General features: G+C 26.8%; 4 protein-coding genes and 1 non-coding gene across 15 annotated transcripts; 2 read left to right on the top strand and 3 right to left on the bottom strand.

Annotated features, from left to right (window-relative positions):
• Positions 1-13,862: 13,862 nt before the first annotated feature.
• On the bottom strand, positions 13,863-45,584 carry LOC135923276 (SRSF protein kinase 3-like). 2 transcript variants are annotated; one of them, XM_065457939.1, is made up of 16 exons: positions 45,492-45,584; positions 39,997-40,409; positions 37,359-37,467; positions 34,845-34,932; positions 32,578-32,665; positions 32,314-32,420; positions 24,939-25,101; positions 23,972-24,229; positions 22,941-23,300; positions 22,396-22,512; positions 21,732-21,839; positions 20,606-20,800; positions 18,946-19,038; positions 18,524-18,711; positions 14,686-14,848; positions 13,864-14,564 (listed from the first exon to the last, which is right to left on the bottom strand). In XM_065457939.1, exons 2-16 carry the CDS (start codon positions 40,361-40,363, stop codon positions 14,377-14,379), a joined length of 2,592 nt encoding a protein of 863 aa, XP_065314011.1. In that variant the 5' UTR covers positions 40,364-40,409; positions 45,492-45,584; the 3' UTR covers positions 13,864-14,376. The 2 variants fall into 2 exon arrangements, with proteins under 2 accessions (XP_065314012.1, XP_065314011.1); XM_065457940.1 differs by lacking the exon at positions 22,396-22,512 and having other exon boundaries at positions 13,863-14,564.
• A 776-nt stretch (positions 45,585-46,360) lies between these two features.
• Positions 46,361-87,776, top strand: LOC135924928 (probable phospholipid-transporting ATPase IIA). 2 transcript variants are annotated; one of them, XM_065460065.1, is made up of 21 exons: positions 46,361-46,481; positions 46,672-46,795; positions 46,842-46,955; positions 53,542-53,730; positions 65,423-65,734; positions 66,240-66,479; positions 67,169-67,400; positions 68,418-68,776; positions 68,986-69,199; positions 69,969-70,285; positions 70,355-70,727; positions 71,204-71,369; positions 71,792-71,882; positions 72,638-72,781; positions 74,823-74,903; positions 76,672-76,897; positions 76,976-77,089; positions 77,409-77,571; positions 78,923-79,031; positions 79,457-79,514; positions 87,191-87,776. In XM_065460065.1, the coding sequence occupies exons 1-21, from the start codon at positions 46,378-46,380 to the stop codon at positions 87,538-87,540; spliced, it is 4,080 nt and encodes a 1,359-aa protein (XP_065316137.1). In that variant the 5' UTR covers positions 46,361-46,377; the 3' UTR covers positions 87,541-87,776. The 2 variants fall into 2 exon arrangements, with proteins under 2 accessions (XP_065316137.1, XP_065316138.1); XM_065460066.1 differs by lacking the exons at positions 46,361-46,481; positions 46,672-46,795; positions 46,842-46,955; positions 53,542-53,730 and adding an exon at positions 54,240-54,256 and having other exon boundaries at positions 87,191-87,768.
• Positions 87,777-87,948: 172 nt separating this feature from the next.
• Positions 87,949-99,643, bottom strand: LOC135924929 (POC1 centriolar protein homolog A-like). 9 transcript variants are annotated; one of them, XM_065460068.1, is made up of 13 exons: positions 99,611-99,643; positions 99,461-99,506; positions 98,913-98,997; positions 92,974-93,053; positions 92,620-92,711; positions 92,458-92,566; positions 92,293-92,363; positions 92,001-92,224; positions 91,236-91,369; positions 91,125-91,193; positions 90,853-91,077; positions 90,558-90,662; positions 87,949-88,316 (listed from the first exon to the last, which is right to left on the bottom strand). In XM_065460068.1, the coding sequence occupies exons 2-13, from the start codon at positions 99,473-99,475 to the stop codon at positions 88,230-88,232; spliced, it is 1,296 nt and encodes a 431-aa protein (XP_065316140.1). In that variant the 5' UTR covers positions 99,476-99,506; positions 99,611-99,643; the 3' UTR covers positions 87,949-88,229. The 9 variants fall into 9 exon arrangements, 7 of the variants coding, with proteins under 7 accessions (XP_065316140.1, XP_065316141.1, XP_065316139.1 ...); XM_065460069.1 differs by lacking the exon at positions 99,611-99,643 and adding an exon at positions 93,874-93,997 and having other exon boundaries at positions 99,461-99,481; XM_065460071.1 differs by lacking the exon at positions 99,611-99,643 and adding an exon at positions 88,864-88,923 and having other exon boundaries at positions 88,271-88,316; positions 99,461-99,585.
• A 9,470-nt stretch (positions 99,644-109,113) lies between these two features.
• On the bottom strand, positions 109,114-120,184 carry LOC135923366 (growth hormone-inducible transmembrane protein-like). The gene is made up of 8 exons (XM_065458063.1): positions 120,086-120,184; positions 119,808-120,043; positions 119,638-119,749; positions 119,457-119,598; positions 119,206-119,407; positions 118,773-118,871; positions 110,793-110,967; positions 109,114-110,174 (listed from the first exon to the last, which is right to left on the bottom strand). The coding sequence occupies exons 2-8, from the start codon at positions 119,995-119,997 to the stop codon at positions 110,084-110,086; spliced, it is 1,011 nt and encodes a 336-aa protein (XP_065314135.1). The 5' UTR covers positions 119,998-120,043; positions 120,086-120,184; the 3' UTR covers positions 109,114-110,083.
• Positions 120,087-120,168, top strand: Trnas-uga (transfer RNA serine (anticodon UGA)). Its single transcript has one exon. It is a non-coding gene; the product is annotated as a tRNA-Ser (tRNA).
• Positions 120,185-124,491: the final 4,307 nt, after the last annotated feature.

Below are 124,491 nucleotides of genomic sequence, written 5' to 3'. Positions count from 1 at the left end.
CGAGCCTAGTTTCTAGTCGATAAAACGGCTCAGACTCGAGTCGACTAAATGAGCCGCATTAGTCGACTCATTTAGTCGGCTCACTTAGTCGGCTCGCTTAGTCGGCTCGCTTAGTTGGCTCACTTAGTCGGCTCGCTTTGTCGGCTCACTTAGTCGGCTCGCTTAGTCGGCTCGCTTAGTCGGCTCGCTTAGTCGGCTCGCTTAGTCGGCTCACTTAGTCGGCTCGCTTAGTCGGCTCACTTAGTCGGCTCGCTTAGTCGGCTCACTTAGTCGGCTCGCTTAGTCGGCTCACTTAGTCGGCTCACTTAGTCGGCTCACTTAGTGGACTCAGAGGTTAGCTTGAGTTTAATTTAAATTTAGAGTCAAAATTTATTTTTATGTTATTAGATATTTTAAATAATAATGTAGAATTTTATTTATTTATTTTTAGTGAAATAATTTATTTTATTTATATTTAATGTTAATATTTTATTATTAGCATACAAAAAATTTTTTTAAATTTTATTTCAAATATGTTTTGATCTTATAATAAAAATGGATTTATTTATTTGATTTTTTTTAAATAAAAAAAAATTCATATTTTCGAGCTAAAAATTTTAAGCAAAAAATAATTTTTGAACAAAAATATTGAAACATATTTTGTTGATTTTTTTAATAAATTTTTAACTTTTTTAAGAAATACTTTTGTTAATTTTATCATAAATAAATAATCTTTTAGGTCAAATCTTCTATAGTTTTTTTATATTATTTTTATAAATATATCTATATTTTAAGTTTATTTTATTATAAGAGGTGGTTTTTCTAAATAATTTTTTTATTAATATATCTATATTTTAAGAATATATACTGGTTTTTCTTTTTCTAAATAATTTTTTTTATAAATATATCTATATTTTAAGTATATTAAAAGAGGTGGTTTTTCTAAATTATTTTTTTATTAATATTTATGTCAAACTTTTTTTAATGCGACAATTGTCATATGCGTTATTTTTTAAGATTTTTGAAATTTTTGGACACAAAAGAGTTATAATATAATTTATATTGTAAAGATATTATATTATAAATTCAATGAAGATGTTCCCTGGAAAAATGATAATTATCATAATAGGTAGGTATTTTTGAACATATAAGATTTTTTTGTGACGCTAATGGGTAAAAATATGTTTCTTTAACAGGTAAAATTTTAGTGAAGATGTAAGATAGATAAGTGACAATTGTCATTATCGTTGTTTTTAAAGTTTTTCGAATTTTTTTGACGTAAATGGGCTAAAATAAGCATTGCTAACATGATTAAATAAAATTTTAGTGGAGATGTACCATAGATAAGTGACAATTGTCATAATCGTTGTTTTTAAAGTTTTTCGAATTTTTTTGACGTAAATGGACTAAAATAAGCATTGTTAACATGATTAAATAAAATTTTAGTGGAGATGTACCATAGATAAGTGACAATTGTCATAATCGTTGTTTTTAAAGTTTTTCGAATTTTTTTGACGTAAATGGGCTAAAATAAGCATTGCTAACATGTTAAAATAAAATTTAAGTGAAGATGTACCCTAGATAAGTGACAATTGTCATAATCGTTGTTTTTAAAGTTTTTCGAATTTCTTTGACGTAAATGGGCTAAAATAAGCATTGCTAACATGTTTAAATAAAATTTAAGATGTACCCTAGATAAGTGACAATTGTCATAATCGTTGTTTTTAAAGTTTTTCGAATTTTTTTGACGTAAATGGGCTAAAATAAGCATTGCTAACATGTTTAAATAATATTTTAGTGGAGATGTACCATAGATAAGTGACATTTGTCATAATCGTTGTTTTTAAAGTTTTTCGAATTTTTTTGACGTAAATGGGCTAAAATAAGCATTGCTAACATGTTTAAATAAAATTTAAGTGAAGATGTACCTTAGATAAGTGACAATTGTCATAATCGTTGTTTTTAAAGTTTTTCGAATTTTTTTGACGTAAATGGGCTAAAATAAGCATTGCTAACATGTTAAAATAAAATTTAAGTGAAGATGTACCCTAGATAAGTGACAATTGTCATAATCGTTGTTTTTAAAGTTTTTCGAATTTTTTTGACGTAAATGGGCTAAAATAAGCATTGCTAACATGTTAAAATAAAATTTAAGTGAAGATGTACCCTAGAAAAGTAACAATTGTCATAATCGTTGTTTTTAAAGTTTTTCGAATTTCTTTGACGTAAATGGGCTAAAATAAGCATTGCTAACATGTTTAAATAAAATTTAAGTGAAGATGTACCATAGATAAGTATCAATTGTCATAATCGTTGTTAATAAGGTTTTTTTGAATATTTTTGTTGCAAATGGGTTAAAATATAGATTGTAAACATGCTAAATTAAAATTTCATGAAGATATACCATTGAAAAGTGACAATTTTATAATCGTTAATTTTAAAGTTCTTTGATGTAAATGGGTTACCCTGAATTCAGACTCAGCACTATTTTTCCACGAGTATACAAAAATATTTGCGTACTGTGAATGCAAGGTTATACTAGCATTAAAATTTATTAATTAAAGGAATAAGATTGTGAATCCATATCTTAAAAGTTTAGAATTTAACATAGGTTACAGCTATCTTTAATAATCACTTTGCATATTTTTATGAAATTTTAAGCAGGATAAAAGGAACAAGATGATGAGAATGAAAATATCGATTTGTTATATTGTTTGGATTGAAATTTTATTTTAACATGTTAGCAATTTATATTTTAGCCTATTTGCTTCAAAAAAATTTAAAAACTTTTAAAAATAGCGATTATGACAATTGTCACTTTTATATGATACATCTTCATGAAATTTTAATTTTAGATTTTTATGTATCAAAAAATTTCAAAAAACTTCAAAAACAACGATTATGACAATTGTCACTTATCTAGGGTACATCTTCTAATAAATTTTATTTTAACATGTTAGCAATGCTTATTTTAGCCCATTTACGTCAAAAAAATTCGAAAAACTTTAAAAACAACGATTATGACAATTGTCACTTATCTAGGGTACATCTTCACTTAAATTTTATTTAAACATGTTAGCAATGCTTATTTTAGCCCATTTACGTCAAAAAAATTCGAAAAACTTTAAAAACAACGATTATGACAATTGTCACTTATCTAGGGTACATCTTCACTTAAATTTTATTTTAACATGTTAGCAATGCTTATTTTAGCCCATTTACGTCAAAAAAATTCGAAAAACTTTAAAAACAACGATTATGACAATTGTCACTTATCTAGGGTACATCTTCACTTAAATTTTATTTAAACATGTTAGCAATGCTTATTTTAGCCCATTTACGTCAAAAAAATTCGAAAAACTTTAAAAACAACGATTATGACAATTGTCACTTATCTAGGGTACATCTTCACTTAAATTTTATTTTAACATGTTAGCAATGCTTATTTTAGCCCATTTACGTCAAAAAAATTCGAAAAACTTTAAAAACAACGATTATGACAATTGTCACTTATCTATGGTACATCTCCACTAAAATTTTATTTAATCATGTTAGCAATGCTTATTTTAGTCCATTTACGTCAAAAAAATTCGAAAAACTTTAAAAACAACGATTATGACAATTGTCACTTATCTATGGTACATCTCCACTAAAATTTTATTTAATCATGTTAGCAATGCTTATTTTAGCCCATTTACGTCAAAAAAATTCGAAAAACTTTAAAAACAACGATAATGACAATTGTCACTTATCTATCTTACATCTTCACTAAAATTTTACCTGTTAAAGAAACATATTTTTACCCATTAGCGTCACAAAAAAATCTTATATGTTCAAAAATACCTACCTATTATGATAATTATCATTTTTCCAGGGAACATCTTCATTGAATTTATAATATAATATCTTTACAATATAAATTATATTATAACCCTTTTGTGTCCAAAAATTTCAAAAATCTTAAAAAATAACGCATATGACAATTGTCGCATTAAAAAAAAGTTTGACATAAATATTAATAAAAAAATAATTTAGAAAAACCACCTCTTTTAATATACTTAAAATATAGATATATTTTAAAAAAAAACTATTTAGAAAAAAAAAAAACCATCTCTTTTAATATTCTTAAAATATAAATATATTTATTAAAAAAATATTTAGAAAAAGCCACCTCTAATAATAAACTTAAAATATAGATATATTTATAAAAATAATATAAAAAAAACTATAGAAGATTTGACCTAAAAGATTATTTATTTATGATATAATTAAATAAGAATAAAATTTTATGATAAAAACAAAAGATTAAAATTTCTTCAAAAAATCAGCAAAATATGTTTCAAAAATATTTTTGTACTTCAAAAAATATTTTTTGCTTAAAATTTTTAGCTCAAAAATATTAATTTTTTTTTATTTAAAAAAAATCAAATAAATAAATCCATTTTTATTATAATCAAATCAAAACATATTATTTGCATTAAATAAAATATAAATAAAATAAATTATTTTACTAAAAATAAATAAATAAAATTCTACTATTATTTAAAATTTCTCAATAACATAAAAATAATTTTTGGCTCTAAATTTAAAATAAACTCAAGCTACCCTCTGAGCCCACTAAGTGAGCCGACTAAGTGAGCCGACTAAGCGAGCCGACTAAGCGAGCCGACTAAGCGAGCAGACTAAGCGAGCCGACTAAGCGAGCCGACTAAGCGAGCCGACTAAGCGAGCCGACTAAGTGAGCCGACTAAGCGAGCCGACTAAGCGAGCCGACTAAGTGAGCCGACTCATGCGGCTCCTTGATCGGCTTGAGTCGGAGCCGTTTTTTACGACTACGACTCGAGTCGCAAGTCGTAAGAACTCGACTTTTTAACAACACTAATTAGAAACTCACTATATTTAGAGTCTCATCCTTAAAAACACCATTTTTATAAAATATAATACCTGTTTCCCATCCAGTTATCCCTTTTATAGACTACTTAGTTTAGCAAAGGATGTTTTGGGAGAAAAAGGATGTTCTTTGCTAGATAAAACTATTGAGAAACTTAATTAAAATTATATGTTTAATATTTTATTAAGAAAATCTAAAATTGATATTTAAAATTGTAATTAAGAGTTTATTTAAGATCTATAATATATATAATATAATCCTCTTAAAAAGTCAATATTTCGCTAATAGTATTCTTTTAAAAAATATTCGACCAATGATAATCATCATCGTAATTTTAAGTCAATAATAATTCTATCATGTGATTTACAGATTATACATTTTATATTTAATGGCGATGATTTTTTATAATCAACCCAAGATTCCTTATCAGGATGTTAAGGTATTGGTAATTTTTGCTACTGATGATTTTCTATAATAAATATTTCACATTGGATCTCAAAATGATATGAAATTAATGATTTTGCTTCAAGAGCTATATTGAAAAATTTTACAAAATGTGAATCAGAAAATGATATGAAAATAATGATGTTGTGATTCATAAATTTTGTCAATTTTTCTTCATATTGCAAAAAATGACAAGTTAGGTGCAGAGATGAAATATTCATTTTTCAAAAGCATAATTTTTAACAAATTTTATTTCAAAACTCTGGAGAACATTGTACAAGGAGTGCATAAATATTTCCACAATCTATTGAATATTTGCATTTTATACATTTATATATCTGTTACAATCTTTAAATTTTTGAACATATTAAAAAAGGCAATTTTTATACATTATTTTATCATGAATTTCTTTATATAAATAAATATTAGATTTTATGTGATAGGGAATTAGAATTTTCTCCTTAATTTGATGATATATAAATCAGAAATTTCCCTCATATTTGATGATGGATAAATCAGAAATAAGCCTATATGACGTGTGAATCAAAAATAACTTTTATTATCCCCAAAATTTTCATTTATTTTATAAAAAATATTAATGAAGTATATATATATATATTTACAATGTGAATAAATATTGGACACATGCATGAATATACTGTTTTTATTAATTTTATAATTTCCTTAATTTTTTTTATTTATGAATTCTAAAATATTATTTAATCTTGCTAGATTAGGGTTTTGTATATTAATTTTTTATTAAATACAAGGCTTATACCAAAATATATATTGCTGAACACCAAAAACTATTTATAATATGAAGAGTGATTAAATTAAAAACACTATACTTTATGAATTATCACTTCTATAAAATATCAGAATAGCAAATATATAAAAAAAAGGTCAAGCAACCTTAGTAAAAAATTGAAATTGAGCCAAGCAAAACTTGGGATGGGCATTTTCCCATTGGGCCTATAATGTTGTCGTTTGCAGACCTCTGATGTTAAATGCATGGGAAATTAAAAGTGGTAGACGCATATCATTCATAAATGGATTCTTTGGCAGATGTAAAATCCATTATGATCTGCTGTTTCCGATGTTATCAGACTAGAGGTCAGCAATGGGAAGGTTTTGGCGCACCTGCCTGATCATTTATTTAAAATTTTTGTTTAACTTGCCTGTCCAGTGTTTAAAAATTATTATATTGGTTGATTTGGCTCTTTATGTATCATTTTAGTGTTTTTTATTTAAAGTTATAAATTGTAAATATAAAAAAAAATCTAATAAATAGAAGTCAGTTACTCATTTTCACTGAAATATATTTTAAATTCACCTGCCCATTGTTTTAAAAATATCTAACCCTCCTACTCACCAACCTAATATCTTTCAGTCTATCCACAGAATAGGCGGGTTTATAAGTTAGGCAAAACCTTCATCTAGCAATTTTTTAGGTTTTAGATTGAAAATGAATAGGTCCGTGAAGTTGGCCGAACAATTGGAAGCACTAACGATGAATTATATATCATTTTTTAGTGCTTGTTAGTGCTTCAATTCGTTTAGTAGCCGAATTTAAGGAAAAAAAGTTATAAGCAAAAATAAAAATTTGTGCCAACTTCACGCTTAAAAGTCGATTGGAAGCACTAACGATGAAATCTACCTCCTACTAACGAAGCACTAAAGAATGATATAAGTTTCATGGTTAGTGCTTCCAATCGACTTTTAAGCGTGAAGTTGGCACAAATTTTTATTTTTGCTTATAACTTTTTTTTCTTATATTCGGCTACTATACGGATTGAAGCACTAACAAGCACTAACGAAGCACTAAAGAATGATATATGTTTCATCGTTAGTGCTTTCATAATTTTCCAGCCGAAATTTGACCTCTAAAAATTTCTTTAGCGTGTTACAATTTTTTCATATGACGGTTAAAAAAATAAATTACGGAATTTAAATACACTAATTAAGCACTAAATAATGGCGAAAACCGGATGTTTTGTACTATTATAGTTTTTGTTTTGGCAATTCGCCAATATTTGTTTATTTTTGTTTTTTTCGAGAATAACTTTTTTTCCTTAAATTAGGCTACTATCCGGATTGAAGCACTAACCTCTACAAACGAAGCACTAAAGAATGATATACATTTTATCGTTAGTGCTTCCAAAAGTTCGGCCAACTTCACGCTTAAATCGTGACGTCATAATTTTTATATACCTAATATCTTTTTTTTATAAGGTGGTTAACCATAAAAATTACGGAATTAAAATTTACTAATTAAGCACTAAATAATGGCGAAAACCGGATGTTTTGTACTATTATAGTTTTTGTTTTGGCAAGTCGCCAATATTTGTTTATTTTTATTTTTTTCGCGAATAACTTTTTTCCCTTAAATTCGGCTACTATCCGGATTGAAGCACTAACCTCTACTAACGAAGCACTAAAATGATATATATTTCATCGTTAGTGCTTCCAATCGACTTTTAAGCGTGAAGTTGGCACAAATTTTTATTTTTGCTTATAACTTTTTTTCCTTAAATTCGGCTACTAAACGGATTGAAGCACTAACAAGCACTAACGAAGCACTAAAAATTGATATATAATTCATCGTTAGTGCTTCCAATTGTTCGGCCAACTTCACGGACCTAAAATGAATGTATAAAAATTTATTTAGGAATATTTTTTTACTGAGCATATAAATATAATTTTTACAGATTTTATGAAATTAATATAATGAAAATTCATATGTTCCGATTATATATTTATATTGAAGGTAATAAATATATCAGAGACCTGTAGGTACCATTCGCATAGCCTCCCCTGGATTTTTTAAAAATATATTATATTATATTTTATATTATATTTATTATCAATTTTTATAGATATTAATGACTATTTAAAATATAGAGCTCGATCTGGGTATCTTTAAAATTTTTGGCCCTCCTGTGTATCAAAATATATTTTCTTATAATAAAGATCATCTAGAAAAATGAATCCATATCATGAGAAGTTACAAACTTATTCAAAACTCTATGGATAACAATTTACCAAGGAGTGCTTTGTGGCTTACATTGTTAGTAAAAAAAACTTAAGGAAGGATCCATTCCCACAATATAATAAATATTTGCATTTTTTTATGACTACTAGCTGATATACCATAAGAATGACAAGGAATTAGTATTTTCTCCTAAATTTGATGAAGGATAAATCAGAAATAAGTGAGGTGTGAATCAGAAATTTACCTTATTTTGATGAGAGTTAATTCCAAAATTTTATTACTCCTATAAAATATGTTAATGAAGTGTATATATACTTATTGCATTCAATATAAACTAATATTTGAAACATGTTTGAATATACTTTTTTTTAATTATAATAATTTCCTTATTTTTTTTATTATTTATGTACACAATAAAAAATTTAATCTTGCTAGATGAGGGTTTTGTATATTGTTATCATGGAAACAGATTTTGGATTTGGACTTATTGTTATTAAGAATGAGTCTTTTAAAATTGGCTTCAAGAAATTGAAAACCAATTATTTTAGGAATTTTAATTTATACCATCTTACGGTTCTAAATATGGATTTTTGGAAAATTTAAAAAAGTTCGTATTCGTTTTTGAATAGGCAATAAATGTCAATAGATGAAAGGTGAGTGTTTATGTCTCAGACAAATATCTTGATGATGAAATATTTATTAGCTCAAAAAAGTGAATTCGAAAATATTCAGTACTCCAGATGGAATACTTCTAGAAAGAAAAGGAATACATTCTAATGTTTATGGTATTCGATGCGCTGCCTATACTCTCTAACATATTAAAAAATATTTTGAAAATAATACTGACAATTCTTAACAAAATAAAACCAAGACTTATTAATTAAAAAGCTAAGAAATCCCGCAGTTCTAATTTCTAAAATTTTAAAGTTATAATTTGTTGATTTGGATTATCTTAGTTTTTTTTTTACCTATAATATGCTCGATAGCCTTGTTCCACTCGAAGATTTTTGGTAAGATTAAGCAAATCAAGATAAAAATTATGATTAAACAATCAATGAATGAAGTGAGGGTTCATTGAAATATTGTATTCTTTTCTTTCCCTTATTAAGTAAAAATATTAATGTTACATTTTCTTCCTATTATTTATTATTTTTTACGGATTATCACAGAATTTTAAAAAAATATAAAAAGTTTTACTTTGTTTTCAACGGTAAGCGGAAAATAATTCCTCGGAAAAAAAATCCTCAATATTAATTCTTAGAAAATAATTCCCCGGAATTGATTTTCTTTAAATTTTTATTGAAGATTTTATTTCGTGAATATATTTATAGGTAATTTTTTCTCCTATTTTATTAATTTTTAATATCTTAATAAACGGGGATTTTTTTCTGGGGAATTATTTTCCTAGATTCTTTTATAACATATTATGTAATGGAATAAAATATATAGCATCATTTAAATAATCAAAGTTTATGTGAATATTTAAAGTTTAAGATTTCTTCCCTATAAACATTTTTTAAAAAATCAAACCGTGAGAAGAAGGGGCTTATTGAAGCCGACTGAATCCATTTTTACGGATAGAGAACCAACTTTTTTGCAAATTAAATAATCATTCTGAATTTAGCTTTAATATAAGTGGTTTCCATATCCACTCCTGGTATTTTTAGTTTTCTATATTTTTTTTATATGTTTTTTGAATAGTGAGAAAATTATAATAATCCTAATAATTAAATCGTCTTTTTTTACATCAAAATAAATAATTTTATTATTCAAACTAAAGTTTTAAACATAATAAACCCTAAATCATAGAAGTCAGAAGTGAGGGACAAGTAGGTGTATATCATCCCCTAAAATATAAATTAGCATCTTGTAAAATTCAATTTTTGAACATTTCCCTTAAGTTTATTTAAAAATAATTCGATGAATTTTAAGTTGTTATGGTTGTTAAATATTTATCATCATTTTTAATATCTATAATTAAAAACAGCTTTCAAGCCCTCCTCCTACCTTCTAGATATTTTAAAAAGCCAGTAACGCTGCTTCTGACTCAAATCATATTTTTCTATATAAACTGTTTTGAAAGATAATTATGAAAATTTTGGTTATGTTTTTTTGTGAATATTTAGTGAGATAATATTATATTTTTTGTATACAAAATTCATTAATTTATTTTATATCTTATATTTTACTTAAAAGTAAATTCTTTCTTGGATGTGTCTAAAACCATTTTAAAAAAATTGGGAAATGTAGTATATTAAATTTATAAAAAAAAGTGTAGAATTTTGTTTTGAATATCTTTTAATTATTCAATTTTAAAAATATTTACTTTCATTAAAGTTTGGAAATTTTGCGATATTAATTTTCTATATTTTAGATACAGCCTAGAAACTAAGTACTTTTTTAATCTTAATTTTTTAAAAATTTTTTATTACATTTAATTTAATAAAAATATTATAATAAATAAATATAATTAGAACTACAATATTTTAGCTCTTAAGAAAAATAATTTAGGCATAATTTGTAAATTAGCTAATTAAGTAGTGATGCTGCACTATTTTATATTAATATTTCAATGTAATAAAAGGTTTTTTTAAAAATATTTTAAGGAAATATAAGGTAATAAATAAACTTAAATATCATGCATGAGTATTAAAAAATTAATAATCAATATACGTAATATTATTTTTAAATCACTTATTTTGCATTACTAAATAAAAAAATAACGCCATCTAAAATATCTTCTGCCTCAACGTGGCGGGGTAGTGACAACGTCTCCCGGTAGCCAATGAAGTCAGGAAACATCAGATGGTAAACGACCAAAATCCCATATGAGAGCAATGTATGAATAAATATATATTAAATTTTTGTAGATATAATTGCTTGTAGTGCAAATTATTGAAGAAAATTTTACTTAATCCGTTAATAAACGATATAATTTTTATTAACCCTTTCGCGCCCATGGATAACTTTTGGAATCATAATTTTTCAATAGTATTTTTTATGTATTAAAAATACCCACTGATAACTTTTGAAATCATTTTTTAATTTTTAATATTTGCTGTTTCGTATTTTATCAATAACTCGCTTTGTTACATATGTTATTATATCATATTATAGTTATAAAAAATCAATTTTTTCGTACCAATTTCGCGCCAAAATTTTAATTCATATTTCTGGTTATCAAATCTTGCTAAAAATATAATTAATAATTTTATTATTAATATATATATATTAATATTTTTATTTATTGAACATAATGCCATTTGGCATCATTGGTCATTTCTTATGCACTAAAATATTTTTTATCAATAAATGGAATATTTAGTTTTAAAATTATGGAAACGAAAGGGGGGAAGGTTATTAGATTTTGATAATAGTTACCTATATTGATTATCTACTAATATCTATTAGTGGGTTTTTTTGGATATAGGGAGAGGTTCTAATAAATATTTTATATAAATAACATGTAATATGAAATGCTTTTTATATCAATATGCATTTAGATATGACTACACTTATCCCCGAGCGTGATATATCTGAGGCTGATATAGAGGGCTCAGACGAAGAAGACAATTATTATTCTTTGCTGGCAGATGATTTGCCGACTTCATCTTATATTACAAATCAACTAGGCCTTGATGTGGAGGATATAATAGAAGATACTTCTATAATTAAAATAAAAGATAACCCCATGTGGTCTAAGAAAGACATAGGAAATATGAATACAGAATATATCCCTATATTAGAAATTCCTGAAGAGGATTCAACTCCACTAACATATTTTCGTAAATTTTTTGACAATCAGATAATCATTAATTTTGTATCGGAAACAAATAATTATTCATTCCAATGTTCCGGTAAATCTATAAATACAGATAGTGATAAAATTGAAAAATTTATTGGGATACATTTATATACTAGTATAGTTAAGATGCCTTATATACGACAATATTGGTCTGTTGAAACATCTATTCCCTCTCCTTTATTTATTTATATAAATAGCTTATTATATCGGTTAAAATTCATTATTGTTTTCTTTTATAATTGTGATATATGAAATTTTAATTTAATAAAGCCTTAGGGATGCCAAAGCCATAAAGGCCAAGGCATCTGGCGAATGAACCCCGGGTCTGTAAATGTAGAAATGCCCGCAATAATTAAAAACTATGAGGGAATGGGTGGAGGAGATCTTCACGATATGCTGGTGGAGTTATATCGGACAGATATTAAATGGAAACGATATTATATGCGAATGGTTTTCCATTTATTGTATTCTTGTGTGGTAAATGCCTGGCTCCTATATAGACGCCATATGAAAGCGTTAAATAATATAAAATTTATGCCTTTGGTATTTAAATCGCAGATAGCAAAAGGGTTGATGTTTGCAGGAAAGGATAATACAAAGAAAACCGGCAAACCTTCCAGCATAGATGTTAAAAGAAGAAAAGCTATCAACATTGCCCTCATATCGGATATAAGATATGACAAGTAGGTCATTTCCCAATGCCCGTAAGTATTAAGCAAAGGTGCAAGTATTGCATAGAAGCCTATTCAAGAATTATTTGCAAAAAATGTAATATTTATTTATGTTTAATAATAAACGAAATTGTTATTTGTTATTTCATATGAAATAAAATATTTTTTAAATGAACTTGCATTTTGCCCATTGATAACAATTGGAATCATTGAATATCTTTTGATAGAAATACTCGAAATAAGTTTTTTTGATAAAAATGTGTTATTTGTGTCTATAATAAATAACTCTTTAAAAAAAAAATTTTTCATCGAGGGAAAAAAAGTCGGGCGCGAAAGGGTTAAAAATTGGAAGTCATTTTCTTTTTAAATATTATTTTTTAATGACATAAGATGACCATTGATCAGTGTAAATTTGAATTTTTACTTTTTTTTCATAAATAATTTTAGATTTCAATTAATAAAATTTATACAAATATCAGAAAGAGGTAAAAATGGTTATTTGTATTTAAAAGTTAGCGAGTTTAAATATATATTAAGCAATAATATTTATCGGAATGAAAAGTAGAATAAGAGGTGCGTGATTTGGTTTTAAAAAAATCGATCCTGGATCCTGATCCCTTGAAAAAGAACAATTAACATTTAAATACGATCAGGAAATCTATAAATATTATTTATGAGTTACATTTCAGTTTAAAAATTATGTTTGAATATTTTTTAATTAAAATTTCTTGGTTAGTTCTATCTTAACACGAAAACATTTTCTGTATCAAAATAAAAAGGAACATATCAAGATATTATTACCTAAAATTTACAATGTTGCACGTAGAATTAGTGCCTAATCATGTTTTAGATCTTACAAAGTATTGCCATGAATTTATATATGTTTAAAAACAATTTTATTATGCAGTTCCATTAGCTTCAATAAAAAAATTTAAACTATTCATAAAATAAAAATCATAAATATAATTTAACTTTAAAAAAAAGGATTGTATTTTGATTTTTAAAAAAAGAAATATCATTTATTATAATTGGATTTAATAAAAACTTTAAAAAAAAATACAATAAATAGCTTTACAGTTCCGTTCTGGCAATAATTATTCTTTGTCATATAGATTTTTGTTTTCAACATAAAGGCAAAAATACTGAGGTGTGTTTTTATCACTGATTTTCCTAAAATTATAAAAAGGAATAGAATGGGCTGGGATTTAAATATACAAAATTCTAGCTAGAAAAAAAGAAAAGATGAGAATGACTCGTATAATAAATTATTTCATAAAAATACTAATTTTATAAAGTTCAGAATAAATATTTCTTTTAAAAAACCATTTTTTTAAAAAAATCATTAAATTTTTGTTATTACTAAAGAGGGGGGGGGGGGGGGGGGTAAAGTAAAGAAATTCGTTAAGTGCATCGTTATCTTTTTGAAGTGTATTTCTTTAAATTTAGCGCTTGAAGTATCTCGATAAAAAAAAACAGTTAATTTCGCGAGAAATTTCTATAATTTTTTAAAAAATATATTTTGCCTAAATTCATTATTCAAACTCGCAAATTAAGATTAATATAAATTTGGTTCATTTTTTTAAAAAAAGATTATTCAGGTATCACTGAACCATGGGTGGACTAAGCATTCGCCAGCAGTTGCTCTTTTACTAGAATCGCAATGGAGCATAGGAAGCAAAAAATCCGAAAATTCTCTAGCACAAGTGGAATCCCAATCGTATTTATTGGTTAAAAGATCGAACAGGGAATAAGGACGCAAATTGGTGATACGTTTTAACCTACCTGTTCGATGTCGATATTTTTTAAAAAATATATAAGTAATTAAAAAGAATATAAAAAACAATTTTGTAAATTTATAATATAAATAAGTCAAGATAAAGTAAATAAATGTTTTTCGGCAGACCTTGTTTGTTGAACAATTCTTTGCTATATTTACCGCCTAGAGCAATGCTTGAAGGTATATGACCGAGAAGTTCTATAATTAGGGCGATATGGTCTTCATCTCGAGAATAATCCTTACCTGAATGGGCTTCGAATAAGTAATCACCAGTAGCCAGCTCGAAAGCCTGTATATAAAATAATAATTTTAAACTCTAACGTAATTATTCTTCATAAACATAGCACAGCGCTAATTTGAGTAATATTAAACATATATCTGAAAAGAATACCAGGGCCGGGCGGTATATTTTAAAACCAAATGCTTAAAATCGCTATTATTAATTTAAATAAATCCGGACCAGCCCTGGAAATATGAAACCCGGGTCAGGCCGAAAGAAATTCGGGAGTCTCTGATTTTTGGCTTCATAATATAACAATAATATAAAACATAAGCTTATTCAAACAAGTATAATAAATAGCGAACCTTCAACACAACTGAACTTAAAATGAGCATTCCTAAAATTTTTCTAAAATGTATCATTGAGCATGTCTAAGCCAAGAAAGGTGACTATTTAACTAACCTAGGGATGCATTCATAGTGGAGGTTATGCCATTTAATACCTAACCAGGTTTATAAATCCTTCTACTAATATTAGTAAAAAATTATATCCATTAAATAATTTAAAATCACCTGTTAAAAAGTAAAAAGGAATATTTTATTACAAAAGGGGGAAAAATGAAAATATAATTTAAACCAGAATAATAAAATTAATATTGGTTATGCATTTCACAGGTTTCTTTCTTTTTTTTCCTCTTTAGCTTTCACCTTTTCTGGTGGTAAGCTCCTTCAACATCTCTCTCCATTTTATGTTATTCATACAATCTCTTTTATCTAATTTATACTTCTTTATATTGGCTCTAACTTTATGGCCGCATTGAAGTTTTGGCCTTTCTCTTTTACGTTTGCCCATCACTTCCAAACTCTCAACCTTATTTCCTATGTAGTTCATAGGCCTTCTCATTGTGTGCCCATAAAGTCTGTTTACCATTAACTTAGTCTTAATGGGCACTACCTATAAACTACTTAGTATTTTTGTACTGTGCACTTTATCCTTTCTTGTTACCCCAGCAATCATCCTCAGCATTCTCATCTCCATAGTTTGTAGACTTCTCTCGTCTGATTCTTTGGTTGGCCATGTTTCCGAACTATATAGTATAGTTGGTTGTACTATGGAACTGTAAATTTTTCCCTTTAATTTGTGTGGGATTCTTTTGTCAAATAGCACTCCAGATAAAGATCTCCACTTCAACCACCCTTGATTAATTTTACTTTTTATCTCTTTTTCTATTGTGCCGTTTGTTTGTATAGTGGAGCCCAAATATTTGCAGCTTTCAATTGCCGATATCTGCCATTCATTTATATCAATACTCTCTGTTTCATCTCCTCCTATCACCATATACTCCGTCTTTTCTCTATTTACTTTTAAGTCCGTGCTTTTCTAGGATATTTATCCAACACACTAATCTTTCTTTCATTTCATCCTTGGATTCGGCAAGTATCACAATATCATCTGCAAATATCATATTCCAGGGGACTGTTTGAGGTATAGACTGTGCTAATACATCTATTACTGTAATGAAGAGAAGTGGGCTGAGAGCCGACCCTTGATGAACTTCTTCGGCTATTGTGAAGCCTGCTGAAGTACCTGTTGTGCTACGGACCATTGTTGTATGGCCCATATACATATCCTTTATTATTCTTATATATTTTTCGGAAACCTTTTTGTGGCGTAGCGCCCACCAGATAAGTTTTCTTGGGATTCTATCAAAGGTCTTTTCTAGATCGAGAAAGACCATGTGTAGCTTTTTGTTCTTTTCCCTGTATTTTTCACTCATTTGCCTAATTGCGTGGATAGCATCAGTTGTTGATCTTCCAGGCATAAAGCCAAACTGAGTCTCTCCTATTTCGATTATGTAATCTTTTTTTCTATTATTTTTTCGTATAGTTTTAGACAGTGTGATATTAGTTTTATGCCTCTGTAATTTTGACAATTGTGTGGATCCCCTTTATTTTTGAAGATAGGAACTAGATAACTATGCCTCCATTTTTGGGGAACCTCTTCATTTCCAAATATTTTATTGTACAGATTGGTGAGATGTATTCCATCATCTCCCAGTGCATTAAGACTTTCTATTGGAATATCGTCTGGACCCCTAGCTTTGTTGTTTTTCATATGCTTAAGGCATGTGATTATTTCTTGTTCTGTTATAGGTTGTACAAGGTTTTGACATGGGGAGTGTTCGTCTAGATGTAGTATGTGAGAATTAAAGTTGAGAAGCTCCTGAAAATATTCTTTCCATCTATTCATTATTTCTTTTTCCTTTATTATCAATTTCCATCTTTATTCTTGATTACTTTCGGAGCTCCGTTTATATCCCTAGAATTCTTTTCTCGTTGTTTGGCTAATCTGTATATTTTATTTTGCCCTTCTTTGGTATGTAGTTCTTCATACATGTCATTGTATGCCATAGATTTAGCCCTAGCCACCGCCTTTGTAGCTAATCTCTTGGATTTTTTGTATCTTGTCTTGTCATCTGGGTTTTTGGATTTGTACCATATTTATAAAGGGCTTTTTTTTCCTGTATAGTGGTTTCTACCTCTTCATTCCACCACCATAGTTCTTTGTATGATTTATTACCTCCCCTTGTCAAGCCTAGTGTCGATTTGGCAGTGTCTATTAATCTGGATGAAAGGTCTGTCCACATTTTTTCACTGACTTGTGATGAATCTATTGTTTCAATGTTTGCATTGATTGCAAAGACATCTCTCATTGTTTTTAATTTGCCCCATTTGGTTCCAGTTTTATCTTGTTTTGAGTGGATTTATTTGAGATGTGTAAATCCATGACTAGTAGTTTGTGTTGCGGGGCGATATCTTCTCCTGGGATGACTTTGCAATTTTCTGCGAGAGATTAGTATGTAATCTATCTATGTTTTCCTTGTACCACTTTCATATGTTATTAGATGACTGTCTTTTTTCCTATAGTAGGTGTTGGTTAAGGCAAGGTCGAAGGCTTGAGCAAATTTCAGTACATGCTCTCCTTCATTTTTCTTTCTCCATATCCAAAACCACCATGATGCCTTTTGTAGCTATCTCTTGCTTTCCCCACATGCGCATTTAAGTCTCCACCAATTATGACTAGGTCATCCTTAGGGATTTCCATTACAGCTTCATCAAGGAGGGCTCTAAAGTCATCTTTCTCTTCTACCTTGCAACCCGTTTGAGGAGCATATACTGAAAGGATGTGTAGTAATTGACCAATGCAGAGTTTTATCTTCACTAATCTATCAGAGATCCTGTTGACTTCTACTACTGAGGAGGTTAGATCTTGACTGAGGATGATGCCAACACCGTTCCTATTGCTAACAATTCCATTATAGTACAATTTATACCTATCTCTCTCTTGTTCAAAATTGATGCCAATTCTCTCGTCTTAACTTTAAGCGTCCCAATATTCAAACTTGCTAATCTTATCTTCTTTGCTTTGACCTTTAGTTTACTTTTCACAGGATGGAGGTCTACACACTGCGCCTCGCTTGAAGGGAACACCCTAGCTTTCATATTCATATTTGTTTCCTAGGTTTCTTTTAATATGCAAATATTCTAAACAATAATAAATAAAAGTTAATCAGAGTGAATTTCAAAAAAAAATCCACTGATTCTCGCCTTGATCCATTTACTCCTATATCCTTATTATTTATACTAAAGTCAGGGTCTCAAGAAGCTGGAAAAAAATAATGAAATAAAATATAAGAATTTTAAAACAGGCAAGAGTTTTTAAAAAATCATAATAAATGAAAACCATGCAAGCTGTGCTCCAAATATCGGCAGAAGAATCGTAGCTTGAGCCGAGCAAGACCTCCAAACTTCTATATTGCCGCGTTTGAATATCCTCAGTGAAATGTTTGTGAACCCAACAGGCGTTTCCAAGGTCCGCTATTTTAACCCTTAGGTTTGGGCTGTCTTCGAGAGCCGGATCAGGGCCAGTTGCTATAATTTAAGCCATTTGAATAAAGGAATGAGTAAAAATTTTGTCAAAAAAATCTTTATTATTTTAAATTTGAAATGTAAAAAAAAAGGATGTCTTCTTCCGCGATATCCTAAAAATAATAATTATAGTTAATATTATATTAGCTTTTAATAGAAAAAATATCAAGAATGATTCGAAATTTAAAAAAGGAGAACGATTATAGATATTCAAAATTATTTTAATAATAATATTACGTTTAGTAGAAATCGTTATATTTTCAGCGGGAAGAGTAATAGGTTCCTCTTTTTTATTACGCGAACGCGCTACATTGCCATAATCAACCATATCTATTTCATGTCATATTATGTTATATATGAAATATGATTGATATCATCAGATTATTTTATTATTTGTAGAAATTTGAAACGTGAACAAATAAACTTTGTAAAATAAGGATTTATTTAAATCAAGAACATTTAGCGATATTACAAAATATGCGACAATTTATTCGGGCTGTTTTTTTATTGAATTTAAGCAGCATTTAAATTAAATAGATAGTTTTAAAAAAAATTAGAAATATTGTAATTTTTTGGCCGTTAATAATTATTTTCAAGTTTTTTTTATTTGCTTGGGAGTTTTTAATTTTTTAAACATTACCATTAAGTGTGTGATAATATTATGAACCTGGCATTGGTAGGAAAGGAAAAGCACATATGCTGTTAAAATAGAGTTTCTTTGTTTTTGTGGACAAATCAATTATTTAATAATTAGCTCAAACCAATTTATTTTTTTAATAAAGCCACTAAATTATTTATTGAAAACCGAGAAATAGTAGTTCCTGACTTAAATTTTAAAACTAAATGCCTGGATAAAAATTTTGTATCAGACATCCAGGCCTGGTTTGTATTTTAATTTTTATAAAATACTTGAGTCGGGCTGGGCCTAAAAAAAATATCAGGGCTGGGCATTATTTTAAAACCAAATACTTCAAATAACCATTATTATCTATAAAAATTAAATATCATATATTTTAAAAAAATCCAGGCTGGACCGAAATATTTTCTCTTTGTAAATCCAGGCTGGGCCACCTAAATCGTATCTAAGCAGGTCTTTGAATTATATGAAGATCACATACACCAATAATGCCTTAGAAACATTAAATAAGGTAATTAATTATGGAAATACTTTATGATAGAATGTTTAGTTGTCTCATTTCAAAATTATTAAGAAAATAATAGAAAAATGGTCTATGCAAAAATAATATATGGCAAATCTACTAATTACTTTAAAAACAAGAACCTACACATAAATTGAAAGCAATTAATCAATAAAAAATAAATTTGTTAAAATTAATTTGTAAAACTATCAAAAACATAAATGATTAGGGCAAAGGAATTTTAAATTGCCCCATCTTATTTAAATTATTTATGAGTAATCATATGGCATTTTTAAATTATTTTTATTTAGATTTGCTCAATGACATGTTCAATAAAAACTGCAATTACATAATGAATCTCATTTTTGATATTTTATTTGTTAATTCAGTTTTATATAATATATCTGATAACTTATAAAAAAAAAGATATTTGCATACATACTAAACAACTTTCTAATAAATACTCATAAATTTTAGTTTACAGCTCAGTTTATCTATTTTTCTACTGTTCAATATTTTATAAATATTGTCCAAATTAATTATTTCTTGATAATAATAATACTGCCCATTTTAATTAATTTTAGGTCCAAAATAATCATAGCCATTATAAATGTCTTAGAAAATTTTGAATTACGGAATGAGTGATATAAGAATGTACATATAACTTTCGATCAAAATATATTAACTTTTTTCTTTATCATACAGGTATTTTTTTTGCATTCAGAGATTCAAATATATATTATAAATTTATTTGCAACCTTTATCAACAACTTTGAAATAATTAGTTCCAGAGTTATTGTAATAAGTTTTTTTAGTTTTATTAGTCGCCCCATTCAAAGCTGTGCATGGTTGAGAATGGGAAGAAAAATACACAGAAGAAGAGGAAGTTTCGCTCGTATTATCTTGATTGGACGATAACACGCTGCTGCTATTTGAGTTAGAATTTAGTCCAGCTTATAAGATTACAAATAATTTTTTTTTAAATTATAAAATATGTCACTCCTAAAATATTTCGAAATAATAGATCAAAGACCTGAAGGGGTACTAATTTTCAGGCACAGACTGGTCTGGGTTTAAAAATTCGTAAATTTACCTGCTCGATTCAGTTCGGGGTTGCAATTTATTTTTAGGCCCAGTCTGTCCTGGTTTATTAAATTCATAATACTTGAGTTGGGTTTTGGGTGTGGCCAACAGGTCTTTGATTTCAATCAATGTGTATGACCTTCACAACATAAAACTTTCATTTTAAGCTGGAATTAATACAATATAAATATGCAAGGATGAATATCAAATCAATTTATATTAACGGCAAGAGAGCTCTTGATAACCTGAAGGGAAATCATAATACATGGTGAAATTGTTTCACCATATGTAATTTTTTAAAAACTTTGAATAGGGTGTCAACGATCTCAATTATATTCTCATTATTAGTTTAAACGGGTTAGTTCCGTTCCGGTTATGCTGATTGGTTCTAGTTTGGAAATGCATATCGGTTCTTTCCGGTTTTTATAAGCTTTGATTTTGTATAATCTATTACAAATCTTTTAATTGAGCCATAATTGTTTACGAAAAATATTTTAAAAATAAAAACAAAAGGAAATAAGTCAAATTTCTCAATTTTATTATAAAACTTATTAAGAAATAACAAATTAAATAATATAACCATGTGTATGTAAGCTAATCATTAAAATTAATAAATATAATTATAACCCGGTTTATAGGTATTTATAACGGTTCGGCTCTCTTTTTTGAGATTTTATTATTAACGGTTCGGTTACGCTTCGGAAAATGATAACGGTTCATTATGGTTTCGAGATTCGACACCCTGCTTTGAATTAAATCATTGAATTTAAAATTCAAAAATATAATTAGTATTATCTGGACCTGGTTGCTCTGAATGGTTGTTGGCGTTGTCACCAGCTAAATGAGCTATAATTTTTAAATCTTGTCGCTTTGGGATTATCGCATATTTTTCTATGTCTTTCAGTATGACTAGTATAAAATATGTATAAACATAATATATTATAAGAAATTTGGTAGAAATAGCATATCTGTCGAAAATAAAATAATTATGTGTATCCTTTAATTTAAAAGTGCTTGTTTTGATCTATATTAACTTTGTTTTTAAAAAAAATTTAAATAATAAAAATGGAATTTAAAATCATATTTAAATTTAAAAATCTTTTAACATTTATTACTACCTTTTGCATGTGCAAAAATATTTGTTATAAAGAGACAAAATTAAACAACTTTAAAGGAATTATTTTCGTAAATTTCTAAGCTAAATCAGATGATGATAATATAATAAATAATATAGAATAAGGGCAAATAGAAAGATTCTTTTAATACAAGGGGTAATTTAATCATAATATTTTCAATTTTAAAAAATAGCTCGGTCCACAAAATTAGAACGAACCCTAAATATTGTGATTATGTATGTCATAATAAAACAGATTGATATTTTTATTTTCATTAATAAAAATGTTTTTATGTATTGGCTTATTGGTATAAACCATGAAAATTGGCGCATTTTTTTATGATTATTTACCGTCGAAAGATATGGGGCCTGTAGCGGGATATATTACATCATCTTTAATATTAAAAGCATCGGTATAGTCATCAATGTTATTTGTAATTTCGTTAGATTCTAAGCTGCACAAATCTCCTATTGATAATGAACATATTTTTAAAATAAATGAGCAGTAAAACCAAATCGTAAAGAATAAAGGTTTGGTTCGAACCTTTTCCTAAATAAGCACATTAAAAATTTTTTTCACTATTCCCTAAAAAATATTGAGTCATAGAAAATTAAAATATTTTAAAAAATCTTTTATTTATAGAAGAACTTGGGCAACTGGCACTTTCAAATAGTAATATAAAAAAGATAAGTTGATCAATCAAGATTGATTGTTAATAACCTTTAAAAAAGTTAGAACATGTTTGAACTAGACAGACCTTTTAAAGGTTTGGTTCAGGTGATAAAATTTTTAACTGTTAAAATTGAATTCTATAAATAATTAATAGTTAATACCCGTGTAACCGTTCGGATTAGGTATGAATATATAATATCAAAAACAATAAAGTTTTTTTTACCGTTACAAACAAATCTTCTTTTATCGCCTTCTTTACCGTCCACCATCACGTCATTGGGTGATTGTGGTGTCTGCTGCGATGGTAAGTTAGTTTGTTGTTGCTTCTTAATCTTTTTCTTGATTTTTTTCTTCTTATTCTGTGACATTTTTTGAGTGCAGGAGCCAGCGAAAGACGAGGGGTAGTAAATTCCGGGCTTCATGGAGTGACTATTCTGAGAGGAGTAAACGGTAGACGTATCGAAATCGTCTATGTTTTCGGTTAAGGTAGCGACGGCGATATTAGGCGAGATAATTGTATTATCTGGTGAGGCGGGAATTGTGGTGTTATAGGCAGTGAAGTTTTTGGAAATTAAATTTTCACCTGGATATAATCAATTACAAAATAGTTGAATGAGTATGGAGGCAAAATAGCCGTGAAAATTGTAAAAATTAAAGTTAGAAGGGTAATTATTAGAAATTTGAAAGGCTTGGTTCAAATTGTTAAAATATTTTAATAAGCTAGTCTAGCTTAAGATTATTATTTTTTCCAGTTCAATAAATTTTTAAGGACAGTAGTAACTTATAAAAATTTCACGAAAAGCCAGTGAAAATAGTTTTATTGGCTAAGCCGATCTCTGATAATTAGAAAAGTAAAATCACAATGGAGAAGCTGCTCTGTGTTAAAAAATTTTTTATAGAACTTAAATAACAACTTCACAGAGGAGCACAATCCTGTAGAGGAGGTAACCATTCAAGATGAATGTATAGTTATTAAATTAAAAATGAAAGAATAGCAAATTTCAATATAATTTAATGGGTTATATATTAATTTATATTTTAAAACAAACAAATATATAATATTTAGTAGCTACAGAAGAATTAATTTAATAAAAGGTATTAAATTATATTAATGCGGTTACGTATCAAATATAATGATAACACCCTATAAGATTTGCCATGCGTATAAATTTTTAAGAATATATTTAAAGAAAAGTTACATATCTACAATTAAGTTAGGAACCCATAATATTTATAGATCAATAGCCCTTTTACCTTGTTCATTCAATTTTTTCTTATTATTGTTTTTTTTCTTTTTGTGACTCTTTTTGGCTTTGCTAACGCTATTAGGCGTGAGCGGTTGTTGATTCTGTTGTTTGAGTGGCGTGTGTTGTTGAGCAATTTCGTTTTCGGCGTGAGAATGATTTGATTTAGGCATGAGAGGTGATGACGTAGTAGGAGATTGATGGCCACCCAAGTTATTCAAGTAATAAGTATCAGGCTTTTCATTTTTATGGAGAGGGTCTGTGCTCACTGTTATATTTTAAATGAAAGTGTTAAAAGGAATAGGTTGTATAAAAAAAACCGACTTAGAAATTTAGTCAGGCTAAGGCCATACCGGCAAATTATAGTGCCTAAGGTTAAAATAATAAGCCAAAAATCGAAAGCCGCCAAATATCCTTCGAAGAATTTGGGAATTTTGAGCGTTTTACATTTAAAATTTTTATCGTCAGCCTACTACTTGTATTGCAGGATTTCCCATTCAAAAAAGTAAAAATCCAAACAAAAAATAAAATCGTTATTTAATATAGATTTAAAAAAAAATATTCTTTTGTTAATTTAATAATCCGATAATAGGATTTTTTGGCAATTTATATTAAATTTTTCATTATTTTCAATTTCTTTATTATTTTTTTCTAACAATTTGCGATCTCTCTTTAATTTTATGTCATCTTTTCTCAATTAATTTTAATTAATATTTATTGTATTCTTTGCACTAATATCTTTATCTTTCTTTAAAATTCTTCATTTCCATTGTTATCTTTTTTCTATTTTTTTGTAATTTTTAATCATTCTTTTATCTCTATCTCATTACAATTTGAGGGAAATAAATTCATTTGTAAAATAAATAAATAATTAAATCCGTTATTTATTATTTGTTAAGTTAGAAGCGGATTTAAAAATAAATATATTTTTCGGCCAGATCGGTTTTGTAGTTAGTTTATTTTTGGTTAAAGCTTACGTTGTGAAATTGGTAATTTGTGTCCCGCATTGATACAAAATATAGTTTCGAGAGCCAATTTTCGCACATAATCGTCTGGTATAGTGATTAGAATATTTTCTGGTTTAATGTCGGTGTGGATAATACGACATTTGTAGTGCAGATAGTAAAGACCTTGTAGTACCTGAATATTTTTTTAAATGATTGTTATATATATGTAAATAAGATATACCCCTAACTTATCAGAGTACCAATTTTATAAATCCCTAATGTCATATTAGTTTTGTTAAAAAAATTTATGGCTGAGTGGTACTCAAATAAAGTGTTGCTTTATTTACCCATCATCAATTCCTCTAAATAAAAAAAAATTAATGTATGCATGAACTTTTTAATATAAGATTTGATAACATTTTGTAAAACCACATAATTTTACGGATAATGTATATATATAAAGAACTAGAAAAGTTAAAACGTCCACCTGAAAATTTGCCTGATTCCCGGTATAGTGCTTTGGACACGTCCCATCAAGGATATAACTCAAAAAAGGGAATGAATTATAACGGATAACAAGTTTAATTTTAAAATTGTGAACCAAAATTTATAAAGAAACTGGTATCATTTATTCATATTTTTTTCTTATTAATTTCCAGCCTAATTAAGATGCTATATCGGAATCTGAAAATAAATTAGTTTTATAGAAAAAATGGTGAAGTAGATGAAAGATACATACGCATCCATAAAGGGGTATTTTACAAATCGAACTCAACTATAAAAGTATTTCTCCAATTTTTATTTTTTATCTAACGCTGTAAATTTATCTTCAATATATTTCTATTAATATTTTATTTATTCATATAAATCAAAACATATAGTGCTTAAAATTGAGCAGAAGCGTTTAGTGTTGTAATTAAAAAATACTTTTTAGATTGAGGTAGTAATTGTTTTAAAAATGCGCAAAAAACGTTAATAACAATTTGAAAATTACTCTTTCATACATTATTCGAAATAAAATGAGCTACGGGAACGCTTCTTTGTAAGAACTATTAACCTACCAAACGGGTACAACTCTTTTGCCATTTTCAATTACTTATAAAACTTAATTTTTTGGTAAAATTTTGTGACTCTGTCTAAAATAATTCTGTCTTTCCATTGGGAACATTGCTAAAAAAATTATATCTTTCCTTACTGACCAAAATATTTAAAATAAATTTAGATAATCTTTAGTCATTTTCATCGATAAGAATTTTTATTTTATGGATTTTATTGTAACAACATTTTTCTCCAACATTTTGGTAATCTGGTGTCATTGAATGCAAATATTGTTAAATAGATCTTGCGGCTATACTTGTATTTAAGATTCTTTTGACATTTTCAATAAGATGCTAGTATCTGTAACTAAGATCCTTTATTCTGAAAAGAATCTTGTATCTTTTTCATTTTCCTGACAAAAGATAGATTCTTTTTAATATTCATGCTTGAAAAATTTATCTATCACAGATTATATTTCGACAACTAAAATTAGCTGGAAAATTTACAACCAGTAAGATAGATTATAAAAATTAACAACATCAAAAAGAAATAAATAAAGAATATATTTTATATATAAATAAAATGTAACTCGAAAGAATATAATTACCAAATTTATGTTATATTTTTTAATTTGTAGAATGATTAACACTCATGGTAGTGAAAGGAAAATTATAAAAATAAGTACCCCTGAATCAAATTCCAATCTTAAAATTTTAGATGTAAAGTTTTTTAAATAATTTAAGTCAAAAAGGATAATATAAGGCTAAATTCAAACCTATACAAACAAAAAAATTATAAAGGGAGAACCAATATAGCTTAATAGGATAAAAGAGGAGAACAAACTCCTATATAAATTTGCTAAACATATTAGCAGAGTTGTTAACGGTCCTTAAAAGTAGCTAACTCCCACTCCCACCTTCATAAAAAGAGCTAGCTCCCACTACATTTTTAAAAGGAGCTAGCTCCCGCTTCAAGTCATGGAGTGCCACTCAATAGCCGCTCCTTTGATTTTCATTTTTTTAGAAAGTACAAGAAACAAAATCATATTTTTTAATCAAAAAGTTTTATTTATATTAAATGATATATCAAAATATTTTTAATCTTTTTTAATAGCTTTTAAAAGTAAAATTTTGAATCTAACATTCACGCTTCTCCTGTAGAACCTGTTTAGCAATACTAAACAGGCGCTCAACAGGAGCACTAGAAGGAAGCGGGGTATTGTTTTATAAAAATATTTTTTAATACAGGAAATCAAAAATAATAATTTTGATATCATTATTTAAAATTTTTTAAATAGATAATTTATTTTTTATTTCGATTTCTTCTTCTATGATGTTTGGATCCATAATATCAAAAACTATTATCATATATCTATAAAATGAATATTAATATGACTTACAAGATTTTCCAAGAAATTTTCAATATAAAAAAAAAGAAAAACTTCATGTTTAATATTTTAATCGATTAGATGAACCAATATAAAACTCAGCTCAACATTTGATATTGTAAATATTTAAATAAAATTTCATTTTTATTAAATTTTAATTAATATATAAATAGATTTATTAATATTTAAAAAATAATTTAATTTAAACATTTAGCATTTGTAATCAGAGTTGGGCAGATCTTTCGGAAAAAGAATCTAAAAACAGATACAAAGTCTTTATAAAAAATGAATCTTTGATACAGATACTAGTATCTTATTCAAAATATCTAAAAGATGCAAGATAAAAGATACTAGTATCTTTTACCAAATAAGAGAATCTTAAATACAAGATACTTTTATAAAATTATGATTACCAATTTAGAATAGTATATAAAATACATTGATGAAGAACATAACATTGTCATATAATAAGATTGAATATTTACAATAATTAATAGAATATTTAATGACGAGTTAAACTCATTATAATAATAATAGAATATTTAATGACGAGTTAATTATAACATCAGACAATTTATTATTAGTTTTAGCCCATTCATAGCATAGTCAGGGAAGGGAGACTAGTATTTTTAAGGTGAGTTGAAATATTAAATTCCAAAAGAGTATTTAAAATAGATTAAATTAAATCATTATATTTTACGATAATCAATTTTTTAAATAATTTATCATTAAGTCTTAGCCATTTCGGGGAATTAAACATTGTGCCAAAACTAAATAACTTTTCACCTGGAGCTGATTAAGATATTGCAGTATTTTATTTAAAAAAAAATTCTTAATGGAAGGATAATAATTAAAAATTTCTAATGTATTTCGACGGTCTTTAAAATAATTTAACAGCACGTGTTTCACCGAAAAAAAATGTATTCGATATTAGGTGGTATAGTTCGAGCTTGATTATATACTACTACTGCATTTAGGACTTCTTTTAATAATATAAAAGCATTTTTTTTATCATTCGACAATTCATAAGTTCTTAAAATATAGATTTGATGATAATGCCAAAAAAGCCTCATCATATTCATCATCATAAGAAAAAAAATTTTCCAAATCTTTTGCCCATACCTTCTTGGACAAATTTTAATAAAGGTAGGCAATATTGAAACTTAAATTTTTAAGTTTACATAAGTTACTTTTAACCACTAATAGTATGGGCACTAATTTCCTACTACTCTGCCCTTATAGTTTGTCAAACAATCAATTGTTTCAAATAATAAATTAAAATGTGATTTATATTTAACAGTGAAGTCATACTATCTTATAGGCTATGCCATCTGATTATGCATGCATGTTTTAGCTGATTACCACTGGTTATCTTCCCTATCTTTTAAAAAAAATTGGGCCTTCCACTTGCGTTCTATAATTTTGTACATTTTCCCATTACTCCATATCAATTGTGTAATTATTGGTTTTATTTTGATATACCGGGTTGAATTATTTTTTTATGGTGGTAGAGTTTGCAGGTTCTCTTCTTTGCTCTTTTAAATACAACTTATATTGAGTATAAATGCCTAAATGGCATCTCTAATTTAAAAAAATTAATATATAAATATATTGTAACATAAAATTTTCATATAAAAGAGTTGTTAAGGCGGCGCTCCTCACCTTTTTAAAAACACCTGAAGAGCCACGCCACTCCTTTTAAAAATCAGGAGCAGGAATAAGCTCCTTTTAGGGTTGGAGTGGAGGAGCGCCGCTCCACCCCTCTTTTAAATAATTTTAACTGTTTATCGTCACAATAAACCTGAATTACCTTAGTAAAGAGAATGGCGAGAAGATGGTCAATGATTTTAAATATGATACATAAATGTAGATTTAATGACTTATTTAGAGTTACTGATAAGAAAACATAGATGAATTTTTGCTAGATTTGGGAAAGGAATTAGCAGGTGTTATTAAACATCATCCATTAGTAATAAATAAAATAATAAATTCCTTCAAATATTTTTTAATTTTTAAATAATTAGTTAAGAATTCCTCAATTTCCAAGATTTTGTCAGGATTAGAGATTTGTCAATCCCGGTTCGCGGGCATGGCAAAAAATATAATGGGCCGGGTCGGGCAATTCATACATAAAAAAATTCGGGGCAGGCTAGACAATTTATACATAAAAAATTAGACAGGACCATGTAAATCTACGATTTTTCATATAATTTTGATATATATTTTTGAATTTCAAGCTAATATTTTGATTAATATTATTTAAAATAGATCATAATATGCTTATTTCGTATTTTATAATCTGTCTAACTAGAATATTAAATTTATAAATATAAATCATTTTAAGGTTTTTTCTTTTAAAATATAAAGTATATAAATAGATTTTATTATTATTTTTTTACTTTTCAGATTAAAATTAGTTATTTAGTAGCTAATTTAAAAAATATATATTGAGTAATGAATGAAAAAAAGTTAGAAGTTATTCAAGACTTATATTATTTGAGATTTAACATTTCAATACTCTGGTAAAAAAATGACGTAAGTGTTCTGGTGGGGTTTAAAGACCCCAATTTTAAATGTATCCCATTTATATTCATTATTTTGATTTAATATTTGGATATATGATATAACTAACCTTAAACTTTATAAGATATTTATTTATTTTAATTTATTATGCTTATATTAAATATGACGAGGATAATAATAACTTGTGGCAAAATTTTCTAAAAAGAGTTTACTTTTTTAAACTTTCAAATATTAAAATAAAAAATAATTTATCTATCATATCATCATTATAATTTTGATCTTTATTATTATAAAACAAGATTTACACTAATACATTCAAAAATAAAAATAATATAGGACAGACACTGAAATAACATTTATCACATAAAACATTAATATGCTCCAACATAAATTTATTTTACAAATTTGGCAAGTATTTAGTTTTCTTATCCTTATTTCTATGATACATATCACGTTTTCCATTTGAGTGGATAATATTCCCAATATGCTCTTACCTAATATATTGCAAATAATTCCTTCAAAAGTCACGGAAATCGGAGACTTTTTTTCATACTTCCAAAATGGCCTAATAAGTTCCATTGATATTTTTATGTTTGCTATATTATGTAATATAATTGATGTTATGTTTAGAAATGTGTAAAAAATTGTTATGGGCTATCGATTTGACTTTCATGAATGAATAACTTTTTATAATTTGATCAATCATATCCACCCCACCTTTAGTCATATTATAAAATGTTAAAATTCCATGTTTGCTTGGGTCATTTGTATCAACATTTTTTTTATGATGGAAAGTTAATAGCATTATGTCATTTTTTCCTTTCTTTGGAACCTATGATAATGTTATTTTTTCATATTCACTGGTGAAAATAGAAATAAAATAACTCCATAAGAAAATCGTTTATTTCTTTTCTATTGATCTCATTCATAATACAATGTATTTAAATTTCGTTTTGATAAACATTAGGGCTGTGCCGATATTAAATATCGATCTAATGGACACCGATATTTAGCATTTTACAAAAATATCGGATAGGGCCGATACCTGTAAAAAAACCGAACCGATCTTTTTACTTTTCCTTTTTTTATTATTTTATTTTATGTTATGTATATTTATTTTACATTTTTATAATATTTTCTAATTAATTTTTTTTAAACAATGCAATGCAAATGCATAACACCCTCTAATTTTTTTTTCTTTTTTAAAAAAATTTATAGTATTTTAAAAGTTTTTTTTATAAAAATAGAAAGGAACACCCAATGATTTTAAATCTTTATAAATAATAACGCCAATTTTATTATTTATATTTTTAATAAATGAACTTTTTAAAATATGATATCTGAATTATGGAAATATTTTACAAACGACAAAGATAATTTTGCAAAATGCGTTATCTGCGGAATCATCTGAGCCTGCCTTCAGTACGGCAGAGGATAGATAGTACATATCGTAGAAGCTTATTGCCAGAAAATCTAGAGGATCTCATATTTATTTTAAAAAATCAATTATATTATAATTTTATATATTAAATATTACAATTTTATAATTCATACTAACATAAAATGGATATATTATTAAATATATATTTTTAAATTAGTCTTAATTGTAAAAATAAAAAAATTAAATTAAATGCATAATTCGATTTTTTGCATAAAAAATATTGATTTCTTAATTACATTTGGTTCAATGGGGGACGGTGAAAATCAATATAAATATCGGATCGGTATCGGATCGGTTTTGAAGCAATATCGAATCGGAAAATAAATGGATCGGCACAGCTTTAATAAATTTTATAATATATATATAATTATAATAATTAAAATATTTATTTTAAACAAAATTACGAATTTAATCTGGTGGGCTTTCGGAGATTCCAAACAGTCACAAAATGCTTATATATTAACTACTCAACCAAAATAAATAAAATTTGAAATAGATTCTGAGATATATTTAATAAAGCTACTGAAATCTAAATCATAATAATTAACAACATAAATTCTAGCATGCTTGGGGTCCTATACCCCGAAGTATTGAAGGGATTAATACAAGATTTTACAATAAATAATAAAATAAATTCACAAAAAATTAAAAAGGTTATTTATGATATAATCTAATTAATTGATTTATAAAACGGTCGTTGTAGAAACTAGGCATAAAGCTTCAACTGAGATTGGAAAATAAAATTAGATTACGATATTAAAAATGTGGACAAAAGAATTCGGGCTAAGGCAGACTTTTTGTAAAACTTTGACGGGTCAGGTAATTTATGCAAAAATTCTTAACGGGATTGGCTTTGCAAATTTCTAGTTAGAATAAATATATAAAATTAATTCCTTTAAAAATGTTTTTTATTTAAAAAAAAACTCTGTTGGGAAGAAAGGACAGAGACCTATCCTATCTGAAAAAATATGGGATGGGCTTTATAAGACAATGTATAATTTAGTTAATTTACTAACTTGTTTAATAATTCGCTTGACGTTAATTAACGGGATACCTCTATAACTGCATCTAATGATGAGCTTCAGCAAATTGTGGCCAAGCACTTCGAATACCATGCACACATCTTAGTTTACACAAAATTAAAATATAAAAGCATTTTTAAATCTTCACCCAATTATATTTATGACCCTTTTCTCGAAAAGTATTTATTATTTTTGAATACACTCACAAAAAAAATTAATATAATAAATTTTATCAATAAAAAAAGAAATAAAAATTACGTGTTCCATTTAAACCAGTGATCTTAAAATCGTCTAAAAGTTGGACAGTCTTTTCTCTGTAGGAATTATTGGGGGCCGTGTCTCTAACCTAATGTTCATATATATATATGAAAAAGAAAGAAAATAAATAAAGCTTAACATTATTTTTTAGTAAAAGAAGATAAATGTCTGGTTTAAAATGCAAAGAACAAACCACAAATCTTAATTATTTCAGTTATGTTTTAAATTTCGATAGTTTGAAAACAGAGGTTGGATGACTAAAATAAGGGGTACAGTTTCTAATTTCTTCAAAATGAGGTTCTGCTTGGGGTTCTCCCAGTTCCTTAATCTGGATGACCATATTTGCAATTTTGAATATATTATGTCATATGTTTTTATGGAATAACGGTTCATCTCAAATCCTTTAGAATCTTTCAACTTTAAAAATTCCACTTAGGTGATTTTTAATTTTTATTGTACCGAAAATGGATGATGTCTGAATATACCTACCCTATAAATTTCGGAAAACTTTGCCATATATCTTTGTTTTTAATTTATATGAAAAATCGAATAAATATATAAATTAAAAGTAGTTAAAAAATTCATGGCAATAAAATTCAAGCTACTCGATACATGTTAGAAGACATTTCGGGTAGAATTAGTTTTTAAAAAATTAAAAACCACGCTCGAAAATTATTTAAAATTAAGAGATTTCGAATACTCGCTTGAAGCTCCAGGATACGTCGATATTTCAGAAAATTAAGGACATAATCAATTGTCTGTTTTAAGAAAACTGGTTGTCTCCCCTAAATATTTTAAAGAAAAAGTGGCATTTTTACCTATAAATCTTAAATAACTCATCTAAAAAAGAACTTAAAATTTTTCAATAATTTCTCTTTCTAGAGATCCTAAACGAACTCCTCTAAAGATGAGCTTTAATTTCTAGTAATAAATAGTGCATGTAACACATAGAATATGTAATAAATGCATACAGTTTTCGTTTTAAAAATATGCATTTAAGTTAATTTTATCATATTTTATGCTCTTCAAATGCAATAAAACATAAAAATTTATTGTTTGCTCTATATGATATATATATATTTATAAAGGATTTATGATTATATGATGGAATACACAAAGAAAATCGATGAAACTAAACGTAAAACCAACATTTTTTGATAAAATCATGTTCTAATACATTGTAAGTTACTTAATGTTTTATTTTGTCGATGTGGTAAAAATAAAAAAATTTTTTAACAAATGTTGTCACAATAAATATAAATAAAGAATATTATTTTCACTTGAATTATCAATAGATTTATCTTAGTATAGGTATCAGAAACATGCAAAAGCGGGACGAAAGTTGTATGCTAAAAAACAGTATAAAGTTTAAAAATATCTTTTTATAAAACCCGGGCAGGATCAATTTTTTTTAAAATATTTTAATTTACAGGTATTAATTAGATGGGAAATCATATGAATCATTAACATTCATTCACGGTTCTTTATTATATATAATCTCCCTTTTAAACATACATATTTAAAAGCTGGGTCGGAGCTTAAAAAAACATGAGACCAGGCATAAAATAATAGTTTTCTAAATATGCGGCAGGATTGGAAAAAATTTTTTTTTAAAATCCGGACAGGGCCTGAAAATCCTATCTCAGCAGGCTTCTTATAATCGACATAATAAAACATCTATAAAGTGATAATAGCAATGGTGAAAATTTTAAGCAAAAAAAATAAACAACATATCCCTAAGTAGATTACACTATATACTTGATAATTAAAAATCCCTTTTTAAGGTATTTCAAATATTTTGGTTAAAATTCGGGTTTCTGTCTGCTGTCTTTATTCTTATCCGATTGCCAAATAAGAAAATTAAATCTAAATATGTTACCTTACCCCCTCATTCTACAAAAAAAGATAATTTTTTTTACAAAAACCATTTCTAGTGTTGTTAAACGGTTCGATTTTTAAAAACGACTAGCTAAAAAATATTATGAAAGCCTGGAGATTTTGCATAGATGGCAGAAAGGTTTGGACATATTAACGAAACCTTGAGACTTGCCCAATATTATTTTGACTAAAATCGTAATTTAAAATAGGTTAAATCGAGCCGTTTAACAACACTATTCTTCGTGCAGAAATTTAATAGCAAGACCATTTTTTTGCAATATGTAGTGAAATAACCAGCTGGCGACACTTCTCAAGATACTGTATATTCAAAACGGGAAACGAAAAAAGCATAAGCAGGTTTTAAAACTGTATGGTATAAGTAAACGTACGCATCTCAAGAGCTTAATTTCATCCAAAGCCGATTCCGTGTAATGAGATGCACTTTTGACGACTTTCATAGCTACAAATCCTTTACTTCTAAAAAATTAAACAAGAAAATGTATGTATAAATATTAAATTAAATTTTTCTTAAGTTGAAGATGACATCGATTATAATAGACCTTAAAATGGTTATTATATATAAATTCTATTATAAAAAGAGCTTAGTATACGACCAAATATTTTGCGTATCTTCTTATTAAGCTTTAAATATAAAAGATCGTAAATGTAATGATGCCACATGAGAGCTTCTGAATATTTATATATTTAAAAAATACCATCCAATAAAAAAACTTATCTCTGAAAAAGCGAATAACCTTCCCTGATAACCCTTTGGGTGATTCTATGTCAAATCGACCAAGAAACAAAATTTTTGACCACCATACTTGAAACCGAATAAAACTTCCTATGATGATTATATAGAGTTCAAAGTAAATAATTATCAAAGTTAGCTCTAGATCAAATTAATTCGAAGTTATGGGCCCTCAAAATGATACAGGTACGATCTCTGCTTAAATATCTTAATTTACTTGATAAATATTTGGTACAAATTTATAACATTTTGCAGCCCTTAAAATTCTCATTAAGAAAATATAAAATAAAGTAATCCTCAGTGTCGATGTATTTCCGATAAAAAGATGAATTTATATTGAGCAATCCACATTTTGGGATAATAAAACTCATCAAATATGTTTATAACCAATATAAGAAATGAGAGGAAAAAAAATTTAAATATTATTTCGTTTTTATAATTTTTGGAAAAATAACTTTATGAGCGCTATCTTTTTAAAAATAATTTTTCTGATAATCATTAAACATTAACGGTTAAATAATCCTTTTAAGCCACGAACAAGTTCAGATTTAAGAAAATTCATTACTAAGTGTAGGCCCGGATTTTTTCAATTCCCAAAAGGAATCATATTGATGTCCAAAAAATTTAGGACTCGAAAAAGAAGGTTTTTAAAAAATTTATAATAAACTTTGTTATATTTTAAATGAATGATCATTATTAGAGGTGTGTCAATAACACTTTTTTTGAAGGCCAATACAATTCGAGTATATTGATATTGGCCGAATATAATATCATTTTGTCGTTATATATAATATATTTTATTTTTCAATGTATTCATCTAATTTTTTATACCACTATCTATGACTATAGCATAACCATGACATAAGTTTAAATTATTTGTTTATAAATAAAATATTTTTTTAATTTTAAAATAATAAACATCCTTATAAAAATAAATTATGTATTTTATTATTTTTTTTAATACTATTTTATTTATATTTAGTTCGTTTTTTTTAAATTTAATAAAAATAAAATATTAAATATCAATACTGAAATTAAAATTAAGTCGCTATTTTATTGGATCGGTAAATTTAATAACATCGGTCTATAACAGAAATTTTAAGAAAAGAAAGAAGAAATCGGCTCTAACGGATAAAAAATATTGGTACACCCCAATAGTGATCTACATCGGGCCTAATTTATCAAGCCCGGCCCAAAAAATTTTTTATAAAGTTTTGCCCGGGCAAATATTTTTGTACAAAAATATAAAAAAATTTCTCAGATGTTTTTTAAAACAAAATAGCTAAATTCTTTCTTTCTTTTTTAAATTTTGAGCAAATGTTAAACACTAATTGGAAATAAACATACCAGGTGAGATTGTCCGAAAATAAGGAAAGCTCAAAATAACACATTTTTGATTTACAGGAAATACAAATGACAATGAGATTTTAAAAATATTTTTATAATTTCTTAAGGAGAATTTTAAACTGGTATATAAATTTAGATTATTGCTATGGAAGATCATGTCGGTAAATAGTCACATAGTATATTGATACTTAACATTGGTTAAAATGAATCTACATAAAGTCCTTTGCCTGATGTAGAATAGTGGGGTTGACATGTATTAAATATAGACGAAGGCCTGATTTTGCTTTAAATATTACAGCTAAATTTTAAAATTTGTTTTAAGATATATAATATTTATCTCATCAGCTCTATTCATAAAAAACAAATATATGAGGTAGGATTAGTTTCAAAATAAAAAGAAAGTATATATATATATATATATATGGGGTTTTAAGTATCTTTTTAGCATGTGACTATTTACCAACACTCTGTATTCCATAACAATTGCCAACAACTTATAGACTAAATATTTATCAAATAATATAAGATTATTTAAAACTGATATCGCACCTGTATTGAACTTTGAGAACTTATAACTCCTGATCCATTTAAACTAGAATTATAAAATTTTGATTAATATTATATTTACAACATATATAACTAACTCATCAAGTTTTATAAATTTAAAAAAAGGTTTTAATCGATTTGATATTGAATCACTCCATTTTTAAAAGCAAAATATATCTCGTAAATATGGAGTATTTGTGTCCAGTGCCCTTTTGTCCTGCATTATATTATGATTACTATAATATAAAAAATTATATACTTGATGTCCCAACATAACCAAACGGTAGAAAAGTGTCCCCAGCCCATTTTGCGAATCACGTGGTATCTTTCGTTAAATAAATCACCTATCATGACAGAATGGTATCCACCTATATATAATTTATTTGAAATTTTTATCGAGAGACTAGAAATTGAAGAAGTAAATCTCGAGAAATATTAATAAATTTTAGGGCTGCGCCGATCCACATATTTTTCACCGATCCGATATTTCCCATATTGGTTTAAAACCGATCCGATATTTATTTTTCATCACTCCCCTTTGAAAAAAATGTAATTAAGTAATCAATATTTTTTATGAAAAAAATCTTTTGCAATTTTTTTTATTTCTACAATAATTAAAAAAGTTTACGGATATTGGTAGTATTAAATGAATTTTACATTATTCCTCCCCGTTAAATTAGAATTATGCAGAAAACGCATTTTGCAAAATTATCTTTGTCTTTTGTAAAATATTTCCATAATTCAAATACCATATTTAAAAAAATTCTTTTATTTAAAGTATAAATACTTTATTCTTTATTTGAACGTTGGTCATAGGCCTGCCCAAAGGTGAGCGTACGTGAATTATATGAAGGCCCATCCTTCATATAATTATGCCGATTTTTTTTCTCAAGGATACTAACAAGCCTTGTAACCCATTATATGAGGGTGGAACTACACCTGAGCCATATATATGTTTAGTAATGAGTATAGCAAAGAAAGAAATAGAATGTAAGAATTAAAAAAAATTAAAAAAAGGCCCTTCTTCCAAAAAACTTATAAATTTTAATAATTATTTTAATTTAATAAATTTAGTTAGAAATTTGTGAATATTAAAATAAAATTTAAGGGGTGTTGTGCATTTACATTGTTTAAAAAAAATTATTAATGTAAAATAAATATACATAAAATAACAAAAAAAAGTAAAAATATAGGATCGGATCGATTTTTTGCAGGTATCGGCCCGATCCGATATTTTTGGAAAACGCTAAATATTGCCGATCCAATATATAATATGGGCACAGCCCTAGTAAATTTATAAGAATTTTAGGAATCTAACGATTAAAACTTCAATGGGAACCTTAGATTTTGGTCAATAAAGATGGTAAATATATTAAAACTTTCATTGGTAAATATATTAAAACTTTAATAAGTATGATTTTAAAGTCTTACTTTCAGAAAAAAAGATAGAAATATAGTTTTCTTGAAAAAAATATATAATCGGTTCTTAAAATTAGTATATAATGGGTATCAAGCCAGGTTGAAAATTCAAAATGTTGCGAGAGCATAAAATCATCCATCTAACATTATCAGAGGTGTTAAGTTAAATAACTATCATTGAAATAATTTCTTCTGACAATATACTTATATTCCATGAATAAAATACCTAAAAAATTGAAATACAACGAACTCTTCAAAAGTAATTACCTCCTGAGATTCCTTTAAGTTCATTCCTATTAAAATTCTATTAAAAATTAGAATCATTCTTATATATTGACCAAAAAGTATATATTTTTTAAATAAACGGAACATGTAAATATGAGTCATCACCTTATCAATTACATCCTGCTACAAATATAAGCTCCAATTGTCAACATAATTAATAATAATTGTATTTGGTGTACTCATCAGTTCATTACTCTATTTTTGTAGCCCTGCGTATTTATTTTTCCATTCCTTCCTTTCTTTCTTCGTAGGATAAATTTGTTATATATATATATACCTCTCTCTCTCTCATTCATATGTAATCATATAATATTAATCGTGCTCCAATCAAGAACAAAGAAATTATTATATAATAAAAATCGAAGGCTTTTTTTTAATAAAAAAAAGACAATATTATTTAAAATTCAGACTTAATTTTACGATTATTTAATATTATATCATTGGTAAATTAATTTCAAGTTAAATATTTAAATTTATTGGGAAAAAAGGTTTCAAATCTTGAATTTAATATTTATTAAAAATAATAGGAAATCGATAAAATTCAGATAACCACACAATAATTTTTAAAAATATTAATAAAGTAAAAATATGCCGTAAGGTTTTGGAGTAATTTAGGGCTTAGGTAAATAATTATTTAAATTATATTTAACTATTAAGAGATTCGATACAATATAAAATAATAAAATATAAAGAATTACATGACATGAGCACATAAAACTTTAGGACACTAATATTATTATAAACAAAGAATTATAACGATTGTTTTAAGAACATTCGACGTGACATATCGCCCTTCAAAATTAAAAAAAATTGATCTGATTTCTTTCACTAAAATCTCTTTTACAAAAAACGTTGTTTTATATTACAAGTCACACTTATAACAGCTAGGTATCTGTATCATCGGTCTCACTCCAAAACGCTCTAGCTAAAAAAAATTTCAAAATGCATTTGCAGGTTTATTATTTATTTTCCTTCATAATTTTATTTAAATAGCATGTTTATCATATTATATAAATATGAAAATACGTTCTATCCTGTAAAATATTAAAAATGTTTACAGTTTTGCAGTGAGATCGACGATATACTTATATAAAGAATAACTTACAAGTGTTTCAAGCTCATTTCCCCCCCCCCCCTCCCAATGGAAAATTAATAAACAATATTATACAATTAATTGTTTCATAAGTTATTACCCTTGCAATAATCTTGAGGATCTTCTTGCTCATCCTCGTCGTCAGAACAGAGTACTTCCTCCTTATCTTCTTTAATTATGGCCGCCTCGCGATCCTTCTTATTGGTGGTGATTTGACTCGCTTTACCGAGAATTGTGACAGGCGAGGGACTATTTTCGCTATCATCATTCCCGTCCCCTCTAGAACCAGAAGGATCGGAGTCAGATTGGGAATGTTCACCTCTGACCGGAGAATTGTCCCGCTTAGAAGCCGGAGAACGCTGTTTAGAGTCCAAATAGCAATTTTGGATGGAGGTGAGATTTTTGTCGTGTAGTAGGGGCTGTTGGGTAGATGGCGCGAGATGCTGTTTGATTTGTTGCTGTTTCATTCGTGCACAGTATTTAATCAATTATCGGGAAATGATTGAGGGGGAGCTATTTAAGAATATATTATTAATTTTAAAATTTAAATGTGTATTTAAAATATTATTTTATAAATTATATTAAAATCAGAGCAATATTTTTATTTGGCTACAAACTAAAGGATGTTTAACGAAAATTAAAAAATGATTAAATTATTTGATATTAATTGTCTAAATTAATTTTAAAATAATTATTTAGCAACTATTTTTTAAAATATTCGTTTTAATATCAATTTGTTCATTCAAAGATTGAGGGCTGTATATATTTTATGATCTTAATTGAAATAACGACAAATGAGAACATTCTAAAACACCGAGTTTAAAATTATTGCAAATCTTTGTGGTTTTTAAAAGATTCAGAATGTGAGGATTTAAGATTCCGATCTTTACATTGAGATTCCCGTATCCAGGGATGCGAACGGCAAAATTTTTACCCGGGTTCGATTTAAGGTAAAATAAAAATAGGTGGGTTCGGTTCGGGTCCGGTTCAGGGAAATATTTTTGAACCCTGGTTTGGTTCCGTGTTCAGCTCGGGTTTAAGAATTTTTAAATTGATAAAAAAAATTCTATATTTAAATCATAAAAAACTAGACATAAATTTGGCATAAAAAATAAATTTTTTATTTTATTTACAGGTAAAATATAGTTAAAAATACAAAGTATAGTCATATATCAATTTTAAAAATTTAATGACATATTTCCTATTAACAATATCCAATATAATAATCTATACTTTGACTTGTTCACTTTCATTTTCCTCTTATCATTTAGAATAAGTTAAAAATTAAAAATAAATGGCGTAAATGAGTTAAATTGTTTAAAATTTATTAACACTCCAATAGGAATCTTTGAGAATAAATTAAATAAGTCTTAAAAATGGCGTATATGCATTAAGTTGTTAAAAATTTATAAACACTTCACTTAATTGGAAAAAATATTATAAAATCTCAATTAAATTACAAATATTTGTATTTACACAAATATCTTAATATATTACTTTAAACAATACACTGAACCCGGTGGAACCAGGATTCAAATAAAATTATCGGGTTCCGTTCGGTTTGAAAATTTTATAAACGGGGTTCAGGTTTGGGTTCAGATTTTTTTCCCAAAAACCCCGGTTTTTCTTCACCGGATTAGGGTTCGAATCCCAGCCCATATCTAATTTAAGAATCGGCAGTGACCAGAGCCAACGCCCGCGATATTTAGCTTTTTCACTAAATATCAGGTGCGTAGTTAAAAAGCCCGATTCGGGTCGATTTTAAAAAACGACCCGATTAAGATTTTAACCATAACAACATTATGTAATCCAAAAGATTTTCCTCATAGCTGGCAGAAAAGCTTGGACATCTATTTGTCAAATCTCGATTCTTACATAATATTATTTTAGCTAACTTAAGGTTGTTATGAAAAATCAACCCAAATCGGGCTTTTAAAAACACTATAGTAGGTAGTATAACAATTAGCTAAACAACGACTATATATTTTTTTAAAAGTAATAAGACCCTTTTTTAAATATATATTAACGGATGAAATTATGCAGTTGATTAGGGATCTATATGGTAGGTGATATATGCATTCATCGACTCTACAGGCGCTTCACAAAACACAATTTATATATATATTACAACCATAGTGATATTTAGTATATTTACTACGCATCGCGGGCTTGATAATTAGTTTTGTTTCACTATCATGGGCGTTAACACTAATAATGCCCGCAAAAATGATGAGCTGATTTTTTTAAAGGTTCAATTTCGAATGTAATATTATTGGAGTATTACGCACTCACAAAGCTCCTGTTTATCAGTGTTGTTAAACGCTACTTTTAAAAGTAGCGCGCTATCGCTACCGCTAATGAGTAGAGCGCTAAAAAGTAGCTAGCTACTTTTTACGCTATTATGATTTTTTTTTAAATATTTTTTACATAACTTTATTTTCACAAATAAAATATTGGTATAAAAACATGACTATAATTTGTTACATATATATATAATTTATTTAATATTGCACTTTAATAATAATCACATTTTGATACTGTCATCCCCGAGTCTAGAGCGACGATCAGAAAGTATAAGCTTTGCCATACTAAATAATCGTTCAGCACTAGCACTTGAGGGCACGCAGTATGAAATTTAATACACACTTTTTATATGAAAAAATCATCAAAGATATATGAGTATTTTTAGATTAAAAAAAAGCATCTAGAGGTTTAATTTATTATTATTATTTATTTCAAAAAATCGTCTATGGAAGGCCACGGTTTCGATCTTGCTATAGTATTAGTATCGTGGTTAGGCATGGCATTTTTTAACGTTACCATCAGCCTATCAAGTTGCCCTTTAGATTCAGTCAAATTAAAGTATGGGCAAGTTAATTTAAAACTAGGATGAACGATAGCAGCTATTACATTATAATCATCATACAGATCTGGAAATCTAGTTTATATAAAGCGATTGTATTAATTATAAAATAAGAAGAATATCTTTTTAATTTTCAAATATTAAATTTATCTGAGATTTAGATTCATTTATAAAAATATATTAAAATAGCATTAAATTATGGTAAATAAAGATTTTAAAAATATAATCATTATACACAAGGTAATTAATAATATATTAATTTTGAATTATATATTAATATTATAGATTGTGTTGTAAATTAAGCCAATTTAAATTATGGCTAATCAAGCAATAAATCATTCATTTATATAATTGTTAGAAAATAAAAAAAAAGTTTTGACCTTTTCTCAATGCTTTTTAGCATAGACTCTACCAGTGGTTGGCAAAATTTTCTTGCATCGAAATCGATATCCAGTAGTAACTTTTTCTTCAAGATTAAAGTATTTTTTGAATTTTGGTTAGGATAATCTATATTTTTTCATTTTCCAAAGAAATTTTGCTATCTTCAACAATCTCACACATTTGTAATAACTAGATTTATAAGCTAACTAGATTTATAATGTTAACTAGAATTATAATGTATATTTTTAAATATAAATTTCAAAATTAAATTAAAAGATTATAATTTTAGATTTAATAAAAAATATATTTTAATAATTTTTAGATGTATTTATTATAAAAAATTGTACTTTGCTACTATCTAAATTAGTAGCGAGCTACCGCTATCGCTATTTTCTAAAAAAAGTAGCCAGCTAAAGCTACAGCTACTGAAAAAAGTAGCACACTATAGTAGCACGCTATTTTAACAACACTGCTGTTTTAAGTTTCCCAATATTAGCATTTTGATTTCTAAAACCCTCATATTTCTTATAAACAACTTTAAACGTTTTTAAAATCTTGGGGCATTTTTGGACTTATTTTTTAAGTCAAGAGCGATAAAAATATCATCCTTGTGGTTCGATCTATCCTATTTAAAATAAGGAAACGTTAAAGTTCAATCCCAAAAAAATAAAGTTTCTATGAAAAATTTGGCGCTTTATTTATTTTTTTCAAGGTAAGTGGTAAGAGGTAAGCACTTGAGGAAAATATGAAATTTTAATTTTTTGTTCTAGTAAAAGAGATCAATAAGGGCTTTGAGAAAACCGAATAATTCACATTTTTTGTTGAGGTAATCCAGCCCAAATTTATACTTGTCTGGTCTTAATCAAAGTGGGCAGATCTCTGCATGGATTTAATAGTTATAAATTTTCCTTTGTTTATGAAGTTTTGATTTTACCATGTTATTGGAAAGTAGAAACACAAGTCCTTAAAATTACTAATAGTAAAATAAAAAATAATAATTTTGATATGATTTAAAAAGGATGATAAAAACATCTTTTTTTGTACACACTCATTGTTATTATTAAAAAAAAGTATAAAAATATATGGGGAGCTGGTATATCATATCTATAGATAAAATTGATCTCAGGGGGATGGTCCATAATTTATAAAATAATCATTTATACAACTTTTTCCAATAGAAATTAGATTAATAATTTTATGAAAAAAAAAATCAAAAATTAACATTTTAAATTGTATAAGCATTAATTTAGGCATTTTCTAAATTTAAAAATGGATTTTATAATTTGATAGAAAGAATTTTAACATATGATTAAATCATTTGGCTTACACATATTCCCAGATATGAATAAAGGGCACAAACAAATCAATATTTTTAAAATACATGTATATTTATTTAAGAATATGAAGTGTAGGAAAATTTATTTGTTAAAATTGATTTTCCCCATGGTCCTGCAAGGCAAACCCATCAGCCTGGCCCAGCAGTAACATCATTAGTAGAATATAGACCCAGCTTGGCCAGAAAAATATTAATGTCATATATATTCTTCTAATTCTCCCTTTTTTTGGTTAAACATCACAATTATAAAATGAATTTAAAAAATAAAATCAGATGAGAAATATTTGCTATTAATTTTCATATATTTTGTAAAAATAGCTAAACACCTTAAAATTATAAAAGTTATTGCAAAAACAATTAAATATAATGTATAACATTAAAATAGAAAATAAAATAATATTTTAGTTCAAGATTTCTTCCCTATAAAATTTTTTAAGATTTTGGTTACAAATTTCAACAGCCCAAGCCTAGGTCTAAAAAAATTTGCCAACAGGCTAAGGGACATATAATTGTTATAACAATAAAAACGTGCCTTATACAACATTATAACTATTAAAATGAATTTGTCAAAAAAAATCTCTTTAACCTTCAATATTTATGTGAATAATAGATATATTTTTTAAAAATATAATTTAATAACTAACCTATGTAATGTTTAAACAAAGATATTATATTATGTGACACATTGTTATGATTTTCTCAAAATGATTTAGTTTACTAAAAACATTAAGAATTTGTCAATAAAAATTACCAATAACTTTGAGTATGCCATAGAGATGTGTGCATTGTGGAAATGATTGATATATTATCACAGTATGAAAATTATTTGATTAGAATAAATACATAACTATAAATTTAGGAAATGTAAAAGAATATATTTGAATATATATGAAAACTTAGAAAAATAATGGTTAATAAGAACACGATTATAACTAAAATAATCATTTATAATTATTTTTTATTAGTCTTATATTTACATAGTTAACTAAAATACAATTTAAAAGAAAATATTTACTTTAATATGTAGAGGAGAAAGATCTCTTTCAGATACAAGAGACTATTCTGTGGAAATGCGTAATAAGTATAATCTTAAAATATAGAAATCAAACTAGGAAAATATGTATCTTATTATAAACTTTAAGCATTAATAATTAGCATATTCTACTGTAGTTAATAAAATAGACTTAAATAATTATTAAAAAAGGTTAATCATTATATTCAAAAATTACTTAATACACGAATTTATATCATTTTAAATATCATTCATTTCTTAATAAGTTAGATAGGAGATAATCTACCCTATGCACACCAATTATATAAAATAACTAAAAATATTCTGAAATTATGAAATAAAACAGAAGTGTAGTATTTTTTATTTTGAATTAGCTGGCTCTTTAGTTGAAAATTCTTAAGGGATAGGAATGGATAAGATAGTTACCTAGGAAGATTTGTTATCTAGATTACTATTATAATGCCTCTCACCTCTACAAAATATAATTTTCGAAATATATGTTTATGCTAAAATTTTGTACAATAACAAATAAAACTTTACTGCATCTTATCTTCAAGACCCTTATAAATAAATTACAGTGAATAATAATATTAAATATGTATAATACATCTTTTACGCAAATATATAATAGGATTTAGATGTAGTAAAGAACTCAATGAAATCTAATCTCAATGGAACATTTGCCAATTGATAGGGATAAATATGCAGGTGAGTGTAAGATAGAAATGAATAATTATTTTAATTTTTTATTATAAAAAATGAAGACTAAAATAATATCAAAAATTTTGAGTTATAAAATTTCGGAATGGTCAATATTTAGTATGACTAATCTTGATCTATTTGTATATCAAAATCTATCCAATTATACATAACATATGGTTGATGAAATATGCCCAAATCCCGAGTTAATGAAGAAATATCTATGAATCAAATTAATGAAAATGCAACATTGCTCAATAAGAATCCATCAATTTTTTTGTCAAAAAGAAATTGGTATGATAAAAAATATATTTAATTTTGCCACTACATTTTTTTTTATTATAAAATTTTTGAGTTGATCAATTATAGGATTAAGATATAGTTTTTTATATGTATACTTTTGGCTTGTATTTTAAAAAATATTTCCTTATAAGTAAAAATTCTATATGGTTATACTTTTCTGTTATATAAAATTTTTTTTTAGGTGTTGTTTTGGTAAAAAATCATATCATCCTAGGACAATTTATATAGGCCGGAAAAATAAAAATAAATATTGCTCAAATGCTATTAATAATCAAAAATACAACTTTTTTACATTTATACCATTGGTAAAATATATATATACTAAATAAATTTTTTTTAATTATAAAAAAGGTATTATACAATCAATTTAAATTTTTCTTGAATCTTTATTTTTTGATTGTTGCCTTGACTCAATTTATAAATCAAGTCAAAATTGGTTATCTTTACACTTATTGGGGACCACTGGTTAGTTCAATAATTTCTAAATTACTAATATAATTTAATAATTTTTAAAAATAATTTAATTTAATATCCCATGAAATTATTTCTAGAGATACACTAAACCCAATATTGAACCAGGCTGGGATATTCCCTATAGTCTGATCTGGTTAGTTCAATTTAAATAGCTGGTTCTTTTTCATTTGGGATTTACAATTTTATTAGCCCAAAGGTGAAAAATTAGTGATCTTGTAATTTTATTTTATTTTGGTTTTTTTTACAAATAAGTCCCTAGAGCTAAAATTTTCTTGAGATTTTGGTGAAAAGATAGCTTTAATTGATGGAAATGGATACTTTTTGGGTCATTCCATGTCAAATCAATCACTTTTCGGCCGACCCCTTTCGATTTCGATGAAAAATCGTAGGCTGGTTATATATGTTCCCATTAGATTATAAACAAAATTTTAGCGGATTGGCAACTATATTAGCAGAGATATTCGGGGTTAAAGGTCTAAAAAACGTCTTTTTTTGCTTTTTACTGATGTTAAATAACTAGTTTTTAATTTTAAACTAAATATGATCAAATATTGAATATATAATCAATAGCTAAGTTAATAATTGATGGTTATGGCGAAAACATCAAAATTAATTTTTGATAAAATATGGGTCATCTTATGGTCAGTTGAAAACTTGAAATTAATATTTCGAAATGTATATGATCTCCGATTTTTAATTTTTTTAAGAAATATTATCCGTTTACTATTTTTTTTAATAATTTCTTCAACAATTAGCATGGCTGGATATTTATTTTAAAATATATTGCGATTTTTATACTTTTAAAAAATAGATGGCGCTATATATAATAGTTTTAATATGTTAAAATTCATTTTTTTTTATTGATTAAAAATATTTTAATGTATATATATATATATCATATTAAATCGATTACAATGTCCATTATATATATTTATTTGTAATTCAGATCATAAATTTTTAAAATCTTCACAAATTTAGCCTAATTAAGATAGTTTATAAATTAATTAAATCTTACTTCATCTAAAGGAATACAAAGCCTGGCTAGCTTGTGAGATTTCTTCAGGAGATAATATATGTTTGACTGGTGGGAGTAGAAGGATTGACCAGCGAGAGAATATGAGATTTAGGCAACACAAAAATATCATCAATGAGGCTGAAGGTCCACAAGGCTGTAAAAATCGGATTTTTACTTCTACATTTATATCATTTTTATCGATTATATATCCTAACTACCATTTATCATCATATACACATGTTATATATCCATTAATATTTTAAAAATTAATTTTCTCATTTAAAAACGAAACTTGTTTTATATTATTATTTTTTGGAATTAGAATATATTTTATTTTTTAGTCTATTTTGATCAATGGGAATAACCCCGTGAATTTTTTGGGTCCCATGTATAAGCAGTGCATTAAATCTTTTACGAAGGGCTAATTCCTCTTCGATATTTTCTTGATTGGATACATATTCAAATTGAATTCCATTAATATTTTCTTTAGCATAATTATATAATTCTAATGGGGTTAGGATTTGACTTTTATTTGGCCTTTGAAGACTAGCTCTGGCAACTAATCTTTTGACAGTTCCTCCGATACCGTCACATGCATTTTTGCCGTGAGCAGTGGCAGAGAAATGCCATTCGGCAGGAATATTAAAATCGTATTTATAAGGCATATGTTCAGAAAAATTTTGCGATTCTTGTATTGAGACGCGGCTTCATCTGAAAAATATATTTTTTTTCTGGTTTAGAATTAAATTTAGATAAAATAACAAAATTTATATTTTTTAATTCTTCTCCAGATTTATATGCTACAAATGGATGTATAGTGGCCTGCACGTTGTTCCAATGAAATCCCTGAACTTCATCTTGTAAAATGAAGGAATAATTCTCAGAATAATCTAAAAAATTCCCCATCTTAAATTTTTCTACATTTGTCATTAATTTCACATTCTGATGAATGGCGCAGACACAAACAGTGTGTGTGCCACTAGCTCCAACTAAAATACAGTTTTTTGGTCTAAGTTCGGCAAATTTAGAGAATCCAATTGATATATTTGGGTATTCCTTGAATATTTATTTAGGCTTATTTAATATAAGTCTTTGGACTGATTCTTTCTCGCCTTTAACAGATACACAATCTTTTATTCCAGGCATGAGTCGGCTTATTTCATCAGAACTATAATTTTGTTTATTTTTATTGCTTAAAAATTTTTTCAAAATCTTCGAAATTTTCTTTATCTCTGGTTATTTTAATAATTTAAGATAATGACAATTTCATAACATTCTTGATCTTAATGGGTATGACTTAGTCTGGGTGGAAGGGGGGTTGGGGGTAGGGCCTGGTAATTAATGTGATTTTCGATTTTTCCCTTAATAATTTTCCTGCACTCCTTTAATCCTGCTTTTTTGTTCGTGTGTTAGTCGGATTTTTTAATTATTTTAATTTACATTGAAATATTAAAAAAATTATTAAAATTTTTTATCCTGGGAATATCTCAGGGGAATAAGGTTTACAAAGTTATATAATAGAATTTTATGATATATTATACATTAAAATATTTTTAATCAATAAGAAAAATGAATTTTAACATATTATAACTATTATATATAGCGCCATCTATTTTTTTTAAAGTATAAAAATCGCAATATTTTTTAAAATAAATATCCAGCCATGCTAATTGTTGAAGATATTAAAAAAATAGTAAAAGGATAATATTTCTTAAAAAAATTAAAAATCGGATATCATATACATTTCTAAATATTAATTTCAAGTTTTCAACTGACCATAAGATGACCCATATTTTATCAAAAATTAATTTTGATGTTTTCGCCATAACCATCAATTATTAACTTAGCTATTGATTATATATTCAATATTTGATCATATTTAGTTTTAAATTAAAAACTAATTATTTGACATTAGTAAAAAGCAAAAAAAGACGTTTTTGGACCTTTAACCCCAATTATCTCCGCTAATATAGTTTCTAATGCGCTAAAATTTTGTTTATAATCTAATGGGAACAGATATAACCAGTCTACAACTTTTTATCGAAATTGAAAGGGGTCGGCCGAAAATCTTGATTTTTTTGGTCATTTGACATGGAAAAACCCTTTTCTATTATATTATTTTTGGGGTGATGGGAATGTATTTATAAAAGAGATTTGGTGAAAGGATACAATTTTTTTAGCAAAATCATAAAGACTTTTGATGTAAAGAGCAATGACCCTATGATCTTTAGACTTGGTTGGGTTTGTAATTTTAGAGAAATTGGCAAGTTCCAATCTATTATATATATTTTTTTAGTATAACAGATTTAATTGAATTATCAGTTTAAATTGAGATATCACTATAAAAGTTAAGGCATTAGTTATGTTATTGAGCCACGTATATTTATTATTTCTCAGTTTTTAAAACTGCTGAAATTTCCAGAGATAAGAAATGTACCAGATTGCAATTTGTTATGTCGTGTTGAATACCCTTTATAGTTTTATAGATTCAAACATATTCATGAAATCGATAAAATTACATGATGCATGATAAAAGTGTATTGTCCTCTAATGAGACACTTTCATAGGCCAAGCACGCGCATAGGTGCTGGGTATCTAATATTGTATTTTCTGCCAGGCCGGGGTTTTTGAATTTTTTTTAATAGGCTTGGGCCTAAACAATTTTCATTTAAATTTAGACTATTTAAAGCAGTTGCTAATATAAAAAAATATTCTTTTTCTAATAATGTCTGATTAAGAATCCAGGCTCATGAAGGCTTGCCTCTAATGTTATGGATACAACAAAGCTATGCTAGGTATTCCACATTTCCATCAAATTGGATATTAAAATAAGTTTGGTAAAATTTATGAGAAGCTCTTTACATGCTTGTAGGCAAGCCACACAAACTTGTAAAGACTGTTATTTAAATATCTATGGTCTGACGTCAAAAGAAATGAACAAAATTAACATAGCCCATACCCTATAATTTCTGATTAATTAGTTGCTTTAACTTAAAATCGACTGATTTTAATTTAAATCTTTGACAAATGTATGAGTGAGAAAAGAAACACTCATTAGGTTATCAAAATATATGAAAGGAAAGGGAGGAGATCACACTCCCCTAGAAATTTTCCTATTTATTTAGATGCAATAATGTTGGCAAAAAACTATATCCTTTTTTTTAGATCACATGAACCTGGGTGTGTTTATACTTCTACCATTTTAATAGAAGATGCCATTTATTATTCTTAAACATTATTATTAGTCTGTAGTTTTTTGTTTCAAGCTTGTTTATTTCTTTTATATCGCCTCTGTATAATAGTAGAATTGTTGATATGAAGTCTTGTAAGCACAAATATCTCTTTCCTTCTAAAGTTTAAAATACTTATAAAAGTTTGCTATGGCGTTTTATACGAATTTTGAGTTCCTTTTCACAATCTTCTTTGTCATGCACATAAGTACCTAAATGTTTTCACCACTTTGACTGTTTCATTTCTAAGTACAAAGTTTCTAGTGGAGGTGCGTAAAGTTAAGAGATAACAATTTTGCTATAATTTATGTCTAATCCCACTTTTAGACTTATGATATGAGTATATGTATTGAATTTCTGGTTTCTTCTAGGCTTTAGTTATATTACAATATCATAGGCATATGATATCAATCTATGTGGCATGCGTCATCACTTTGTTAATAACCAAATTGAAAGGCAAATGAGAGATAATGCAGCTTTGTCTGACACTTTTCTTAATATTAAAGAAGGTGGTAGTGGGGTTTAAGGATTTTTATTATATTATTATTGATACCACACTCAGATAATATATTCCAAAGAGAGTTATTAATCATAATGTCTAACGCTGTCAAAAACTCGTTCGAAATTAATGAAAATGAAGTAAAAGGTCAACTTATACTTATCACACTTTTGCATTCTTTTTATAGCTAGCAAATTTATTTGCAGAGGAGATTTGGCGTGAAAGAAATGTGATTTTTTAGAAGTACCATGAACACATTTGGTGCAATAGATGTAAACGATAGCTCTAAATTAGTGGGGTTGGAAATTTGGGTAAAAAATTGACAAGTACAATCGGGTCCCTGTGAGCCAGATTATATTAAAGATTTGTAGTAGAAAATGTGATATCGTAGTAGGGGCAGCCTTTAAATGCTCCCCTGTAATGTTATTAAGCCCAGGAGCCTTTCTATTCCTCAGTTTTTTTTATCGCCGCTGCAATTTTCTCAATGAGAAGTTTAGTAAATTATCCAGCTTCCCGTTTAGTAGTTGATATCGAAGTTGGTTTCCTTTATTCGAAAATACTCATTTAATCAACTAGCTACACCGCTATCTGTTCATCTGTATCGGTTATTATTTTATTGTTATCTGGTGTTATATAGGGGAATTTTTCTTGAAGTTGTTTATTTGCAGAAGTATCTGAGTTTTTTTTAGGCCTCCTCATATATTTTCTCTAATATCTTTGTCAATCTTAAAGGCCTTATTTGCAGTTAAGATCCTTCTGTCTCTTCTAAGGAGTCTATCAATTGTTGTCTTGTCTTTACCCAATCTAAGTTCCGCTATCTTACGTACTGCGTCTTCCTATAAATTTGTTTCTTAAGGTAAAACTGTTATTCATAAGATCTTTGCAAACATCAAATAGTTCCTCTTTGAATGACGTCCATCCAACATTCCTCTACTGAAATTGTCTCTGAAGCTCTTGACAAACTAACCACTTTATCTCTCAGATTTTGGTCAAATTGCAGTTTTATTTATAGTAGTTGTAAATTTTTTTCCTAAGAAAGTTTGCAGACAATATACAAATACACAGATCAATTTGTACCCATCTCCGAATGATGTGGCATACAGTACCAGCACCAACAACTAGGTATGATAGACTCACTTTCATAGATAATTTACGAAATTTAGTTAACTCTCTAACCCAGTAGATACAATATAATAATATTAGGGGTGCTAATTATTATTACTATTTTGTCTTTCAACATGTTTCTTACCAAATATTTGCCTTTTCCGTTTTAAATGATAATAAAATTAGACAATTTTATTATCATTTACAATCCCGTGACATTTAACATTTAATGGGGCTTGCATTTCAAATAATAAAAATTCATGGTTTGTTATATTTTCGCATTATCTTAATTCGCAAATAACATATAAATCCTTAAAATAATATAAAAAATTACGTCTGTTTTTTTCCTAACCTCTCTGGTGGTCATGTACCCGATCCAAAATTATTGAAAAAAGTCCGAGTTCAATTGAATCCGAATTTTTTTATCGGGCTGTTGAAAAAATATCATATTTCAATGAAATCTGAATAATTTTAAGCGCTGAAGGATAATTAACAATTTTATGATTTATTTTGAACATAAATAATATTTGTGAAAGAAAAATGATTAAATCTTTGTTCTGAGTCATTTGAAATAAATTTTAAAATCAAGGTCCTAATTCAACCGAACCCGATAAAATAACTGTCCTAATCTGACCATCTAAATTCGGTCGGATCTATTCGTGCATATTCTTGTTAATATTGCATTAAATACATTGAAACCTAATTTTAATTTTGTCACTTTATAAAAAGTGTTTTGTGTTGTTAGTGACGTTATTTAGAGAAGCAATAGATGATTTTAGGAGATATCAAAGGGACAAAGAAGTCAACTCCGCTATATACAATAAGTTAATGTTAAATGATCAAGATTATCAACTAGTCACCACAGAGCCCGTGCAAAGTTCTGACATACAAGTGGGCGATATTATCAGGATAAATAAAGTTTTATATTTATTATTGTTTTAAAATATCCATTCCAGTTTTGTCTCATTCTACTTCCTCAAAGGATTTAGATCTTTTTTATTTTTTAAAAACCTTAATATGCTTGGATTGACTATTCTTTTAAAAAAATATTCTTGTATAAATAAATAAAATAGTATTTTTTTAAATAATTTTAATCGGTTTAGGTTTGAGCTCAGATAAAAATAACGATACAATACAGTGTTAAGCTTGTTTCGTAAAAATAATATTGGTCCCACCTTTAAAAAGTTAATCCTTTGGCTACAAACTTATAAGATTAATATATATTAAGAAGAGTCACACTTGTTAATTTGCCACTAAAGTTCATAAAACAAATTAGCATTATTTTATTAATTGCATATGCACATATAAGTATTCCTAATTTTATTTATAAATTAACAAATAACCAGTATTTAATTAATATATTTTTTTCGAATCATAGAGGGCTGTAGACCTAACCCTAATGGCATTTCTAGGGAGAAGCAAAAAGCGCCTAAATTTAATTTGAGTAAATATTAAAATGTTTTATATTTGAGGAAAGATTTTTTGGGCACACATTAGTATATTTTTTTTTAGTTAGGTTTGTACACTTGTTAATTCTATATTTCTTTCTTTACAAAGATAGAATTCGAAGTTTGGATGGAGTTTCGACTAAAAGCGTTTCAATTGGATACTTTTCAAAACACAGTTTCCTGTTCCTAAAATATTTTTTTTTAAAAATGGTTTTGGTTGCGGTTCAAAACTTTGTTAATAAGCAAGTTAAAAAAAAAATTCAAGCATTAAAATATACCCATCTAAAATGAATCATACAAAATTTTCAATATTAATTGTGCTTTTGTTAGTTTCGATTCGGTCACTGGAAAATTTTAAAATAATTCAAATTCCCAAATAATTTTAAGAGAAATGGATCAAGTTTTGAGAGATCTGATTTTCTCACCAAACTCTAACATATGATTAACCCAAATAATGTTAATATAAATTTAGTTTTTTATTTTAAATATCTTTAATATAAATTATCTAAAAATTACTTTATATTTGAAAAATAATAACAAAATAAATTTCAAATATAGATTAATATTCCCACCTGATTCAATTTTAATATTTTATTTTTAGATTTTTAAGATAATCGCTCAATAGAATTATATTTTCAAAAAAATTCACTTTTATTATGAAGAATAAAAGGGGAAAAAATAAAATAAGAATGAAAAATTTTTTTAAAAAAAAATGAGAGAAAGAAAATCCAAAGGTAACCATTCTTGGTGACCACCTCTATCTCCTTACATCATTTATAGCGCGCTTTTTTCTTAATTGTGATAGATTTGAATTTGCCGGAAAAGTATTCCGGCATATATATAGTTTATACCTTGCGAATTTCAGACAATTGTTCTGAACTTTTGTACTATTTATTTATATTAATTTTTATATATCGAATTTTCATACAAATTTTAAAAAACTACACAAAGGTTCATAGCAATTTGTTTGAATTTTATACAGGGCACGTTTATACTTCCTCAAATATTATTCTGACTATCAGGCCTTTCAAAATTACAAAAAATTCACAACCCGGCTCGGACTTTTAAAATGAATAATTATTTCTTTATTTTAAGATTGTTTTTAAAGGAGAATATGTGAAACAAAATGAATGCGAAATCTCAAAACATTTCTTTAAAATAAACGAATTCGTTTGCGCTCATCGTTCATTTGCAAAAGTCGAATAGGTCATTCCATGTCAAGTCGATCGCGATTTGGCGGATACTTTCGAATTTTATGAAGTTTTATATATACAAACTAAGGTTCGTGTTACCTATATGGACAAAAATCTCAGCCTCCTAGCCATTATACCTTTTAGAGATATCAGAATATGGGTCGGTTTTTTAATATGATATTGCAAAAGGACACTATGAGTCCGAAGAGGAAAAAAAACCGTGCAACCCATAAATCAATCAAAAAATTAGAATAAATCATTTATTTATAAATTAATTTTACGGAAATATTTTTAATTCTTAATCCGATTTATATAAGTCCGTGAAGTTGGACCCTTACTTTTGGATTTTCAATGGTCTATCAGTTGGACTGATTTGTACGTTTTCAGTTCGATTTGTACCATCGCCGTTTTTGAGAACAAAATGGGAGGGGGGGGGCAACTTCACTCAGCCCCCCAACTTTTGAATTTAAAAATAGAAAGGGTATAGATCGATAGAGAATGATTTTGTATCGTTTTTTTGATTTGTACCATTACCATTTCCCAGATATTGACCGTTAATTTTGGTGCCAAAAATGAAAAATACTCATAATTTTTTTTTTTTAATTTCTTAACGTACAACGATAGAGAACTTTTTCTCTTCTTAATGATGCTTCAAATAAATTTTTATCTCCATTATTTATTTCGGAAATCAAATTTTAAACTTATATTAATAGTGTGAAGTTAGCCGATATTGAAATTTTGGCATTTTTCATATTTTTAAAACGGGATCGATTTGTAATCGATTTGTACTGTTTCAAACTTCGATGGGATCGATTTATATTCGATTTGTACCGTTTCAAACTCGATTTGTACTATTATCGACCCCCCCCCCCCTTCACACAAATATTGTTATAATTGTCTTTTCGCTTGCTTAAATGTTGCTCTAATTAATGTCTTTTATGGAGCAGATATTTTTACTAAAACAATTATAGAGTATTATAGCTCAAAGTTTGATTTTAATTTCTATTACAATTATAAAGGTTATGACCTTGGAACAAAAACCATCAATTGATGAATTTTGTAATTTGATAAATATATTAAAAATACCGCTAGATATTGATATCTTGTTTGAGGAGCATATTATAATGCTCTCTATTTTTTATGATTTTCCAAAATACTCCATAATATAATGTCTAAATCTAAAAGCAATGGAGTGGGTATAATTTTTTCGTAATTTAATCCCGACGCTTAAAAATATGCGAACATGTATTCTCTTTGAAAAATATTACAAAAAGTTACTGTCTTTGTTATTATATATATATATATAAAGTATTTAAGAATTAGTGGTGGGCGGGGGGTCTAAGCCATTTTTCACAAACTCGATTTTCATAATTCTCCCGCAAAATAATAATTTTCCTCAAATTTCTCCCGCAATTATGCCCCATTTCTTTAAAAGTCAAAACTTTTCCTCTTCAGGAATACTTAGTATCTTATATGCAATAAAAAATTTATATTCTTTTTAATTATCACAATTTATTCTCTTGTTTTTACTTATATTATTTTATAATAATTTTATATTTTCTTAAAATCGGAGCACAATACCTAGCATTGATGCTTTAATAAAAAGGAGCTATAGAAAATTGGCGAGGTCTTATAAATAAATCCTATTAGCGGTGATGCAAAAGAAGACCAATTCGCCTTCTCAAAAATGGGAATTTATGTGGATCGGTTAGTTATGAAGGAAAGAAATACACCGTAACGATTACATGTGCTATAGGCGCCTTTATTCAAATTATAACGACAGCCAATATAGATAGCCCAGTTACAAATTATTTAACTCTAACATCCCCTTCTTAAACAAATATAGGGGAGAGTTTAACTCACAAATACATTTTATATGCGAATAAACAACTTGTTAAAATTGTAAACCAATTATTCAAACCAAATATATTACCTAATTATATATACCATATTGCTGCCGTATAGAATAGGTTTTCACTTATTAAAAATTATATCAATCGGAATATTTGAAAACACGACAGAAGAACGTGTCGTGTGTTCGTAGGGGTTTTGTTCTCTACCAAAGCGGTATTTTATCTTTTACCATTGAACATATAGCTCATATAGCTAATTTAGAATAAATGGTTATTTATTATTTACATCCTATAGATAGAGGGCTATGTAATGCAAAAATTTCAAATATTACGTGCAAATATAAATTATCTTCTATTTTACTTTTAAATCGATATAATATATTGCTAGAAATCACATTAGAAACGGGGCAATACCCTTTAATTGATCTAAGACCATACCTAACATAAAAATTGATCAAATTATTTACACCCTTAGAGGTTTAATAGCTTATGATGGCAATGAGCAAAATGATCCTAATATTTTAGGTCATTATATCGCTTATTGCTTACGTCTCAATAATGTATAGGAAGTTTTTAATAATTTAAAAGTTAAAAAATTTTTAATATACCAAAAAAATTCGATCACATATATAAATATATATATATACACTTATACATTCATTTTTTATTGAATATCTATTCTCAATTTTTATTTTGTTATATATTTTTTATTGTTGAATTTGATATACATTTAATATACTCAATTTTTCATGCTAATTATTTATATCTATTATAATATTTATACGCGGATTATATATTCTATTAATTTGAAGATTAAAATTATAATAGTATTAGTTTATATAATATGAGTTTAATGATTTTTTTGTGAAAATATTTTATGTGCATTTTTTTATCATATTTTTCTTAATATTTTATTCAAATATAAGTTAATATTTATTAAATTAGTTTTTAATGTGATAAAAAAGGTACTAACACAATTCTCTTTTCCGTATGCTGTTTTCTCAACATTGGTGCAGCACCGCTAAATTGAGACTGATAAAAATCAGATTAAATTCAGTCTAAAAATTTGAAATCTTGATAAGGAACATAAAGGTAATTATTAGTAGTAATGCTTTATATATTTAAGAGTTTAAGGATCATAACATAAATAAGTAAAATTTGTTTAAAAACGTGGAATATTTATGAAAATATTTTTTAAAGGCCTATTTTTATTTTTAAGAATATATTAATGAAATGAAGGAGATATCGCTTTTAGACAATTAGTCAGTTTACTAAATAGTGAAACTTAAAAATGGTTTATAAATATAAGAAACAACAATTAAGTCTTATTTCGAAATTTTGAAAATAAAGACATGAATGTTTATATCAAAAGAATATGAAAGATAGAATGATGCTGAAGTATATGATCGTGAAGAGGATGATGAAATATCGAATATATGAAAAAATATATAAATATTTTGAGAATCTAGAAAGAAGATATCTTTAATGCTATTGGAAATTAAAGATATTTATAAATATTTATAAAAGATTATTGAGAATAAATATAATATCGGTCTTAAACAAAGAAATTACTAAAGTTATAGAGGTTTTTGAGAAAAAGAGATATAAAATATAGATATGTATATAATGTAATAAACATTTTTTTTAAAGAAAATGCAGGAGGACTTTTTAAAGTGCGAGAAAAGAGTTTTGTTAAAAGGAAAGGTTGGAAATAAATATTTTAAGTATTATTTGATTTAAAAAAGTCCTAAAGTAATATGTGATGTTTAAAAAAATTTAAATATGGATATTTTAGGATATGCGAGAATATTCGCCAAAAATAATATGAGAAAAATAGTTATTAAAAAATTACAAAGAAATTTTTATATGCTTTTAACATTGACAAAAAACGAGTGAAGACAAAAGTAACAAAATATTGGAGAATATATATAGTAGCTGAATACAATATACAAGATATTGGTCAACTCCCTAAGCAAATATAATTATATGGTACTACATTCTTATTTTTTGATTTTATAGCATCATTAGGAAGAATAAAAGTTTCTCTATCGCTTTCTATTAAAAAATAGATTATTTTTGGCAACATTAACTGTCAATATTTGGAAAACGGTAATGGTACAAATTGACCCCGTTTTAAAATTTGAAAAATGCCAAAATTGCAATATTGGGGGACTAACTTCACGTTATAATATAGACTACCGGCCATAAATGATTGCCCACCCTGCATTTTCTTAACATTTTTCTTAAAATAAAACAAATAACACACAATATGAGGTTTATCGAATTTATTTATAAGTTTACATATTATTGCATAAAATTACAAAAAATAAAAGACATTGCAATTATTTAAGATCAAATTTTGGTCTCATCAATATGACCACCTTTATTCTTAATAATTGCTGCAAAATTTTTTGGTAATCTTTCGATGAGATTTTTTAAATATTCGGAAGTTATATTGTTCCATTCTCTCTGCAATACTTCCCAAAGGTGCGAATGAGAGGTTAGTGGGCTTTTTCGCACTTGTCGATCAAGGTGATCCCATAAAAGTTCGATTGGATTGAGATCTGGAGACTGGGATGGCCAAGTCATCAACTCGAGAATACCGTGTTGTTGTAGATTTTGTAAATAATCTTTTCATAGCCATGGCTGTATGCTTTGGGTCATTATCTTGTGAAATAAAAAGTTATTCCCGATCAAACACTTTCCTGATGAAATCACATGGTCCTTAAGGATTTGCCGGTATCCCTCCTTGTTGAGAATTTTAATTTTGACAATGCCAGCGTTTCCCCCAGCACCAAAGCACCCCCACACCATAACACACCCTCCCCCGAGTTTGACTGTAGGAATTATGCAGTGATCGCTCATTCGCTCTCCAGCTGAGCGGCGGATATATTGCCTTCTTTTAGAACCGAAGATTTTGAATTTTGACTCATCACTCCATAAGACGCGGTACCAGTTGGGAGATGTCCAAAATCGTGCCCAGTCTAATCGTTTGAGTAGTGTTGTATTCTGACCGACCGGTCCCACCGTCAGAGTGGGGAAAACACAGTCCGTGATCGGGGGTCCTGGATGGTCGATAATGGGACCCAAGGGGCCGGGTTTGGGTATCGATTTTGTCATGGAATCAAGCGGACAACGTAGTGTAAATATGGTAAAACAAATTTATTTTAATAGTTACAAAAAAAGAAATTAATAAATCTTTCATAAAAAAAATCACAATCCGGAATTTCATTTTTCGTGGTCTTTATATAGATAAATTAAATATAAAAAAAAAGAATGTTCATAATCCAGGCCCATCTCGAAAACTGGCTAGAACCAGTTTTGAGGATGAAATCAAAACAAGCTTGGTATACGTGAACAAAAAAAAAGAAGATATACATGATAATGAGAAAAACACATCACTTCTAATTGAACAAAGAAAACAAAAATATAAATGGTAATATAAAAACATATCACTAGAACAAAGACATAAATACTATCATAAACTAGTTAAAACACAATTTTTTTTGCTCAAGAGTTGCTTTTTGACCGCTACCCTACCATAAAATTTAAAGCTCCTAAGGCGCCTTTTCACAGTTGTGATACTTATCGGGTTTTCCCGAGTTAGATTAATCTCCGCAGCTATCTCTGTGGCGATAAGGCATCGATTGCGTTTACTGATCCTTGCTGTATACCTATCATCGTTTAAAGTCGTTTTGTGGGGTCTTCCAGACCTCTTTGGATTCGATATTGTATTATTGTTGCGTAATCTTTTAAGTATACAATCGATTGTTCGTCGAGCTAGGGTTTATTCTCTGGCAATTTGGCGATTACCTTTACCACTTATGTGTAAATTAATTATTTTGTATTTAGTTGGAATAGAAATTTCTTTTCTTTTAATCATTTTGGTCGAATGTTCGTTAAAATATTTATAAAGACTGAAAGTTTCTTTAAACTAAAACAAAAAAAAATCTAGGAATTTTTTTTAAAATAATTAAAAAATAGCTATTAATAAGCAGATTAGAATGTGATTAATAACTTTCTTCCAAAAAACAATGGGCAACTTAAAATTGTTGCTGAAAAAAACTAATGAACCCTATTTTACCAAATTGGTCATTTTTGACATGTTATTTTCAAAGGCTAAAATTTCATAGAAAGATTTATAGAAATTCCGAGTTTTTTATTTCTAAACATGTCTAGACATCTTAAATTAAATAATCAATTCGCTTTTACCCAAATAAGTTAAAAAGTTTTAAGTTATTAATATGTAAAAATATAGGGTGGTCAGTCATTTATGGTCTGTAGTGTAAGTTTAAAATTTGATTTCCGAAATAAATAATGGAGATAAAAATTTATTTGAAGCATCATTAAAAAGAGAAAAAGTTCTCTATCGTTGTACGTTAAGAAATTTAAAAAAAAAATTATGAACGCCTAACAATAGCGCTCCATATTTAAAAACCAAAACATTAACGGTCAATATCTGGAAAACGGTAATAGTACAAATCAAAAAACGATACATTTTGGTACAAATCATTCTCTATCGACCTATACCATTTTTATTTAAAATTTAAAAGTTGGGGACTGACGTGAAGTTGCACCCCATTTTTATCTTTGAATTTCTTAAAAACGGTGATGATGCAAATTAAACTGAAAACGGTACAAATCAGTCCAACTGAACCATTGAAAATCCAAAAGTGGGGGCCAACTTCACGGACCTGATTTATATAATATATGAATTAAATTTTTATTAAATCAACGTTTAATTTATTTTAAATCATATTTTCAAAATAAATAGTTAAAAAACTGGTTATGAAGCATTCTTTACGAATTATTATGCTGCATTTATAGTAAATACGTTATTTTAGTTGCGTTCACCTGATTCAGTTTAACTGTAGAGGTGTCGAACTTCAATACTTAGTAAGTCATTATTAATATTTATTTTACCGTAATTATCTTAAATACTTATTATTTATTTCATTGGTTATTATTAATATACTTTTAATGATTAATTTATATAAATTGATTTTATTACTATATACGCCTAAAGTATGATATTTAATCTAAATTTTTTTTCAAAAATATATGTATAAACTATTATAAAAAAATAAATAATTGATATCTGATTTTTATAAAAAGATAAATAAATTCCTATATTCTATTCCTGAAGCGCCTAACAATAGCGCTCCATATTTAAAAATATATATCTATTTATTGACTTTTTTTGTAATTCAATATTAATTAGATCCGAATAGCACAATAAAAACATATCACTATTTTTGAGAAGACACATGTTACTAAAAAAGCTGTTAATACTTCTCTCTTTTTAAATTAGACTGTGTCAAAATAACCAAAATTTTTATTTGAAAATTTCAACACTATCGAAAAACGCGAAATTAGCCTCACCTTTTTTAATAGAAAAAAATAAAAATAATTGTGATCAAAACATATTTTAAGACAATTTCAAAAATTCTATCATTAGGTTCCCTTAAAGTTTTTAAAACTTTTATTTACAGGTTTCTGTACACAATTTTAAGAACTAAACTGTATTAAATAGGGCAATTCTAGATTTCAAAAAAAATTGACATGCAAAATGTTTGGAATATATATTAATTATTTTTTCCAGAAGGCAGCACTCAACTCATAGCGTTAAATGACGCAACGCTTTAACAAAACACTTTTACTATAAATGCGATCTTAGCTGCCATCGATCGCATTTTCAACACTATTTCAATAAAAATTAAAATAAACAGTTTGAAAAAAAAATCTTCACAAAATTTTTGAGTAAAAATTTTTTTTATTAAGATTTAATTTCAAATTCTGAAAATGAATAAAAATGCTTTTACCAACCGGATTTCCAAAAATAAACAGGAGTTATTTTTGGCACGTGACTGAGTATAATTTTTTTAAAAAAATTAAGAAATATAATTCATGTAAATTAAGTCTAAATTTTAAAAATACTCTTGAGAGTTAACCCTCTATTGCGCGACATATCAATAAATGATATAATTTTTTTAAAAAACTTATTTTTGTCTTTAAAGGGCCCTTAATAAACTAAAAATAATTTTAAAAAAAATTTTTTTAAATCTAAAAAAAATTAAAGTATCATATTTTTTTAATTTCAAACCTATTACAAAATAAAGACATAATTTTATTATTTGATAAATAATGTAATAAAACAAATTTATATTAAACGAAATAAATTAAAACAATCGTTTTTTGTAGTAAATAATGATACATATTTGATACCAATCACTTCGTAACTAATTTATACCCAGGGTTTTTGCATCGCGCCTTTTTGCTATATTTTGTCCAACGTGCTATTAAATCCTGTCTTATTTCTTTCTACGTAATAAGACTTGTCGGCCCCTTGCTAGATTTTTCTTTATATTTAGTGTCAATTGAAATTCATTTTTTACGCTAGCGTTCATATTTTTGTTATATTTACAGAATATCTGTTATTGAAATTTTAAATGTTAATAATGGCATCTGTCTATTACCGGTAACTTTAAAACTAGAAAATCTCGCCTATACATTAACCAAGATATATGAGCATAATATCAAGTATATGGAATTCTATACGGTGATACCATTTATGTGATCTTATATGAATTCGATATAAAGCAATCAATGAATCCATTAAATCTACACCTCCCATATTTATATTGTAAACTTTTATAGCTGCTTGGACACGGAATTTTAATTTTCCGTCGTTCCTTTCTATAAAACCGTTCACAATCTCCAATAAGGTAACTACCTATATACGTACTTTGAATAATTACAGACCTATTATCATGCCATTTAGTAGCATATAATTCTACACCATTTACTGTTTCCTTCTTCTCGATAAAAGATCCACGCTCCATCTTTTAGAATTCTTTTTCAGTTGGAAACAGGCAATTATAAATTCTATTAGCTCTCGCTATAGCAATACTCCCTTTTGGGCGAGTAATACTTGAAGTTCTATACTATCGAATCAATTATCAAAACACAATTTAAAATTGGAATGGAGTGGTACCAATAGTTGAAATACCCCATTTCCGCTAGAATCAACAGCTGCTGATCTTGAATCGAGAATTTCCTCATCTGATGAGCCACTAAGGTTAGAATCAAAACTATCCTCTGGAATACAGTATATTTTGACTATAGATAACAAATAAAGAGCATTTAATATTATAAAATAAATAATCAAAAAAGCTCAAATTCATATTGCATTTGTGCGCATTATGTATCTGGGTACACGTACCTTAAAACTTAAATTTTAACACTATTAATGAATATAACAATATATTTAAATATAAAACATTTCTTTTACCTTTATTTAATAGGATTCTAAACTTCCTGTTCCTTAAAAATTTTTACAAGAGGAATGAATGATATGATTTATAAAATGGAAAAAATGTAACTATTCGAAAGTTGTAAACTACGTATTTTAGAATTTTTATATTGATAGCTGTCTTTAATTTTTGACAAAATTAACTATATAAATATATAAATATGTGTATCTATTATATATCATGTGTATTAAATTGAAAAAAATTTATTGAAATTTATATCTTTTTTTATGGTATGTATATTCAAAGTGTGAATGGAAAATTTTAACCAGTATCGACTTAGGAAATATAATAGTGATCAAATAGGCATAATTTTTTTTTTAAATATCTTCATCCTCAAGATGGAGAATATTACATAGGCACAATCCTCCAATTTATTTTGTTTTATTGTAGAGAAAAAAATACTACAAGAGTTTTGATTAACCAACTTTCTATATGTAGGACTAGGATCTGTTTACCCATCATTGGTTTGTTCAAGATCCCTTAATATGTTGAAAGCGTATTAAATGCAATATTAATATATAATGGTTATTACATCTTCAATAATGTAAGTCTGACGAATGGGTTTTATTGTGCTAAAAAATTTATAAAATATGAAAGAGTGCTCATTTTTAAAAATTTTAAATTGAAGTTTTAGAAACCGAAAAAATGAATATTTTTCTGAAACTGACCCGAATCCCCCCTCGGGCCTAGAACTGGGCCGAATCCTTCTATATATGGCTTTAATTCGCTATTTATTATAGAAGATATATTATATTTATTATATATCAGATCTAAAAATTTTAATCCATAAACTGGTATAATAGAACCAAAGAATTCCGGCCGACATGATTTTGCTTAAAACTACGGAACCTAATGGTTCTTGTTTCATCAGAACGGATCAACTGGACGGTGAAACTGACTGGAAATCCAGAAAAGCTATTCCTTATTGCCAAAACCTGATTAACCTAAATATTTTACCTTCTTCGACTATTAGTCTTAGTAGTAAAGTTGATATGATTGATAGTAATATTAGTAATGCTGGAGATTCAATGGCTAAAGATGGAACATTGGTTATGAATGTTCATATAGAACCACCTAGGAAGGATATACATAACTTTTTTGGCACCTTTACTGCTGTTAGTATTTCTTATTTATTTTTTTAAATGGTATGTCGAAATTTTATTAGAAGTATTATTTTATTTAGATTATTCTTCGATTAAATTTGCTATTGAGATTTAAATATAGGTAATTTCCCTTACAATCACCTGATTTTTTTAAATTCCTATTCTATATCTTGATATATAATTTTAATAAATATCTATCCCTCACTCAATAAGAAGATTTTCTAGTTATGACTATTTTGAACTCCTATCAAAGTTATTAGTTCTTATGTCGATCAAATAAGTTTAAAGAATAATTTAATAATTTGTAGAAACCTGCAGAGGTCAAAATATTAGGCCCACCAGTTCAGATTTAGAAAAGAATTTTTTGCCCAGTCGGGATTTTTATTTTTAATCATTTTACCCTTTAAGATTTTTTCTTTCTAATTAACGTCAAATTATCTCCCGAATCTCTTGTGATCGCACATCTTTGTACCATTATTATTTTATATTGTATACTACTATAATAATTTCTTAATAGCAATTATACACCAAGCCAGAAGACTTCCATAACATCACATCATCTTCGTCTAAACTCTCGAAAAAGATTTCAGTCTCCAACCCTATATTACCGAAACTCGTTTGTAAAGAGAATCTAAACATTGACTTCACTATGTGGTCGAGTTGCGTGCTAGCATCAGAAGGTTCCGCGCTTGGCCTCGTAATTTATACAGGAAAGGAATCTAGAAATTGTATGAATTCTTCCCAGCCTAGGAGCAAGGTTATATATTTTTTTTTATAGAAATTTAACATTTTCTTGTAAAAATTGAAAATTTACAACAAGATGCTCTCCAAATGAATAATTTTTGTTTTAGGTAAAGTTATTTCCAAAGTTTGGTACGGAACAGATATGAACCAAAGCCGGGACCTCCCTTTAAGTCGGAGTTCTAGTTTTGGATATTTCTATAGAAAAATTGGATAAAAAATTGGACATTTTTATTTTACTGGTTTATATATAACATATTATTAATCTTCATAAACAATTATCCTCCTTAGCGTGGCCACAAATTGAAAGGCCTTTTGACATATTATAGGAAGATCGATATAATTATATTTAGATTTTATTATGGTCATATATGATTTGAAATTAAAAGGTTAAAATAAATAAAACATTCAAAATGGTTCGATTAGAAGTCATAATTTATTTACATTATTATTTTAATGTAATTAATTGCGTTCATCAACTCTTGATTAGCTCTACATTTTCTAACCCAATCCTATCTAGAAATTAGTTGATAAAATATTAAAAAATTTTCTTAAAAATAGTGAAAATCAAGGGACATGGCGAACTGAATACTGGATCTGATCAATTTTCAATATTTTATTATTAAAAGTTCAAAAATTATAACTTTTTGAAATTAATTATCAGAAAAATAGTAATGCAACTATAATTACATTCATCCATTTTAGGTCGGCTTAACCGATTTAGAAATCAACGGGTTCACTAAAATCTTATTCGTGTCGGTGTTGACCCTCTCCATACTCTTGATGGTTTTGAAAGGTTTTTCGGGTCCATGGTACCGGTACTTCGTTAGATTCATCCTTCTTTTCAGTTACATTATTCCAATAAGTCTCAGGGTCAATATGGACTTAGCTAAAATGGCCTATGCTTATATGATCACCAAGGACAAAGAGATGCCCGGTTAGTTGCTGATTTTTTTTACATGTAATACATTAGTCTTAGTTAATCATTATTTCCTAAAATATTTTTGAGTTTTTATAGCATTATTTGGTTTATATAAGTAAATAAACGGCTTTACCACTAGTTTGTTTTTTATTTGTATTGGGATTAGGGTTATACTAATTTTAATATATTGTAATTGATCACTATTGTTTATGTTGCAAATAACTTTTTATTTCTTTATATGGTCTACCAAACTGATTGAAATAATATAACAATTAGATACTAAACATTAATAAAATTTTTAGAATAAATGCTTTGAGTCGTTTTGTGTTCGTAAGGTTGTTCAAAGTTTTGTTGCTATTGATTTTTTTCCTTTATATTGGTTAAGGCACTAAATATTGGCACAGACATTAGAACTAATGCTTGCAATTGTTCAGCCAATTTTAACGGAAATGATGTAAAGATATGACATGCTTTAAAAAAATAAAAATAACCACTAGGAAATCAGAAATACATAATCGAAATTTTTAATAAGCCGTTACCAAATTATTTTTGTTACCCCCCCCCCCCCATTCGCCACCTAGTTTCACCTAATATTTTTTATTATGGTGCCAACAAGATATTTTTAGTATATATGGAAGAGCCTCTCCACCCTACACGTTTTAACCATATTTGACATAAGGTTCTTCAAAATATCAATAATAAAGTAAAAACAATGAATTATTGAAAACTCTTTTATTGCCTTATTATACTATATGTTATAACATACTATAATCATTCTACATTTGCGATATAATTCTAATATAAAAATAAGATCTATATCAAAACCTTTTTGACTCCACTAGCAACTAAATCCCATATAAAAATTAGTGTCTGTGACCGCCAAATTCGGACAGGATGTGTCCGTGTATAGCGAAATCTTCTATAAATGGCAAATTATTTCAACTCGCGACTATACTACATCCCGACATATACATTAATTCATCATCTTCTATCCCTTTTTCCTTTTACTTTTCTTTAAAAAATGATTTCCAGGAAATGTGGTTAGAAATACAACAATTCCCGAAGAATTGGGCAGAATAAAATACTTGTTTACCGACAAAACCGGAACCTTAACCAAAAACGAGATGGTCTTTAAAAGACTCTACCTGGGCCAAACCAATAGATCATTTTGGCCTGATACAGAGGGTGAAATCTCCAGACAACTCAAACTAGCTGAAGCCGCGTACTTGTTTCACCTCAGCAATGTTAATAATATGACTAAGAGAGTTTCTACTAATGTTACACAACAATCCGTTTTGCAAACCCAAAATTCACAAGATAGTTCAAAAAGTTTAGATTCCAGAGCAATTGAAAAAAACACTGGTGGTCATCATTTGCTGTCGGAAATTGAGGTTATTATTATATTAATTTAAGGAAACAAATTATTATGTTTAAAAAATATGGATTATTTTTTGATAATCGAATCATTCTTATAAGTGATAAGATTTTAATATTTGACAAGAAAATCCTTCTCCTTTCCATAAAGAAAGGGAAGAAGGAAAAAGAAAGTAAATATTTTAGACTTATTTATATATTTCTATATCATTCTTAACTTTTTAAGGCTATATCTCCCTATGACGATTTATACGAAACCATTAAAGCACTTTGCATATGCAATAATGTAACGCCAGTTTTTTCTCAACTTTCTTCATCGCGTAATCTAGACGTGAGCAATACCATTGATATCGGCATACATTCTTCACCGCGTTCCATTAGGTCTAAAAAATCCTTATTTGGTTGGTTCCATCTTTTGTTCGGGTTCAAATCTAAAAGAGGTTAAATTTTTATTGCTATTAAAATTCCATTGAAATTTTTTTTTGAGTAATCATATCATAAAATCTCTACTATAGTATTTAATAGTACCCAATATGTATGATTTAATTAACTAAGAAATCAAATATTTAATCTTTTTAATAAGTAATTTAAAACATAACAATTTAAAATATCTCTAAACATGCTTATGTAGAATTGATACAGCAACTCCAATAATCTAAAGACACGAAATATAAATCAATAAATAAAGAAGAAAAAAATATTTAAATTTAAATTATGTAGCCTGGAAAATTAGTTATATATATATATTAAGTACAGCATACCCTTTTTCAGTGGGCCTTTAACTTTATAAAAGTGGGAAGTGCTATAACCGGCAAACATTTCCTATATTCTAAAATTTCTGGGATCCCAAAACCTAGTTGTTAAATGCTAAAAACGTTATAATTTATAAATTCATTCATGTGTTATTTAACTGAATTTTTTAGGATATCAAAATTATTGTCGTCACTCTCTCGGTTCAGTCTATATAAACCGAAATAAGATATTTTGCTCACCTCTTTTATTTAGATATTTTTTTTTACCGGATCTATTTATTTTAGTAACCTTGGTGAATGGGTTAATTTTATACCTCACTCATTTTTACATAATTTGGTTTATTCAATAACTTTAAAAATTATTTCAAACTTGAAAGTGCTCAGTAAATTGTATTTTAATTAATGGTGTTTTATAGTAAAACAAAAACATTCTTCTATTCTTTTTGAATTGCTAAAGCCCAAACCGATAAAACCATTACTACGCCCTCAGTCAACCATAGAATGTCTACAAAACAAACCGGTCCTATGACATATCAAGATGCTGTAATTAACAACAATAATAACAATCGGGACAGTCTGACCGAATCTGTCTTATCAAATTCGACGTGTGATTCGACATCCCAACTCATATCGGAGAATCGATTGAATAATTCGGTTATCTTTAGGAGTACCGATGGAGGAACAGGCGGAGGAAATATAAATAATAGCTTCAGCATCAACAGTATCAGTAGTGAAGATGGGCTTATAACTTACCAGGCCTCTAGTCCCGACGAGGTTCATATAAAGTTCGTTTTTTTATAATTTTCAACTCAATTTTTGTTTTTTTATAATAATTACTATCAGGTTGCCCTAGTGACATGGGCTCGCAAGGTAGGCATCAGACTAATACACAGAGACACCAATAGCCTCAAAATTATGACTCCCCTAGGTAGAGTGGAATCCTTCAAAATTTTAAAACTCATCCCTTTCACTTCAGAACGTAAGATGATGGGGTTAGTGGTCAAACAAGAAAATACCAATGTTATAACCTATTACTTCAAAGGAGCCGATAGCGTTATATCCGGGCTGGCGGCGGCGTCGCTAGATTCAAACATAAAAAATACGTTTAACAGGAACCAAAATACATTGTCAGGATTCGGCTGTGATAAGATAGCTTGGAATCCTGAAGAACATAGGCGGAAGCGGAGCGATGGAGTCGATAATTATAATGGGAATGGTATGCATATTTTTTATATTGATTGCTTTATTTCAACGATTTCGCTAGTTCTTGTCAATTCGGTGGTTGGTTGCTGAAAAGTTAATTCAATTTTATTTTATTTAGGTATAAATTTAAGATAGAAATAAATTATAACATAAAACCATTTTTCACATTAAAATTTTATAAACTTGATCAGCTGTTAGGTCGTATCCTGCTTATACTATAAATTTCGGCTTATTCATAATACTCCATGATCTCTTTCCAACGATACCACTTTTTTGAATTTTTATAAGGTTAAATGATGATGAAAACTTTTAAAATTTTCTTAATTATATTTACCGTCCTTCATTTTCGAAGTCAATCTTTGATTGATTTAGTATTGATCTCTGATTTCTTTTATTTTCAAATCTTTTGCAAAAAACTATTTTACTCCAAAATCTATATTGAAAAACAACTTATATATATTTCATAAATAATGCCTTATCATTTAAAAGCTTTTGATTGGATTGATGAAGAAAGTGGTAACTTGGCTCGGGAAGGACTGAGAACTCTTGTAATAGGGCGAGTGCCGTTAAATACAGAGGAATACAACCAGTTATCAGCTGATTTAGAGAGCAGACGCCATGATAATGATGTAATCTTTAACGTACCCGGCGGAAGGTACACTCATTGAAATAATGTGTTTTGAAAGATTATTGATTGGTAAATTTAAATCCATGTTTAAGATAAAATGAAAAAATTATTTAGTTGGCCGATCACGTGATGAGACAATATATTCTCATCTTGATTACACATTGGGTGATAAGCCCTCCTAATCTTCTTCACATTCTTAAGGAATTGGATATTGCATCTATCCTTATGTTAATTTGAAGACACGGCTTGCATTTTAGAAGAATCTTCATGATGTATAGGTTATTTAAGAATCAGGATAACTTTTAAGAGAATTACGTTATTAAATTTAAATATAAAATGGTTAGAGTTATATACTCTAAGAATATAGTCTAATTATTCAGATTACAGTATAAATTTCGTTTATATATATTTATAAAACTACTAAAAAAATTTTTATCTTTATTAAAAAGGCTTGAAGTATTAGGCATTACCGGAGTGGAAGATAAGCTGCAAGATGGTGTTCCTCATGCTTTAGAAATGTTAAGAAACGCTGGAATTAAAGTATATTAGCCATAATAATAAAAGACAACATAAATAAGATAATGTTTGTTAGTTATTTTTCAATCTTACATTTTGAATGTGTTAAATAAATCAATCAACAAACTTTATGGTTGGTTGACTAGCTTTAAAAAAGGCAAAAAATTTATCACCCTATAAACGATAATTTTATATAAAAATAAGAATACCGATACGTGAAAGAAAGAAATCTTCAATAAATGGCAAAAGAAAATATATAAATAGCGAAAAAAAAATAGATATTTTTTATTGTTGCATAATTTTCACCTTTTTTAAATGTTTAGCAAACTCTTATTTAGAATCCTCATTCAATTTGCAAGTTATTGCTGTGATGTGAGTGAATATTCATATATTTTTATTTAAATTCTGTTTTGAAAAAATATTTTAATTTTTCAAAAAAATAAATAAATTATGCAACAGTAAAAAATTATATCAATTTTCTCTTAGCTTGTTTACATATTTTTTTTTAAATACTTTGATTTTATTTACATAGTCTATTTTTTTTTTAAATTGTGGGGGAATTTATATCTTTTTAATTTGATAATAAGGTTTTTTTTTAAATTTTGTTTGTACGATATTTAGGAAACTTTTATTTTGTTACATTTTTAATTTATTGAGTAAAAATTATATTTTTCCTTAATTGTTTTTTTTTTCAAATGAAAATATATAAGGTTATTGTCAAAAATAATATTAATACCCAAACTAGTTGCCATTTATAATATATTTAAATCCCAAAACAGATATGGATGCTCACAGGTGACAAATTAGAAACGGCTGTTTGCATAGCCAAGAGTTCCCATTTGGTTCATAGGAACCAATCACTTTTCATTTTCCAGGACATTCATCAAAATAGTTCCGAATCCATTATCGATATCAAAGAGAGGGTAATTTTTGATAAATGAGCCTTCGATATCAAAACATCTTGATTTGCAAAAATTTTGCTTCCTTTAAAATTGGCCATTAATTTATCATGATTTTTACATAACATTTATTCTATATTTTGTATAAGTCAATTTACTGATGATCTTATATTTTAAAAATAATATATTAGTTTGCCTTTCATAGCGGCATCTCTAGTTGGGGGGGGGGGGGGAATGGGTTTAAATATTTAAATCTATTTTGAATGCTTCTAAAATATTTCCTATTTAAGCAAAACATTATTTTGAGCAACAAGTTATGACTAAATTAAAAATTATTATTTTAAATGCACACAATGGCGTAATGAAATTGGGGGATTCTCCCCATAACAAATTTTCCAGTTTTGGTAATTAGATAATTTTTACGCTAATAAATATTTTCGTGAAAACTCCCTCCCCACCCACCCCCCACTCTCTTTCCTAAATATAGATACAATATGTCATTATAAATCATTTTTCCAAAACAAATAGATAGTTAACTTTTTGAAATTTTTTTTTAATAAGTGAAAACTCCAAAATTATCTTTTAAATGTAATCCGGCCACAAGTTTTCAAAGAAGGGCCCTAAAACCAGCCAAAAAAATCATCGTAAAAAGTTACACCCCCCCCCTTCCGTTTACTTAAATCCTGGATATCTCACGCTTATGTTTCATGCCCATTCTATTTTTAAAAAATGGTAATGTGCACAATAGTGATGTTAAGGTAACTAGTTACATTTTGGCTAAAAAATAACTGTAACTAGTTATATTTTTAAAATTGTAACTAGTAACTGTAACTAGTTAAAATTTTTGAAATGTAACTACCAAAAGTAACTAGTTACTTTTATAGATATATTCAAATAATTAATTTTATTTTTAATATGTTGTGATAAATTAATTTTAAATTAAATTTATTTTTTAAATTAAATTTATTAATTTAAAATTTTGAAAATGTCTGATTGTTCCCAACAATAACACAAATACCTATGGCAGATGTGCAGGGATTAAAATATTGTCAACCTCTAAAGGATACTATATTAGCTAGTATTGAAAAAAGGTAACTAAAATCAAATAATTATTCATAAATTAATAACATCATGTTATATATAGGTTTAATAATCTTTATGATAATGACAACATTGCTGCAATTCTTCACCCTTTATTTAAAACTGACTGGCCTTGGATTAGGAAAGAAAGGAATAAAGCAAAAAAGGAGGAAATTTTAAATTTAATAAATATCTTAATACCTCAAAGTGAATCCCAGACGAATGAATCATGCTCATAACCAACATCACTTGATGTAGTTGGATTTTTTGACCTAAAGCGCCAAAATATTCTGGATAATGAACTTATAGAAAACTTTATCAAATCTAATAACACTTTTTCTTTATATAGCGATTTTCCAAAGTTAAAATTACTCTTTATTAAATATAATGTTGTTCTAACATCAAGTGCTCCCGTAGAGCGCTTATTCAGTCTAGGTAAGCTCATTTTTGGAGATAAACGAGCACGACTCCTAGATAATAACCTTGAAATTAATTTGTTGTTAAAAGCAAATAAACATCTATTAGATTCTAATTTTTATGAAAAATAAATGTTTTTTTTTCAATGCAAATATATATTTTTATATTCGATGTAAATATTCAATTTTGCGATATTTTTTTATATAAATAAATTGTATATTATTTTAAATAACTGATTATACTTTGTTTATCCTAATTTTTTTTATATTAAATAAATGCATTCAATAAATAAATAATGCGCATATGAATGATGTATAAAGTAAGTAACTAGTTACTTTTGAAAATAACGGTAACTAATAACTAGTTACTTTTGTAAAAATGTAACTAGTAACTGTAACTAGTTATGTTTTTGCCAATGTAACTAGTTATGTTTCAAAAGTAACTTTTAACATCACTAGTGCACAATTACTGTTATATTTTACTTTTTTAAAAAATAATCAAAAAATTTTAGCATGTTTACAAACATAAAAATGTCCATAAATTATGATTTAATCCTTCATATTTTAAGGTGCATAGGGAACTCAACACTTATCGAGCCATGAAAGAGTGCAATAATACGCCTATAGTCATGACTGGACCTGTTTTAGAAGTTAAAAAAAATTAGAATCTCACATACATTTTTATTTAAGACCTTAATAATATGATCTGAGGTCATCCAGTTATGGTCATCTTTAAGAGGAGTTGTCAATCTCGATGATTTTCTGAATTTTGGGAAATGGTGAATTCTGAAAATTTTTCAAAGAGAAATTTAAAATGTGAATTTTCCAACTAGCTAATTGATTGGTAGTGTTATTAAATGGCCCGATTTCGATTTATAAAAACAGCCCGATTAAAAGGCCAAAATAATATTATGTGAGCCTCGAGATTTGCCTGGAGGTCCAAACCTTTCTACCACTTATGAGCAAAATCTCCAGGCTTACATAATATTATTTTGGCTAAAATATTGATCTGGTAAAAATCAACTCCGATCGGTCCGATTCATTATTGATATGGTTGGCAAATATAAAAATCAGATAAATCTATTTTTTATAACTTATTTCCCACATCTATTCTTTCTAACTTATTAACTTATTACCTATCTACTTTAATTAATTTTTTTTAGAATAAATGTATACTTTTTTTTTACTTGATATATTTTTATTTTCTTTTTCCTTTCTTTTCCTTTGTCTTATTTTTTTTTCTTTCGACTAAAAATGCTAAAATTCTTTTTCCAAATTTTCTTTTAACAACAGGAATAATTATTTCCTCTTTTGAACGAAACCAAAAAATTTAATTTCTAAAAAAATGGAAGACGATAAAAAAATCTGAAAAAAATGACAACTTTTTTTATTTCCTTTTTTTTTCTATATATATACCTACTATGAAATAAATATAATAATTTTATTATAATATATTAAAAGAATGAATGCGCACAAAAAAATCAAAAAAAATATTAATCACAAATAAAAATTAAAAGAATGAATGCTCAAAAAAAAATCAAAAAATATTTATCACAAATAAAATGCTTATCATACTAAATGACTCCATGCTATACCTAAAACACGATACACATAACATATTCAATATTAAAAAATAATAAACAATTGTTTATATACAAAAAATCCAAATCCAAAAATTAAAAAAAATAAGATGAAATATAGCGTAAAATGAGAAGAACAAGAAAGGAAGACTAGCGAAGATCTGTGGAAAGCAAGAGAATGAGCAAAAAAATGAAAACAACGAAGCTTTATTAATAAAATATAAATAATTTTTAAAAATAGGCTCTGGAAAGAAATAACTTGTGACAAATTTATTAATAACATTATTTAAAAATTACATCAGATCTATTTCCCTGCAAAATTTATTAAATCATTGTTTAAATGGCAATATTGAATCGATAAAAATTATTTCATCGCAATAACATTAATATTTAAAATTTGCTCATTTATGATAATATTCTCAACACGTAATTTATAATTTAAAAAATTTTAATATTATATAATTTAATATTTACATAAAGGGGAATTTATATTTATAAACTGCATGCCCGAGGATAAAATCTAAGGGGCCCTTTAAAATCCCTTAATTTACCTAAGCTTTAAAAATAATGAACTAGGTTCGTTATTTTTAAAGTGAGATTCGTGAATAAGCACTAGAATGTAAATTAAGTAATATTATATGGAAAATATTTTAGTAAAATATAAAGAATTTAACGAATTACTGAGTTAGGTAAGCATAATCAATCTAATATTTATACTTTTATGTATACAAAATTTGGCGCTCCCTAAAATAATTTGATTTTGGCGGTCCGGAGCCGCTCCATCTTTATAACGGGCCTCAATACAGACATAATAATTTCCTATTTAAAAAAAAAATAGATCTGTACTAGGTATTTTGAACCTGAGTTCATGGAAGCGGCTTTAGAAGCCCATTGCGTCGTAATATGCCGCGCCTCGCCAACTCAAAAGTCTCGAATCGTTTTACGCTTGCCAGCTTATTTTGATTCTGCCTCTAGACTTGGCCGAGGCTCTTCAAAGACGCCCAAATTGGTTAAAGGATCTATCGGAAACGAAAAATGTAGGGCCTGTGCTGTTGGGGATGGAGGTATATTTTTTCCCTTATGATTTATAAATAAATTAATCATTCATATCATTTTCTGTCACGCCATGTTCCTATCCATAGGTAACGATGTTGGAATGATACAAACGGCTCACGTTGGGGTAGGGATTGCTGGGAAGGAAGGAAAGCAAGCTAGCCTTGCAGCTGATTTTTCGCTTGCGCAGTTCTCGCATTTAGGTTAAAACAAAACAAAAGTAGATCTAAGTTGAGAAATTAAGGGAAAAAATAAAGCAGAGTTGAGAGAAAAATAATAACAGGTAGGGGATTAGAAAAATTAAAACAAAGAAGCTTTGTGTCTGTAGCCATTACGAAATTATCATTATATTCTCAGAATATGTAAAGATTGATTTAAGAGCAGTATACCCAATCTTAGAAGAATACAAAAAATAACCTGTTATAGAAGGGGTAAGATAAATATAATGACTGCCTAACCTTTTAATAAATAACTCCGGCGCTTCATTTAACTTATATCTTTTAATATGTAACATAATTTTAGCCAGACTCATATTAGTTCATGGGCGATACAGTTACAAAAGAACAGCAGCTCTGAGCCAATTTATAATCCACAGAGGGCTTATTATATCTACAATGCAAGCAGTATTTTCGGCTATTTTTTTCTTTGCGTCCGTTGCTTTGTACCAAGGTTACCTAATGATTGGGTAATAACTCCTCTACCCTTATTCACTATTTAATTAATAAAAGCAATGTTCCGTATGTTTAGGAGAATGTTGTATAATTTTCCATTTATATATGCAACGAATGAACTTTAATCGAAGTTACTTTACAGTAGTATTAAATAACAATATAAAAAAATTTTCTATCGAGACTACCTCTTAAATCAGGATTATATAATTCATAAGGGTTTTCCTGCCAATGTCTGATTTTTGAACATCAATTAGTAATAAATTTATTTATTTTATGCCATAAATTTTTCAACACTCTTCTAAATTTCTTAGTTTTTGAAATTTAATATTATATCTTCATATTCATATGTAAAATGTGTTTATTCTTAACGAAATTATGGTTATCATTCATTTATCTTGTTTTGAAAATATTATCTAAGCTAATCCCAGTCTCTAACCATCTTAAATTTAACGGGTTATAGCCTATGCTAATTTCAATCTCGAATTTGTGATGATTTAAACCTAAAATTTTGATCCCTAATATGTTCATTCATATCATAGAAAAACCACAAGTTCTACACACTTTTTGATTCTATTAGGCAAGTCCAACATTTTTTCTTGCATGTTTCCTACCCATCCATATTAAACGAAAGGTGATCTTTCGTGATGTTATGAATTAATAATCTCTCATGAAAAGTGAGATAACTTTTATCGGGTTTAATATATGGGATCTGGATTTTATAATACCATTGCAATGTATAAACCCTTTTTTTCTTTTTTCGAATTTTTTAAACCTTCTTTTGTATGGTTCCATGTGAGAATTTGTTTTGAAACAAATTTATAATTGGTTGCGTTCACTATGTGGCCTAAAACAATTAATAATATCAACAGATTCTAAATATAATTATTTCAACGAACTATTTTATTATACTAATATTAACTCCCACTGTAATTTCAATCCTCATTCATATGACAAGTGATTCAATATTAATTGGTGATGCGTATATTAAAAATCCTGACCTGATCTTTTAACGAGCTCTCTTAAATAATCAAAGAGTTGCGATGAATCATATTTCTTCCTTCCCCGTTAAACCCATCAACTCATTTCACGCTTAAAAAAGAAGACAATACCTAATGTTCTTACATTACACTCTCTCTACTCATAAGATTTTTTATCAATACGATTTTCGGAATTTAAAAAAAATTTAAATATATATTTATTTTTTAAAATTTTACCTTCGATATTCACAAAAATCTAGTTATTTAACTATATTTATTGATTTTTTATAAATTAATTTTTTTGTTTAAGAAAAATAAAATAATAAAAAGCAAATAATTTTATTTTAGTAGATCAAATTTATTTATGTATATTGACTTTTTTGAAAAGCTATTCCACCATCTACACAATGTTTCCTGTGTTTTCAATTATTCTGGATCGTGATGTCACCCCTCAAACTGCTATGATGTACCCCGAATTATACAAGGATTTAGTCAAAGTTTCTATGTGATTTTAAGATTCGCCATCCTAAATAATTTGAGATTGATATCAAATTCTTTATTTTCAATAGCTTTTTTGAACATATACACAAGGGATCCCATAGAAATAGGAAATAGTTTTTATGGATTAGTTGACGCTTATATGGTTTAAAATGACTATAATTTTTATTTGAACCTATTTCTAAGAACTAATAGTTGGTAAAAATTTTTAAAATAAAAATTCAATTATTATTTTTTTTAAAATTAAAACCTTTAATTCGTAATTTACTCATAAATTAGAAATCAGTAAACCGAAACGAATCCTGAACCATCACACTCAATTTTTGAAAGCGCGAACCTGTTTAAGATCACCTTTAATATTTATAATAATTTTAATTATACATGCATAATAACTTTTGACATATTTTTTTAAATTTATTTATAGGGTCGCACTCTATGTTATAAAACGTTTTTTATATGGGTTCTAATCAGTATATACCAAGGTAAATTAATCATTTATTTATGCAATATTTTATCTAGATACATACACCAGTTGGTTATTAAAGTGTTTATCTTGGAATTGGCATTTTTATGCACATGTTGGAATCTTGATATAACAAAACTTGTTATAATACAAAATTATTATAGGAAGGGGCTAAAATCGACTGATTCCAAAATTTGTTCTATAGGATCGACTAAAAATTGTCCAAAACATAGGATGATTTGATTTGCCGATACTGATCCCACCTTAAGATATTTTGTTTGAAAAACTTTTAAAGTTTTAATAACATCCCAATATGATTATGCATTGAAAATTAACAGCTAATCTTGTTCCAATTTCAAAATATAATGCTAACACATTTATAACCAAGTCATTTTATAATCGGCGCAGTCCTACTATAAATCATTCTAGTATCATTACGATATTTATCTTTTTAATTCGAATGATATAATTCATAAATGTTGTTTTTATTTCTATCATAATTTTATATACTTCCTCTTTTTTATGATACTAGCTATCGCCCAATTTTTGAAATTCATAATTGCTTATTCAATCCATCTTTGTTTTAACCAGTTCCACTTGCTTTACATAAACGTTTTCCCTTTTCTATTAATTGACCAATTTTCTAAACCATCCAAAAAATCTGGACGTACTTACTATCGCCTTTATAAACTCCAGAGCTTCGCCCTCTACCAAGCTACCTTTATCATCTTAAATCCCCAATAAGCATACCATATCTTATCACCTTCAATCTTAAATAAAAACAATGCTAGCTATCTTTCTCATTCTTAGCAAGTAAAATTAGTACACCAAGTCTGAATTCATAACTTTTAGTATTTAGCATTTATCCAGAAACGAAATTAAGGAATTTCCATGTAAATCTGACTGCATATATCACCACACAACTTCTCTGGTTACTATTAGTCTTCTATAAATCAATCAAAACCAAATGAGGTTTTTATTATTCTCCTTAAACTTCTCAAAATCATGTCAAGACCTTCCCATCGCCATATTCAGTATTGGCACCAATTTTGATAACATGATTATTTCCTATACACTTAACATAATTAAATATCGCCGGGGTGGCCTAATGGGGCTTGGAAACACGAGTATGGTAAGAACCATAAAAACTTTCAAGTTTTTCTTCGATGACTGATGTGTAAAGACATATGGTATGATGAATTTCGGAGCTTAGAGATGACACCCCGGTCACCGACAGGCCTGGACAGCCGGGTTATAAGGATACCTGTCCAATAAACAAAAATGGAGGACACAAATGAAAATATGAATATGAAAGCTAGGGCGTTCCCTCCATGCGACGCGCAGGGTGTAGACCTCCATCCTGTGAAAAATAAAGTAAAGGTCAAAGCAAAGAAGACAAGACTGGCAAGTTTGAATATTGGGACGCTTAAAGGTAAGACGAGAGAATTGGCATCAATGTTGAACAAGAGAAAAGTTGATATAGTGTGCATACAAGAGACGAAATGGAAAGGACAGAAGACTTTGATGATTGGAGATGGGTATAAATTGTACTATAATGGACTTGTTAGCAATAGGAACGGTGTCGGCATCATCCTCAGTCAAGATCTAACCTCCTCAGTTGTAGAAGTCAACAGGATCTCTGATAGACTAATGAAGATAAAACTCTGCATTGGTCAATCAATACTACACATCCTTTCAGTATATGCTCCTCAAACGGGTTGCAAGGAAGAAGAGAAAGATGATTTTAGAGCTATCCTTGATGAAGCTGTAATGGAAATCCCTAAGGATGACCTAGTCATAATTGGTGGTGACTTAAATGCGCATGTGGTGAAAGCAAGAGATAGCTACAAAAGGCATCATGGTGGTTTTGGATACGGAGAAAGAAATGATGAAGGAGAGCACGTACTGAAATTTGTGCAAGCCTTCTACCTTGCCTTAACCAACACCTACTATAGGAAAAAAGACAGTCATTTAATAACATATGAAAGTGGTACTAGGAAAACACAGATAGATTACATGCTAATCTCTCGCAGAAAATTAAAAGATGTAATAGACTGCAAAGTCATCCCAGGAGAAGATATCGCCGCGCAACACAAGCTACTAATCATGGATTTACAAATCTCAAATAAATCCACTCAAAATAAGATAAAACTGGAACCATGCATCAAATGGGGCAAATTAAAAACAATGACAGATGCCTTTGCAATCAATGCAAACATTGAAACAATAAATTGCTCACAAGTCAGTGAAAAAATCTGGAAAGACCTTAGATTAATAGACACTGCAAAATCGACGCTAGGCTTGACAAGAGGAGGCAACAAATCACACAAAGAATTATGGTGGTGGAATCAAGAGGTACAAGCCACTATACAGGAGAAAAAAGCCCTTTATAAAATATGGTACAAATCCAAAAATGCAGATGACAAGTCAAGATACAAAAAATCCAAGAGATTAGCTATAAAGGCGGTGGCTAGGGCCAAATCTATGGCATACGATGACATGTACGAAGATCTACATACCAAAGAAGGGCAATATAAAATATACAGATTAGCCAAACAGCGAGAAAAGAACTCTAGGAATATAAACGGAGCTCCGAAAGTAATCAAAAATAAAGATGGGAAATTGATAATAAAGGAAAAAGAAATAATAAATAGATGGAAAGAATATTTTCAGGAGCTTCTCAACTTTAATTCCCACATATTGCATCTCGATGAACACTCCACTTGTCAAAACCTTGTACAACCTATAACAGAACAAGAAATAATCACATGCCTCAAGCATATGAAAAACAACAAAGCTAGGGGTCCAGACGATATTCCAATAGAAAGCCTTAAAGCACTAGGAGATGATGGAATACATCTCCTCACAAATCTGTACAATAAAATACTTGAAAATGAAGAGGTTCCCCAAAAATGGAGGCAGAGCTATCTAGTTCCTATCTTCAAAAATAAAGGGGATCCACACAATTGTCAAAATTACAGGGGCATAAAACTAATGTCACACTGTCTAAAACTATACGAAAAAATAATAGAAAAAAGATTAAGAGATATAATCGAAATAGGAGAGACACAGTTTGGCTTTATGCCTGGAAGATCAACAACCGATGCTATCCATGCAATTAGGCAAATGAGTGAAAAATACAGGGAAAAGAACAAAAAGCTACACATGGTCTTTCTCGATCTAGAAAAGGCCTTCGATAGAATCTCAAGAAAACTTATCTGGTGGGCGCTACGCCACAAAAAAGTTCCCGAAAAATATATAAGAATAATACAGGATATGTATATGAGACATACAACAATGGTCCGTAGCACAACAGGTACTTCAGCAGGCTTCACAATAGCCGAAGGAGTTTATCAAGGGTCGGCTCTCAGCCCACTTCCCTTCATTACAGTAATAGATGTATTAGCACAGTCTATACCTCAAACAGTCCCGTGGAATATGATATTTGCAGATGATATTGTGATACTTGCCGAATCCAAGGATGAAATGAAAGAAAGGTTAGTGAATTGGATAAATATCCTAGAAACGCACGGATTAAAAGTAAATAAAGAAAAGACGGAGTATATGGTGATAGGAGGAGATGAAACGGAGAGTATTGATATAAATGATTGGCAGATATCCGCAATTGAAAGCTGCAAATATTTGGGCTCCACTATACAAACAAACGGCACAATAGAAAAAGAGATAAAGAATAAGATTAATCAAGGGTGGTTAAAGTGGAGATCTTTATCTGGAGTGCTATTTGACAAAAGAATCCCACACAAATTAAAGGGAAAAATCTACAGTTCCATAGTACATCCAACTATTCTATATAGTTCGGAAACATGGCCAACCAAAGAATCAGACGAGAGAAGTCTACAAACTATGGAGATGAGAATGCTGAGGATGATTGCTGGGGTAACAAGAAAGGATAAGGTGCGCAGTACAAGAATACTAAATAGTTTAAAGGTAGTGCCCATTAAGACTAAGTTAATGGTAAACAGACTTAGGTGGTATGGGCACACAATGAGAAGGCCTATGAACTACATAGGAAATAAAGTTGAAAGTTTGGAAGTGATGGGCAAACGTAAAAGAGGAAGGCCAAAACTTCAATGGGGCCATAAAGTTAGAGCCAATATAAAGAAGTATAAAATAGATAAAAGAGATTGTATGAATAACATAAAGTGGAGAGAGATGTTGAAGGAGCTTACCACCAGAAAAGGTGAAAGCTAAAGAGAAAAAAAAAAAAACTTAACATAATTAAATAAAAATAACATTTAACTACCATTCGTACCCCTTTCCTTCGAAATTTAGAATAATAATTAAACTTTCTATTCCATGCCTCGCCAAATTTTCTCCATTTAAAAGTGCTCATTTGCTCTTTATTTAGCAAGTTTTTGACCTATGTTTTATTCAAAACATCATCGAGCCTTTTTACATAGGACTGAAAAAAACAAAAAGTTGTAGCTTTTAATTTTTAAATTCATTTTTGTTTTTGAAAGTATTGTTAATTTTGAGATTTTTACATGGATTTTAAAAATTAACATATCATTTAACAATTCTATAAATTAGATTTGGCGTTTTAGTTAGAACCCTGCAAGTCAGCTGTTAGATTGAGGATTAAATTAAAAATATATAAAAACGTGGGTTTAATATTAAAATCTTCTAGAATTAGGACTAAGCAATTGGTGATTTTTATTTAACTTTATTATATGCGTTTTTATGTCTGAAATTGAAAATTTCTGGCTGGACTTCGGCCTAAAATAAGAATAATAATTTGGTCTTAAAATAATATATTTCTGGTCAGAACGGGCTCAGACCGGAAAAAATTTAACTTGCACGTCTCTAGTTTTAGTAACTGGATAAAATAAATATTTAGATACTATAATGACTATATTTTAAGAAAACTATTTAAAAATAAAAATTCACAACCATATATATAAATAATCTGATTTTTCTATAATTTTACATTTTAGAAAAGACCTGTAAATATAAATTTAATTATATATTTTTAATTTTTAAATGACCCTCATTAAAAATTATTAAAAATAATAGATGATATGATATATAGTAGAGTAGAATATATGGTCATCTTGATGTTATATTTACATTTGTTTTTATGATCTATAATTTAAAATAATAAAAAAAATGCCAAATAAAATTTTTTAGGAGAAAGAACATTTAAAACTTTAGAATATTTATCAAATCGCCGATTGGAAAAAATATTTTTCTTATAATAATATATAAATATAATTTTGTTTCATAGATGTCGTTAATAAATTGTAAAACATTTTAAATATTTTTATTTAAGTTCTAATCTTATTTACTTTTAAAATAGCGATAATAGCTTCATTAAACTTACACTATTACATAATCTAAATTATATATTTTTAAAATAATTTACTAGTACAAAACTATATTTTTAGTTTATAAGAAAGTTTTATCGGAATTAAATAATACATTATATATAATTATCTAACTTTATTTTTTTTAAAAAAAATATGATGAAATACACGACGGTCTTCTGAATATTATATGAATGACAATCGTTACATTTTTCTGATTTTTGTTTTTACAAAAGATATAAATTATGTATAATACTAGAAGATCAAAAAACGCTAGAAATCTAATCTTTATTCTTTTTCTATTAATTTATAATAAAAACGAAAAAATGTTTATATATTATGAAAATCCCTAAAAAATTTAATACAAAGTGTGATTTGATATGTTTGGCACATATATCTTGGACGATATCTGCATCTACGTCTTTTTCCATCTATAATTTTGGAAAATAATTTATAGATGAATGAATCAGTAGAGTTTTCGCTTGCAAACTGGCTTGCATGCCCTGTACTTAAATATATTTCAATGTTTATTGGTGTTCGAAGGAAGTAGTTAGTAATTTCTCGCCTAAATGCAAGCAAACTCTTCTTGTCATCTCGATTCATGAATTTGATTTTCCACGAATTTACCAAAGCTACATCGATAAAATTATTAGCCACCGTCCTTTTTTCCCTCTTATTTTTATTCTATATGTAGATATGGGATTATCACACAGATCCCACCCATGTGTTTGTTATAAACAGTGAATCATATTTGGTTGAGGAATTTTCGAACCTACAATCATAATATCCTCTTTCTTTTTTATGCTACAGCATTTATAGATTCAACTGGGCAATGATCCATTTTATTATCTTTCACAGTTCCAGTTGTAAAATATTCCATTTGTTTTAAGTATGACAAAGGTTTATAGAAATTATCAAAATATATTTTATGATAATTTGGTTTTGTAAGGCCTTATCTTTATAAAATCTATCATATATATTTTTAGTATTGTCTGCCAAGTGAATATTATATTTCAAATTTTGTAATTAACATTGGGTCATTGTATTTCGGATTATTGGAATAGAAATATCACTATTATTAGACCAATACATCTTTTCCTGTGGGAGCAAATTATCCAGTAAATAATAGAATTCCAATAAATCTCTAATATCTGGGATGGTTATACATTATTAGACCTATTCATTTGTTTTGCATAAATGTTGCTTTGATCTACAAATAGGGAATATAAGTCTTTGCCGAAAATTAAAAAATATATATCTGATGGATTTTTACCATGTAAATTGTCTTAAGTTTTATTATATCTTCATTTTCCCCATCGAAAGGAATTGTAGAATATAACGTATCTGTTTTCTCTATTTTAAATGGCGAAATTAAAGAGTAGCTTCTTGTAGAAGATGGTTCTGGAATGTCGTCATCAATTAAATTTGAATCTCGGATTCACCAGTAGTATCTGAAGGTAAAACTCCTTCATTTGTTAAGTCATTTTAGAAAACGATTTATTCTTTCATAGAATCTTGATTTTTTAATTAGTTATTATTATTTTGATAATTTTGATTGAATTGACAAAACAGGTGCATAATAAGAAAAAAAATGTTCAGCAAGGAAGAGGGTACAAATAATTTAAAATTTTTATGAATAATTTTAATTTTCGAATATTTATGAACCGAATATTTGCGAATAATTTGATATAATTAGGTTGAGATAAAAAATTTAAAAGAAAGATATTATTCGATTCTCATGGGGCTCAAAAATTTTTTTCAAAACTTTCAGGAGGCTCGAGCCACCTCCTCCCACCCCCCCCCCCCCCCAATTCCTTAGTGACGTACTCGTTTTAAGTATAAATAAAAAATTTAATTCATTATTAAATTAGATTTGTTTGAATTTTTTAAAATAATTTATACTGATAAATGGTTAACGGTGTATTATACACCAGTCAACTTTATATGGTTACCTATTAAAATTTTAATTATTTAAAAATTCAAAAATGATCGACAAATATTGATATATCTATAAAAAGAAATATACACATTAGTTTTCATCGAAATAATTTCTTAATATGCTCGTGAGATCACATAGAAGACTTTGCATTTTAAACCTCATAAATTCGCCATGTTTGAGGGCTTCTTAGGAACATAAAAAATATTTTTTTCATATTTTTCTTTTTTAGTTTTGAGGTACAGTGTCTGAACAATATAAAAACCTTTTTTTATTATTTTTTAAAATAAAAACTACTATGTTTAAAAATGATATATAGGATGTGGTGTATATATGCACCGTTAACCAGTAACGGGTTCTTTGTATTTCCCTTTTTCCCCTTTATCTTTTTTTTTAAACTAAGAGATTAACTTGATTGAATATATAAATTAAAAGGAAGCGTAATAATGATCGGGGCTTTTCTCTTGTTCGAAGACGAGTTTGTTCATGTGGTATCTATTACATTCACAGCCCTGATAGTCAATGAACTTCTCATGGTGACCCTTACCGTCAGGAGGTGGAAGCATTGGGCCGTCATTTCGGCCGAAACATTCAGTATCGCCGTTTACCTACTCTCGCTCGTTATCTTCCGGGACCATTATTTCGATAGAGATTTTGTCCTTAGGTCCTCCCTCACCTTCGTGTGGAAAGTTTGTGTAGTTACTTTGGTAAGTTGCGTACCGCTGGTGTTATTCAAGGTTTTGGCCCGCAAAATATCTCCCCCTATCTACGCCAAATTAAATTGAGGGTGAATTGTTAAATATTTATTTCTGTTTAACTCTGAATAATTTTATCCCTTGTTGCATCAATATTTTTTAATCATGGGATAAGGTGAAAACAAGAATTTGTATATGTGTTAGACATTGTCATAATAATAAAAATATTTGAGTAATTTATTATTAGTATATCAATTTTATATTTCTAGAGCACTTTATATCTGTAATTAATTGTTGTTTTTTCGTATTGAGGAAATGTTTGATCTTATATGCATTTTAATTGCCATTTATTTTTAAAAAAATATAGATCACAAATTTATATTATAAAACAAATTTTTAAATTTATTTATAAAATATAAATTATCATAAAAAAATTATAGTTTATTATTACCTCATACTAGTATAATAATAATTATTTTTAAGCAATAATATATTCGCGTCAAAATGTTTTATCAAACAACACCAAATTTATATAATACCATAATTAAAATTTTGCATTACATTTTGCATTGAACTTTTTTAAATAAATTATTTTTTTGCATTAAATATTATTTAAGTATACTATGGTTGTAACCCGCTTATAACTTGACCAGGTATTAAACCGGGAATTTAAGATTTTTACAGAAATCAAGGCTAATATAAATGCGAGAAAACGTTGCGGGCGATATATATTAATTTGTCAATTAAAATATAATATAGAACAAATTTTAATGGAATTCTTATTTATCATCGCTTCGTTGATTTTGTATCATATCTGTTACTTTATTTTCAGTCATAGTTGTCCTTTCTTCAATTATGGAAACTGTCTATAGCAAAAGTAGGATATATAAAAAACAAAATTTGATAAAGTTTTTTATTGCCCTGATTGTGTCCCAGCTAACATTGAAAGATAATGTTTGCTGCATAATTAATCTCTTGCAGAGTTAATAAAGTATCTAGATACATATATGTTGTATCTATCTAGCTAGATACATTATTTAAAACAAACGAGCTTAATTTTATTTTACAGAGACCCAAAAAAATCTTTCTATTTTCTTAAACACCCCTTATAGGATATGGTAAGGATAAAATCCATCAAACTTTAATTTAAAAAATAATAATTGTCAGAATTTAAAATTTAAAATAAACCTAATATAAATATGTTATATATAAAGTATAACAACACTACTTTCCTATTCACCAGTGGATAGATTTTTAATGTGATTAAGAATAAACAGGGATGCATCACTGACATAACTTCGAGAATGATTAATAGAATATCAAACTGATTAAAAAATGTTTGGCTCACTTTAATGTATCCTTAAAAAATTATATGTATAACTACATATTTTTTGGTTCTTATTTATCTAGTACCTTTTAAGTCGTGCATCTGTATCTAAATCCATTTGAAAAGTATCGTTTAGTAACTGTTGCCTTAGATTTATTGCAAATTAATTATAAATATAAGAGCATATGCTTAAAATACTGAAAATCAGAGAATTGGAAAGCGATTTATTTCTATTCTCGGGATTATATTTTTTGAATTTTTCAGAAATAACCGGTTAAAATTTTTATGCCCAACCTGATTTTATAAATATTTGTTCATATTAAGGTTTGAACCGCATTTTAAAATTTGGTTTACAATTTAGGCTAATGATTTCCTAAGGAAATCTAAAATATAGGAACGAGTAAATGTTTAAATGATCCATCATATGGAATTTTCAACTGTCTAATTAATATCATTTACTTCCAAGGTCAATTATAGGAAGTGGTCAGTTGATTTGCTAAAATATAGCATTTTGCTACATGAACACTTTTTTTCGTAATAGGAATTATTAATGGCTATGCTGTACCCAGTGTAGTTAAAATAGCGCGCTACTTTTTTGCGGTAGCTTTAGCTGGCTACTTTTTTTAGAAAATAGCGATAGCCGAAGCTCGCTATTTTCAATTTTATATAATAAATACATCTAAAAAATATTTTTTATTAAATCTAAAATTATAATCCTTTTATTTAATTTAATTTTGAAATTTAAATTTATATTTAAAAATATACATTATAAATGTAGTTAGCATTATAAATCTAGTTATTAAAAATGTGTGAGATTGTTGAAGATAGCGAAATTTCTTTGGAAAATGAGAAAAATATAGATTATCCTTTCTATAATATTAATATATAGTATTAATATAAAATTCAAAATTAATATATTATTAATTACCTTGTGTATAATAATTATATTTTTAAAATCTTTATTTACCATAATTTTATGCTATTTTAATATTTTTTTATAAATAAATCTAAATCTCAGATAAATTTAAATTTTGAAAATTAAAAAGGTATTCTTCTTTTTTTATAAATACAATCGCTTTATATAAATTAGATTTCCAGATCTGTATGATGATGATAATGTAATAGCTGTTATAGTTCATCCTAGTTTTAAGTTAAATTGGCCATACAATAATTTAACTGAATCTAAAGGGCAACTTGATAGGCTGATGGTAACGTTAAAAAATGTCATGCCTAACCACGATACTAATACTGTAGCAAGATCGAAACCGCGGCCTTCCATAGATGATTTTTTTGAAATAAATAATAATAATAATATTATTGAATCTCTAGATGCTTTTTTTAAATCTAAAAATACTCATATAATATTTTTATAATTTTTTTCATATAAAAAGTGTTTATTAAATTTAATACTGCGTTGCGCTCAAGTGCTAGTGCTGAACGATTATTTAGTATGGCAAAGCTTATACTTTCTGATCATCGCTCTAGATTTGGGGATGACAGTACCGAAATGTTATTATTATTAAAGTGCAATAATAAATAAATTATATATTTATATATATGTAACAAATTATAGTCATGTTTTTATACCAATATTTATTTGTGGAAATAAAGTTACGTAAAAAATATTTTTAAAAAAAAATCAAAATAGCGTAAAAAGTAGCTAATAGCGCGCTATTTTTTTTATAAAATAGCGGTAGCGATAGCGCGCTACTTTTAAAAGTAGCGTTTAACAACACTGGCTGTACCTAATAAACAGTCTTATAATATTACTATGAAATACCTGGGTCAATTCTTCTAATTGCTTAATCACGTGATCCATGGAAGATCTCAAATCATTCACATCCGATTTATTTGCCATTGATTCTTCGGTTTCGACCATAACCTTCTCCAAAAATATTTTAGGTGGTTATATAAATTAAAATAGATGAATTGAAAATAATTTATTTCTTTTAAAAAAACCTACAATAAGCAATAATAGGATAGAACAATTTAATTCTCGAGGTAACTTGGTATTTAAAAGCGGGAAATGGTTTAGTTTTTGAAGGTTTTTAGTGATTTTTTAAAAATATCTAAACCATCGAATTTTTGGCCTTCCTTATGCTACCACCGTGGATTGGGTTCAAATTTGTGCCTTTTTCAATAGAAGTAGTGGATGACATAGCTGCTGGCGTCATTAAGTTTGTAGTCTTAGGGGTTATGCCTTCTATTGATAATGACGGTGGTATATGAGTTACAACTTTACCTCTGGGATAGGCAGCGCCATAATCTGCATCATCGAAATTTGTTTTCCAGATCAAAACCTTTTTATAATAAAATATAAATCGAATTTTTAAAATTGATCTTAAACTTGTTCATCGGCTCCACCTGATGCAAAATACTCTCCAGTTTTCGAAAATTTTACTGTTAACACGGAACCCTAATTTATAATTTTTAATATTAGTTTAAAATAAAATTATACCTGATGACCATGCAAAGTATAATATAAACGGCCTTCCATAAGATCTAAAATTTTCAGCGTAGAATCACTTGAAGCACTAATGATATAATTTCCCGATGGATGGAAAGATAGCGAATTAACTGATGCATCATGTGCTTAATTTATTAATATGCACATTGCTACAACTTATGTGGTTTCATAATTATTTTTAATTAAATATGTTGCTATAAAACTAAATCAAACATTTCCGAATTATTTCATACTATAATATATATTTTAAAAATTTTGACAGATTTTATAAATTATTTGATAATTTTCATAGGCTATCCAAAACTTTGATGGCCTTCATCTGGGAAAATATTATCCCCCTACCTAGTGTTGTTAAACGACTCGTTTTGAGTTTAAAAACGGCTAACTCAATATTTTAGATAGAAAAATATTGCCTAAGCCTCGAGATTTCTCTAATTGATGTCTAGACCAATGTGCTATCTATGTGTAAAATCTTCAGGCTTGCGTAATATTATTCTAGATAAAATATTGAGTTAGCCGTTTTTAAAAACGGCTCAAATCGAGCCGTTTAACAACACTACCCCTACCCATCACCTATACAAATGTTTTTTTTTAAGGTCCCTTTACATTTTCGGGTGAGCAGGGTCTTTATTACTCCTAGGCTATAAGTATTTTATATTTTAGGCATTACAATTGGGGCAAACATTCTCTTATCGATTGAAATATGTATTCTTTAAATATAAAATTATAATTTTTATTGAGTGGAAAACCCCTTACCCTGATAATGCTGCAACATTTTATGATTCCTAACATCCCATATTTTAATCGTTCTGTCTGTGCATGCCGCGGCAAAACTAGTTCCCCCTGGGTGAAATTCCACATAATTAGCGAATCCGTGATGTTCAAAATATGTGTGAATGCAATCTTTTGTTATACGGTCCCATAATTTAATAGTTTTATCATCGCTTGCCGTAACTATCAATTGACTATCCGGCGAAAATCTTTGATAATCATTCATTGGAAAGTATTTAGATAATAATCGGAATTTTAAAACAAAATAATGATTTACTTGGCACATCGTACCCAATTCGTGTGCTGAGAAAAACTGTACTGGTATCTCTGTCTTTGTACAGACCATAGCTAGTAGTAGGAAAATACGTATAGATATATATGATTATGAGAATCGAATATATTTTTAGTTTATAATGAGTGGATACAATAAATATTTATATACTTTAACAGTCTTGTCGTCTGAAGAGGTCAACAATAATAAGCCATCGTTCGAAAAATCAACACTCCGAACAGTTGCCATGTGAGCTTTAAATACTGTCGATTCACCTTTTCTATTATAAAAAATATTCTTTGCAAAAATTTCACTTTTTATTCACTTGCTTACATAGATGGGACCCATAATCTGACAGTTTTATCCCTCGAACCAGATGCTAAGAGATGACCAGTAGGCGAAAAAGCTATGCTAAATATCGCATCCTGTATTATGAAATTACAATAATAAATATCAATACATATATCCATTTAAATGCTCTATTTCTTACATTCTATAAACGAGTTGATTTTTTTTATAACTAGCAAAATTTTAGCCTTTTAGCTGTTATCGTTTTTAATATTTTAAATTTCTGTTTTAGACTGATAACGCTAATGAAAAAATTTATAATAAGGGGGATTATACTATAAATTTATAATTACATGATATGCTTTGCACATATTTTAATAAATGTATAGTAAATAAAACCTTATGATCATCGAATTTATAGGCTCTCATTGGCGGTCTAAAGCTCCATAACATGAGAATGCTATCCATTCCACCTGAAGCTACAAATTTAATGTTTACGTTTATAAAAAAAAGGCATTCATTCAGTGGCATAACTAAACACGAAAAATTGGTGGGTGCAATATGGGGCAAACTTAAAAATGGTCTAAAATTAAAATTTAGTTTACGAAAAAATGCATCAGAATAAGTTTTATAATATCTACACATATTACAGGGTTAGGGTACAAAATATAATTTTATTTAAATCCTTATTTTACAACAAATCAAATGCATATAAAATATAATTAGGGGAAGTGATTTCAAATGAAAGGGCAGATCCCGGTTACCCTACCTCTTAGTAGTTATGTCAATGCATTCATATTAATTTTTTATTGGCCTATTTATTTTATTATAACAAATACCCCCCCCCCCCAAAAAAATATTAATTTGATACATATGTTTACTTGTGCCTAAATTACAAAATTTATGGACTAATTTATATTAGAAGCGTGTTTTTACGTTATGAGTTTAATTTTTTGTGTAGGGGGGGGGGGGGGGTAGGATTAGCGTTTAATATCAAATTAAAATAAATTGGTTGTTTTATGGCCCATGCTTGGGAATACAAGCAAGATTATTCACATTTAACAAATAAAGTAAATAAAATAAGGTCGCATTTTGTCATATATTAGTAATGATGAGAACAATAATGGATAGTATTTACTAGGCGCGTAGCTAGGAATTTGCTTTAAAGGCAGAGGACAATTTTTAAAAATATCCTAAAAAATAAAATGATTATAGTATTAATTACCATAAAAAATGACAATATCTAACACTTAAATAATCTATAAATTATCAAATATAATTAAAAATTTAATTCATAACCCCAAGGCTGGGTTAGTTTTCCACTAGAAAAACTTGGTGTCGCCATTTTTTGAAATCGGCCTAAAATGGAGCCATCATCCAACCATACAATACGAATCATTTGAATGTGTGATGAAAACAAATACTACAATATGAATATTTCGAACATTAATGTATATATATTTATAAGAATTATTGATTATAAAAAAGAATGGCCCTATATTTAAAAAAATTTATAATATTGGAAGTATAGAATTATGCACAAAAATATTTTTAGGATATAGATTGAATTAATTTTTCGATTATATAAGTGTTTGGAGTCAAATTCGTATTGTATATTTGAAGAGCTAATGGTCAATCTATTTTATGGGATAGAGTATTTTCTATAAAGTTGTTATTCGTCTTAGAGAAAATTTTTCGTTCATTTGTACAAGTGCTAATGTGTATAGTGGTCAAAATATATAATAAGAATTTTTCAGTTATCTATTATAATATAATATTCTTCTAATGATCCTACATTAATATTTGAACGATGTACTTGTCTTGGTGAAGGTAAGGGTTTGTGAATACCAAATTCACAAACTTCTGGCTTAAACTCAACAATTCATACTTTATGAAATTCCTCGCATTTGCCCTAATTTTGCTAAGCTTTGATATATTACTCAGCCATTTACATGGTCAATAAATTTTTAAAGATATTGCATGAAATACTAGTATTTAAATAATTTTTTTCTGAGTGAATAGCTTTTTTGTACCATTATTTTAAGAGCGTCTTCTTTAACTTCAAAAAATAAGCAACTCTTTAATGGTGAGGGCTTTTATAAAAATATTAAATAAAATCTTCATTTCTTTGCTCCCCCGATGACTACGCGCCTGATATATACAATTTTCATATTGATAATGAGGAAATATTGGATTAAGTTTAAATACCTTAAGATGGTGCTTTAATTTGGCATGTATTTTATTAATTAATTATCCACATATAATATAATATTAGGGAAATTTAATAAATTATATATATAAAGTAGTTGACGTTAAAATGCATTAGTCAAATAATATTAATATAAATCAAATGCAAAGTGTATATTTTTTTATTTTTGCACATAAAAAAATTGCTTTGCTAAAATATTTTGGTAGTAATCGAATTTCCGATAACATTTTTAAAAAGTATATTCAATTAAATTTTAAAATAAAAGCGGTGGAAAAGGCTGTAGCATAAAAGAAACAAGCTTAGATGAATTTTGGGTAAATAGGAAAAGGAGCATGATGAAGTCATTAGGGAAACGTTGATGATGACTCCAATTAAGATGAAGGAATGTAGGTTATATTGAATTGGTGATGAGAAGTGAGAGTAATGGAAATATTGGATTAATAAAACGAACATACTATCTGTTACATATAAGTAACAATTTTATTAATAGATTGTTTGTATTGAAGTAACAATGTTATTAATAGATTTTTCAAAACCCCCTTTACAAATATTTCCCCTCCCTTCTTCACAAATTTATTGTATTAGTTATTTATTAATCCTCTGACCCATAGAATATTATTAAAACAAATTTTATAACAATACGTTCCCCTCCACCTTTTCTCAAATTGAATGTAGTTACATTGTAATCCTCTGATCCATATAATATTATAAAAGTACATTTAAATCACCTCCCGCATGTCAAGCGAGTGTTTTTGTCACTTCTTCCCAAAAATTTTTTGAGATTCTCTAAAAATTACTTCGTATTACCAATTGTATTGTCATTACTTAATTTTTTTATTATTTTTTTTTGGAGGTGATGCGTGTTACATATAAGTAACAATTTTATTAATAGATTGTTTGTATTAAAGTAACAATGTTATTAATAGATTTTTTGTATTGTAGAAGGTTTAAGGCTAAAAACGTTATATTACATGATATTTATTTAATATTAAATTGATGTTAATTTTGTATATATACCAAGATGATTATGATAAAGTTTTAACCTTTTTTTTATCTTTTTGGAAAATAAAGAACTTTATTTAATATTCTTAACCATCAACCACACGTGTTTATTCAATACAATCGCCCACAATTTTTTCTATATTATTATTCTTTCAATACTATCAAATCGTCTCTAGTTTAAGTTAATCAAAATGTAAGATATTATAGGCGCTTCCTTATTTTTGGGTTTTATCTAACTCCACCTCTGTCCCTAAGTAACTTTTCGAATGCCATATTCATAGTGGGCGCAATGTGAGCGATTTAACTCGGCCCAAATAATTAGATTTGGTTTGGGATCAGACCCAATAATTATAAAATCCAACTAAAAAATAGTTTTAAAATTCGAACTAGGTCGTTCAAGCTTATAAAAATATTTTAAAAAGATAAAATGAATCTTTATAAACGAAAATTAGTATATTCTTTGAAGTTAGAACAAAGCGATTAGTATTTTCCATTTTATTTTACAATTCTTAATTTTTGTCAAGGCTTGGATCTAAAATAAAATAAAAATTGAGACTAGCCGAAAAAAAATCAGTTTTGAGGACTCTACAGCCCTATGTTATTAATTAAAAATTAAATAATAATAACTAAACAATGCACTATTTAAATCTTACAATTTTACAAATATATTGATATTATTATCGGATTTAGGCAAATTTTGGAAAAAATGTATTTGAATATAAATACAAATACACTTCAAAAAGAAATATTTGGATATTAAATACAAAAGTATTTTAAATACTAAACATACCTATAAAAATTTTAGAATAAAGTACTTAAATACAAATACCTGAACAAATACGTTTTGGAATTAGATTTTTATTCTATCACTAATAAATATTTGTTAAAAATTTAATTATAACGTAAATAATATTGTCGTATGTAATCTTTGCAATTATTTTATTTTATCGCATTTGTGCAGAACTTACAATAAATTTTGTTTTACTAAACATTACGCTAAAGACTAGGGCGTAATTGTAGCATTTCACGACTAAAGGTTTCAATCTTTATTTAAACAAATATTTAAAAATTATTGAAAATTAACATTGAAACACTCAATCGTTCAAACACTGCAATTGAAATCTAGCCTAAGAGATTATATTTTTATTTAATTTATTTTAGATGGAATATCAAATTGGAGGAAGTGATAGATTTAATATTTTTGTTTATTTTTAGCTGAGCATATATTGCATTTTATTTTAAAATTGATTTTGAATGATACTTATAAGTAGACGCAGCCCGGGCTGAATAAATTTTTTGAAATATTTTTACAGGCAGGGACAGGTGGGGTAGAAGTTATGAGTTATGAAAATGTTTTTAAGATGATAAATATTTAAGCAAATTTATGTCTTTTTTCTGCGTAAAAAATATTAGGAACTTGATAACTTGTATAATATATATTTTATGGGCTAGATCACATTAAATAAATATAGGCAGGGCCGAAAAGTCCGATAAAGATTTTTTCAGCCAGTTCGGGTAGGACCTCTCCGACCTCAACTTCGAAGAATCTTCCTTCTAATATGATAAAATGACACGTAGAGAATGTGAATGTGAGGTTCTTTCAGATACTCTGCTAAATGCATCTTATAAACTTCATAATATCTTAATTTAAAAAAAGTACTCGGTGGAATTAGGATCGATTCTTCTAGGACTATATTATATTATCAAAAAATACTTTCTTCAGTTCCCTTTCAGTATGAAATGAACGTCGCTCATTTAATAAAAAAAATAGGATAAAAACAAACAATCTCCTAATTTTTTTCTTTTCTCTAACTCAGATCAGAAACTTAATATTAAAATACTTTCTTCAGTTCCCTTTCAGTATGAAATGAACGTCGCTCATTTAATAAAAAAAATAGGATAAAAACAAACAATCTCCTAATTTTTTTCTTTTCTCTAACTCAGATCAGAAACTTAATATTTAAATAAATAAATTTTTAAAATTATTTTTTAAAATTTGCAAAATATTAATTTTATACATATCTCATTCACTATTTTATCTACATAAAGAGCTCCCTTGGAAAGTTTGTTTATTCGAGGTAAGTTTATTTTTGGAGAAAAAAGAGCATATTTTATAAATATCAATATTGAAAAAAAGTTTATTGTTAATAGTCAAGTATAAATTTTTATGAGAATTATATTGTATATACATTTTTAAGGTATAATTAATTTTTCAACGCAACTTTATTTAAATTTTATTTCATTTAAATTTGTAAATAGCAAAATTATTTTATATTATAAAAAGATTCTATATTAGAAATGCTGAGTTTTTATAAATAATTTATAAAATAAATTTCATTGTTACTAGTAACTTGAAATGAAATTAGTTACTTCTTAAGGATGTAACTTTTAACTGTAACTAAGAAGAAACTTTTATCAACAATAGTTGAATTGCGGTCTTAATTCAATGGCTAAATTTTATCAATGTACATGTTGAATAATGAATTATAATAATATAATTTAACAAGTTTATTGATGGTTATAAATAAAATAAACCAAACAATATTAAGATGATCATTCATGGGCTGTTCAACAAAGTGTTTAGATAGAATATTTTGATAACTATTTTCAAACAGTTAGCAGGGAGGTCATCTACATGATGTTAAAGATAAAGAGGTGATTGGATACTGTTGTAGTTCTATTAGTAGGCCAATAATTTTAGTTTTCATATGGGCATTAAATCGAAAATTTCTCTTTCATTATCAAAAAATTAAGGTAACTGAAATATAAGATTACGTGATGAATGTTTTTTTTATCATATAAGTGGCATTGACTGTACTTTAAATGATTCATGAACATATAGAGAGAAGGTAAAACGTCCATCACATCTTTTATTTTTGGGTTGAGTAGTGCACAATAATTGAGAAACAAGACTTTATACCTGGAACGAAAATCTCAAGCTTTAGTGAACGAAGGCTATTTGACCTTCTCCATAGGTATGTGAGAAATACTTAGCTATATGAGATGAGTATGATTAGCTTACAATATGAACAGTTATTTTAATAAATAAAGAAACTTACATGTCCTATTTTTATCATAACCCCATCCCCCCTTTACCCGTAAAAGAGAGAGTTAAAAATAAATAAACCTAATTGTTTGGCATTAGGGTGGAAATCCACGGATGTTACCGCATCTTTGTGTCCTTTAAAATGCCTTTCTAAGGTTGGGTCATCCTTTTTATTAAAATTAATCACTTTAAAAAATTTGTTGTTTATTTATAAATAATATAAGAAATAATTAAATTTTAAGAAACCTTAAGTATTTAGTTATCCCTCCCTTTTAATATGGAAGCACAAGTACTCCCATAAGCTTCACTAGTCAAGCATATGATTTTACACATTTTGTTTAAATTAATTAAATGTAAATTTTATATAATAAAACTAATAAAGAACCTAAAGTTATATTTATTTGACACTTCTGTGTTATTTAAGAAGTGGCTAAAAGTAAAACCTCCATCATAAACTCCGCTAACCAACAAGTTACTACATTTATTAAAAAAAATTTAAGTAAAATGAATTCGATTCTTTTTTAATGAATTTTGCTTCTCAAAAATATTTTTTACTAGCGTAAGTTTAAAAAGGTTAATATATATATAATATCATAAATTCCCTCATACAACATTAATAAAATGCTTACCAGTTCTGAATCCATCTTACCCCACAATTATTTGAAGATTTAATTCCTAAAATATCAAAATTTATTCAATTTTATTAATTCTGAATTTAAACAAAAGTAATAATATAAATTATATTCAATTATTATGAATTAATTATTATATTAAAGTACTTTTAAATATGCTTTATTAATATGTGTATTTCATTTCCTATTATGCATCTATCCCTCCCATTTATTGCTTACTTATATAATAAAAATATAATTATATAATAAAAACGCTCTAAAAAAAATAAAGCTAACAAACAAAACACTTTAAGAAAAAGTTTTTTTTTGTTATATATTATTAGTTATGAAAAATATAATATTTTTATCCATTTATAAATTGATTCTTCTATCGATAAAAATCAATAATATTTTAATAGTATAAGTATAACTAAAATCATTGTTTTAAATATACCGGTTAAGTCATTAAAGCTTTTTTCTGACGAAATATATATGCACAATTTTAGTTATATTATCGGTATCTTTCTTTTCATTTAACATCATTTTATGCCTTTTTTCCATCTTGCTTGTAATATATATAATATTTTTAAAATATGTCCAATTTTTGTTTAAAATTATATTTCTTAAATCAATTCTAGCAGATTTAAATCATGAGCCAACAAAAAAATAAAATAGTTATATATATTTAATGTTACAAAGGAGAAGGTAAAAAAGTTATCATGAGTTATTTTAATTAAATTGCGTACATTTATTTACCATATAATTGAAAAATAAAATTATTCCAAATCTAGTCGATTTGTTTAAGTTGCCATAGTAAAAGGTAATATAAATTCTATTATTTAAAAAAAAATTAAGTACTATATATTTATAATTCATTATAAAATAAGTGGCCAAAATGGATTTTTTTTCCATTGGACTGTATCCTGTGTTTTTAGAGGACTTTTCTTCTTACATTAGAAATTTGTATAAATAATTGAGCGGTGATATGAACCATTAATTTGATTATTGAAAGAAAAATAAACATTCAAAAGATTAAAATTAAAATATTTCCTAGTGAAAAAATAGAAAAAGTAAAATGTAAATTTATTTTTAATATAAAATATCTCCTGGATTTCCGAGAGGGAATTTTAAATGAAAAGTCGCTAACCTAGATTCGAAAAATGAACATTTATAATCATTTAAATAGATATTGTCACCTGCAATTCTTAGACTGATAGAGCCTTTAATCCATTAAGACGAACGTTGCATATATGTAAACACAACTTATTTTTATCACATCTCAAACAATTAATAACATTATTTTTCCAAATGTGGCATTGTTGTAAACAAAGGATGTATATATATGTTACAGTCAAATCGTGCAATCAGTCAATATGCAAATTCCCTTAGACAAGTCATATCTTACAAAATTGTAGGAAATTTAGAAAGGTATTCTACACATTAGATTGGAATACATATTCGGAAAAATTAGATTAGAATTAAAAAACGTATATAAATAGTTTTTTACGTATTCATATGAATATAATACTTATCATCCTAAAACTTTCAGATAATTCGATCAAGAACTTTTGATTCATTTTTATTTATAAACTGGCAATACACGAATTATAACTCAAATCAGTTAACATGTCTATTGCGTAATGTCGTGTATACAAAATTGTCTGAAATTTATAGGATAGGCATTCTACACATGCTGGAGTATATTTCTGGAAAAAAGAGATTATTTATTTAGATGTTTTTCTACAATTTAATAATTTGATTTTGCCAAAAACCATGTGTTTGAAAAAAAATATTTGAAGATCATAAAATTGAAATTTTTTAACGATAAAAAATTATTTTTATAAAAATCTGTGATTTCATCATGAAAGAGTTCTTATGCATAAAAATCACAAAATACATTTTTACAAAATTTGGAATTTTAGGTAAAATTTGATCATAATCATATTTGAACATTTTCAGAAAAATCTTTAAAAATTTTATTTTGAAGAGCAATTCAAACTGCAAAATTTTTTTACAGTATGTACAAATACCAATCCTATTTCATATATTTTATCATACTTTTTAATTTATAGTGGCAATACGCGAATTAACTAAAATTTAAATCAGTCAGTACGAGGCTTGAGAACGTTTTTTGTATTAATTATTTGATATTATAAATGAAGGGTAAGGAGCAGAAATTGCTATTTTGCCTTAATGCCTCCTTATATATCCCGTCTTTCAACCACCTAGTCAAAAAATACTGAAATGATTCAAAAAAAAAGGTTTAAACGTTAACAGAAAATATATGAATAATAAAAAAAACAAAATTTCATTTTATATTTATTATACCAGATGTCTCAAAAAAGAGTCGCATTTTGAAATCTCTATAGTTCTATTTTATTAAAGAATGTATTAAACCTAAAATCAATTTTTTTTTAGAATTTGCTCGAGCCATCACTGACATCAAAAATGCTATGATTCAAAAAATAACTCACACCCAAATAAATTTTTTTTAATGGGTTTTCATTTTATTAAACTATAGATGGGTGTCATCGATTTTAGAAATTTTTCTCATAAATTGTAACACAAAACATTTTAGATAATTAAATAAATTAACAAAATCAGAAGAAAATTTTGTAATTAAAAATATTATCAAAAGATGATAAGAAAGAATCTGTCTTTCCTGATAAAATTATGTCATGAAGACAAATTGAAATGTACTAAGTTTAAATGTGAATTCCATGAGGAAGAAAAGAATATTTGTGCAACTTAATGACCATTCGACTTCATACTCAAAATTTATAAAATCTGCTCAGTAACCTCCGTGCTCTCTTGATTTAAATCCCCTGAATTATCATGTTTGGAACAAATTAAAAACTGAATATAAAAAATATCAATGGAATTTTTTTTAATGAAATGATTTTGGAAAAAAAAGAAATTAGCATTCAATCAGTGGATAAAGATACCTGTTACACAAGAAAAAAAATATCAATTGATATAAATAAACATTTACGGCGATTATATACTGATTAGCACATTGGTATAAATACATTATATAATGAAATTTTAAATACATAATTTATCTTCTACAAATAATTTTTTAGGTTTTTGACATATACAGAGTTGGGCAAGTTATTGCTAAAAAGGATTTCGATATAGATTCTTTATAAGCTTTGATACAGATATAAGTATCTTATTAAAAATATCAAAAAGATACAAGCAGGCTTGTTAACCGATCTTTTTAAAACGATCAAATCCCGATCACGATCTTTTCAAAAAAAGAGGATCGAAATCCAGGATCGACCTTTTTTTCTATTTAAATTTCTGAAGGAAATTTCTTACCGATGCAAAATTAACTAATATATGTTATAAATTTATTGTAATTGAATAATAATATAATATAACCGATGCAAAATTAACTAATATAAAAATAAATTAAATATGGTAGAAATTTTTTGTAATTGAATAATAAATATTAGTTTTTAATAATAAAATTTTTTCTAAATTATCATCATTTAAACATCCGCGTCTTTCATTTAGAACATGTTATGCTATTCATGGAAACATCATTTGAATTAAAAAATTTTTTTAACGGAACAAGCATTTTGTACAGTATTTTTCCCAAAAAAAGCATCAATGTTATCCATACATTCATTTGAGGTATCCGCATATGGTTGTTCTGCATATTTTCCAAATGGGCAACTAATATTTCTTTTACCATCATATTTTGTGGCAGATTAATATAAGGCCAATTAAGTTTAAATTTAGGGTGAATCATGGCTGCCAAAATGTTACTGTCTTCATACAGTGAAGGAAATCTATATTATGAAATGATAATTAATTTATTATTAAATAAGTGTTCATTTTATTCATATAAATCAAATCAAGTATCTGCAAAACTTAACCCTTTTAAATTTTACAGTCAAATCTGGCACATCATCTGTATGGTATTTATATTTGGGTCATATCATAAATATTGATTAAATGTAAACTTAATACTTAATATACAAAGAAATTAACATTGTAATTTATTTACAAAGAATATTAATCAAAATATTAGCTTAAAATTCAAATAATCTAATAAATTTTTAATGTCTTCAAAGGCCCACTAATATTTTACTAGATTTCAGAGGTTTAGTAGAACTGGCCTGTTAAAAATATTTTACTAAATTTGCCAGATCTTTGCAATTTTTTAAATATATTTTGCAGATATCTGATAATATAAAATAATTGTATAAAAAAATATTACCTTTTATCAATACCTCTAAGAACACTATCTACAAGGGGCTGACAATACCGCAGGCAGCTAAATTTCGTTAATTTATCTATCAATATCGATAGAACGGGAGTTAGATATCCCTGCTCCATATTATCCTCCCGTTCCAAGATTTTTAACGAGATCGCCAAAGGTTCCATAACCTAAATTTATTTAGAGAATATCATTGTATTACTGTTGCATACTCTTTAACAAAAAAACATTCCACTTGCCTAAACATTGCAAATCCAATTTGATCACATACTTGTTCTACTTCTGAAAACTTTTCAGAAAGCATCTTAACTATTATTTCATGGATTGGTAATAAGAATTCCATCTTGTCTTGTTGGGAGCTATTAAATATCTTCCCAATTTCTCCAATAAAATATCCGCCATTTTTGACGACATGTTTTGTTTATTAACTAAAGCAAAACATTTTGCAAAAGTGGATCTAGATATTAGTTTATAATTGAGATCACTATCTGCCATCTCCGCATCTGTTGTTGCAATAAGGTTAAGATTATGGCAACAACAACGTTGATGTTTTGGTAGGCTGATAGTAGGAATAATTGGGTCATCAACGGATAATATGTCATCCAAATTTATCAATTCCATATCCTCACTACTATCTTCTTCATTTTCTCCAAAAACTCTAGAAAAAATTAATTAATTTAAATATTTTTTGCTAAATATAAATATTACTTAAATGCCTTGACAAAGTTGGTTCCATTGTCAGTCACCATCTTCACCACCTTATTATAAATTTTATAAAACTTGTGGATACCCATGATTTCGTTGGCCAAAACATCATATGTTTGCCTCCCAATTATCCTTCTCAGTGCCAAAGCGGCTGACCTTCTCTTGAGGGTTAATGGATCCAGCCAATGTGCAGTATGTCCAATAAAAGCCCTAATAAAATAAACATTATAAAATTCATATAAATATAATATACCTTCGATGACCACTCCAACAATCAGCAGTGGTGCATACATAAGAAACTTCAGACAAATCTCTTATAAGATTTGTCGTCATATAAGAGAAGGAAGTAGATATCCTGTTGCCCAGTGTTTGGCGACAAATAATTTTTGTAGCAGGAGAATAAATTTAAATCATTTTTTCAAGTGAAGGATCATCAACCAGAGACAGTGGTTGGAAGGTGTCTATAATAAAATCCATGATAACCTTGTCTGCTGTTTTTTACGATACAGCTGGAATGTTTAGATTGTTAAAATTTAATTTAGATTGTCTGGATTTGCAACCAGAACCACTTTGGTTTTGCAGTGATATATTTTTTTGTGTAGAGAATTCGTTATCTCATTTTTAAATTCACTGTGCTTTTTCTTTATAAAAGAAAAAAATAGTATGTATCAAAGTTGGATGAAAATAATTTCTCCTGAATCAAATTTCATTTTTAAAATTTTATATGGAAATTTAAAGTTAAAAAAAACAATGTACAGGCTGAATGTAAAACCTATATAAACAAAAAAATGATAAAGGGTTCAACAAAAATTTTGTTAAACATATTAAAGTATATTATTTAATTTATATATGGTTAAAAAAGGTTCATATAGGTTATTTTAAATTTTAAGTTTACAATATTGTCCTTGTTTATCATTATTAAAAGTTGCCCAAGATGATATGGGCTAAAGATTTTGATAAAATATTTACCTATATATGAATATAATTAGCCTTTTTGGCATTTAAGAACTATGGATTAAGGGTTCAACAAATTTTGTTAAACATATTAAAGTATGTTTTATTGTGGTTAAAAGGGGGTAGGTTATCTTAAAAATGTAAGTTTACAATATTGTCTATCATTATTAAAAGTTGCCCAAGATGATATGGGCCAAAGATTTTGAATTTTCCTATTATGAATATAATGGGGCTTTTTGGCATTTAAGAACTTATGGATTGAGTCAAATGATACAAAAAATACTTTCAATTCAAAATATATTATTAAAAAAAGCCCTAAAAATGTTGTCAAGAAGATTATATAATCAAGCTCAAACTGACTATAATACTAATTGATTAGATTTAACATATTATAATAAAGAAATAATAGAATAGATATTTATTTTTCTTTTGGTGAAACATTGCTAAGTTCAATACAAATAACATTAAACTGGATGTTTTAATTATATTAAAGAAAGTCAAAATACAAAAGGCTTAATTATTAGTTATTACACTTCCATTTATTATAAATACTCTTCTTTTGAAATTAAACTAATATAATAGTAATATTAAAAAATAAATTCCTAATTATTATATATAAATAACAAAACCAAGATTAACTCTTCATCAAATATTTTATTAATTATACTGTATCTAATAATTCATTTTTTTTATAAAGAATCTGTATCTAGATTCTATTTCTGTAGGACCTGCTCAAATCAGGAATGTAATAAATTAAATTTAAACATGTTGACATTAAGATTATCAAATAAAAAAAAATTAAAAGAATTACTTGTAAATGTCTCTTTAAGTTCGAGGATGATATTTTGGAAGATGATATTATCTTCTACAAAGACGGCATTTGGTGCTGATCATATTATAAGAGTTGCCATCCATTTCACATAAAGTAAAATACTTGCGTAATTTCAAAAATGGTAAAAGATTCTCATTCTCATTATATCTGCTGTTACATCAATAGTAGAAGCAATAGAATCTTCTAAATCTATAATGGACATTTACATTTACTTATTAAAATAAATATTAATATATTATTATAAATTTATATTAAATAACTTGTAAGAGCTCTAAATCTCGTAAAATTTAGGAAATGAATAAATATATCTATAAAATAAATAGTGCAATGGAAGTTGATAAACTATGAAGAGAGAGATTTTTTTAAAAAATAATATTTTAATTTATTTTCAAAATTTTTATTTTATTCATTGCTTTTTAAGTAACAAATTAATATTTAAAAAGATCGGGATCGAATTTTAAACAAAATGATCTCGATCCTCAATTTAAGTCAGAATCATAAATCTCGTAAAATTGACATATTTGCGATCGAATCCAGGATCGTCGATCTTTTGATTCGATCTTTTAACAACTCTGGATACAAGATATCTTTTACTTAATATGAGTATCTTAGACACAAGATAATTAAATTTACCTGATCAATATCTATTCAATTAATTGTTATACTCTTAATAAATAAAGTTCTAAATATTATATTATAAAAAAAATTGATGAATAGAAATAAAATATAATAATTTTAAATTAGATTTTGTACAATTATTTCCAATCAGAGAAAAGATGAATATTCTTGACATTGAATACAAATATTAATAAAGCGCATCTCATTCATGACATGATTAATGAAATAATAACCATAGTTGAATTGAAATATAATTACAAAGATGGATATTCCTTCCATACAACATCTTATAGTAGCTGAGATCAAAACTCTCCAAATTGTGGTTCATAGAGAATTAATAAGACATCACTTACCCACATATTGCAATAAGATTGCAGAAATGTGAACCCGAACTCTCGTGTTTTTGCTGAACCCGAACCCTTTTGAAAAGTGGAGGGTTTAAGGTATCAAATTTTTTTTTAGCAAAATAATAAATTTTATAAAAATAAGATTTTTCGTGAAATCATTTTATATTTTCTTCGCATTTTTCAAAATTTTCAGTTTTTTTGCTTCCATTTTGTATTTATTACAAATGGTAATTTAATATGATATAAATAGAAATACATTATTTTGTTTTTATAGGGTAAATTATTTAAAAAAAAAACAATTAAAAAAAAATAACAATATGTTTTTTTATTTTTGCACAACCCTTAAAAAATAAATGACAATCAAATATATAATATATAACAAAACAGATTTAAAAAATACATTAAAAATTGGATATTTAAATTTTCGTTTTTTCTTTATATATATATTCGCCTTTTTCTAAATTCCTTTAAAATATATTTCAATATAAATTATATTTTTATAAATTTACCTTAATTCATTGGTTGTCCTCGATAACCAATCTCCAAAAATTGATACATTTTATTATAATAATTTGAAAAATCAAAAGGAATAGTAAATTCATTAAGAATTGATGTTACATTATTAATTATTTCGTTTCGAGTATTTGGTCGGGAATTGATCGACCTATATTTGTTTTTAACACTCCAAAAAAATTTTCTATCGGGTTTAGTTGCGGCGAATAGGGTGGCAAATATTCTATTCGCGCTCTAAAACAATCAATGAGGTGGCTTTTATGGATGGATGCATTGTCCATAACAATAACTGCATCACTCGGTTAGAATCACCACTTACAGAGGAAGAATTAATCATATGGAAATTATTTGTAATATTAGGTATTGAATTTGAATTAGATATATAAAACAGGATCAGGATTTAATGTAAATGAATTTGTATTACTAGATAAAATTTGTCGTATATTAAACATTTGAAAAAAATATTAAACTCTATTTTATAAAAAAAAATAAGTTATATAAAAATTGTAAATGCAAAAAAATTACCGTATGTATTTTATAAAAAAAATTAAATTATATAAAAATTGTAAATGCAAAAAAATTACCGTATGTATTTTTTAAATCTGTTTTGTTATATATTATATATTTGATTGTCATTTATTTTTTGAGGGTTTATGCAAAAATAAAAAAACATATTGTTATTTTATTTTAATTGTTTGTTTTTTTTAAATAATTTACCCTATATATACAATCTTAGAAAATAAAATACGGAGCAAAGGTATACAATCAATAAAGTAAAATACAATTTTTCTAGATATTCAATCTAAATTTAAAATACGAGCATTAAGTTCCATGAAATTCTTATTTTCAGATTAGGGCAGAAATTATTTTGGAAAATAAATTTAAATATAAATTGATTTTTAACCATTGTTATTAAATTATGTTTATATGGAGAAGAATATAAATAAATAAATGAAAAAGTGGGTTATTTTATTAATATTGAACCAATATTTACATATACTCTGAACCATTTTTAAATTTTTATCTTTGAACCCGAACCCCTTTTTTTATAGGAGAGTTTATATCCATATAAAATTGTGTGTGGCAAAACAATAGGAATGGAGATATATGTATAAATCAAATAACAGATGCACATATTGATAAATAAGATATGTATGTTGATTTTTCAATGAGCTGAAAGAAAATAAATAATATTAAATTTTGTGGTTTATTCCTCCATGGTAGATAATCCAAAATTTATGGGATCGTTTTAAAAAAAATATAATACCTAATAGATATGAAGAAACTATGATAAAATATTTTACCATCATTAATATAACTATAAATATAATTAATAACCAAATGAGACATTATAATAATTATTTTAAAATAATTTTTTTAAACAAAAACTAAAATCAACATCTAAATCACCCCCAATATTACTATTTTCATTTCCAGTATGTGTCCAAAGGGAAATTCATAATTGTTGACAGTAAAATATAAATTAATATATTTATTCCCCTTAAATTAAGATAATTATTATTTGAATACAATATTACAATCATTTCAAATTATCGATAATTGTAGAAATAAATTATATAATCAATATAAACATTTTAACATTAGCCTATTCATTATTAGATTAGACAGACAGACACACTAGTAGCTTTTTATAGGGTTAAAATATCTAATTTACAATAAAGGTTGTAAGGGAATTTGCCAAAACTTATAAATGAGAATATAATAAATATGTATCAGGAATTATAAAATTGAATTATCTAGTGAAAATATAAAAAAATGATATATATTATAAAATATAAAAAGATGAGAAAAATAAAAAAACAACAAACTTAATAAGGTTAAAAGTGAATATTGAACAAACTTATCAAGAAATGAAAAATATTCTTTTGAAAAAAAGGTAACGAATTTAGGAAAATAATTTCCAGTTTTTAAAGATATCAAAAATTACAAAATTAATAAAATAGGAGAAAAAATTCCCTATAAATATAGCCATGGAATAAAAATCCTCAAATAATATATTTAAAAATTTTGAGAAAATCAATTACGGACGTATCATAAAATTCGTGGTACGCCCAACTCTGGACATATATTATTGAAATATATTTTCTGATTGGTACATAAAAATTATTATTTAGGATAATACATTTTCTCAAATGATGTTTATAAGTATTCAAGGACAAGTAAAGAAAACCCAGGGAGAATAAGGTATTTAAGACAAGTAAAGAAAACCCAGGAAGAATAAGGTATTTAAAAGTATAAGTAATAATAATAAGTCATAATTACGACCACAGTATAGATATTTTTCTAAAATATATTATGTAATTAAACTCATAGTATGATTAGAAATCAATTTGACATTTTTGGGCAAAATCATTAGACAATACAAGATTAAGATATAATATGAGATATTCAAAATAAACTTAAAATTATAAAAATCTTGAATTTTATTTTCTTCTATTAGAACTTCCACCGTGAGCTAGTATCATGGCTATTCTCATAAAGATATTCAAGGTATCCATATAAATACCCATCGAACTTAAAATTTTGTTTTTTAAAAAAATATTATATATATTATATAGATAAAAAAAAATTATATAATAGCGTCAATATGTTTTTTTTTCAATTTTAAATCATTTTTTGAGATAAAATTATTTGAAACTCGTAAATAATAAGTATTTTACATTAATCAGATTTTTATAGTTTAAAAAAAGGGCTCAAAAAATTATATAACCTATAGCATATTGATGCTAACATATATATATATATATATATATATACAATGTACCCCCTAAATAATTTTCAAATAAAAAGAGAAGTAAAAATTTAAATAAATACCAATTTTAAAACCTCCGACAACCCTACATTACACTTAAAGAAGCAGGTGAGGTAAATAGGAAAGGGTTATGAAGCTAGAGCCTCATTAAAATTTTGGAAAGACCCTTTAAAATTCAGAAAAATAAATTCAAAGCAAACAAATAGGTTTTAAATTTTTATAAATTTTGAACCATTGAGCCCCGACAAACTGAAAGTCTAAATATGACCCTGTTCAAGGGTTAAAACTTTGTTAAACAAAGCATATAACTTGTTCTTGTTAAATTTTCTAAAATGGATAGGCAATTTTTAAAAAATTGTTAATTATTGAAAATATTTTACGCGTTTATGGGATCATATGGGCAAGCTATTTGATTAGTAGGGTAATTCTCGGCTATTTTGACAATTTTTTGCGTATCGTATAAAAGGAAAAGGCTAAAAACAAGAAGACCACCATAAACAGATATCGAGTAAAGACCAGCTCCTAGCATGGTTGTGGGTGGCAGGAACATACTTCCTAATGGCATTATAAATAATATATACGATTAAAAAAAATATATCATCATAATAGTATATTTGGCTAAATTAACAAGTTTAATCTTATATATATATTTTTAATTAGTTTTTATAATAATACTTGCTAATAATTTAGGGAAAAATCATATAATTCTACCATTAATAACTAACATCTAATAAAATCAAGTACTGACCACTTTTAATGTTTTATAATTTCTTACTAATTAATATATTCAAAAAAGTTTATCTTAGTTTATATAGAATATGATAAAATAAGTAATTTAAGTTAAACTATAGTATTTATATTTAGTTTAACATCAAAATGTAAAACTTGCTCTTATTTTTAACTCAATGTAAGTTTGTTTATTCAATATAAAACACATAAATAAATAAAAGTATAAAAATAACTTAATGCAATGTTGGTTAACTTATTTAAACTGAAGATTTATGGTAAGATTTTTTATTATTCAAAAAAAAACAGATTTAGAAGACTATTCATCACAAATGCTATTCTTTAATCATATTTTCTATTTTGCATATATGAATAATGGTAAATGCTAACTAACATATTATTTTCATAATAAATAATTTATAATGACTTAAATGAATATTAGAATACTGAATTTAAAAAAACTATATGATTATTAAATAAAAAATTATACTGATGATTAAAATATTGCTGACCATTTTATTTATTGTCATTTAAATTCTATGATCCAAGTTATTTTTAAAAAGATATAAAATAACCATATTATATATTCTATATATATATAATCTCCGTAATCAAGAAATGAACGTTTTCGTATAATCTTAATGTTAATTTTTATTTTTCCTATCAACTTTCCTATCATCTTAATGTTAATTTTTATTTTTTCTATCAACTTTCCTATCTTCTTAATGTTAAATAAATCGATGGAGACTATATATCTCTAATGTTAAATTTTTAGAAAATTTTTTTGTACATCACGGGATTCGAACCCATGACAACGTTTTAAAGGCAACGTTGTTCCCGCTTAGCCACCTTCTATATTAAATTTTGTATTATTATCTTTCTTATATATGTTATTAATTTGTTATTAACATATTTTTCGATTAATTTATATAATTTAGATCTTATTGTGTTGTATAAAAAAGAACTAACCTAACCTCAAATTATGATAAGAATGAATATTATTAAATTTAAAATAGCAAATTAAATTATATTTAGCCAATTGAAAAATAAACATTTATCTCATATTAATTTTAGCGTAAGTATTTATATTCAATCAAAGTAAAATGTATTAATTTATATATTACAATTTAGATTTAACAAATAAATTTAAATTATTTACCACTCCAAAATATGGTAATAATTTTTTTTATCTCAACCACAATATGGGAGCTCTGCAAATAGTATAAAATACCTATTTATCAATATCTTCTCATGCCATAAAATTAACCTCCCTCACTAATCCTAAATACTTTTTATAATCTAGATTTAACAAATAAATTTAAATTATATTTAGCCAATACATTTATCTCATATTACCACCCCAAAATATGCCAGTATAAAATTTTTTATAGCAACAACAATATTTGAACTCTGGAAATGACATACAATACCAATTTATCAATACACTATATTTTTGATTACTTTCATATATATTTTACGCTAAATTTAATAAAATGAATAAATAATCACTAAAATTTGTCATTTATTTTAAAAAAATTCATATAATAGTTCAAGATTTTATTATTCCCGTCATTCTTGAAGGGTTATCAACTAGTATAAAAATAAATGATAAAATTGTTTCTATTAAATTTCTATTTATTCCATTTATATAATAAAAGATTCTGATCTATTCATCATAATATAGTATATTAGTATCTATTAAATAGTTCGGGAAGTCAAATCCTGGCGATCCTATTTTATAGTAGATATTATAAAAAATCAATCTATTTATAAACTAGAAGATTGTGGCGAAGTTTTAAATGTGTACTATGCTACAAATCTCTAGCGACATATAGAAAGATTCCATGATAGAAAATTCAAATAATTTTTAAAAAAGGAAAGAAAATTTGACTATTAAAAAAACTCTAATGGAAAATGCAAATCAGTATAATACAATCCAAAATGCTTCCAGAACTACTACAATACAAATTAATATCAATAAAGAAATAACAATGCACGGAAAATCAATAAAATCAATTGACGACGAATCTTTTTGAAATATTATAGACCCAATAATTATAGGATTGGGTAAATTTAACTATCAATTCAGAAGATATACATAATAATATTTTTAAAAATGGCGTTTGATTTTTCGCAAAATATAAAAAAGGAAATTTCGTTAAAATTAGATAGAGCAACTAGATATGATAGACGTCCATATTGGGGATCAACGTTCAATTTATAAATCATGAAAGAGATAAAAGAAAGATATACATCAGAATATCTTAAAAAATTATTCTGATGTTCTAAAAGAATATGAAATAAGAATTGAGCAAATTTACACGATAACCACCGATAATGTAGCAAATATGATTAAATTAATTAAGCTATTAATACATCACGATAAAGAAGATGATAGCTGTAATGACTATTTAAATAATGATGATATAGATACAATGATATAATTTATGATGAAAATAAAGAACTATTTAATATTGAAAATATTAATCTTGAACCTACTACCAGATCCATATTAATGGATATTAGATGTGCCTCACATACATTTAAATTAACAATTAATGATTGCATTAAAAATATAAATGAAATTGTCATTATAAATAAAGGAATAAACATATACAAAAAATAAGAAATCAGACAAGAATGGCTATTCTGTCCAAATTAAATTTGAAAAAACCACTAATAAAATGTTGCATAAGATGGAACTCAATCTATTTAATTTTGGAGAGATTACTAGTTAAAAAACTTTTGCCAAGAAATATCGCTCCAAAGCAATGATCGCGTAAAATTTTTATTAGAGAATGAATGGAAAATAATTAGTGTATATTAAAAGCTTTATATCCAGCATTATATTTTGATAATAAAAAACTTTTGCCAAGAAATATCGCTCCAAAGCAATGATCGCGTAAAATTTTTATTAGAGAATGAATGGAAAATAATTAGTGTATATTAAAAGCTTTATATCCAGCATTATATTTTGATAATAAATATACAAAGTGAACTTAACAATAAGCGATTTTTATGCCACGTGGATCATATCATGCAAACGAGCAAAGTAGACAATCCATTTGCCTGACTTTTAGTTTCCACGATAAAAGCCCGAGAAATAAATTTGAAAAATGACGTTTTTTGCTCAGCTATATAACTCGACCCAAGATATAATGTATTTTTAACATTTAAAGAAAAAGAGATCGCCAAAAACCATCTTTCTAAAACTTGGAACTTAATTCAAAATTTAAATAATCAGAATATTGAAATTCTAGATACTATGCCACGTTTGAAGATTTATTAAAGTCGCATGAAAGCATTAATAAGAATAATTCTAAAGGCATATAAAATTATAATAAATGTGTAGAAATAGAATACATAATTCGATCATTTGATAATGTAGAGATTAGAAAAAGATACTAATCGTTTGAATTATTGGGGAAATGTAAAGAATAGAATTCCAGAGCTTTACAAATTAGCTATCACTGTGCTAGCAGTTCCAGCTACGCAAGTATCCATAGAAAGAGCATTTTTTAACCTTAAGTTTATACTCTCTGCGCAGAGAACTAAATTAAATCCTGAAATATTAGAAAATATTTTAGTTATCTGTTCTAATTCTCTTTTTAAACATAAATAGTATAAATTTCATTATATTTATGCGTTATTTTATTCCTCATTGTATTTGCGTATGTTTGTTTTTATCTTATTTATTTATGAAATAAAAAAAATTAATTTGTCTAATTAATATTTACTAAGTTTAATAAATATATCAATTAGATTATCATGGTTAAATTAAATAAGAAATTATAAAAATATAAATTAAAAAGATTTTTCTCTAAGATTAATATATATGTTTTATGATTAATTTTTTTTTAAAAATCACTAATAATATTTCATGTATATGAGATAAAGACAATAAATTTAAAATTATTCTAGCTTAGGATTTTATATTTTTATTATAATTATTATTTGTAAAGATATCAGTATATTATGAATGGTGAGTATGTAATAGTTACTATGCTCCATCTGTATAATTAAAATATAGGTAGCCTTCCAAGTTTCCCAGCAACAAGCACTAGGAAAATTGCAAAGCACTTTTTTGATGAGCCTATGCTGTTGGTTTTGATACTTATTAAAAGTAACATTTATAAGTCTGTAAGGGGTGAAAGGAGTGTGCTGAGATGATAGAATACTGAATTATATTTAAGTAAGATAACACTGGTAAACAGGGTTGCTAGGCCAAAATTTTCAAATTGCGGGAGAAATTTGGTATTTTCCGGTTGACTTAATTATCAGCCAATTATTTTTTATAATTAGTTTATATAAATACAAATTCGGTAACTATTTTTCAAAATAGAATAAAAAATAACCAAAGATCCTTTTTAAATATAAAAGAATGTAAACAAGATAAAATTTTATAAAAAAACAAACGATTTTAATTTTGAAAAAATATATTTTATGCGAATGTCCCACAAAACATCCGCAATTGGAAATCTACCTTGTGTGTGTGTATAACATTATAGGGATAGGCGCTTAATTAACACGTTTAGATACATAATAAGGTAATATTGTACTCATTTCAATGATAATTATTTTATTTATTATTGTTCAATCACATTATTATAATCAGTGTAGAGAGTGTATCTACATCCATTGCAAAACAAAAATACTCTTCAAAAATAAGAAATAATACAGATGCAACTACAGTTGCGGCAATTGTAATCACTTATCTTGTAGTACAAACAGAGCTACTTATCATTACAATGTGGGTAGATAACGACTCCGAGATAAATGAAAACTTTATTTGTAGAACAAAAATGAGCAAGGATATCATCAATGTTTAGAACCTAAATTCAGGAGGTAAATTCTTGACGATTTGAAATATGGGCATACATATGCAATTCTAACAGATGCATCTAATAAGGGAAATATATTATCCTCCGCTATTTCAACAAAATTAAAGACGTTTCAAGAAAACTATTAATTTTTTCTCTTCAAATAGTAAAAAATCCAAAGACATAGCTAATCATATAATAAAAAATATAGCAGATTCGGGATTATCAATAAATTGCATGTCAGCTTTCTGGTCTGATAATGCCTCAGTGAATTTGGAAAAACCAGAGTGTATTTATAGAATTGAGTCAGCACAATGTTGGTTGCGGTATGTTCCTAATACCCGTCATCGATAGAATTTTAAAATTTTATGAACCTAAAAATATTTCTTAAATAAAGATTATAAAAGCTGTCCTAACATTTGGAAATTTTTTTTCAATAATGAATGGCAGAGGTATATTTAGGAATAATTTCATATGTAGGAAATCTACTAAATGCTGTTAATGTGCACTTGCAATCAGAAGAATCTTAACAAAGATTCACAAAATTATTCTGCAGATGTGTTCATCTTTACAGTTAAAAATTGACAATAAATTTTATGGCGCCATTGCTAAAACTATAGTGAAATGTTCAAATATTTTAAAAATACCGATAGACATTGATGTCTTGTTTGAGGATATTGTAAGGCTCTCTATTTTAAATTTACAATGTAAAAAATATGTTTATTTTATGCAAATATATAAATAAGATTTTGTAAAATATTAAAAAAATATGGAAAATTAAATAGTTATATATAATGTTAATTATATTTTATTTGAGATTTAAATAATGGAACTAAACGTTTACCGTCGTTATTGAGATATTTATAAAATTCCTGGGATGACATATTATAAATTTTTTTAACCATTAGCTCGGCCTCTAATGTTGTTAAAACAATCCGATTTCTCTCCTTTTTCCAGGCAGTCCTCAGGCTAAAAATGCGCTAGGATGAGGCATTCGAATGAGGTAAGGAGAAGACATACTTGCATATTTTTTCCAAGCATGGGGATTTATTGTTATTACGAAAAAATTCTACCCATTTCTCCTCTGCTTTTAGACCATCTAACTTTAAGTATTCTAAAAAATAGAGAGAATTACAATCTCTTCAAACAAGACATCAATGTCTTTCGGTATTTTTTAATATATTTATTAAATAAAACCATCAATTGACGGTTTCTGTTCCAAGATCATAATATTTATACATTTGTAAATAGAGTTATTAAGATAAAATTTTGATTGTAAATATTCTAAAATTGTCTTAATAAAAATGTATTAATTAGAGTATTATTTGAAAATTTTAATATAATATTTTTAGCAATAGCGCCATAAAATTTATTATCAATTTTTAACTGTAGGGATGAACAGAGCTGTAGCATGATTTTGTGAATCTTTTTTAATAAAGAATATTCTGATTGCAACTGAATATTAACTGCATGAAGTAGATTTCCTACATGTAAAACTAATCCCAAATATGTTTCTTCCATTACATACTCGAAAAAATTTTTCAAAATTTTAGGACAGCTTTTAAAATCTTTATTTAAAAAGTATTTTTTTAAGGGTTTGTAAAATTTTAAAATTCTATCGATGGCAGGTATTAATGTTAACCCCCTGATAGGTACATATCACAACAACTCACACCATTCCAAGTCAGACCATTCCACCAACTTTTTTATTTCATTAACTCTATTAGTTGATGAATTAAATTCGTTAAAACATTTCATCATAATTATTTAGACATCCACAGATAATACATTCATTGCCTTCTTGCAAGAAATGTAGTATATGGCATATACAGCCAATTGGTATTAATTCATTATTGTGCTGCCTCAATTCGGTAAATACATTTTGGTTTTTGCCAAAATTTATAGAGGCATTATCAGCGCAGAAAGTTGACATGCAATTCATTGATAACCCTAAATCAGCTATATTTACATTATGTGGTTAGCTACATCGTTGGATTTTTCACTATCCAAGGAAAAATTTTCTAACAGTTTTATTGAAATGTTCTTATCCTTGTTGAAATAGCAAAGGATCAAGGGAAATGTTTTAATATTTCCCTTATTAGATGCATCTGTTAGAATTGCATAAGGATGCCCATCTTTCAAATCGTCTAGAATTGACCTATAGGGTTCAGGTACTAAATCACTTGTGACAGCTTTGCTCATTTATGTTCTACCACAAGTAAGATTTTCACTTATATTGGAGTTGTTAAATATCATGGGAAAAAGATTTGACCCACATTGTGATGATATAGCTCTGTGGATGTTGAACTACATGATAGGTGTATATGGTTTCCACAGTAGTTGCATCTGTATTATTTATTATTTTTGTATTGCAATCAATGTTGATATACTCCCCTGTACTGACTTATATGAATGAAATAATGTTGATTTATTATTGGATAAAAATAAAACAGGATAAGAAATTTACAAACTAGACCTGTTTTTCGAATAAATATTTAAAATTTATTTTAAAAATATAAAAATAATCAATTACTCTCTCTCAAAATTATTATTTATAAATTAAAAACGTTAAAGTACCAAAAAAAAATGAGGGAGAAATGAAAAAATTGTGGTAGATTTTTGCGGGAGATTTTCAATTGTGGTAATTTTGAGGGATAGAGATGTCTGCGTGTAAACTAAAAAATTGCGGGAGTCTCCCGCTGATGGGGGGAGACATGGCAACCCTGCTGGTGAACAGACTCATAAAATATAAATATTTTAAATAATAAAAAGATACAAAAATAACATATATTAATAAAAACATTTAATAAATACCTAATGAAGCAACAAAGACAGTTCCCAATCCAATTGCAAGAGGTCCATTCATTGATAGGAACTTTTCACTAGGAGCACAAGCAGCAACCATTGATAAACCTAGCATTTGAATATAGGATTATAATTTAAATTGAACAAAAACTATAATAATTTTATTGATTGATATATCTAGATAAGATACCTAACATACATATTTATATAAGTATAATGTTATCATAACAAAAAGATTCCCATATATCAAAAAAAGATATAACTAATCTCAATAAATAAAATATTGTATTAAAAAAATTTTTTAATTTTTATGCATAGATGATATGCATCAGAATTTATATAAAATATGTTTAATTTTAATATCAATAAACAAAAAATTGATGGTATCAAAATAAGTAAATACATTAAATTACATATAATGAATATTTTTGAATTTACTTACCTCCTATAACCCCTGCAGTATATACAGCTGCTTTGATTAACAATGGCCCACCCAACATAGATAGAGGTGCAATAACAGCACCTAAAACTCCATTGTGTAAGATCCATGTAACATGTTTTGCAAATAAGCCTTCATCGGTATACGGAATTGATCTACATAAAGCCCCACTTGCTATAACAGCAACAAATGTAAGACCTATGGACTTGTTAAATTTATTAATTAATCAGAATCAAATAAAATTTATATATTACTATCCATGAATTTCTTGCAAACATATTTAATATTTTGGGGTTTTTTGATATGTAATATGCTGACCCAGCTGTAAATATCAAACTACTTCCAAAATAAGCATATGTATTTCTAACCCTTTCTCTGACAATCTCTGGCCAAAGACTATAAAAAATATATTATGACTATTATATTATTATATACATTGATTTGTCTAGTGTGCCCACATCTCTTGATAAACCCAAACCATAGTAACATAAAGCTGCTAAGCCTAAAGCCGATCCACCGGCTAAAGCACCTCTACCAAGAGTAAAGGCTTATAATAAATAAAAATTACAATATACATAACATATATTTAATTTAATTAAATATACCTCCATCTCCAGCTGGAGCAAATAAAATCTCTTTGATTGTTCTCTTTTTTATTTGAGTTTGTAAAGTTGATCTTGTATTCTGAGTGAAATTCTTATATAAAATAGTCGAGGGATTCCTAACTCTTGCATAAGTTATTTGTTTAGAACTGTTATGTATTAAAGGTGTTATAAAAACTTTTGAAAGCGACATTTTAAATGAAATAGATAAAAAAAATCCCACACTCCTATTTATAATTCTAAAAAACTATATAAATGCAACAATTTAATATATGTATTACTGCTGCGATGGCCGAGTGGTTAAGGCGTTGGACTTGAAATCCAATGGGAATTTCCCGCGTAGGTTCGAACCCTACTCGCAGCGAAAATGGATTTTTTTTATTATAAAAGTAAATTATCAATTTGATTAAATTACAAGTGCTTCAAAACAATTTTTTTAAATTAAACTTCGTAGGATATGACATTTTATTTGACTAAACAAAATAGCACTTTATGAAGTCTTAGCCTATGGATATGGGGGGGGGGGGGGGGGGTCATGAAAATAAGGAATGGCGAGATAGATATCCTAAAATAAAAAAAGTACACATTAAACGAGACATCTCAATATAGAATCTTTCCATGATTTTTCAATGTAAGCGGAACAGTAGCGTATTCTTATTTTTTTTATAAATCACCACAGGTATATTGAAGGAGTTTTAATTCCACATATATTTTATAAAATACACTTTTAAACGATCTTTTCGATGAAGATTAATTAAATGTGAGAGATATAAATAATGTAGGCAAAAAAGAAAGAAAATAGGTAAATTAATTTTTATATACATTTTATTTATGAAACAATAGGATCTATATGTGGGAGGATCATCTAGAGATGAAAACTCCAATAGTAATAATTATTAATATAAAGATAAAATTAGATATAGGCATGGAATCTGATGATATAGGCATGGAATCTGATGATATAGGCATTGAATCTGATGATATTGATATGGCAATAACAAATGTAATTTTCAATAGTAACAATCCATATAAAGGTAATTGGATAATGAGGGAGATGTAGTTCAACAAAGTACATTTTAAAAAAAAAACTTTTTAAAACAAATATTTTTGGATAAAGAAGAAGAATTAAATAAGATAAAAATAATATAGGCAAAAAAGGAATGATAGTTGCATTAATGTTTCCTTAAAATAATTTATAACATTATTTTTGGGGAAGATTATGTTGTTTCCTTATAATGGAATACAATCACTTGATACATTATATTGGGGAAGGGAGTAGATGTATTATTATTATAATATTGTTGTTTCCTTATATACAATCAATTAATACATTATATTGGGAAAGGGAATAGATACATTGGGGAAGGGAGTATATGTGTTATTATAATTGTTTCCGTGGTTCATTCCATAGGCGTAGTCGGAAGGGGGGGAAAGCAAGGGGAAATCCCCCCCTTTCAGAAATTTATCACTTTTTGTGAATATCATTTTAATCTAATAAAAAATATCCCCCTTTGTCCTCCCCCCACTCCCTGACCCTCAAAAATGTATGCATATATCTTAAGCAATCATTTGAAGAAAGAATGTAAAAGTTGATTTTTTTTTAAAAAACTATTCATCATAGTTTATACATTTTTTAAAAAAAAGCATTAATATATAAAGTGAACCAAAAATGTTTTTTAATAAATGGAATGTAAGCCAAAGATAAGTCTTAAGACAAAAGTGTAATGTATTTTAATTATTAAAGATCAATAAAATTACTAAATAATATAATATATCAAATATAATTTTATATAAAGTGAGTAATTTTAATTTATTTATCTTAATAAAAGTAAAATATAATTATAAAACTATTGATAAAATTAAATCATAAATTGAATAAAAAAAATTAAAGCACACGAACAGTGGAATATTATATGTCATAGATTTACAGTATATATCTAATTTTATCAATTATTATATGACAATCAAGTAATTTTTACCAATATAGCGAATTATATATTTTACAGAAAACTATAAAATATTGTTAAGGACATCAGAAAATATTTTCTAAGACATTGTGGGCTGAATAATATGAAGATTAATTTTTAATATCATTTTTTATTTAAATAAATAGATGGCTTTAAATATGCTAATTGTTGCTATATTTATTATCAAGAACATTGTAAAATTTGTTAAAATATTAACTGTAATATATTCTCTAACTGTCAAATATGTCTGTAAAAGTGGAATTTTATCTAGTTTTTTGTAACTAATTTTATATAATAGAAGAATATCAATTATATGTCTACTTACTTTTTATAAATAAATTTCTTATACTTGTTTGGAATAAATTATTACCATGCTTTTATATTAATGTATATACAAGGAATTCATTATATTTTATATAAACTAATGAAAATATATTCCATATTTGTTTTAGGCTTTTTTTATTAAAATTAACCTCCTATCTTGTAAAAATATTTTATAACTATATATAGACTAAGAAAACCCTGCCGAAGGTCGGGCTAAGTGGGCCGAAGGCCCCCCAAAGGGGGTCTGGGGGCGAAGTTTCCAGTAATTTTTTAATTCCCCCCTCCCCTTAGGAAAATCCTGGCTACGCCTATGGTTTAATCAATTAATACATTGTATTGGAAAAGGGAATAGATGTATTATTATAATAATGTTGTTTCCTTACAATCGAATACAATCAATTATTGGAAAGGGAATAAATGTATTATAATAATGTTGTTCCCTTATAATGGAATACAATCAATAAATGCATTATATTGAGGAAGGAGATAGATGTATTATTAGAATAATGTTGTTTCTTATAATGGAATACAAACAATTAATACATTATATTGGGGAAGGGAATAGACGAAATTTATATAATTGTAAGTATAAAAAGTATGCAGAGATTACAGTTAATACTTAACATAAACGAACAATGTAAACTAATTTTAAATATATGTTTGCATATTAAATATATGCTGAGCGTTTCGCCCCCAGAACCCATTTTGGGCGGGCTTACAGTCCGCTTTATCCCGGTCTTTGGTCGGGTTACTTTAGGATATATATAGTCATAAAATATTTTTACACGATAGGAGCTTAATTTTAATAAAATAATAAGCCTGAAACAAATATGAAATATATTTTTATTAGTTTATATAAAATATAATAAATTACTTCTATATATATTAATATAAAAGCATGGTAATAATTCATTCCAAACAAGTATAAGAAATTTATTTATAAAACGTAAGTAGACATAGAGTTATATTCTTCTATTATATAAAATTGGTTGCAAAATACTAGGTAAAATTCCACTTTTACAGACATATTTTACAGTTAGAGAATATATTACAGTTAATATCTATATTATAATTTTCCGATGTCCTTACTACGTCATCGCTACGTCATGTCATCGCTACGTCATGTTATCGGTACGTTTCAATGGCGTCGCTAAGGGAAGGGCGCACAAGGGCTTGAGCCCCCTGAAAAGTTTGAATAGCCCCATGAAGCAAAAAATTTTTTTTAATGGCTCCTTAATATCCCCTTGAGCTAAAAATAAATGTTTTTAATTGACCTCTGAATAATTTCTTTTATAATTCTATTGAGTAATATATAGATTTAATTTTATTAAAAAATTAATAAGACTATCTTAATTTTTATTAAATGAATACTTTTTTAATTATTAGTTTAGATTATGACATATAAATTATACTATGTCAGCTTGCAATCAAATTCTATGTTAAAAATATAACAATATCACTCACTAAATATTAATTTAGCATTAACAGTTGAAGTGTAATTGACCTTTTATATAACCCTAATTAAATAAATATAATCATTTATTAATTGAAAATTAATAATTTAATATTTTAGCCGAGTTCTAAATCACTAATCAACTATATTATTGATTTTTAAATTTAATTATCATGTCTCTTTTTAAAGGTCCAAATCCAAATAAGTATAAGAGATTTATTTATAAAAAGTATGTAGACATATAGTTTATAATCCTCTATTATATATAATTTTTTATAAAATATTAGGTAAAATGCCCCTGTATCTGACAGTTATATAATATATTAGAGTTAATATTTTTAAAATTTTACTAATAAATGCTTTTGATAATAAATATAAGTAACACGCCATCTATTTATTAACAATATAATTAAAATTAAGCGTATTATTATTTATCCCACAAGATATCTTTTCTTCTCTTTTTTACTTGTTTTTAGGAAGCTATTTTCTTCTTCTTCGGAATATAGATTTGAGTTAAATTTTTAATACGAATTTATTTTTAATATTATTACAAACTACTATTATTTTAAGATCAGTGACGAGGCGTCAAGTTTACTACTAGGGAAGTAATCAAAAAATTTTTTTATTTTATTTATTAGTCAAACCATAAAAAATTAAAATTTATAAATAAGCAGAATTCGTCTTGGTTTTTGAGTAAAATGATGTACTGAATTATAAAAGTTATTACTAGATTTTAAATTTTTCAATAATTTTTTTTCAATAGAAATCAAAGCTAGATTCGATAATCGATTTTGACTCATTCTGTTTCTACAATAAGATTTGATTATTTTTAAAGATAAAAACATTTGCATAATTTAAAAAACTCTTTAAAACTTTTCATCAAATCGTATTAATTAAAAATTCAAGTATTTCATAAACATTTTTTCTCTTTCTAAATTCATCG

The sequence above is a fragment of the Gordionus sp. m RMFG-2023 genome, chromosome 2 (genome assembly GCF_954871325.1).
Source record: "Gordionus sp. m RMFG-2023 chromosome 2, tfGorSpeb1-WG-v2, whole genome shotgun sequence".
Taxonomy (NCBI): domain Eukaryota; kingdom Metazoa; phylum Nematomorpha; class Gordioida; order Chordodea; family Parachordodidae; genus Gordionus; species Gordionus sp. m RMFG-2023.
The sequence above is the reverse complement of the archived record's forward strand: the minus strand, read 5'-3'. Positions and strand labels throughout refer to the sequence as shown.

Excerpts from the sequence above, each read along its gene's own strand:
- LOC135924929 (XM_065460068.1), bottom strand. Across the intron at positions 92,225-92,292 it reads AATTGGGTACGATGTGCCAA|ATTTTCGCCGGATAGTCAAT; the intron begins GTAAATCATTAT and ends TGATTATCAAAG. Across the intron at positions 91,078-91,124 it reads CAGGTGGAGCCGATGAACAA|GTTTTGATCTGGAAAACAAA; the intron begins GTTTAAGATCAA and ends TATTATAAAAAG.
- LOC135923276 (XM_065457939.1), bottom strand. The coding sequence starts at position 40,363 with ATGAAACAGCAACAAATCAAACAGCATCTCGCGCCATCTACCCAACAG. Across the intron at positions 32,666-34,844 it reads AAATTAAGCTCTTGAGATGC|GTTAGAGACACGGCCCCCAA; the intron begins GTACGTTTACTT and ends TATGAACATTAG. Across the intron at positions 14,565-14,685 it reads AGAATTGTTCAACAAACAAG|GTAGGTTAAAACGTATCACC; the intron begins GTCTGCCGAAAA and ends GACATCGAACAG.
- LOC135923366 (XM_065458063.1), bottom strand. The coding sequence starts at position 119,997 with ATGTCGCTTTCAAAAGTTTTTATAACACCTTTAATACATAACAGTTCT. Across the intron at positions 119,408-119,456 it reads TTGCAAGAAATTCATGGATA|TCCATAGGTCTTACATTTGT; the intron begins GTAATATATAAA and ends AAATTTAACAAG. Across the intron at positions 110,968-118,772 it reads TGTCTTTGTTGCTTCATTAG|GAAGTATGTTCCTGCCACCC; the intron begins GTATTTATTAAA and ends TAATGCCATTAG.
- LOC135924928 (XM_065460065.1), top strand. The coding sequence starts at position 46,378 with ATGCCCAAATCCCGAGTTAATGAAGAAATATCTATGAATCAAATTAAT. Across the intron at positions 70,286-70,354 it reads AGGCCTCTAGTCCCGACGAG|GTTGCCCTAGTGACATGGGC; the intron begins GTTCATATAAAG and ends AATTACTATCAG. Across the intron at positions 71,370-71,791 it reads TTTAACGTACCCGGCGGAAG|GCTTGAAGTATTAGGCATTA; the intron begins GTACACTCATTG and ends TTTATTAAAAAG.